Source organism: Heteronotia binoei, chromosome 3 (assembly GCF_032191835.1).
Source record: "Heteronotia binoei isolate CCM8104 ecotype False Entrance Well chromosome 3, APGP_CSIRO_Hbin_v1, whole genome shotgun sequence".
In the NCBI taxonomy this organism is placed as follows: Eukaryota; Metazoa; Chordata; class Lepidosauria; order Squamata; family Gekkonidae; genus Heteronotia; species Heteronotia binoei.
In genome coordinates this window covers 74,948,490-75,092,668 of record NC_083225.1, presented here as the reverse complement: position 1 = coordinate 75,092,668, position 144,179 = coordinate 74,948,490, and the positions used below count along the sequence as shown (strand labels likewise).

Here is a 144,179-nt window from a genome sequence, read left to right as displayed (position 1 = left end):
ATTAGCATTGATGGGCTCAGGGGACTTGGTGAAGTACTTCCTCAGCATCACCTCTGCAAAATCCTCCTCCACTGCATGCCTGGCATCCTTGCTGCTTCTAACCTCCCAGTTCACTACTGACAACCAGATGTAATAGTCTGAATGTAATAGATTGGGGGTGGGGTGGAGCCTGTGGAGACCAGGCTTTGGGGGAGGGATCTCATCAGGGTATATCACAGTGTCCACCCTGTAAAGCAGCCATTTATTCCAAAGGAACTGATCTCTGATCTGATGATCAGTTATAGTTCCAGGAGATCTCCAAGACCTGCCTTAAGGTTGATGTTATGGGTCAGTAAGGAGAGGACTCCTCAGGAGAAGAGGAGTCATGTGTAGCCAGCTCTGAAGCAGCAGAAGCCAGGGCACAAGAAGAGGAACTGCAGGCTTGTCAGGGTTCACAGCTGACAGCTGATGCAGAGCTGCCAGCACCTTCCAGCCTATTTCCAACAGATTAAAGCCAGGTGGTTGTTACCCCTCCAGTTTCATCCACACACTTTGAATGCTGGAGACAATGGCTTAGAATGGAGCTTCAGGAAAGAAAACAAAGCACACATCTCCTGGTCTGACACCAGCTGCTTGCTGATGATGAGGAGCTGCAGGGTTATTCCCAAGCAGTTGCCTGCAAGTTAGACCTTGCAGCAGATGCCTATAAAAGCCAGTCAAGGGAGATGGTTTGATGTGGAAGCAACAAGTCACCAACTGGTGGCCTCTGTGACCACAACTCCTGAGTCTGCTTTATTCCAGTGACTTTGGGACCAGCTGTGGATTTGGATATCAGACCTGCAAGTGCTTGTATATGACTTTGGACTGCTTTCTGGACCATACTCTGAACTGCACTCTGCTGTCTGGTAACTAACCTTCTGGACTGAATTGTGACTTTGACTAGGCTTGCACCTAGACTCTGATAGTTGGTGATCCTACCATCTAAACTGACACATAATAAATCTGTTAGTCTTTAGGGTGCCACAAGATTCATTCCTCCCCCTCCCCTCATTGAGCAAATGTAGGATACAATCTTGACCTAAGCCTATTGTGAACTTTAACTGGAGCAATCCTATGCAGGACTGCATAGTACAATAACGGCCAGGCGATTTCATGCACCTGATGAAATTCTTAATTCTTTTATTGTGACTTGTATCTTCTTTCCTTCTTCCAAGAGCCCAGCAGTGCTTTAGCCTAAGAGGAAGCTAAAGAGTTCATAGGCTGGTTTCAGAGCAGGGATTTGCATCTGGCATTTCTTTCCCCAGACTTCTAGCTGCAACATAATGTGTTCCTGTATTAGGCACCATAGTATTGTCGGTGCGGGTGTGTGCAGAGTGAGCGGTGTGATATATACAATAGTGAGCCCCAGTAAGTAAGTGAGCCAGACACCTGCAGCTAGTGCTAAAACAGTGTATTTACAGAATATATACAACGTGTCCACTAGTGCAGTAATATACATCAACCTTAGGATCAAAGTGCTCCGCCAGCATGTGACTCCTCAAAGAGAGACCTGTTGGCATCCTCTAACATAGAATACATCAAATTCTGTAGGATTGATCCATGCCGTTCTGCTAGCCCATTTTCTTGGGGTGTGGCTGGGTTTGCTAACCTGTGAGCAATGCCTTTGCTCTCCAGCCAATGTTTAAACTCATTAGAAGTAAATTCCCCTCCGCGGTCGCTCTGGATTGACTTGATATGCAAGTCCAACTCCCTTTCAACCGCTTTTGCCCATTTGGTAAACAATTTGTACACCTCGGACTTGTGCTCCATGGCAAACACCCAGGAATACCTTGTATAGTCGTCGGTAGCCACTAGGCAGTACCGTCTCCCCGACAGACTTTTGGGAAATGGGCCAATTACATCGAGATGTATTAGTTCTAAAGCACGTTTGCTCTCCCTGGTGCTTTTTCTAGCCACAGCACAAGCCCTGCTCTTGGTCTTTTTACAGACCTGGCAGTCTAGGTAACACTTGCAGGGCTTCACCTTCAAACTTGGCACCATCTGTAGGGTTTTTTTCAGTGCGTAAAACCCACAATGCCCAAGTCTTCTGTGTAACAGATGGATACATTGGTCGTGCACTGGCACATTGGAAACTTGTGCAGCCTGGGCACAATCACTCTCGACCACATATACACTTCCATCCCTTTTGCCAGTAGCCAGCAGCTTCCCCCCACCTCCTAAGATCTTACAACAGGATTTCTTAAACACCACCTCATAGCCGTCATCAATTAAATTGCTGACGCTTAGCAAATTAGATCTTAGTGAGGGGACACATAATACATTCTGGAATGTGCAATTCAATACAGGAAAATTTACACTCCCAGTACATTTTACAGCCGCAGAAGAACCGTCGGCTAATCTCACATGGGAGAGTTCAGGAATGTCAACATCTCTCAGCAGCCTCTCGTCGCAGCAGAGATGGCTTGTAGCACCAGAGTCTAATATCCATCGAGACCCGATACTCTCTCCTGAAGAAGTGACCAGCTGGGCTTCTTCCTCACATCTGCTGGTGGTCCTCTGCCCCCGCTGCCTCCGTCCACGCCGCTTCCCTTTCTCAGGGCAAACACGTAAAAGGTGCGAGGATGAGCCGCAACCAAAGCAACGCCTGACCGACAGTGCTGTCGGCTCCTCTTCAGCCTTTGGTTGTCTGCCAGCAGCACAAGCCGGCTCCTGCTTGGACGTCTTCCCAGACGCTCCGATAGCCACACGTTCTCCAGCCGATACTCCCGGATGGGTCACAGCTGCAATCCGCTCCTGGAAATCATGCAAGTGGGCACACACGTACTCCATAGTCAGAGTAGCCACATCAACCGTTTCCAGGGAGGTAATTAGCGGTGTAAACTCCGGCGGCAACGATGACAACAAGATATACACTCTGTCATCAGGAGCAACAGTTTTGCCCTGGGCTTCAAGCTCCACGAAGCAGTCTGTAAGCTTCTTGATGTGCTGCCTCACACATCCTCCAGCCGGCATCAGAGTGCGGAACATTTTTCTGGTCAAGGCCCACTGAGCGCGTCCCAGGCAGCCTTGGCAGTGTCCTTCTCACGCACATACACTAATTGGTCATCTCCCACTGCCAGTACAATATTTGCCAGCGCCTTCTCGGCCAACACAGTCTCATCAGGAGATAACACGGCAGGGGGATTACTCACAAACAGCCACTGATCCTCACGCTTCAGATAGTGTTCCATTCGTAGGCTCCACACCGCGTAGTTGGCTGAATTGAGCTTCTCCACGGCCACTCCAAGCTGTTGCTGAGCCATGTCGCAGACTCCTCCAGACAGCTGGCTGCCGTCCTCCCCCTCGCTCTCGAACTGAGATAGCTGGTAGTCTTCGTCCTCCACGGCGTTCCTCGCCTCCGGCTCCTTCACAACTCTCGGTCAGCTCAACACTCACGACTCTCCTCCGCGCAGCGGAACCGCATTGGGCCTATAACCCTGTCGGTGCGGGTGTGTGCAGAGTGAGTGGTGTGATATATACAATAGTGAGCCCCAGTAAGTAAGTGAGCCAGACACCTGCAGCTAGTGCTAAAACAGTGTATTTACAGAATATATACAACGTGTCCACTAGTGCAGTAATATACATCAACCTTAGGATCAAAGTGCTCCACCAGCATGTGACTCCTCAAAGAGAGACCTGTGCATTGGTAGTGCAGTCCATATATAGTTCCATCAGCCAATCCTGGCAGTCCATAGTCATGCTGTCTCAGCAGGTACTTTCCACCTGTCCTTTACCGGCTAGAACCGGCTTGCTGATAAGGTCACTGTGACCTAGCCTGCCAGCTAGATCACTTGCTGTCATGTTGTAGCTGTCAAACTATGTAAAGACAGACTTAATACTAACAAGTATGACAAGATAAAATCATTTTTATTAATGTAATGTGTTTAAAATATTTGTATACTGTCTCCGTTAAACTCAAACCAATTTATATAAAAATAGAGGAAAATAATATAAAACTATAATTATCTGTAGCATGCAACAATGAACAATCAAAGCTAAACAAAATAAGAAATACAGCATTCAGCATGTAGTGTTCAGGGAAGCTCTTGCCAGCTTCTAAAAGGGACCAGAAATAAGTAATTGAAAGCTATGGAACAAATAAAAGAGAGTTAACAAACAAGAGATGCTCCCTCACATCAAAGCAAGGGCTGTATTTCATAATGGATCTCCAATAATGGGCTTTGCACTAGCATCCTATAACACCTCCCTCCCCACGTAAATCTCAGCTTCCAGAGTTAAAGTCAAGTTTTCCTGTCCAGTTCTAGTGATGCCATTTTGAATTCCATGGATTGGTAGAAAAGCAGAATATGAAATGTTAAATGAATGAAATGATAGGGCTCGCAACTGGTGTGTTGTGGGGTTATGTGGGGTTCAAGTTCCCTTGAATTTCTGAGAAGCTTCTTATGATGCAAGCCAAGCAGCCCAACACGGTTTGCTAACATGAAGATTGTGGCTCTTGTTGGGAGGGGCAAGGAGGGGAAGCTGTATTAGAGTTTTGTTAAAAAATAGAGCTGGAACATGAAGAAGCTGGGGACCATGAAAGTGGTAACTGGGTCAGCTTTTCCTAGTCATGAACTGAGAGCCATCCAAGTTCATACAATACTATATAGTCCCTTCATGAAGCCATTTGAAGCAGTCTATGCTTAGCTGATGTGTAAATCCTTCCTCCTTTTTCAGTAATTATCCCTTGCTTGGTTGCAGTAATACTTTTTCGTTCAAGTGTAGGCTTAGACTTTGACTCAGGACATTTGCTCATGCCAACTGGCCTTTCCCCAAACTGGTTTTTCCACCCTCTGCAGTTAAAGTTGCCAAGCAGTGTCTGAGATCTCTCATGTGCAGTGTCTTCCATCCTGCAATCCTAAGCAGAGTTATGTGTGTCTAAATCCACTGATGTCAGTGGATTTAGAAGGGTGGAAATGTTTAGGACTGCACTGTTAGCCTATGTTGTTTAATTTAAAGAAAGGTGCGAGTTTTTTTGTGATCAGTATGAAAAATGCAGCAAAATGAGGCTTCAAGCATCTGATGCAAAAATGACTTACTTAAAAATCCATTTTGGTTTTCTCAAGGATGGAAAGTCTAATTATAAACTAGTTGACCACCAATGATTGCTTCCAGGAAAAAGGTGATTTTTGTCTTTTATTTATTAAACTGTATTATGCCACCAAGTATAATTTCTGACCTTTTTGGAGCCAATCTGTTTGGAAGTATAAGTGCTTTTTTACAGTGTATCATCAGGTGATCTTATTACACAGAAGAAGTTGTGTAATAGACTATTTGCATAAAAACATTTCTGAGGGAGTTGTTTTGTAGAGTAAAAGATAAGTTCAGCACGGGGAAAAAATCTTATCTAGAGGCTCTCTTTTAAATAGAATTAAGCATTTCCTCATAGAGCAAGAAACTCTTCATCTAGAATTCATGAGATGTGCTAATTGCTAGTAGATTTGGAATGACAAAAAGGCAGTCATGACAACAGTTCCAACAGGGGCTCCACAAAGTAGCCCTGCAACAGCTCAGTGAGCACCTCAGCCCAGCAAGGCAAGCATGCACACAACTCTCACAGCCCCCGCCCCCCCAGGGCCGAAACACATAGGTCCAGAGCCCACTCAGCAACTGGGATGTATTCTTCTACTCTGAAGAAGAATGGAAACACATGACAAGCTGACTTGGCCACCCCCAATTTTCCAAAGACAGATTTTGAATGATAGAAAGACAGAGATGACAACAATTCTGACAGGGGCTCCCCAAAGTGACCCCATGGCAGCTTGACAGGTACCCCAGCCACACCAGACAAGCAAGAGAAGTATGCCCACAATTCTCACAGCCCCACCAAAGGCTGACACATGCAGGTTCAAAGCATAGCCAGCAACCACAGTAACTCTTCTACTTTGCAGAAAAATGGAAACAAAAGTTGAGCCAGTCAGAGCACCCCCAAGTTTCCAAATGCAGGTTTTGAATGGCAGAAAGGCAGACACCCCCAGAGTTCTGACAGAGGTCTCCTAAAGTAATCCCATCGCAGCTTGGCAGTCACCAACGGTTGTTTACCATTAGTGGAACACATTGTACAGATAAGAGATTACATGTTGTGAATTATACAAACACAATGGAAAGGAGTAGTCAAGTGAGAGCTTGCTTGTACAGGTAGATGTATGCTGAGGTAGATGTTATTTTAAGTGGTAGGTGTTGGATGAGAGAGCCCACTCCCGCTTGGCAGCCACCCAAACATCAAGGGTGCAACCTGCATGCCAAATCACCAGAGAGGAGGAATGGAACAAAACAGGTGGCCTGGATCTTCCCTTTCAGATCCAGAGGGATAATCCAGTAGGGAGAGGTTAACCTCAAGGAAGGCCAACTCATCCATCCTGACAGGGTCCAGGCAGGAGCAGCTGGGGGTGAGAATATCTTCCAGGTGAGAGAACATCCACTCACTTCTGACACTGGTGGGAGGGCAGAAGAGGAGACTCATGGTAATGGCAAGACAGGTCAGGCCAGATGGTAGCGTTGCATGACCAGTACTCCAGCAGATCAGCAGGTGGGCTCAGGGGACTCAATGAGGTCTCCCTCACCATCACCTCTATCAAATCTTCCACCATCGCATGCCTGGAATCGCCACTGATAGCCAATATGGGGGCTTCTCCCTGGTTGTGCTCTTTGGGGCAGAGGAGTTGGACTGCAGCACCTTCTTTTTCTCCTCCTCACCCTATCGCCTCTGGCTATGTTTGTTGGCTTGCACTCTCCACACTTCTTTACAGAGCTCATGCTTCCATTTGTGATGGCCACTTGCAACCTCTCTGCCAAGGCCCTGACCCACGGGAGAACAGCCTTCCCCTCATCTGTCAGATTCACAACCTAAGCATGCTTTCATTCCTTACACAGATTCAATTATCAACAGGCCTGGCTCCAGTGTGGAGAAAAGTACCTGATCCAGCTCATGAATTAGGGGGATGACTTGCCCCAGGCTGACTGTATGGGCAGCAAGTATGTTGGTAGTGTCCTAGAAGGGCTTGAAAACACACCATTTGGGAGAGGGTCAGCCAGTCAATGCTGATGTTGAGCTCCTCTTCCTTATGATGTTGAGCTCCTCTTCCTTATGCAAGATGGTCATGGAGGAGATGACATCCTGCACCATGCTCTTCCGCTTCATCAAACGCATAATTATGGTGTAGGTGGCGTTCCAGTGGATGGGTAAGTTGAGACTAAGGTGGTGTTCCGGGCATATCCCTTCTGCTGCCTCTCGCACAGCAGATGGGCAGACTTGTGAGAAGTGGGTGGCCAGGCACTGGCAGGTCTTTAGGAATGACCGCATCTTGAGGGTGGTGGTGTTCCAGGTGGCCTTGACAGTGCTCCCCAGCTCCAAAGCATCCTTCAGCCCCAGGTGAAGCATGTGTACCAGCCAGATGATACCCTTGAGGCATATAGCCTTCACCACTGCCAGTATGTTGGTGCTGGCATTCATAACCATATAGTTATGGATGATGTTGCCCTGCCTGCTCCCTCCCTCAGACTGTTGTGTATCATGACAGCAATGTTTTGCACTGTATGTTCCCTATCCACCCCCTGTGCATGGAGCAGAACCACTTTATAGCCCAATGGCAGGACTGTCCCCTTCTGGGGCCTGGGCCATGCCCCAGCAGTCCATACAAAGAGGTCCTCTGCTTGCCACCAGTGGGTGGTGAGGGATAGGTAGCTGTGCTGTTCGGTGCTCCAGATGTCTGCCATCAAGTGTGCAGTTCTGCCTTGTGCTCTGGAGAGCTCAGCCATGACCATCACCACTGTGGAGAGGAGCATGGTAGGCAAGGCTCATCAGCTAATTGTCCTCCACAAGGGAAAGGAGTACCAGGGATTCAGGTGATGCAGTAGCCGGCAGAAAGTTATGTCCTCTATGAAAGAGAAGGGTTGGCCATCCACAGCAATCATCTCACAGATTATGTGAGTGACTGCTTCCTGGGACCAACGTAGCCCTTCTGTATGACACTGTCAGTGTCCCCAGGGGAATGACTTCTTGGAGGCTGGCCTGTCTTAATGTCCCACTCACAGCTCCTTGAGAGCAGGGAGCCTTCTTTGAGGGGCCTCCTGCTTCTCCTCTGTCTCTTCCTGCTGAGAGAGAGTAAGTCTTTTCCTCCACTGGCCACCACTCTTTCCTCTGGCAGCAACATACTAGGCCGCACCCTTTGTAGGTGCCTGTCTACAAGATGGAGGAGAACAAGTGGGATTTTTTTTTTGGGGGGGGTTGTACTCTTCCAGTCATGGCTGTGACACATAAGGGTCACCTGGCAGCCTGCCACATAGGGGTCACTGGGAGGGGTGCGGAAAAGTTTCCAAAGTGTAGGCTGGAAATGGGGCCCCAAGATTGGAGAAGATGGGAGGGACAGATGTTTTCTGGTGCTGGGCTAGGTGAAGCCACAGAGGGATGTACTTCAGGTGGGAGCAGCACCAGGGAGTTGTGATGAGGAATGAGAGAATGCTTCTCCCCCTCTGAATCATTGTTGTTTAGAATTTTCCTCTGCAAAGAATATTAGCAACTGCTCTGCCTGGGCAGTGCTATCAACTCTTTGTCCTCTGTGGAGAACCCCAGGAATAGATCAAGGAAAAGAGGCCCTGATACCTCTGGTGATTGCTTGCTGAGGGACAGGCTCCAGTAGGCTGGCAGGATGGGTTTGGTGCCCAGGGGTGGGGACCTGTGGTGTGGGTGGTGGAGGACGACCTCCCCCCACGAGCATCCTTTGCACCTATTTTCACCCTTATGGCACAGAGGAGTTCACAATCAGGAAAGTATCTCAGCTGAGGCACCCAGTAGATAAGCCCTTCTGTTTGCTATGAACACAGAGGCTCAGAGGCCTAGCTCCACCTAACACACAAACCCCAGCAAGGGAGAGGAGGTCACAATCAGGAGAGTATGGGTCCTCAGCTGAGGCACCCTGTAGCTAAGCTCCTCTGGTTGGCATGAGCTGAGAGACAGGGTGGCTCAGAGTCCTGAGTCCCCCTAACACCCAAAGGCATTCACAATCAGAAAGAATGTGCTCTGCTTTTAACAAGTTCCCTACCTCTCTGTCTAACAGCCAACAGTGGAGAGGGTGTGGAGCTAGCTGAGGGTATAGATAGCATTCTGATCCCATAGACCCACGTGGAAACTCAGTTATTGGCAGCCAGCAAGGCCTGTTAAGCTTTTTTTGGTTGGGGGTGGGGGGTGGGGTACGTCTAGTGGTGTTTCCAAGGCTGGAGAAGTCACCCATTCTGTTGCTTTGCAGTTTTGTAACCATCTAATGTCTGGAAATGTATTCATTTATGAACCATCACTAATAACATCAAAGTTTATATGTTCATAGTGGCCACCCATCCACAAATGTTGATTTGGGAACCACAAACCGGCCAAAATTCATGATGAACTTTAGTTTGTGAGCTACTTCATGTCATGCCCATCCCTGATCTTGGTATGCTGGAAGCACAGTCCTGTATGGCTGCATTAAAGCTGCATTGTGTATGCTGAGTCAGTTCTCTGGATGGTGTCTGTACCTGTTTACCCTTTACAAAAATTCTGACGTCAGTGGATGAAAAGGAGCAGCTACTCTTTTTTTCTTGGAACTGGGCCAAAGACATGAGAGAGGAGATGGATTTTTGTCAGAGGGAAGGTCAGGGCGTTGTAGAAAAGAGAGGTGAATGAGAAGGACATGTAAAAGGAAGGGTGGAAAACACATTTTATTATCTCATGATATACTTACACTGCCATAAGTATAACAGGCAGTTTGTGGTTCCCCACTGTTTTTTTTGTGTTTTAGTGGCCAGAGATATTTATCACAATTTTTATCACACCCTTTCTCTGAGGATCTCAGAGTAATGTACATGATTCGTTGCCGTTTTGGTTTAATGTTCACAACACTTTGTAATGCAGATTGGGCATCATAGTTTAGCACAGATTTTGACCCTAATCCATTGCTTCAACCGCTGCAATATTCTGGCTCACAGTGTTTATAAACAGTATTTATGGAGAAGGCACAGTATCTCAAAACACCCATACACTGTGGGTGAAATCTTGAGGAATTTTTCCAGTGTTAGGGTCTTAAACTACCAAATTACCTTTGAAACTGATGATGTTATGTACTGGGTAGTGCCGGCCCTAGGACACATGGCGCCCCAGGCAGACTCACAGCCTGCAGTGCCCCTCGCCAATCAGCTGATCAGCTGGTAAAATGCTGCTGCTGCCCGCTCCCTCCCCTCCTGTGGTGCCGTGCTTCGCAGCCCCCCCTGCTCAGAGGAGTGTGACTAGAATTTGCCCTAACCTTAGACTCAGCCTGGGCCTCTCAGTGCTCTCACATCTGGCGGAAATGAGGGAGGAGAATGCTGAGAAGCCTGGGCCATGTCTAAGGGTAGGGCGGATTCTAGCCACTCTCCTCTGAGTGTGCGGGGGGCGGGGCGGTGGAGCATGGCACCAATGCAGAAGGGAAGGGAGGGGGGACGACAGTGGCAACAGTATTTTACCACCAATCAGCTGATGGGGGGGCTTTAAAGAGACCAGGAAGTGGAGCTCCACCTCTCCTTCCTGGCAGGGAGGAGGAGGCGGCCACAGTAAGGTGTGGGGGTAAACTTGGCATTTGCCATGGATATGGGGAGGGGGGGGGGGAGATCCCAATTCGGCACCCCCCTCCCGGTGCCCTAGCAATTGTCCTGGTGCTGGCGTGTGTTTGTACTCTTATTTTTTCTTTATACATAGGACAGATTGTCTCTAATTATCAATTTGCTGTGACTCTTCTGTGCACTTTCAGTTGGCTGCTGTTTACTTGGATGGATTAAGCTGTCAAGTCGGCAGATTCAATAACAAGTCGTTGTTGATACAAAGAAACTACTTTATTGATACTGATACTTGAGGCTAAGCCAGCATTGAAGACTAAAGAATAACCTGTAGATACATTGCATATATGGGACACTTCAAAGGGATTCCTACGGGGGGAGGATTATGCAGAGCACATTCACACATTGATGTTACCAGTTAGTTCTCAGGCTTGATGGCCTTGATCGTCGCGGGCTCCTGACTCCCTTCTGAGAGCCAGGCCTGAGAAGGCACAGATAAGACTTTCACATCTTTCCATTTCAAAGCAAGGACACGCACTATAGGAAGGGAGGGGTAGGGAAGGTACGAGTTATCAGCAATTGAATATACTTTGGTTCTACCCAGAATGCTCTCTGACTGAGCCAGAGTTACCGACAGACTTGACATAAGCTGTTTTTTTTAAATCACTGGGCTTCATTTGAATTATCTGATGGCCTTTTCATGCTTAATTTCTAGAGTTACAGGTCTTCCCCCCACCTCCAACTTGCTTGCAGGTCTTACTCAACTGCATACTATGAGCTCTGTAAAGCTTTGTACACACAGCTGGAGCTGAACCCAGGCTAAGGGCTTCCCCTGAAACCCAAGAGGTAAAGGAATTTGGAGCTACTCTGTAGAAAAATGCCCCAAACATCTCTCTTTTTTTGTTTAAAAATGTGGATTAACAAGTGGGAGGTGGATGACATATGCAGAACAGTTAAACTACGTTTCTTTCTGGCTTGGACTGTGCAAGTCCTCAAATGAGAACCAACGGGCAAAATGACTAAGCAAATGCAAACCCATGCAGAACCATTCCAAATTAGTCATCATTCTCACCAGATAAAAGTGTTTGTACTGCCTAAAAAGTAGTTTAGTGGTTGATAACAACAGCATCACTTCCCTCAGCTTAAAAAAACGGTGCATTAGTGGACTCTGTTTCCTATGAAGTAACTCAGGAACATTACCTTTTACTGGTAGGAAAGCAGCTGTTCTGCCTTAAAAGTATCTAGGTTTGATTTAACTTGCATGTGAGGATAATGCTTTGGGAAAAGACAGTTACCACAATCCAATATATGGTTAAGCATGCTGAAACCCAGTGGCATGGATGGATCCAAAGCTTCTGTTCTATTGACAGTGAAGCCTCCCGTCCCTTGGAGCAAGGCTCTGTAAACCAGCAGAAGGTTCCTTGCTTTAGAAGGGTTGACTGTCAGTGGAACAAACCTTTGGATTTAATCCATTGATTTCAACAGGTTGAATTTATACAGGCCATCAATATGCCTTGTGGTCTGACCTGAGGCGCTTGTCATTTAAGTCTGACAACAAAGGGAGAGGAGGGAGATAGTAATGGGATAAGCAGGGTGGAGGGATGTGTTTGTTTTTAGTTACATATATTAAGGTTTCATTTCTGTGGGGAAGGGGAAGCAGTGTGAATCCCAGAGTTCAGTATGTGCATGCTTCAGATAGCAGGGCTTACAGGACAGGCACTTAGAATTGTTCTTATGGGTTCCTATTCAGTAGGCAGACATCTTTCCATTTGCCTTAGACTTAAATGAGGACCTGTTGTCCTCAAATTCCTCTGCCCCAGTGTACTACAGTCACACTACAGTGAGGCTTGTGATGGTCTGAGAGGAATGTGGCAGGGAACAGTGAGGTGGTCGCAAGAGGGAGTGCTCCCTAGCTCAGGACTACATAGAAATGTTGAATTGATTCTTTGCTACGACCTCTGGCCAGACCAGTTCTGGCAGTTCTAACAGGAAATGCAGATAACACCTTCCCACTGCTAATTAAAATGGGGCACAATCCTTTGGGAAGTTCTCCTTTGCATTCTTCACTGAAGTGAACAGGGGCTTTGCAAGTGCCTCTTCCCATTATTCCTTGCATTCTTGCACAATGCACTATGGTTTGTGGGTCAGATTTTTGTAGGTCTCCCCTCTGCTGCCCTTTATGTTGTGCACAATCTGCCATCTCTGAAGGCAGTGTCATCTTTCCTTATGATAGAGCTGCTGCTGACCGTGGGTCTTTTTCTTTATAAATAAATTCAGATGGGTTTCCCACAGCAACTGGGCTGCTTGCCCTGCCTTGAATTACCCCTTCAGTAAATAGGAATGCCACCTTCCAGGAAGGACCTCAGGATCGCCCAGAATTACAGCTCATCTCCAGACTCCAAAGATCAGTTCCCCTGGAGAACATGGATGCTCTGGATGGGGGACTTGGTAGCATTGTAACCTGTTGATTCCCTGTCTTTCCCAGTCTCCATTCCAAAATCTCATGGAGTTTCCCAACCTAGATCTAGTAACCCTATCTCCTATTCCTTGCTAGTGGCCAGGGGGAACCTGGAAATGCTAAATGAAAACCTTGGTTTGTGCCACTACAGCTAAAGCAGACCCAAAGGATCTGGTTGTGGCTTCTCCTTTTAATTTTTCATATCACAACTTTTAGCAAAGGATAATCAACTATTCTGGGTAAATAGCTATTTCCAAAAGGACCTAAATCAAACTAGTTTTTATTGTCCTCTTGGGGAAAATATGCTGTGCATTTTTAAAAGCACACAGAATTGCTTCATATTTTATTCAGGTTTAGTACTTTTCATCTAAAGATTTGGAAGCAGTTCTCAAACATTAATTATAATTCCTATTTACAATTCCTTCTGAGTTTGGTGTTATTTTACAATTAGAAACTCACCATGAATAGAAGAATGGTGAGTTCACCTGACTAGATTTGCTTGCTGAGAGTGTACCAGTCAAGAAAGGCCTCAAATGTTTTGTGTGTATGGTTCAGGATGGTTATGCTGAACCCAAAGCCTTGCCTCCAATTTATTTTTATTTTAGTCAGGGCTTTTTTTGAGCAGGAACATCCAGGAACGCAGTTCTGGCTGGCTTGTCATCAGGGGGTAGGGGTGGCCTAATACGTAAATGAGTGCTTGCTGGGCTTTTTCTGCAAAAAAACCCTGTGTGAAACAATGGTGATGTCAGGGGTGTGGCCTAATATGCAAATGAGTTCCTGCTGGACTTTTCTACAAAAAAAGCCTGGATTTTAGTAGATCCAACTGAGTAGTGCTGAATTAATCATTATGCTAAGTAAGCTATAGTGAAATAGGCTACTGTGATTTAACTCAGTAGGCTTTTAAAATATTACATTGTCCAAAACAAGGTATTTGTTTATCATGACATGTCAGGAGAGCTCAGACTCTTTTCCAGGTTATAATGAAATGTATCCCTAGTTCACCTAGTATGAAGATGAGGAAAGGGTTGTTTTTTTACCTCATGGATTAAATAAAATATGAGATTAGAAGAGCCAGTGGAAGGTGCCTGCCACCAGTGTTTCCTCTAAGCTGAGTTAGTGTGAGCTAGCACACAGATTTTTAGCCTCCAGCTCACACATTTTTGTCTTAGCTTAGGAAAAATGGCCCCACAGCACAATAATTTATGCAGTAGCTCACAACTTCAATACCAGTAGCTCACAAAGTAGAATTTTTGCTTACAAGACTCAGCAGTTTAGAGGAAACATTGCCTGCCACTGTTTCTCTGGCCCTTTAAGAAGAGAAATTGACCTGCCATATTCCAATTTATTTTGCTGTTTCCAGTCTCAAAAATGAATCTTTTTTTCTCTTTGATTTTCAGATATAATTATTTAATTGTGCTGCTTCACAAACAAATTTAATATTTGTCTTCTTAGAACATATAGGCCGAGGTCAGATGCACATAAACTGATGAGATGGGCATGGATGAAAGCCAGATGCATGTCAGATTTTATGTTGTTGTCCAAACATCAGCATCTGGCAATGGTTATTGGCTTGTTCGTGTCCCACATTGCCACGACCGGGACGCGGACTTTTTTGATAGTGCATTAAATCCAGACCAAGAATGCTTCTGATGACTCCCGTGCATACTTTCTACGTTTGAATGCTCCATCATAGCCGACTCGTCGCAAGCGCACATCCGCTTCCCTGCGAGAGCCCACTCCAAATGATATCATTGTACCAGCAATTGTTGACTCAGCAATCCAACTTTCTGAGGTCAGTAAAATAAGTGCCCAGATTGCTGGGGGGAATCTGTAATGACTGGGGAAGGCAATGGCAAACCACCCCTTAAAAGGTCTGCTGTGAATACGTTGTGAAAGCCGCATCACCCCAGAGATGAAAACGACTGGTGCTTATGCAGGGGACCTTTCCTTTCCCAAATGATGGGGGAGGGGGGGAGGCAGATTGCCCACCTTTGCTGTCTTTGCAGAGAGATGGCAAAGGCAGTTCCCGGGCTTCCCACCTCCCCTTTAAACACCCAGGTGGGTGTTTAATTGTGGGGGAAAGGCAGATCGCCCACCTTTGCCTTCTCTCTGCCAGGCAGAGAGACAGCAAAGAGAGCTCCCGTGCTCCCCCCCCCATTTAAACACCCCAGTGTTTAAATGGGGGGGGGGGGACAAAGATGACCTGCTTTTGTGGTCTCCCTGCAGGCGGAGAGACTGCAAAGAGAGTTCCTGAGCTCCCTCCCCATTTAAACACCCTGGCGGAATGGAAAAAGCGTTCCGCTTTATTACCCTGTTCCGGAATGGGTCTACGTTGTTTGATGCCCGTTCTGGCCTGTTCCATGGTGTTCCGGAGGCTTTTTGGTCCGGAACGGGGTAATCAGGACGTGTGAGTTCCACTTTTTCTGTTTTATAATATTGTTCTTGAGTGTCTGTGATGCATCCCAGTGTTTTTTATGGCACCCCAGGTTGTTTGATGCCTGTTCCGGCCTGTTTGGGGTGTTTCGGAGGCCTTTTGGCCCAGAACGGGGTAATCAGGACGTGTGAGTTCCACTTTTTCTGTTCTAGAATGTTGTTCTTGAGCATCTGTGATGCATCCCAGTGTTTTTTGTGGCAGCCCAGGTTGTTTGATGCCTGTTCCGGAGTGTTCCGGAGGCCTTTTGGCCCAGAACGGGGTAATAAAAATGTGTGAATTCCGCTTTTTCTGTTCTAGAATATTGTTCTTGAGTGTCTGTGATGCATCCCATTGTTTTTTTGTGACAGTCTATGTTGTTTGATGCCCATTCTGGCCCATTCCAGCTTTTACCCTGTCCCATTTAAATGGGGAGGGGGGAAGGAAGATGACCCACATTTTCCATCTCCCTGCCTGGCGGAGAGACAGCAAAGAGAGTTGCCGTGCTCCCCACCCCGCTATTTAAACATCATGGCAGGGTGTTTAAATGGGGGGGGGGGGCGGAGGAAGATCACCCACCTTTGCTGTCTCCCCGTCAGGCGGAGAGACAGCAAAGAGAGCTCTCGGGCTTTCCCTCCCTGGCCGGGTGTTTAAATGGGGCAGGGGGGTAGATCGCCCAACTTTGCTAGGACCATTTTTTCACATCCATTCTTTCTAAATGTTCCAGGACTGACTTTTTTTTTTTTAAAGCCAAGCACGATATCCCAAGGTACTGCACTTGCATGAGTGAGTGCGGAATGCCACGTCAAAAAACGAGGTACGGTTGAGACCTCTGATCAACCAATGAAGAGACCGACGCAGCTTAGAACGGAGGATGGAGGGATGTCTGATCAGGAAATTTGTTGCAAAAAAGCTGTGGAGTATAATAGCGACGTGTTAGGGATGGATTTAATGGTGAGTGTATACACACTTACTGGTGAGGCCATACACACATTTACTGGTGAGGCCATACACACTTTTCCTCCTCATGCTCCCTGCTTGCTAGAAATTCAATGTCTATGGAGCAAGGAGGTTGGACAGTCTGAAAACTTCTATTTGATATGTATTTCATACATCTACCTTGCACATTTTACTGTTGAAGTATGTGAACCTCAGACATGAGATAAGTGAAACCCCTTATAGGAGTTTCATGGATAAATTTACATGTTTAAACTGGGGCCTTGAACAAAAATCCTGCTCTTCACTTTCCTCACTTATTTAGAATTTTAAAATGATGCCTGTCCAGGAACCTGCTATGATGCCCCTGCCCATTTTTTTCCCTTGAAGGCAAGATTTTCCCTCTTTCCCTTTTTTTGACTGAGCCACCCTATTGCCTCTTTTCTTCTTTCCTGCAGAACTCTGGCTGTCCCACCCTATCACAGTTTAATATTTTGGCTCTTTGCTCAGCCCAGGAACCTGAGGGAAGGAATGGGAATCCCTTTTAACTTATACAACTTAAATGGCACTCAGGAAGTTTTTATATTGCAAATTAACAATGTATTTTATTCAACATAGAGGGGAAAGATCAGGTGAAATCAGGGATAACATTTTTGAAGTAACTCAGTAACTGAGCGGTGAAACCAGTATATGCACAGACTTTAGTTCTTATGTGAGAATTTCTTAAGCTATTCACAGGCTTTTGTTCTGGTGTTTTCCAAACACTCCAGCACACTTTGGTATCCTCTTTTGGTTTCCAGAAGGTTGGTACACTCTCTCCAGTACCCAAACCCCCTTCTCTTGAAACACCAGTACTCATCTTGAGTTTTTAATTTACTCTTAAGGTTTCTAAAGGTAGTTTCTAACCACACAAGACCAGGGATCTCTGCACTCTGGGTAGGGAAATTCTCCTCTCACTAGAAGATCTATCCCATTTCTTTTGCCTGAATGGGAGTCTCTGTCAAACTATCCACTCATCCTTGACAAGTTTCCCCCAGTTCTGTCTGTGTTAAACTGCTCTCTGCCAGGGGTGAATTCTGAATGAATTCTCCTCAGCATTCAGCTCTAAAGTCTCTGGGCGATTTCCCACACAGCTTAACGAGGAGCGAAGTCCCTCCTCACCACGCAGCGTCTGCTCGGATTTCCCACCAACTGCTCCGTGGATTCAGGAAGTGCCGCACCTTTTGGGTTGCTAATGTAAACTAGGGTTTTAGCGATTTCCATTTGAGACGCAAAAGGTGCGGCACTTCCTGAATCCGCGGAGCAGTTGGTGGGAAATCCGAGCAGACGCTGCACAGTGAGGAGGGACTTCGCTCCTTGGTAAGCTGTGTGGGAAATCGCCCTCTCTTTGCTCAGCTGATGGTAACCAATCAGATTCTTTGGAGCAGCCTTTTTCTGTGAAGAATTAACCCTTCATAGTCCTTCAGTGGTTTGTACAGCATTTCTAAGCTTTCAACAGTGCAGTCCATCACACCTAAGGTAGCATATGAAAAAAAATTTAAAAGACAGTAATTAAAATCCAGACTTTAAAATTCAGCCCAGCCTCAAAACATAGTTAATACAGTTTAAAATAAGTTTCCAGACTGAAATGGTGTTAAAAGATCAGTCCCTTAATTAAAAGACTGGGTGAAATGTTTTGGCCTGGTGCCTAAAAGAGAGCAATATAAGCACCAGACAAGCCTCAAGGGAACAGACATTCCATAAGCCAGGTGTCTATCACAAAAGCTCTGTCTCTGGTTGCCACCTGTATGACTTCTGAAAGCAGGCTGGATGGTGGGGCTTGTGAGATAAATCTTAATTGTCAGGCTGGACAATATAGGATGAGGCAGTCCTTTAAGTACCCTGGCCTTAAGCTATTCAGGCTTTAAACATAAGAACCAGCACCTGGAATTGTGCTTACAATAACTTGTCTATTTTGGACATTTTTAATAAGCTGAAGTTTCCATACCATTTTCAAAGGTAGCCTCACATATAAAGTACATTACAGTAATCTAACCTGGATGTAATCAGAGCATGGCTCACCATGGTTACATCATGCTTTCCGAATAGAGTTGCCTCAGGTCGTGACTGGAGATTTCCCACTATTACTAGTGATCTCTAGGCAATCAATATAAGCTGACTCGGAGAAAATAGCTGATTTGGAAGGTGGACTCTATGGCATGTTACCCATTGAAGTCCTCTCCTTCCCAAATCCTGCCCTCCTCAGGCTCTACCCTCAAAACATCCAGATATTTCCTGACCCAGAGCTGCCAACCCTATTTTCACATCAGTCAAAGATGATAAAAGCCACTTAAAGCCATAGAGGATTGTTGAGCCACCAGATGTGGCCAGGCTCCAGAGGTACAACCAAGCTGTAAACATATTTCTTCAGGGGAAGAGCAATCTCTCCTCCCAGGACAGTCCGACTTCTCAGTCCTTCAGCAGCTTTTTCATTGAACAGCAACACCTCAGTGTTTTGTGGAATGAACTTCAGTTTATTGGCTCTCATCTATCCTATTACTGTCTTCAGGCACCTATCTGGTTCAATTTTTAAGAAGTAGAGCTGAGTGTCCTCTACATATTGGTGGCACCTTATTCCCTTGATGATCTCTACCAGCATTTCACACAGATATTAAACAGCGTAGGGGCACAAAATGGAATCCTATGGAAACAGGGTTGCTAGATCCCTCCTGGCAACTGGTGGGGATAGGGGGACTTACCGAGAGCAGCAGGGAGGCCTATCTGATGTACAGCGATGTGTCAATGTCACTACGCACATGACTTGGAAGTGACATCATCACATCTGGGACATTGGGATGATGCTCTGGTATGTGAACTGTATTTTCCAAAAATAATGTCACTAGGGAAAGAATCATAAGCAGGTTTACTCAAAAAGTATGTCACATTTTATTCAATGTGTGTTGTCCAGGAAATAGAAGCCTAGATTGTTCATCCCACTTGGGTATACTGCAGTATTTTAAAAGATATTGGGTAGATTCCAATCTTCTGTGAATGAAAGGCGTTTATGAAAGTAAACCTTCCTTCCCTTCACAACAAATAGCCCACTGCCATTGAGAAGGGGTATCATTCTCCCCTGTAAGCTGTAGATCATTGATCACTGCAGCAGCTGGAAGTTGCAGGGGGGTTACAAATGGTGTTCTATTTCTTGTAGAATCCTCTCAAACAGATTTACATCCTTTGAAATAACTCTGTTAATCTATTTAGGATGGGGACTATCTAGGGTTGTGAGGGCTGTTCAGCAACCCATATGAGAGAGAGAGAGAGAGAGTGTGTGTGTGTGTGTGTGTAGGAGGTGGGGTGCATGGGATTGTGGCTATTTGCATGGCATTGCTTCTGGGAAAACCAGGAAGTGATATGCTTCTTTAGGAATTATTTTCAGCAATTCCTAGAAAGGACTGACATCCCTTCCAGGGAAAAACCAGAAATGATGCCAGTTCTCTTTTATTTTTATTTGTCTCTCACCACTACTCAGAGCAGCAGTAAGAAATTCCACCTGGGGGTGGAGGATCTGCCACCCCCAGAGAGGGCTAGCAACCCTAGGATTGTCCTGAATCCCAGTCTGGTTTTGCTGACCTTCATAGGTTTGTACAGTTTGGGCTTAATTCTTTTGCACAGGAATGGATTTTATCCAAACAGATATGAAATGCTGAGAATAATTTTAATTAATCTGAAATATGTTTTCTACTACCATGACAAAGCAGGTTTAGAGTAACATATACAGTTTAGAAAACTATATCGCTTGTTGATATTTTACAAAGGAAAAAATATGAATTCAGCAGATGAATTATTCAGAATGAATTATTTGTTCAGTTTATTATGCACTCTCACAAAGTTACTAATAATTCCATGCATCTTTCTTTCTTTTTGTAGTTATTTAAGAAGTCTCATATTCCTAGGGCTATTTTGACATCTTGACCACAATACAGTTCAGAAGTAAAGATGCTTAAGTAGACTGATTGATTGAGGGGATGTGTGACGCTTTGGGAAATGCATATACATGTCCGGTACAAAGTGCTGGTCATAACCTTTAAAGCCCTATATGGCCAAGGACCGACCTACCTGAGGGACCGTCTCTCCCCATATGAGCCCCAGAGAGCACTGAGGTCAGTAGGCAAAAATAAACTGAATATCCCTGGGCCGAAAGAAGTAAAACTGCAAAGCACCCGCACTCGGGCCTTTTCCGCCGCAGCCCCACAACTCTGGAACCAGCTCCCAGAGGAGGTGCGGGCCCTGCGGAACTTAGATCAGTTCCGCAGGGCCTGCAAGACCGCCCTCTTCAAACAGGCGTTCATTAATGATGGTACCAATGTTTACTGCTAAATTAATAATGCTTATCGCCACTGTTAGTCTAGGAATGTTTTAATCACTGATTGGTTTTAATGTGTTCTTAATGTTTTATTATTGTATTGTTCATTTTAAATGTTGTAAGCCGCCCTGAGCCTGCTCTGGCGGGGGAGGGCGGGGTATAAATAAAATTTTACATTTACATTACATTACATATATTGCAGCCATCTAGTGGCAGAAAATGAAACTGTGTGAGCAAAGGAGAAAATAGGTATAATTATCTAATTCACATACTTGGGGACTAAAGTTAAAAGGTTAGCATTTATGGTTGTGACTGAGCTAATATGTTGCTGTACAGGTGGCACATGCTGGCTCTGCCCCCCACCCCGACACCAAGTCATAGAAGGACTAAAGGGGTTCCTAGCCTGAAATTCTTGTGGGAGAGGGGTGTAAGCCTGAGCAAGTCTTTGTTATGTTCTAGTCAGGCTCTTTTCTGAGCAGAAACGCACAAGAACGCAGTTCCAGCTGGCATGGCACCAAAGGGTGTGGCCTAATATGCATGTGAGTTCCTGCTGGGCTGTTTCTTTAAAAAGCCCTGTGTGAAACAATGGTGATGTCAGGGGGTGTGGCCTAATATGCAAATGAGTTCCTGCTGGGCTTCTTACAAAAAAAGCTCTGGTTCTAGCACAAGACTAGGAGCTGTATGTGTAGAAATAGGTGGACAAATAAGACATGTCAAGCTTCTCAACTGGAATCTTTAATATTAATATTTAATATTATTTGTAAATGTGCTGAGTCACTGTTATTGACTGATACTGCTACTGAGCTGTGACCTTCTTCCCCAGTTATCTGGTGTTACTGAAATTGCTCACTGCTGAGAAACAGCTGCAGGAGATGCTGCTTCAACTTTTTCAAGCCGCTAGGAGCAAAATTTCACCTTTCCTAGGCGTTGTATCTAGTCTCTGGAGGAACCTTAAGACCCAGCTGATTCTATAGGACCAGAACTCCACAGGCTCCAAGCAAAGTTCTAGTCAATCTCTTACCTCTTGGTTTGAAGGGACCTAGGACTGGACACAGGTCCCCTGAGGGCAGAAGAAGAAGATATTGGATTTCTATCCCACCCTCCACTCCGAAGAGTCTCAGAGCGGGTCACAATCTCCTTTACCTTTCTCCCCCACAACAGACACTCTGTGAGGTGGGTGGGGCTGGAGAGGGCTCTCACAGCAGCTGCCCTTTCAAGGACAACCTCTGCCAGAGCTATGGCGGACCCAAGGCCATGCTAGCAGGTGCAAGTGGAGGAGTGGGGAATCAAACCCGGTTCTCCCAGATAAGAGTCCGCACACTTAACCACTACACCAAACTGGCTCTTGCAGGAAGGTGCAAGGCTTGTTTTTAATATTGTAGTAGTTTAAATCGTAAGTAATCTCCAGCAAGATTCTGAAGAGGTGGCATAGAAATATTCTAAAGAAATCAAAAGACCATATATGGAAGACCCTCCTGTCCACTAAAGTGTCCTTTCCCCAGCACCTTTACTGAGGTCCTTTGCTGAAGAAGATGGCTCCCTCCTGGGAAGGTATTAGGTGATTGTTGAAAAAAAAGCTGTGGAGAAGCTTCCTGTTCTGCCTCAGCAAGGCGGGGGATTTGCACCTCTTGTGAACTCCCCAAATTGAGCAGATCGAGGGGAGTCTGGACATTCAGATACCCGAAGGGGCCCCTGGAGGGGGAGCCCTGATAGCATGGGATGCAACATTCCCACGGATTTCATCAGCGGACGAAACCTGGTTCTTTGTCTATCCTGAAGCCTCACTGTGACAATCGCCATTTTGCATGGCACTAGCTGTGTCCACCGGTAACAAAATATTTATTTCTACTCCAACTAATGAACTATACCTTGCAAGTAAGTTTATTTGGGAATGCAACCTATCAGCTAAAGTCCTTTTATAAACCAAATTTGACTGTTCAAAAAAGGGGGAGGAGACTAAAAGACACCCCCCCCAAGAAAGGCTTCTAAAATTAAAAGAACAAGCTTATAACAACTGTCTTTATTTAAAGTAAAAGGTATTGGACTGAGTATAGAGTTGTGGACAGATCTGGTTGAAAATTAAATAAGCGATAATTGGACTACCAAAATACTAAAGCTTGATCAAAGGTGGAAGGTGACTTTATATGAAAAGAATTAGATTTCTGGATTTTTAGCCTGGCATGTTGAATCTACTTTCTGATTTCTACTATTGTACTGATTATAACTGCAAGGAAAATGATTCACCAAACAGAGATTAATCATTCAAGAGATTTTATGGCTACAATTCTTTCCATAAGGCAAGAAATTGGTCTTTTAGTAGAATTGGTTAAGGAGCAAATAGAAAAACTCCTGGAAAAATGTGAAAATATGGAAAACATGCCAGACCAGTGTTATCAAGGAGCACAAAATCTGCCTCAGAAGCGGGGAAAAGTGGAAACACAACAGCTTGAGCCCGGGCTGCCTGATCTTAAAATGGATGCAGAAAATATACTTATGCAAGAGAAAAGGATCCTACAGTTCACTGAGACAAAGGAAGGGGGGCGTAACTTCAACTCAGCTCCAAAGCTTGTTGTAAAAATGTTTAGCAATGAAGGGGAAAAATCGGTTGATGCAATCTATAGTCTCATGACAAGCCCAACAAGGATTAGATCTATAATCTGCAGTCTCATGACAAGTTCAACAATGATTAAATCTTGGAAAAATTTTAAGAAGAAATTATAATCTTTTACTATGCAGTGGGTTGATACTATGGATCTGATGTAATATCTTGGAATGGATATTCTGATTTTTTAATTAGGGATTTACATTTTTATATGAATTAAAAGGGAGAGACTATAAGATCATTTTGACAGTGTGCGTGGGAAGTTCTTCGGTTTGAGTACTCTGATAAGTTTAGCACAGCTGCTGTTCTATGAAGACAAACTCCAAACAAAGCCATTTCAACAGATATATTTGAGATTAAGGCAATAGAGGTAGTTATAGTCAGTCCAATGGTCAGTATACAGATAATTAGTCCAGCCAAGTCAACAGTACAGAATCACAATCCAGTAGAGTAGTCAACACATACCAGTCCATATATCAATATCGTTATCCAGTCCGACACAGTAACAGTCTTTGATCCAAATATCTCTCCTCTCCTACACACCTTCCTTCTCTCTCATCGACCCACACGAGACTGAGAGTTTGGCCTCTGTTGTTATACTGCAGCTAGCCAATCATATGCCTTGATTAGTTAACTAACTGCACATGCTACTCACATGTTATTCATTAACCTGTATAGCTGGAGTTACATAACTTTGACTCAGCATTTTGCCCCCTTAAAGTGCCCAATGCTGTCATCCTCCCCCTATGTAACGACATAGTCTATACAGTAACATATACTTTAACATACATAGTTAAATATTACACACAGTATTACATTACTGCCATCCCATTACTTAAGTCCTAGGTTTAGACAACTTTCCTTATGTCTTACATGAGTTTGCACTTTGGTGAACAAGTCTGCAACATTCTCATTAGTGGCACAATATTCCAGTGCAATCAGCTTGTCTTCCAAACATTGTTTGACATTATGGAAATGAACGTCAGTATGTTTAGATCTCCCCTTGACACCCAGAGTTGTTGCTAACTGAATTGCTGCCTGGTTGTCTTCCTTCACAGTTATGGGGTTAACATGACGTATTCCAAAATCTGTTAACAATTGTTTGTACCATATGAGCTCTGTACACACAGTACTCAGAGCTGAGTATTCTGCCTCACAGGTTGACAAAGCTACGTGCTTTTGCTTAATTGACCGCCATCCCACTAAGACTCCCCCCAGAAAAATAGCCATTTCGGTAGTAGATTGCCTAGTATCAAGGTCATTAGCGAAGCTAGCATCAGCGTAAGCATACATACTAAGTTCTCCAGTAGGAGTAATAAACAAACTTAAATCCATGGTTTGTTTGAGATATCTCAGAATATGCTTGACCGCCAACCAGTGATTTTGTCTAGGTTGTCTTACTGCTCTTGCCAAAAGATTGGTAGCCATAGCAATGTCTGGTCTAGACCAATTTGCAAGATATAGTAGGCTTCCAATCAGAGATTGGTATATTCCCTGATCGAAAAATGGACTTTGCTCATTGTCAGCATCATTACTTTGTAACATGGGACTCTGTACCCCTTTGCACTGATCCATTTTGTATTGTTTCAGTAATTGGGAAATTTTTGCCCTCTGTGATACTCTGTAACCTCCAGTTACTTTTTCAATCTCTAGGCCAACATATTGCTTAATGTCTCCTAGGTCTCTAACAGTAAATCTGGCCTTTAGAGTATCAATAGTAGCATCCATAACCTTGGCATTTTTACATATTATTGCCAAATCATCCACAAATGCCAGGATGGTACATTGCTGCTCCCCCTTCCCCTTAGTAAACACACAGGGGTCTGCAACTCCTTGTTTATATCCTAACTTTTTTAGGTTAAAAGGCACCTGGTTAAAAGGTTAGGTTAAGAGGCACCTGGTGGTATTCTCATATACACAGAGTGTCTTAGTGGGGCATGCAAATAAGCTGTTTTTACATCTAGATGTCTAATTAAACAGTTTTGTTTAGCTGCAATAGTCAAAGCACAGTATAAAGAAGTAGCTTTGAGGGTTGGAGGAAAAGTCTCATCATAATCTTGCCTTCCCTGCAAGAATCCCTGGGCTACAAGTCTGGCCTTGTATTGTGTAATACCGTCTGCGCCAGTCTTGAGTTTATACACCCATCTGCAGCCTATGAGTCTCTGACTAGTTGGTAGAGCAGACTCCTCATAGACGTTCAGATTCTTTAGGGATTCAAGTTCAAATCTCATTGCAGCACGCCACCCAGCCTGTTCCTCTTGCGACAAATGCCGTATACTCTCAAAACAAGAGGGCTCTGCAAGCACGGCACATGCCTGCCCTGGACTGTAGCGATCCGGTGGCCTCGTCTCTTGAGTAGACCTTCTGAGCACCGGCTCTGCAGTCTCCTCAGACACCGTCTGTTGTACTGCCTTCTGCTGCTGGGAAACACCAACTCCTGGAGATGCAGGGGTTAACGGCTCCTCTTTGATTCTTCCATTGCTAAGCGACGGGCTCCTCCTCTCGCTTCTGGAAACGAGCTGTGTATCTGTTTTTGCTGCTGTCGGCAGGATCACAGTCGAGGATGTTCTCTGCCAGCCAACGAAATTCTCGAGGAATTTTGCTGAACAACTTGTTATTTTCTTCTCACCAGCACGGCAAAACCTGTAAGCTCGATGGTTGCTAGAATATCCCATAAACAATAATTTTATAGCTTTGTCCTTTCCCTTCCTCCTAAGCTCCTTTGGGATATGAACGTAGGCAGGGATCCCAAAAATCTTAACATGCTTGATGGAGGGTTGTTTCCCATACCAGGTTTCTGCAGGAATCTTTCCTATAGCAGATGACCAGGTTAGGTTTAAGACATGTGATGCACACATAATGCTTTCTCCCCAGTAGCTCATGGGTAAATCACTATCTCTCAACATACTCATAGCCATGTTGTACAAAGATTGATTTCTGTGTTCACAGAAAGCATTGTGTTGTGGGCTATAAGGAGCTGTACATTTATGTTCAATGCCATATCTCCTGCACAAAGAAAACATTTTTTCATTGCAGAGCCGCCCTGAGCCACTCGTGGGAAGGGCGGGATATAAATTCTAAATAAATAAAATAAATAAAAAAGAACTCAGTTCCATTATCAGAAATAAGGGATTTAGGAATCTTGCCTGTCTTCCTGAGCACGAAGCGAAGCCAGTTGTGGAATGCCTGGTATGTTTCTGCCTTGGACCTAAGGAGGAAGCAGAAACCATACCGGGAAAAATGGTTTTCGATGCATAAGCAGTATTTGGCCCCGCCTAGACTCCTCGTAGGAAAAGGGCCGACCAGGTCGAGAAATACTAAGTCAAGTATCTCATTAGTCTGGAACTTGCTAGGAGATATAGTTGGAGTGGCTTTGGACTTCGTAGCTTTGCATACTTCACACTCTATGAAACATCCACATGGTTTGGGGGTAATTCCAGCCGCTTGAAGAGTCTTCTTCACTGCCTGAAAATTAATGTGCCCCAATCTGCGATGCCACAAATGTATGCATTCATCATGTGGTGGTTTATTCATACTCACATGATGTACAGTACTCTCCTTCTCAAGGAAATATAGATCATCTTTCCTCATAGCCCTTGCAGATATGCCATCTGCACATATGCAGCAGTTTGTAGCTGAAAAAGAAACTTTGAAATGCTGTTCAGTCAGAGCTGATACTGAAAGCAAGTTGTAGTTCAAACTAGGAACATGAAGCATGTGTAATTTTCTCCCGAGGCTAGGAATGTTAACAAGACCGCTACCAGCAACATTGGCACATATCCCATCAGCAAGCTTCATGCACTGACCTTGTGTGGGGGTATATGTTTCAAAAAGTCTTTTGTCCCTGACAATATTCACAGTCGCACCGCTGTCTATCAGGAACTACTGGTTGCTGCAGGAGGAATTGTTAGTTATAACATTGATACACCCCCCTCCTGTAGCAGTAGCTGGATAATGTTTCTTTTTGGCAAGGCTGCACTGTCGCTTGAGGTGCTTGGTGCTTCCACACATGTAACACTTACGTACAGCGTATGCCTTGGCTGCAGCTGCTTTAAAGTCTGCCCCTTTAACGACCTCCCGGGCAGGAGCATTTGTTGAATGGGCTGGAGACTCCCGGAAAAGGGCGTTGTCCTTCCTCCTCATTGCCTCATTCAGCAGTCGGTGGGTAATGTTGGGCACAGTGAGCTCAGTTCTTGGCAGCACTTCAAGGTTAGCCACGAACTGGTCATAGCTCTCGTCCAGAGAGGAGAGGATTATGTAGGCTTGCTGCAGGGAAGAAAAAGTTACCTCCTTTTCCTGCAGCTGGTGTAAAGTGCGCTTCATGTACTCCAGGTGAGTAATCATATCTCCACCTGCCTCAAGACATGCACTTAGGAGCTTTTTCATTAGAAAGATGTGGGACCCGACACTCTCCCTCACATATAGAGCTTTCAGAGTGTCCCAACACGACTTGACACTGTTGGACTCTTTAACATGGATAAGCTGTGAGTCTTCCAAGGTTAAGCCAATTAACGAGAATGCCTTATCATCATTACTCCGATGCTTGGCTATTACATCTGCATCATCAACAGCATGTAACACAGTTAAGTCTGGTGGATTCACCACAGACTCCCACAAACCTTGAAACTTTAATAGCATGGTGACCTTCTCTGACCACGTACTGTAGTTCTCTCCGTTGAGCCTCGTAATCAGGAAGCCAGAGACATGCACGCTGGACTCCATTGTTCTGACCTACACAGATACAAATTGCCACACCCAAAAATCTGTTCGTCTTACTCACGAGTAGAACGCTGGAAATGCTGCAACAGACGGAGCTTACTCTCCCGTAGACCACGCTGGGCCCATAACCGATGACAGTGTGCGTGGGAAGTTCTTCGGTTTGAGTACTCTGATAAGTTTAGCACAGCTGCTGTTCTATGAAGACAAACTCCAAACAATGCCGTTTTAACAGATATATTTGGGATTAAGGCAATAGAGGTAGTTATAGTCAGTCCAATGGTCAGTATACAGATAATTAGTCCAGCCAAGTCAACAGTACAGAATCACAATCCAGTAGAGTAGTCAACACATACCAGTCCATATATCAATATCGTTATCCAGTCCGACAGAGTAACAGTCTTTGATCCAAATATCTCTCCTCTCCTACACACCTTCCTCCTCTCTCATCGACCCACACGAGACTGAGAGTTTGGCCTCTGTTGTTATACTGCAGCTAGCCAATCATATGCCTTGATTAGTTAACTAGCTGCACATGCTACTCACATGTTATTCATTAACCTGTATAGCTGGAGTTACATAACTTTGACTCAGCATTTTGCCCCCTTAAAGTGCCCAATGCTGTCAATGGGCATAATATTTTGGGATTTAATTTTGAGTTTTTTTGAGGGATTCTTCAAATCTAAAGCAGGACTATTTAATATTTTATTTTTTAAATTGAATGGGTAGTTTGTTTTGGCTTGCTGTGATTTTTTGCAAATCTCAAAACCATAATGAAATTAAAAAAAATTGTTAAAAATTAGGGTTTTAATGACTCTAACAGCTTGCAAAATCTCTTAACATTTAAATACATGTAAAGATAAGCCTAAAAAGTTAAGCTGTTTAATTAGAATTTGAACTATTGTAGTTAGAATTACTTATATACATACATATATAGGTATGCACACACATATAAGAAGGCATATGAAAGGGAATATAAAAAACTGTGTATGTACCTTGATTATTTTTGCCCTTTTTTAGAATGGTAGATGAGAAGGGCCCCTATCGTTTATCCTTTTGTACTGAGATGTCCGCTAATGAAATAATCCACTGAGAGCTTTTTCTTTCTTTCTTTTTTTCCCTTTTGTATTCCAGAAAAGGAGTGCAGCTTGATGGAAGTGAGATGAATTCTCCATATAGATCAAGGGTTCTTTTCTCAGTTTAGTGTGAAGTTCTGGGAACACTTAGGGAGGGTGAGTTCTTGCCCTGTTCTTTGTTGTTGGAGATGAGTGCTGTAAAAATTCTTCTCCCTTGTTTATTTTTTTTCTCTTAGAAAACCTACCTTTTTTGCTTGTTAAATAGAGCTAGCTTTTCAAGTAAGTCGCTAAAGTTATCAACATTTGCTAATAAGACATGCACATTATAACTGTACCAATTTAATTCAAAGGCCTTTCATGGTTAATGAGAAGCTAGTTTTCGTTTTGTTAACCTTGAGACTCCTTTGTATTTTAGATAAGAGAAATGTTGCCAATATATAGCTGCTGTTATATACAGGAGCTTCTTGCCTAATAAGATAGTATTGAAGACCAGAATTTGAACTTTTCTCGCTTTTCTTTTTCTTCCTCCTTTGTTGTTTGGTGTAGATTAAAAATATATAGATGTGGTTTTGTATGAACACAGATATGACAGATAAAAATCCGGAATTTCCCACTAAATAGTAGGATTTTATAGTATATCAAAAAAATTGTAGACTTTAAAGGTAATATGTACTACTATCGGATACTTGCAGGTACAATGAATTATACTTTTTTTTCCTTACTTGATGTAGTAATAAATGTAATCTACTCTTTTTATTTTCTGTACCTTATCCCTGATCCTTCCCTGTTAAAACTTAATAAAACCTGTTTATACCAAGAAAAAAAAGCTGTGGAGTCACCCAAATCCAAAGAAATTTCCCCCAAATTTTAGGTGCAAAGTCTCTGCATTATACTTTTTCATATTTTTCCTGGGATGGAGCATCAAGTGATATTGGAGAGCCAGTTTGGTTTAGTGGTTAAGAGAGGTGGACTCTAATCTGGGAGAATTGGGTTTGATTCCCCACTTCTCCACATCCAGCTGCTGGCTGACCTTGGGTCAGTCACAGTTGTGTCAGAGCTGTTCTCTCAAGAGTGGCTCTCCCAGAGTTCTCTCAGCCCCACCTACCTCACAGAGTGTCAGTTGTGGGGAGAGGGAGAGATGGAGATTGTAAACCACTCTGAGACTTCAAGTGAAGGGCAGGGTATAAATTCAATCTCTTCTTTTACATTCCTTTTCAAGATTCAGTAAATACATAGTTCTGAAGAGTGGTTGCCACTATCAGAGGTTGCCATTTCTTTCTTGTGGGCTTGTGCAAGTGCTCATCAAAGGCACAAAATGGTTTTGAGAAAGTATGTTAGAATTTTATTCTGGAGATCCCTTGTAATTGTGGAAGAATGCCAGACTCCACCTGGAACTTGGCAAGATAGGAACATGGTCATCATAACATTCTCAGAGGAGATGGTTAACATGATAGGTTGGATCATATGTAATGCTAAACCATATTTTGGGGTTATGGGAACCAGTGCCATACTTGCATGTTTCCTTCACTCTCCCTATGATGGGAGGATGAAGCATTTAAAGGTAGCACTTGTTACAAAAGTGCCAAACTATGTTTAAGCATTGTGTGGGAATTAAGGTGATTTTGCATTTGTTCTTATTGCATGTATTTATTTAAAACATTTTATGCTGCCTTTCCACCTAATCAGAGTCTATAAGGTGATAAACACAACAAAATTAAAACATTCTAGAAATTAAAAATACATATAAAATTATAAAATAATTCAATTAAAACACAGACAACACCAGAAGAACCAGTGTAGTGTTGTGGTCAAGAGAGGCAAACTCTAATCCGGAGAACTGGGTTTGATTCCCCACTCCTCCACATGAAGCCTGCTGGATAACCTTGGAGCAGTTACAATTCTCTCAGAACTCTCTCAGCCCCACCTACCTTGCAAAGTGCCTGTTGTGGGGAGAAGAATAGAAGGCAATTTTAAGCAGCTTTGAGACTCCCTAAGATAGAGAAAAGCAGGATATAAAAACCAACTCTTCTTCTACCAGAAGGAGGGCCAGTAACCATTATTGGGGTTATGCCAGCAGAAAGAGTACAGTGTCATGTCCAGTGGTCATGTTGGGTGGGGGGAATAGTTTCAAGCACATTTACAAGAGAAAGTGACTCAATTATTCCCTATCCAAATGGTAGGAGTGGGTTGTAAGCCAAAATGCCCTCAAAACGAGGATGGGAAATTGTCAGGTGGGCACCTGGCTTAATAGGATCTTTTATCTGTGTATACAGGATTCCACGTCCAGAAATTAATGCTTAAATTTATCAGGGACTCTAATTAAGTAAAACAATTAAAATTTATTCCAGAAAAATATAGAACTCACATACAAGGCAATGTGCTCATGAAACATACACACAGTCCTAGGAAAAATAGAGATATAGAGACAACACATGGATAGACAAACAGGGTGATAATTACTGATCGTAGTCTTCAAGGAAGGCTTCAATGGCGACGAAAGAGGACGGGGGAAATGGGACCCTCAACTGTGGCCAGAATCAGGGATGGATTTAGACAGTGGAACTGGGGTACTGCTAGATGCACACATGTGGGGAGGTTATATAGACTACCTTGAGCCCTCAGGGAATGGGAGGTACAGGGGTGGATGACAGGTGGTCAGCTGGTACATGACCTCAGAAAAGGGGAGGCTCTGCAGTGACCATAAGGGCTGGACTAGTGCAGTAGCCAATAGCCAGTTAATTGGCAACCCCTGATTGGACGCTTATAGCTAGCCAATGAGTGGACTTGACCTTAGTTACCTGATTGGCTGTCCAGGTAGCAATGGGCCAAGCGGGAGGCTCCAGGATAACTGTTGGGGAAAAGAATGGGTGAAATTACTGGGTGGAGGTGTGCTTAAGACTATTAAACTTATCTAAAAAGGTGACAATAGATGGCCAATTGCTACCTAAGGTAACACCCGGTTTATACAAAGGAACTTGGCTCTGGCTGAAGATGGTCTTCCTCTTCAGTCTTCTCTTGGCACCAGTCTTTGTCTTGAGTTCCGTTAGACAAAGGCTTAGGCAGTCTGGCAGGATCCACGCCTAAGATAAGCTTGATTGCCTTATGTAGAAGTTGAAGCAGCTGTTGGATATGTGAGTCTCTTGCTTTGCTGTAATGGAGTCAGGAAAACAAGACGGATTCTGGTGGTGTTAGCCTTTGGTTCATGGAAACAGGCTGGAAACTGTTTGCCTGTACAGTTCATGGTGGCGTGGCTTCTTCCACTGCAATGGCCAAGACTGGGCACTCAAGGAGCAGCTGGAAGCTTGTCTGTAGTTCTGGCTAACACCCATCCAGATGTAGAATGCTGCTGCAAAGCTGAGGCTTATAGTATCCACATAAGCCTTAGAAACCGTGGGCAAAGTCCACTTCTTAGAGCAGATGTGCGCAAATTAAAACTTCAGGCACCCTGGCAACTATACTGGTGATCACGATGTCCATATGTATGAAGAGTAGGGGGCTTTTTCTTACAGGGTTGACCTTGTAACGTACTAGAAAAGTTGCCATGGGGCTACTGCCCTGCAGGGCCATAATTCAAGGAGTAACCAAGCCACAGTAACTACTCAGATCAGAATGCTTTTTAGACATTTAATGTGCAAATCCACCCATGCCAACTTGTGTCTGCTGTTAAAGAATCCGTAGTATATTAAAGGTTTTAGATTATACATACTTGTGGGAGAGAACACTATCAGAGGTTACAATCATACATGCACTTACCTGGGAGTAAGCCCAGGGAGGTGGGAGTAGAATTGTGCTTTTAGTTTGATAAAATGCATCATACACAGATATCAGTTTTAAGAATTACTGGAAACTGTCAACTTTACCAAGTTAGTGAAACAGATAATGTCATATTATATATAGTTTGTCAAATTTGACAGGAATTTCTCTGTAAACAGGCAATATTCAGGGGTCGTTTTGTAGAAAAATAGGTGGTGGAGATCATTCAGGGATTGTTATGCAGCTGCAATACTATTCAATGGACAAGGAGGTGGAATTCTCAAAAGGTGGAACTCTCAGAAAGGTTCAGGAGCTGTGCTCCTGTGAGCTCCCACTGAATCTGAGACCTGGCAATATGTATGAGGCCATCAGTGTCACTAGCAATTCTTCAGCAAGTCATTCTTACAACATTACAAAGTAGATAAACATACTGAGCACCAGACCAAATGCTTCTACTGCCCCTTCCAGTTCACTTACTGTTCTAATGTTCTGCTGCTGTCAGATTATTAGCAGTTAAAAGAAGTGTCCTTCAGCCAGTCAATATATATCCTTGGAGAAAATGGGAGGAGTGGGAAGAATTTCTGAGGAGTCAGGTATTAGTAGGGATTAGAGGTAGGTGTCATTGAAGTAAGAAGTTAGCAGAAGATTTAGCCATCTACAGTTTCACGGAATGTGTCATTTACAGTATATTCTAAAACATATTATATGCAAACTTTATCCTCTGTGGCAGGCCTGTCACTGTACTGTCATCCACTGAGTGCTTGATAAGCCCCCATTATGAAGGCTGCAAAACCTCAAACATCAGGGTTGCCGGCCAGGGGAGTATCAGAGGCAGAGGTAGGTGCTGCATGACACTGAGTCATCACTTCCAATCATATAACCAGAAGTGACATAACACATCACTGAGATGTTCTAGCAATTTCCCCAATTTCTGTTGTATTACCTAGAGCATCATTGTGACAAGTGATGTCATTTCCAGTTATGCAGCTAGAAGTGACGTGATGGCCTTTCCTCCCATTTTCTGTTGCTGCTGCAGTGGGCAGCAGTGGGAAGCCAGAAGTATGGTGCAGGAACTCCAGTTTTGGATTGAGATAGGGTTGCCAAGTCCAATTCAAGTAATATCTGGGGACTTTGGGGGTGGAGCCAGGAGACTTTGGGGGTGGAGCCAGGAACAAGGGTGTGACAAGCGTAATTGAACTCCAAGGGAGTTCTGGCCATCACATTTAAAGGGACAGCACACCTTTTTAAATGTCTTCCTTTCATAGGAAATAATTAAGGATAGGGGCACCTTCTTTTTAGGGCTCATAGAATTGGACCTCCTGGTCCAATTGTTTTGAAACTTGTACTTTGGGGAGAGGCACTAGATACTATACTGAAAATGTGGTGCCTCTACCTCAAAAAACAGCTCCCCCAGAGCCCCCGAAACCTCCAGATTAATTCCCCATTGTACCCTATGAGAATCGATCTCCACATAGGGAATAATGAAGTACTCAGCAGACGTTTCCCTCCCTCTCCCCCCTCCCCCTGTTTCTGGCGACTGAAGCAAGGGATTGGCCTCTCTACTCATGAGTTGCTGCCAACTTCTTCAAAGTAACACAGATACCCCATCCCAAGAGGAAGCCTTTCAATTGGAGACTGAAGCCTCTGGAGCTGGAAACGCACACGGCCCTCCGGGGGCAGGGCTTCCCCCCGCCGGCCAGCTGACTGGGGGCGAGAAGTAGACTGGGAAAGCGGAAGAACCCCCACTGGGACCTGGGGATTGGCAAGCCTAGATTGAGACCTGGTTTTATCAAGCATCTAAGACAGTGTTTCTCAGACCAGAATCCAGATACCACTGGGTCTGTACTCCAGAGGACCTGTGAGTCCTTTGTAAAGACAGGGTGTTTGCCCCTCTCATGTCCATCCAGCTAACACAACAACAGAGCTATCTTCATTTCCAGGAATGAAGACAGAGAGACTTCACCTCAGAGGAAGCAAAGTGAATAATCTTCCTCCACTTTTAAAGCCCAGGAGATCATCATGCTTCTACCACCTAGTCACCTATCATCTGAGAGCACAAACTAACAAAAAAGCTGATGGGACACCAGGAACCAACAGTTTACTCTTAGGAACTCTAATTAGCTGAGTGGCAGTAAAGAACTACAAGCCTGCCAGTTACTTCCACGATCAAACTGGTTTTCATTCTACTTTCCAATGCAGCTGAGACATAATACCACTCTGGAATAACAGACAAGAATAAACTATGGTGGTTTTCAGTTTATTTCAGGTTTTGTGTGATTCAGGTCTTATAAAAAATTTCCATGAGCAGCTCTGAATATTTTTCCTTGCACCTTCCCACTCCTGTGGAGCTGAAACATGAACTATTACTGTGTCCAGTCCAGTCCAAAGTTCTTTCCAATCAAGATGTAAGAGCACAGCCCAGCAGGAACTCATTTACATATCAGGCCACAACCCCTGACACCAAGCCAGCCAGAACCGTGTTCCTGTGCATTCCTGCTCAAAGAAAAAGCCCTGCCTGATCTTATAGCCATGGAAATAAGGAGCATAAAAACTATCCATAAAACAAAAGCAGACCATTAAAAGCCTGGGTAATAAGATCTGGTTTGATCTGGTATCTAAAAGAAAGTAAAGCAGGTGCCGATGAGGCTCAAGGGAGAGGGCATTTCAAAGGTAAGGTGTCACCATTGAAAGTGCCCTGTTCCAGTTGCTTACCTATCTCTCCTCTAAAGCTGGGAACACAGAAAGCTGGCTTGAGGGGCAGAACTTAACTTGTGGGCTGGATAGTATGGCAGAAGAGGGTTCTTTAGGTAAGCTGTTTAGGGCCTTAAAGGCAAGAATCAGCATTTTGAATTATACCCCCAAACAGATAGGTAACTAGTACAATGGTGATATAATCTCTATAACCTACCCCTTACAGTAGCCTGGCTTCTGCATTTTGGACCAATCAATGTTCTGAACCATTTTCAAAGGCAGTCCCTCAAAGAGCACATTACAGTAATTGAATTTGGATGTGATCAGAGCATGGGTCATGGTGGCTAAACCACACTTTTCAAGGAATAATTATAGCTGGCAAATCAACTGGAGCTAACAAAAGGCACTATCTGCTATGAAGGACACTTGAGCCTCCAACTGCCAGCCAGGATCCTATTGCACCCCCAGACTCTTTCAGGGAGAGTGCAAAACAGGCTGTCTCCATAGTCCCCAAGCAGCTTTTCCATTGAAAGGTGGCACCCCTGTTTTGTCTCGATTGAGTTTCAGTTTATTGGCTTTCATCCATCCCACTATCTTCTTCAGACACCTATTCAGTTCTTCCACAGCTTAGTTGTTAAGGAGAACAGAGCTAGATGTTATCTGCATATTGGCGACACCTTACTCCATGATCCGAAGAGGCCCTCTCCTCATGAGGAGACAAGATGGCTCCTCATAGCATAATGCCACAGGGTTGAGCAGCAGTCATCCAGCACCACCTTCTGAAATATCAAATAAAAGTGGAAACCCTAAAGCACCCTTCTCCCATCCCACCCAGCCCCTCCAGATGGATATCATGGTTAAAGGTATCTACGTGGTTGGAATTGTTTGGGTACAGAAGGGATCCTAATGGGCAGTCTTTTGAGACAATACCTCTCAAAGGGAGTGGTGAAAGCTGAAAGCCTCAAAGAACTTTCTAGCATCCAATTTGGGAAAAAATAGCTTTGTTTAGGTGCCCCAGTGTATGTTCGACTACTAGCATTGATTGTTGTTCTCTTTCTGCTAGTCAGCTGTGTCAGATCATTAGGTCTCCATTGGCCTACTGGTGTTAATTGTAGGGGCACACCAATTTATGGGCTCATCAACTGGTTCAATGGTCCCCATTCCAGCTGTTTCTTAATGTTGCTTGTTGGGGGACAGGCATACATCTGAGAAAGGTTTAAGGTTTGGTTTTAACTTAAGATCTTACGGAGTCTCCATCCAGATTAGGCCCTGGTAGAGAGTGGAGCATTCTATCTATGGATTAACTGTTGACATCTGCCTGAAGCATTTAGCTAACTCCAGGACTTCACATTTAACTGATTTCTTTCCCATTGTACTACATGTTTTCTTTGAACACTCTTTTCAAAGGTCTTTGTCACATTCTAAGAGGCACTGCTTTAGATATTTTATGAATACAGACAATGAAATAGCTATAACATCTGCCCCAGGATCCAGCTTGAATTCCATTGGTAGGCCATTCATATTGATTTCTGCTGTCCACACCTTTGTTCTTCTTGCTCAGTTCTCTGTTACTGAACCCAAGGAATTTGATGGGTTGCAATTTTCCTTATTGCTACACCTGAAAAAGAGGCCTTTGCAAAGTGTCCATGGAGGTCTAATTGTTTCTTCTCAACACTCTCATCCACAGCCCAGGTCATCTCCATATTCCACAAATCAACCAGGGCTGCAACAGGAGCTCCAGCCTTGCTGACCACAAAACTACCAAGAGACATCAGCAATTCCTCTGACTCTGTCAGCCTCTTGGATTTTTCACCATTCCTCTTGATTATCAAGCATATCCTGTGATAGTATGCTGAGTGGCATGGAGTTGCTATATTCTATTTCAAATTTTTTAAACTTCCTCTTGGGCTCATATTAACTTCCACAGAACTTGCCTCCAGATCCAATAACTAGTAACCATATATTTTTTGTTTTAACTGTAGCATATGGCTTGGTTTATTTACTTGTACCTTGGAACTAGGTATGAGGGAGAGGCCATGGCTCAAACGTAGAGTATTTATTCTGAATGCAGAAGCCCGCGGTTCAGTTCCCCAGTATCTTCAGTTAAAAAGAAGAGGTAGTAGGTGATGTGAGAGACGTCTATCTGAGAGAGTCACAGAGACAATACTGACTTTGATCAAACAGTGTCCTGATTCAGCAGGTTGAATCCAGCACAAAATTTCTGCTTCCAAAAAAGATCTTGCGCAAGCTGAAACATAAGTGAAAGTCTGTGGGAGCTCCTTGCCCAAAATTAAAATGATTGTATTGTGTAACCAATTTATGTGCACTATAATATATAGAGAGAACAGTGCTAAGTGCTGCACAAGATCTGTGCAAGTAGAATTGTGTTAAGTCTGTTTGTTTTCACTTGTGCACTGCTGGATCTAAATGAAGTTTATGTGTAAATAATTTGTACCATAAGTTCCATATGCAAACTATTGGATCTGAGGTGTACTTAGTTTGCCTTTAAGACAGCTCCATCTCTATTACAATGGCTGCTCAGTGCAAGGGTAGTTGGGTGGATGGCTAGTTCTACCTCATGGCATACCTTAGACTAGATGGACATCTAATTTTTTCAACAATAAGCAGAGACTTGGTGGAATCAAGAAGCCACAACACCTTAATTATTTTGAAGGCTGAGAATTTCTCAGGGTTTGAGCTTATTTTAATCATGCTCAGGAACAGGTCCGTTGAGTGTAGTTCCATGGAAGTTCCACAGTTTAAATCTCTAAGTAATGGATGTTTGTTTGAATAGGTGGCACAATAGGCTGGTCACCATTCCTGGCAGCAGTACAATTCTATGGCAAGGCATTCCATGCAGTTTAATGCACAGTAAAAATAATGTTTTATAACCTATAAATCAAGTTCCAGGCAAAGTGGTGTAACAGTACAGCTACACCAAGTAGTTTTTTTTTAAATGTGTGCTTTATTTTTTTAAACCTGTATAAATAAATACAAAATGACAAAGAGGTTTATGTTTACTAAACATTGCATTTGATTGTATGACATTACACAGTGTCTGTCACGATAGGTTGACTTAAAATTGTGTCCTTTCAGCTGTTGGTGCATAATTACATAACTCTGTAGGATACAATTAGTCCTGAAGCTGCATCCAGCCACCCTTTTCAGTGAAACCCCTGAGTGCTTACAATTGCAAAAGAGTGTTAGGGGAGCCATTAAACCATAGTGGCTGAATTCTGGATAACTTATAAGAAAAATAAATGAGAGAAGATAGTTTCTCTTTCAAGGCAGAAAATAAACACTAGAATTTCAAACTTTAAAAAAACCCACACACCTCATAATATCTTTTCTTCCCTGGTGGCTCAAAATCCACAAAGCTTTCTGTGAACTCCTTTCATTCCATTGCTTAGTTACCTGAGATTTCCTTCCTCTCATCCATGCTCATTCAGAAGTCATGTTGACATAAGAGCCATGTAGCTTGTTTCTGATTCATGTATAGTACATATATACTTTCATTATAGGCTAAACATTTATTCCTGGATCTGTCCAACACATTACTATTTTTGTCATATGTGAATTCAGCAAAGACTTCATGATGCTAATGAGTTCAGTCTGAACTTTGCAAAACAAACGTAACTTTATACCACCTTCAGATGTTCTAAAATGACATAACAAACATACATGCGGGTGGAATAGAGTCAAGGTGACAAGCTGTTCCTTTGATTTCTGAATATTCATTGGAATACCCATCTGGAGTCTGTGTGCATACACTTGCATGTACATTTGGCTATCTCCCTATGATCAGGAACCCTGGATTCCCAGATGCACAGAGGGAGCTAAAGATGTGTATGCTCGTAGAGTCCATGCATATGTTCAACAGGTTGACTGAGGTTGCTCACCCACAGTTCTGCTGTTTTCCCACACACATTTATTATCTCCATCCTTAGAACATCTGAACAGGGCTCATGTCTCCCAATTTGACTAGGTCATTCATTTCAGGCATCCAGACTTAAATAAGCATTAGATAGGAGTATTAATATCAACGGAGACTGTTTCATAGAGATGAGAAGGAGGATATAATCAATTAATTAATAAAGCTGGGATTCTCCATATACCTCAACATTCTTTCCACAGAAGGTCAACTGCCAAGCTTCTGAAAGTGCACTTGTGTTACATTTTAAAACAAAAAGACTCACTAACTCTAGCCAATTATCCATGTAATTTACTTTTTCAGTAAGAGCTCCTTCTTGTGGCCAGCTCATGTGTTTCCACCTATTGTTTCAGGAGATCTCCTAATCCTTGTACCAGAGCTATAGAAGGCTCATAATGAAGATGAAGATTGGATCCATTAACATAAATCATTCAAATTAGGTCAGCAAACAGCTCTAGAACATCATAATGGATTATAGGCACCATGTGTTAGGCAATCAATGTTTGTCTATGAGTTGGTTATTAATGTGACATAACATGGTTTTAAAATTTCCCAGAACAGACATTCCTTAAACTTTGCTTTATTGCAGAAAATTGTTTTCATTTGCTTTCCATCTCATGCTGTTCTGTCACGTGGAAGGTCATCTTTGAAAGGTTTCAAAATTAAAACTTGACTCCTTCTACATTCCAGTGCAACAGCCTTACTTATACATGGTGTGCAAGGAAAAAAAGGAAATATTACTAGGTTTCTATGTGTTCCATGTCACTGAATTGTCTGCTAGTCAAAATACTACTCTTCATTATTGTTACTTAGGTTATGGCCAGCATGAGGGGCCACTTGAAAGGTACCCCACACAGGAAGTCAGGAGTGGATGCGATGGTTTCTTTAAAACTTCTACTGCAGGTACATGCACTGCTGAAGAGCTAAGCTCTGGGGAAATGCTTTGAAAGACCCTGGATCTTCTTTGTGTCATTTATTTGTATAGAGTTTATCCTGCTTTTCTATTCCAAAGAACACTTGGCTATAATTTTGTCATGATCTCTCAGACCAGTGAAGACTATCTTCTGGCCCAGCTTTTAAAAGAAGAAATTATGCCAACAGTCTCTTTAAAGAATCAAACTTTTGCAGGCAGGGTTGAATTTGTACCATAGTTCAGGCACCTTGGCACCAAAAACATGTATGCTTAAAGCAGACACTATTTACACAGGCTGGCACCAATGACTGCTGTCCATATGGTAGATGAGAAGGCTGCATCCTCTCCTCCACTACATGCTTGGCTGAACCAGGACTCAGTCTTGCAGTGTTTTCAGAGCCAAGATGGAATCCTGGAATACTTATAGTAACAATAAAGAAAAACATAAACATGTATGCAGTATCTTTCTTTCACTCCATGCAACTGCAGGCTTTGAACATTTAACGTAAAACAGTGATGTTGCCAAAGCAGGAAGTGTGGCCGCCCAGCAGACTTGGGCATTGGCACCTAAGACATTTAAAAGAAGTTTGGTCAAGAAAACATGTTAGGAGACAGGTCCATGAATTTAAATGCTATTAAAATACCTTCCTATATATGTTTGACTACAGAATATTATATTGGGGGAAGTCAAAATAGCCCAGCAAGATTTAACTACTAAACCAATGCACCAGATCATGTTATTTTTGAGCTCTTACCCAAGCTTCCAATACTTAGAAAATGGAGATCAAGTTGATGGACACCTTTCTCTCAAAATCTCCTTTTTGTCAATCTAATTAGCAGCTTGTAGATGAAGAATAGGGTTGCCGGCTCTGGGTTGGAAAATACCCAGGCATTTTTGAGGCACAGCCTCAGGAGGGTTTGGGGAGGAACTTTGCTGTGGTACAATGCATAGAGTCCACCTTCCAAAGTGGCCATTTTCTCCTGGTGAACTGATCTCTGTTACCTAGAGATATTGTGAACCAAGGGCATATCCAGCCACCACCTGGAGGTTGGCAACCCATTGGAGAAACATTTGCCAGAAGCAAAATGTTCAGTTTTCTTTCACTGGAGAAAGGAAATTACAGATTGCAGTGTGTTCTTCAAAAGAAACATGAATTGGTTAAATTCTTTAGTGTTGTCCAGTCTACAAACATTCTTGCACTTTGTTTAGTAATGCAATATTAAGAAACTATTAATAAAGCCCTTACTTTGTGCACCCCATTTCACCTACACACCTCAGAATGTGCACAGGCTTTCACCACATTTGCAGCTGGTCAGCCTCATACACAGAGATAATCTGTAAGATCTTGTAGCACCTCCAGGTAGGAACTGTACATCTAGCTTCCATGATTCTTGTGACTAATACAGTTCTTCAGTGGATTACCATAATTACACAAATCACAGTAGCTCCATATGCAAGCTCCATGTAGAGGACCAGTTCTCATAATGAAGCACTCACATGAATTCTGCCTCACACTAGATTCTCTAGAGGCCTTTGTGTGTTCCCAAGAACTTTCATATGGCTGCCAAAAGTATGAATTTTCCCATTATTAGAAATACTTCCCACAAATTTTATTTATTTGAACAGGCATTTCAAAAGTGTTTCACGTGTCCATTAATTTAGTTGATTTCATTTCTAGTTCTATTGGAAATGGACAGTTTCTGATGTTAATGTTTGTGTAGTTAAGCTATCTGAGAAGCTGGAAGATCAGTCTGCTAAAAGATGGCTATTTGGCACAATGGTCCTTCCTGAAATTTGGGATTCTAAAACTGAAAATGATTTTAATCTTATTTTACTATTACATTCTTGAAACTGAACTACAAGCAATGTATTATATCACTGCCCACATGATAATCCCTTTTCAGTCTGAAAGAAAACCTGTTTCCAAAAGTTGGTTGACATTGATGAGAAAGCTATTAAAACTCATACAATTTTCTTCATTTTAGAACACATATGAATAATAGGCAAAACAAATAGGTGGGTCTATTTACTATATTTATAATGTAGCAGTCTAAGGGTTGTGCACTAAAACCTATCCATGGCACTCTCCCATGCACTTCCAGTTTTATAGGACATTGTAAGATTGCCAACAACATTTCTCACCACTATTTATAATGTTAAAAGATGATGATTTATTTCACAGGGCCACCTGGAAAATGGTATAAATGATCAAGCTTGGATGTGGTGCCTGAGTTATTATGTGGCACAGAAAATGATGGTCATTTGCAGCCAACTTTTAGGAGCCTCTACCTTCCACTAGCAGATGCTGTTCTTGGAGCTCAGTCTTTTTTACCAGAGATTTTTAAAGGACAATGAAGAGTCACACAATCTCATAATATGGGGAAAACATGTTCAGTGTACAGATAGCACAGTAGAACCCACTAACACAGGGTTCTAACAACAAGCAAGTTATGATTGTTGGCAATATGTGAGTGTGTGCATGTGTGCCTGTGCAAAGTCAGCTGCAACTCTGCCAAGCTTTGCACAAGGCTATAAGTTGTATGGGGGAAAAGTCCTCTGGCAGAAGCTCTGGAGAGCTTTTAAAGTCTTTCTTTCTTTTTTTGCATTATGGAAAAAAGCAAATTTATTTCTTCACATTCACAGAACTGCCAGAATGGGGTGTAGCACAAGAAGCACAAGGGGAATGGGAATGTACAGCACAGTCTGTCCTTGCCAGTCCTTTCTCCCGTCACTTTTCCGCCTTTACCTGCCTTCCCTTCTCCAACTGTGCCTTCTCACTGTCCTCCACCCACTTCCCCTGCTCAACTGCCTTTCCCACATGTTGGATGGGATGAGCCTCTCCTGGAGCAGGCAGGGGGGTCTGGATGCAGAGCTGCTCATTGGTGGACAAGGAGCAGGCCATGGCCTCCAGGTCAGCACCATCAAGCAGCAGCACCTCTTGGTACACCTCCAGGGAATCGTGGGCTCAGCAGCCATCTAGCACATGGCTCTGGGCCTCCTGCTTGGCTGTCACATTCAACCTCCTGCTGTCCAGCTCCACTACCACATCCTCCAGGGAGAAGCCAGCCAGGTTCAGTGAGAGCTGCAAGGTCTTCTGGCTGGCCGCTTGCCTAGCCCTGGGAGTGCAGGACTGCCCTGTCCAGCAAGACTGCTATTTTAATGTTAGGCTTCTAGAGACTGCCAAAATGGTTCCCGCACCAAACTTTGTTCACTAAAGCATAAAAGGGAAAAATGTTTTCAAAGTTTTCGGCTTCCCATCCCAGTGTCTCTCTCTCTTTCCATCTCATGTCAGTTTAATTCCTTGCTGATGATTTTGTTTGCATGCAGCACTTAAGTCCTTTATTTGCACTGCTGTTTGTCTCCTCACTGCCATTTGTCTCCTCTCTCATCCCCCTTTCAAGTCAATACCAGCAGAGAACTAAATCTTATGTATCTCCTTTAAAACTTTCCGGTCATTTTATTTTTTTAACTCAGCAATCTGAGACTTGCAAAAATCTCATATTGCTAGACTTGTATTGTTTGTCCATTTTTTAAAAAAAAAAATTAAAATGAGGGGGAAATGGAGCTTGTACACCTATGAAGGGGGGAGGATGGTGGAAGGTGCTGAGTGGGAGGAACTACCTCACTGTTAGTGTTGAAGTGGCTTTCTAGAGGTGGGAAAAGGGTGGGGAGGAATCCAAAGGAATCTGTATGCTTTTGAATTACCTTTGGCTTGGAAGTGAAGCAAGGGGAAAATTGCCACAAAGCCACTCAGAAAACCTGAAGAAACAGTGACCAGAAGGCAAACTGAGTTCTGAAGGGAGGCAAATCAATGCAGAACAAAAAAGAAAACCTGATGGACATGCATGGTGAAAACAAAGCAAAACATCTGACCACTGTTTCTGTGAGATGGGGAGAGAGCTCTATTTCTCACCAAGCCAGCTGATGTTCAGTCCCTGAAGTAGTCATACCATCAGGAGTTTGAACCTCTGATTTAGGCAGATTGGAGATCCACTGAGAATCAGGCAGTCCCATAGCTAGTGGCCATGAGGGAAGGGGCTGGGGGTGAGAGTAGTTGGGGGGGGCAGGGGCTGCCCTTCTCCCCTCCCCTTCCTGCACAATTTAAATTGCATTGGAAGGGCATGTAAGAGCAGCCGCCACCCTTCCTGCATGATTTAAAAAGCCAGCCAATCAGCTGACTGGTTGGTCCTTTAAATGCTGCAGGAGGGGCAGTGGCTGCTCCTGGGTGCCCCTCCTGCACAATTTAAATCACACAGGAGGAGGGGAGCGGCAGCCCTGGGATGAGGAGTGAGGGGATGGGGTAAAGGCCCCTAAAGAACTGTCAGAGGACTGACCCCCATGGGCCCCTGGTTAGCTACGGACCTGGGATCAGGGTCATAGCATGACAAGAAGGTGGGTAAACTTTCCTCCAATAAACTTGAGCTGACCTTCTAAAATCACGAGTTCAAACAAACAGCAGTGCTTAGAGAGGTGGACATTTGCATTCAGGGTAATAGTGCAGACAGAGGACACAGTAAGGACAATTAAGTAACCTACTCTTTTTTTGGCTTTTTCTGAGAAGCTGAATGAGCTTCTGGGGGGTAATGGGTGAGAGGGACTATTTCCAGAACTAGAAGCTGAACTTGTTTGGGGTGGTGGAAGAGGGAGGCAGTTTTGTTAGACCTACTGGGTTTTTTTTTTCCTCATCAAGAACTTAAAGACACTTTTTATTTAAATGGGCTTTAGATGGTGGGCAAATGTTTTAAAGTATTGTGATTTTTAAAACCCAAAGTTCTGTAACTGTTGCTATTTACTTTTCTAAAGATGGTGTATAAATGTACAAATAAGTATTAGGTAAGAAACGTAAGATAATGAGAATGGTTTTGGATGGTTTAAAGGGCTTGTGGCTATAAATGAAACAGCATAAGCAAAGTATTGTTTTTAAATTTCTTGTGAATATTATCAAGCATCTTAATCTTGGTAGTTCCATGAAAGGCAGTATTTTAAACAACTACTGTGTCATTCAAATTGCTGCCAGCCTATGGCTAAAAATATATTTTTAAAGCTTCTTACAATAGAAGAGAAAAGGCATAGCAAGGAACATGAAGGTTAGTGTTTCTTCAGTGGGGTAACAGCATGGCAAATAAACAAACGGACAGGAATTAACATCTTTGGAAATCAAAATGGTACCAGTATACCTTCAGTTTGTGGGATCAGTACAGTAGCAACTGTAAGTTTTATCGTGGTAGAGTTTACAGTCAACAGACAACCATACTGACACTATTCTATTACTACACCATCTTAAAATTAACATTTTCCTTCTTTCCATTTAGCTGACAGTTAATAGTGTTTTGTGCTTTCTTGCTCAATAGTCTGTGACATCACTAGTTTTTGTAAATGCCTTCAAGTCCTACTGATGTTTCTCACTTGTCAGTTTATGACTCCTGCACTTTAAATGAGTTCTCTTTACAGCACTGAACTAACAAAAAACTTTTATCAGCTGCTCTGTGTACATGTTAAGTATTTCCATCAAGAATTGTATCTTGGATGTCTAGTGTTTTGCTTGTGATGTCAGCAACACAACTGCAATCTTTTAAAAAGTGCGCTTATTTTGTGTTGCTGGATACTGACTTTTGTTAAGCTTTGGTTAGTAGAACACAGAACAACTTGGAAGTTTCCTCTATCTTCTGATTGGGTAAGTTGGATGTTGCAATTCCAAGCGCTTGGAATTCCTTCCACTCCCCCCCCCCTCAGCCTAGGAGGATGGGGGTTGCCTTGAAGTATCTCTGATCCTACCAGACTGGAGTGAATATGGAAACCAGCACTTGGATATCTCTGCACCACATCCTTGGTAGGAGAGACACTTGAAGACAGCTTCAGAGGCCCTCAACTCTCCACAATAACCTGTAATAATGGTGAGGGCCTGGTGTGGGCTTCAAGCCTGTGGAGTTCCCTAAGGAAATATGCCTGTTGTTGTTTTTGCTGTCAAGTCACAGCTGACTTATGATGACCCCATAGGGTTTTCAACACAAGAGATGTTCAGAAGGACCTGGCTCCCCATCACAACCCTCCTCGGTGATTTCCTATCCAAATACTAGTCGGGGCTAACTCTGCTAGTCATAAAGGCTTTTTAAAGCAGTACAAGACACTTCTGTTTATAAAGGCATTTATATTTTAAAAAAGAGGTTATGAACGTATGATTAAAGCAAAAAAGCTACTCTGATTATGATTTTCTAACTTCATGTGCGTTGACTCATTTGAATTATGGCTGAGTGTGGAGAGATGCTTTGTGGGTCTCAAAATCTTTTTGTGAGCTACAACAGAGAGCTATACTATATAGCTCTCTCAAGGGACAGCATGAGAGGACGAGGAAGAGACATTTCAGAAGGAAGGGCTGTGATTGAGTTGTAGAGCAACTGTTTGCATACAGAGGGCTCCAGATTCAATATACAGCATCTCCTGTTTCGTTTTAAATAAAATAGGTAATAGGTGATGTGAAATATCTTCACCTATCCAGCCTTGGTTTGTGCACACTCAAAGGATACAAAGATATTCTGGCACCTTTTATTCAAACATCAAACTTTTACATGTCTTTATGCTTTTACAGGTCTAACCTCATATTGTAAGGGTGTTGGCATTTAGGAAAAGATCAGTTTTCCCTTGACGGGCAGATTCCCTTTAGGGTTTTTAGCTCTAGTGTTCATTTAATTGTGCATGGTTTCCAATAAAATGTTGGGCATAAGTTTGGACATGGACCATTGACAATGAAATCATTCCAGTTGCTTCAGTTTTTCTTTCTTCATCTTCCCTAGTCAAAGAATGCTTGTAAACCAAGAATGAACTCACACAAAGCTAATACAGGGAATCTTAACCCCCACAAGCAAGAAAAGTGTGAAGTTAGGGAGATTTTGTGAGCTTTATTTTCCCCCAAAGACTAAAAGCCCCCAAACCAAACACAACACTGTTCTGGCTAATCAGGTATTAAACAGACGTTGCCATATTTTTAAAAGAGTTATTTTGTTAAATAACAATGATGGAATGAATTTAAGAGCTTAAACCTAACAGGCAAAGTGGGTATTTTAACAGTATAATGATGTTCCATTAAAAAAAATCTAAAATCAGTGGTCAACATAGGTCTGGTGCCTAAATCTCACTGATTTTAATGAAATGTAAATATGCATATCTTTGTTTAGGACTAAGTTTAAAGTATTCTCTTCATCCGGTTTAGAAGCAAGCATAAAAAGGTAACATTTCTGAAAGCTGAAATAATGTATCCAATTAACTATAAATTTAAATAACTATAAACTGGAGAGTCCCTTGGACTGCAAGAAGATCAAATCAGTCAGTCCTAAGACTGGTTACTGGAAGGTCAGATGCTGAAGCTGAAGCTCAAATACTTTGGCCACCAAATAAGAAGGGAACACTCCCTGGAGAAGATCCTGATGCTAGGAAAGACAGAAGGCCAAAGAAGAAGGGATGGCAAAAGATGAGATGGCTGGACAGTGTTACTGATGTAACAAACAAATTTGAGCAGACTTCAGAGAATGGTGGAAGACAGGAGGGCTTGGTGTGACTTTGTCCATGGGGTCGCAAAGAGTCAGACTTGACTGTGCGACAACAAAGGCTGGTTGCAAGTATCTCCTTAGGGAGCAAAATGCTTGCATGGGTGATGACTGGTTGTCCCTAAAGGTTTGGGATGAAACTGATTAAGTAGACTTATTTCAGTTGAACTCCAGGTCTGGTCTTGGAATAGATAGGTCTGGTCTTGGAATAGGTACTGCTTAGTTTGCCCTAATGGATGATGTTTGCCAGAATTGTGACAAAGTGAGTATGTCCCTGTTAGTTCTGTTGGTTGTCTTGGCAGCATTCTATACCATCAGCTACAATATGCTTCTGGATCATTGGCTAGCTTAGGTATTACAGGCACTGTGTTCTGATTGCTCCATTCCTATTTAATTTTTCCAGATAGTGAGATTTTTGTTTTGTTTTGATAGTTCTAGCATGGTGTTCCACAAGGTTCAATTATTTCCCCACTCTCAATGCTACATAAAAATGTTACACTGGAGATCTGGAAATAAATGTCATCAATATGCTGATTACAAGCATATTTCTAATCTTCATCTGAATCAGGTAATGTTCTGAATTAGTACTTGGATGTGGTAATGGGCTGGATAAAAGCCAGTAAACTGAAGCTTAATCCAGGGAAGACTGCAGATATTTAAGCTCAGTACAGAGACTCCAGGGGTAATGTTGACTGGTGCAGGTGCTGACTGAAGAATTGAGAGACAGCCTACTTTGAAAGAGCAAGTTACTAGCTTAGTAGTGCTGTACAATCAGGATCAACAGCTGGATACTCAGATTCCATCTGTAGCACACAGCACTTTCAGCTAGCTTGTCACGTGTGAACCTGATCTGGCAAGTGGGGATAGATTTACTGTAATGCATTTTATGTGCAACTGCCCTTCAAGATGGTTTGGAAACTTCAATTTAGTCCAAAATTCAGCAATATTAGTAGCTGCCTAATTGTCTCTGGCCCCAATTCAAGGTGCTGTTTTTAATTTGTAAATCCTTATAGGGCTTGGGCCTAAGGTATATTCTTGTATAGTCTGCCTGGATACTGCATTAATTACTGCAGGCCCTTTTTTGTATTTCCTTCCTTCAGAAGTGAGGTGGGTGATCGCAAAGGATAGGACTTTTTTCAGGGAATGCTCCTGGCTTTGGAATTCTCCCTTCTGCACTTGGCACCATCATTAACCATCAAAGGCAAGGTTTTAAAAAAATATTCAGCTGTCTTTTTATTAATTGTGTTTATGTCCCCCCAAATGAGTTATTTTTGCCTTATTTCATAAGGTTTTCAAAATGCTTCTGCCTTTTCAGTTGCTATTGCTGGTATAGCTCTCTTCCTATGTAATCCTAAACACAGTCACACCCTACTAAAGCCATTGAAATTAACAGGAGTTTTTTTTGGACTTTTTTGCCTTTGTTGTTTTATTTTATTTCAACCTGTCTTGTGCACATTGATGCGGAAATGTGATACAAATGTCTAATGTAAGTAAATAAATGTTTTGATGGAACAGAATCTAATATGGGTTGAATAAAAATCACATAATAGATAGCAACATTTGAAGTGGTCATTGGAATGCATGCATAGAATTCATGCGCACACTTTTTGGGAATTTTGCAATCAAACATGGAAAGGAAAGGCCACCCCTATAGACTCTTATGTTCCAGTGTAATGCAGGGACAGAACTTGCTGCTATGATATTCCCTCCTTAACATGTATCTGAAGAAGTGATGAGTGACTCATGAAAGCTCATACCCTGCCACAAATATAGTTAGTCTTTAAGGTACTACTGGACTCTTGCTCTTTTCTACCTCCCCCACATGGTCGTCCTATCCATTTAGAACATTAAAAAGTAGGGCTACATAAATTTGCACTATTTTCTATTTCATTTAGTTTTTTTATGTTATATTGTATACCTTTTCATTTTGCCCATTTTTTATGCCTCCTAAATCACTGGTTTCTTTTATACCTTTTTTTTTTGTAATTTATACATTATACACTAATGTATAAATTATACATTATACACTAATTTATGATAATATTTCTTTCAAATTTTGTTGGTATGGTCAGAAAAAAAGCAGTTGTAGTTTTAAACTAAGCAGGAAGAACCCATGTTAGAAATTTAGGATTTTTAAAACAAAACTTCTAACAAAGTATGGTAATGCTGTTACTAATGAGCTTTTGTTGGAGCAGCAATTAATAATGCGACTCAGTCTCTATGCAGGCTTATACTAAGAGCATATTTTGTGCATGTGAAGAAACTTGTTTTATATCATACCCTAGAACTTAAGAGCCCCATGGTGCAGAGTGGTAAAGCTGCAGTACTGCAGTTGGAGCCCTCTGCTTACGACCTGAGTTCAATCCCAGCAGGAGCTGGTTCAGGTAGCCGGCTCCAGGTTGACTCAGCCTTCCATCCTTCCGAGGTCGGTAAAATGAGTACCCAGCTTGCTGGGGGGAAAGTGTAGATAAATGGGGAAGGCAATGGCAAACCATCCCGTAAAAAATCTGCCGTGAAAACATTGTGAGAGCAACGTCACCCCAGAGTTGAAAATGACTGGTGCTTGCACAGGGGACTACCTTTAGAACTTACTAGGAGAAACAACAAACCTGGATCACAATGTAAAAAACTTAATAACAAGCAATCACTGTGATTCGTAGCTACTGTACTTTATAATTTAAAAAAAAACAAATGGTGCTTATATATTACTTAGAAAAGTATCACAACTAATAACGTGATCCTGAATTACAAAATTAGAAAAGTTGTGATATTGCTGGCAAGTATTAGAGCAGAAAGTTTTGTACCTGATTAATGAAACGTTAATGGACTGGTTTGTTTCTTGTCAAGAATGCTTCTTGCCATAAGCACATTCATTTTGAGTCCAGCCTGATGTATTATGTTTTGCTCCAGGGGTTGTTTTGTAGAAAAATAGGTGGTGGAGCTCATCCAGGGATTGTTATGCAGCTGTACCTACTATTCAATGGACAAGGAGGTGGAACTCTCAGAAAGGTTCAGGAGCTGTGCTCCTGTGAGCTCCCACTGAATCGGAGGCCTGCTTTGCTCTGTTCAGCCTGCTTGCTTGCTAATCTGCTGTGTTATGTCTGTAACCATATACAAGTATCTTTTCCACCCTGAGAATGTGGTACAAGTAAGTAATGAAGGTCATCCACTGTCCAGAGACTTTCACTTTTGCAGTAACCTGCTTCAGACAGAACTGTAAGTCTGGACCCAAGGCTATAATTGTATGCCTGAGCTCGGGGGGGGGGGGGGGGGGGTTCAGTTTCACCAAGACACAGTCTTGGAACTGTAACATCTTCATTTAATGAATAAATTTTATTTGATTATATCATAGAGATGATCATTGATGGGGATTGAAAGCCAGTTTGGTGTAGTGGTTAAGTGCACGGACTCTTATCTGGAAGAACCAGGTTTGATTTTCCACTCCTCCACATACACCTGCTGATGTGACCTTGGGTCAGCCACAAGTTCTCTCAAGGCTGTTCTGCTCAAGAGCAGTTCTGGGAGAGCTCTCTCAGCCCCACCTACCTCATAGGATGTCTGTTGGGAGGGGAAGGGAAAGGAGAGTTGTAAGCAGCTCCGAGACTCCTTTGATTAACGAATGGTGGGGTATATATTCTGTTCTTCATTTGACATACTGGTTGTAAATAAGAGGGAGATAACTTCTGAGGAAGATCTAATATGAATATCTTCTGAAGAAGGTAAACTTTGAAACAGGTTTACAGAAGCTGTTCTACAATATCACAAGGATGAGACTTTTCTAAAATTTGTGATACAGGATCATGTTATTAGTTGTGGTATTTTGCAATATAATGTGTAATAACCTTTTGTATTTTTATTAATTATACAATACAGTAACCATAAATCACAGTGACTGCTTGTTACTAGAACTTTCTAGGAACATGGCCTTTGGCTTCTGATATCAGTAAGCCATATGAGCGTATGCAAATTCCTTTTCTGGACCAGGTTGCTGCAAGTTTCATTGACATCATTGCATGGATGGGAACAGGGCTAGTGCCAGGGTTTTTGGCACCCTAGGCCCCCCACCCCCATGCCTGCCCTACTCAGCCCATTCCCTGATGCCACCTGCCCCCAGTACTCCTGGCCAGGCTGAGCAATGGAGAGATGGGCAGTGGCAATGGCAAGCGCGGTAGTGGCAGGGTCACATGGCAAGGGAGGGCAGGCACTGAGTGCATGTGTTGCCCCACTCAGCCTTCCTGGGTCTGTACTTCTGGCAGGGTGGTGTGTGTGCTTGGAAGCGCTTGGAGCCTGCCCTCCCTTGCCACAGAAGCCTTCCTTGGTAAGGAAGGGCAGGCTCCAATCACCTCAGATTGCACCCACCACCATGTCACCCCCACTCAGCCCCTTTCCCGCTGCTGCCACCACCTGCCTGCAGCACTCCTGGTAGACAGTTAAGTGGATGAGGCTGTGGAGAGGTGGGTGGCAGCAAAGGTGAGCATGGCAGCAGCAAGGAAGGGGTGCCAGGGGCGGCAGGACACTTGCGGGGAGAGATGCCTGCCACCCACCTCTGTGACTATGCGGAACCTGTCTGTCTTACTGGGAAGTGCCAGCCCTGGATGGGAATGACCCCATTCAGTTATGTTTGTACTCTCTGGAATACTTGTCTGCCTGGTTTCTGTTATCAGTTTGTCCTATGCCAAAGAAAGATGGCATCCTTTCCACTGATGACTGCCAAGAATAAAGCCGCATTACAACTTTCTGTTGCTACTGTATATTCATCAGAGTTTTGTGCAAAGAACAACTCACCAAGTTGAGGCATTATGGAGTTTTTTTTGTTTCTGTTTTGGGAAGGAGAAAGGTTTGGCAGGAATACAAAGTCTCTTGCTTGAATACCTCACACACTGGCAAGAATGGCAAAATATTTTACATTGAAATGAAACATCTTCACTTTCACATACAGTGATACCAAACAAAGGGCAACAAAAGGGCCTTCTAGGAGAGCTAAGCAGAAAGAATGGCTAAGATGCATATCTGAAAATAAACAGACTTTGGCAAACTTGCTAATGTATTACATCAAGTAGTACATGTGGGTAGCCATGTTAGTCTGTAGCAGAAGAACAAAACTTGAATCCAGCAGCACCTTAAAGACCAATATGGTATAAACTTTCATGAACCAAAGCTCAGTTCGTCAAATACCATTAGGCACTTGACAAAGTGAGCTTTGACTCATGAAAGTTTATACCCTGGATAATTTCTTTAGTCTTCTAAGTGCTACTGGGTTTGAGTTTTGGTCACATGGTATAGGTGTTTATCTACACAGGTTGCCCAAACCACAGGCTACTGAAAAAACCTGGAGCCCAATTTTTGTTAGTGAGAACTATCAAAGGCATTTTCATCTACCAACGATATTTTGTATACTCCAAGTCCTTGGCATGTCCTTTGAGTGAATGTGATGGGGGCACATAATACAGTCTGCAGTATCTGAACAAAAAAGCTCATCCCAGCTTTGTTTTAAGGCTAATTTTTTTTTCATTTGGAAGAATGGGCTTCAGTTCTCAACTGTGATATTAACATCTCAATCTTATTCTCTGCTGAGGCAACCAGGAACTGATAGCAGCAGCCTAGTATTAGCATAAGAGTTACGTAGTATAAGCACTAATCCCCTCTGGCTTGACTTTAGGGCCCCACCACCTTTCATGTGTAGGATCAGCAATAACCATTGTAGTAGTGCTATAAGATTCCTCCAGCACAGCTTGTGCACATTGCCACATACATAAAGGCTTTTTCAAGATAAACTCTGGAAAGAGACAAAGACAGCAGTGGAAGCAGGTCAATGGTATTAGGTACAAAGGGGTGGTAGACAAGGAACCTCCTCAGTACTGGGGCAATGTTGTGCTACAGATGACTGCTTGTAGCAAGGGCTCAAGGGAAGGGTTTTGGTGAAGCATCCCATATCTGCCATCAACTAAAGTAGCAGCAAAAGATTTGATTGCTGATTCCCTCATTGAAGTCCTTGTACGTAACTCCTTGTACGTAGTAAAGTGCATGTGTGGAAATGTAATATTGTGCCCATCCATATCACAGACACTGACATTGCTATAACTAATGAAAGGAGATATCCCAAAAGGACAAGATTTTTAATAGTTATACTACTCTGGCATAAATCACTGCAGGAACATTATCTGTAAAACTGGTGTCTGTCTGTCTTTGGCATGTCATAACAATGACATTTTTTCAGGTTAGGGATGGATTTTATTGAGGTCCATTATTAGAGAAGCCACTTAGAGTATGACCTTAAGGAAAATTACAGCATCCAGTGTTCAAAAGTCACTACTTTAGTAGCCCCATTCATTTTCAAGTCTCTTATTGTCTGTAGCAAGGATTACTGAAGAGGAGTGGGGATTGTGATCCATGTTGCATGTTATGTGAAGCTGTCCATCGATCCTTTTGGAGTGCATTAGTAGTGAGCAGCCTGCCATGAAGGCTCTTATTTGAGAAAATTAGGCATCTGAGGCTTTATTCATGGATTTTGGTGAAGTGCTTAAGATATCCTTTCTCTAGGCTGCTGTTAGATCCCCTAGCATAGTTTAAGTTAGAGCTACAAAGTCTAGCACTGGTAAACAGAATCTCTTCAATGAGAGAAAACATGTTCAGAAAATGGATTTTTATCTGAGAAACAAAATTCTTGTGTGGCTGCGTGCCTTATGCATATAATTAATACACCCTCTTTTTTAAAAAAGCTACAAAATTATGTTATATTTAAAATATACTGGGGATTAATTGCATTTCAAAACATCTATTAATTCAGAAAAGAAGGCGATGGCAGCATAACCCTATGGTGACAGTGATTGCTGTGTTTACCACTCTGTAACCTAATTTGCTTGGCTTTTTTGTATGTTTTACAAACTTGCATATATGTTTCTATTCAGAAAAAGAAAAAGCAATAGAAAGGAAAGTTCAGTGGGATGGCTAAGATCCATAATAGCTAACTCACTGGAGTTATTGCTATACTGAAAATTTTCTAAAGATGTGTCCAAAATGTACACTTAATGCTCCTTCAGTCTTGACAGTTGACCTTTCAATATGCTGGGATTCTGCCACAAAAGCAGCAGATTCTGCAGGGTAAACACAGCAACATATGATTTAGTAACCCAACTCTGTTCTCTTATCTCAGGTACCAACCAAACTGACACTTTCTTTGTACTGAATGAATGTAAATTTCTCTGTACTTTTATAGAGAAAGCCAATCAATGTTTAGAAATGTTCTTTCTCCCATACCCATTGCTTTGTGTATTTCTGGTTTTAATTTGAAAAAGAAATCCATGCCCCCATTTTGTAATCAATATGATTTTTCTTCTCACAGTAAGATCTAGGGTTAAAGAAAAGAACAAAACCAAAATAAACATCTAGTCACACGGTTGTAATTTGGTCAACGACTCGGGTGCTATCCATATCTACCATTTCTACACACTCGATTTCCTCCCGGTTCTCAGGAGTTTTCTTCTCTTTCCTCTTTTTCTTGGATGGTGGCAGAAAAGTCAGTATCACAGGTAAAATGGCAAAGCAATGAAAGAAGGTCACTAATGCTATCAAAAACAAGCACCTGAACAGTGTACGGGTCAGATTTGAAGGCACAGCTGCAAGAGGAATCAGACCAACAATATAGCAGAGGTAGCTCTGTAAAATAGCTACCCCGTGCACTTCCAGGGCATTCTTTACCCATTTAGTTCTTGTAAAATCTTTGCCCAGGACAAATGTTGACAAGAGAGGTGCACAGTTGTCAACTGTATAATTAATCCCATAAATTAAGCACAACACAGAAATACAGTCCAGTTCTACTTTCCACAAGGTCATAAAACCTATAACTCCAAATTCGACTGAGGCAACAGTGAGCGTGAGCCATACATTGATGAGAGAGTCTGCCACAAGAAATGCAGAGAAGAAGAGCAGGAATAAAGCACTGATGCAGGAGTTCTGCAAGGGAGCCCCCACATATGAGGCATAACGATCCATGTATACAAAGGAGGGATTGAAAACAATGAATTTAACCTTAGATTTGAGAGAGAGCTTCCTTAAGGTTTCCAGGAGGTGGTAAAGCTCTTCTCGTTTGGTTTCCATTGTTTTAGCCACCAAGAACATTCTAGAGGCTACAACTTCAACTTCATTGTATTTCTTGGAGAAAATGATATCCTCTGAAAAGTGAGCAAACTGAGGGGTTTTCAGAAAGGAGTTTCTCAGCATATCTGTAAAATTCTTTCGGGGTAATCCAGTTGATATGTTGAGTTTTCTAAGGTAATTTAAGTAGCTCTCAAACCAAGATATCCTCACAAACCCCTTGGTGTATTCTAGCATGTCATCTTGAACGGTCATGTTCCAGTATTCTATTGATTCATAGATATAGAACCCAATGACTGGGCTGTAATTACTGAAGTATTTCTGCTGAGCAGCAGTATACTCCATGGTTCGTGTCGCAGTTGCTACAATGTTACTAAGGTCTGACTCTTCATTGACCTGCAGGTAGCCCATTAAGGCAAAGGAAATATAAATAAGGTAAAAGAGAACTACAAAAGGCTTGACGTATGTGTTTGTTATCCAGTCACAGTAATAACGTTTGAGGAAACACACCAAAAGGTGACTTTCATAACTGTTTGTCTCCTCTGACTCTGTTGTGTCCTCGCTGAATTTGGCTGTCAGAAGGAACCTGTACCAGGCAGGCTTCTCTTGCAATACCTCTGGCTTTGGTACCTTTCTGCAGAAGATACTATGCTGGTAGTTGTTTTCTATGTAGCCAGTAAACACGAGGCTGGAACCATAAAAGGAGAGTACATAGAGGTAGTTGAAGAAAATTGCAATACAGGAATTGCAGCAGAAGATCCTGGCTGCTTCAATGTTAGTGAAGGGGCTGGCACCTATTCCAAAAGTGACCAGGTACATGGCAGTGGTGAGAGAGAAGGAGAGCATGGAGTCTGCAAATACAGCTGCTGTTCTCTCTTTTACATGTTGGTCTTCTCTGGTTTTCCTCCAGGAGGACAACATTTCAAAAGTTCCATATAACCCATGACCTGGAATAAAGAACAAAGCCACTGTTTAATGGTGTTAAGAGTTTAAGCGAGCAAGGACAAATCAGCAAAAGTCAATGGACTGGAGCCTATGAAGAAGAATTGCAGATTTATACCCCGCCCTTCTCTCTGAATCAGAGACTCAGAGCGGCTCACAATCTCCTATATCTTCTCCCCCCACAACAGACATCCTGTGAAGTGGGTGGGGCTGAGAGGGCTCTCACAGCAGCTGCACTTTCAAGGACAACCTCTGCCAGAGCTATGGCTAACCTAAGGCCATTCCAGCAGGTGCAAGTGGAGGAGTGGGGAATCAAACCTGATTCTCTCAGATAAGAGTCCACACACTTAATCACTACACCAGACTGGCTCTTGCAAGCACAAAGAATGCAAATATTTCCCACCCTGCCTTCTCCACAGCAACCTCCAGTGAGCTCTGAAAAGTTGGTGCTGGGACAAATATGGTACAGGGGGCTGCTGTGAGGAAGGGGAACCAGATGATAAGGCCTCCATCTCTCTTTTCCTCCAGTGTTGCTTCCTCTACCACAAGAGTTGCCATTGGTTCTACTGATTGCTTCCATTACCACAAGAATTTCCATTGGTGGGTGATTTTGAATCTTCACAGCAGCCCCTGATTCCTGTGAGTCCCCTTCCCCACTTCTTTGAAATTTCAGGAGCCTAGATGGGAAAGATCTGCTTCCACAAGAAATGTCTACTAGAAGATCCAACTATGTCCCAAATGCATTAATTTAAGAAGCGATTGTCCTGTTGCAGAGGAAAACATCATGAAGGTTCTCTCAAACAAAGAGCTTTAATATTCAGAGCTAGGAGAATTCAATGCCAAAGAAATCCAAATGCATTGCCAAGGAGAATTATGCTAACGAGACCTGTTATCCAAATTAAAACTAAATTATGCACATTTTGTGCCATGTTTTCACTTGGTGAAGATTTAAAAATTACCTACATCAAGAAAACATAAACTATATGTTATTGATGTTGAAATGAAACACTGAGATCAGCCATCAGGACTCTTTTATATAAAATGGAATGGAGTTTAGAAAAAGAAGACATGGCTCAGATCACTAGTTTCCTTTTTCTCCCTGTTTTGCATAGAAGCAGAGAAGTTTGCACCAGGGAAATGCCAGTTGTATACTCAGAAAATAGCTGTATAAATCAATACTATGCAAAATTGCTTAATTTTCATAACCTTTCAAAGGGCAAGAACTGTGCATGCAGTAAGGATGCATGTGTAGATATTTTCTTAATGCTGTGTTGAATGGGGAAGCCCTTGCAGAATCTACTTGAGGATTTAAAATACCTTTTTATAAAAGCGAGTTTCTAGCACTCAAAGTTGAGAACATATTTCAAAACTTGTCAGAAGCACATCTGGTTAGGAAGCCCCTCTCAAGCTTAATGAAAATAAACTGTGATCACCAGGCCCGGTGCGTGGGAGTAGGCCAGATAGACGTCACTTTTGGTGATGTTATCGTGCTGCGCGCATGATTTGTCGGCGGGGCTGGGTTCTGCCTGGGGTTCTCACCTTTAGCACCAGGCCTGGTGATCACAAAGCATTTACTCGTAAGTAACAGACAAAGCAGTCCTCTTGAATAATCTCACAAATATATGACAGAGTTACAATAATAAAGTTCATACAAAGTTTCAACAACCTAGAGACAATGCAGCCACGTGAGGAATCCACCAATTAGCTGCACATACTCTGGATATAAGCTGTGTTTCGGAATAAGAGTTTTCCTTCCTCAGAGGTTATTCCACTTGAGCCTCCACACTTCAAAATACACTGAAGGTAATAGTATGTTCAGTTGGAATTCAACTGGTCCCTGTGTTTTCAAATTATAAAATACACAAACATACACACCCAATGCAATGAAAACTTCCTGGTGAGGCTTCAGTTCAAAATGCAGCAGGCAACAGCTCAACAATATTCAACTAACTGAATTTATCTCACCAGGTATATAATTCTGTCATATATTTGTGAGATTATTCAAAAGGACTGCTTTGTCTGTTACTTACTAGTAAATGCTATTGTACTTTATTACTGCTTTGTGATCACAGTTTATTTTCATTGAGCTTGACTTGTTTTTTACTGTGATCTTCCTTCTTTGTATTTCATTGTTGTAATAGGAAGCCCATCTGATAGGGTTGCCAAGTCCAATTCAAGAAATATCTGGGGACTTTGGGGGTGGAGCCAGGAGCAAGGGTGTGACAAGCATAATTGATCTCCAAGGGAGTTCTGGCTATCACATTTAAAGGTGCCAAACCTCCAAACTGCCTAGTTTCAAAAGAGACCTGGTGGGCTCTCTCACGCTATAGAGAGGGTAGCCTAGCCTCAAAAGACATGGTGGGCCCTCTCACACTAGCCTGCATGCCCAGCCCCATGATTGAGACCTGAACAGCTATATAGTAAATGGCTGGGCTACCTAGCCAAACTATGCCTCTGAATAACCCTTCTCCCCCTACACATGCATCTTTTCTGGACGGACAAAAATTAAATATTAAGATGTGCCAGTGTGAATGCTAAAAACCATCATTGTTTGTTTCCCAACTGTGGTTTATCTTTAACTCACCTTTATTAATACACTCCTTCGTTACCCCCATTGTAATGTCATTCTATTCCTTCCTGGGAATGTCAAAACCAAATTTTCATTTTTCTGCCCTTTGTAAGCAGTCATATAAAAGAGAAAAGAGTGGAATGTGGGGCTCACGCGCTTGAGCCCCCAGACCCAACAAAGCCTGAAGACAGAAATGTGGGTGGATCACGCATTTGGCATATCAGCCTGAGCCGCCCACACTGTGTCTGAAAGGCTAAAAGGGCACAGACATCTTACACTCATATTCTCGCTTCCTTTTGCTGACACATGTATTCTTGATAAATTGCTGGCTGTATCAAATCTTGGGGGCTATGAAGACATAACCTCATGCATGCTTCCTGTTTCATTAACTGCCTGAGATGTATAAATAAAACCAGGACTTGCAGAGAGCAAGCTTCCTCACTTCCTCAATACACGTGTCGAGAGTCTTCATTCCTACATTACAGCTAAACAAATTAATCACAGCTATGTATAAATAGCATTTTGTTAAATCCAGTATATCTGACTTGATGAGCTATTTCCAGCTACTTAATATTACAGTTCTCTCCTGAATCCCAGTACACTTTGATTCACATGTGGAAGTCCTGTGGCAGCAGTAGGGAGAGCTCTGTATACAGTATATTAATTGGATGCATGTATCTCCAAATTATAGAGAAATAGGAAGCTGCTGCTCAGTGTAGGTATCAAAAATCCTGATTGTGTTTTTTTGATAGTAGAAATCTGGTCCACAGAAGATATTTTCAATGTTCTCCATGCACTTTTTATGTATTCATGGTTATTATTGTAAAGCTCATCAAAGTTGTCAGAGAAACGACTTTTCCCAATATAGGTTTTTTAAATAAACTTTTGATCTATATATATTTTATTTAAAATTTAAGCCCATTCATTTCAGATTTGATGTTATAGCCCATGAGATCACTAAACTGACGGATTGTTTCTAAAGTAGTACCCAGAAACTCAATCATATCCTGCTGGGCATGTTAAAACAATGGCCTATGCAGACAACGTTATTTTCAATTTTTTTATTAAGTCTTAATTATTATATCTTATATTCTCTTTCAGTTATTGAAAAGGCCTCAGCATTAAACAATAGAGAGAAAAGAGGATGTCCTAATTTGGTGCATCACTGTTGTTTAGAACAATCAAAAAATAGTTAGTGATCAAAACTCTGGTTAGGGACTTAACAGTTCAGCTCCATTTATTTGCTTTAACCCACAAATCACTGCAGAGAATGATATCTAATCTTAATTTATAATGGAACAAATATTAAAAATGTCAAGTTTTTTTCTAGTAACTCAACATTAGCAAATGATTTTCCAGCATCATTAAAGTCTAGTGTAGATTTTAACACTATTTATCTCATAGAAATTAATCATTAATTATAGCTTACTTTTTGACCTTAAAGAATTCTCCCAGATTCTTATAGATGTTGATATTGCACAAAAAATTATTTCAAATAATGTAGGTTATAAGATTTTAACAGTGGAGTCCCCCCTTCCCACCCTATATTTCCAACCACAACTTTGAAATGCTCTCTCTTTTCTTTTTAAATTACAAAAATAGAAAGTAAAAGTTTGGTGCTAATATTTTGTGAATATTTTGTGAATAGAGGTTGTATTTATAATACTATCAAGGATTTCCTGAATTAAAACAGGTGACGTCAGCAATGGTTTATCTTCAGAACTGTAAGCCTAGATATGTTTTTTCCCCTTTTTTAGCATTCAGTTTTGTACAATAGCTTGGCAATATCTTCAGTAAATGGTGTACTTATATCTGAATCAGCAGAACTAAGTGCTGTTTTAAATGCTGTAAAATTAGCATGGTCATTAGCTTACTTTATTTATTACCAAAATCAAAACATTCACTTATCTTTCATCTCAACATGCAAGCTTAACTGCTATTTTTTTTTTAAATCCATAGATTCTTTGTTTGAAAGAGCTGGTGATTGGTGGACTTTTAAATTCAAATCTGTTTTATTGTATTTATTTGTATGTATTGATTTTACTATCTATTTTTTACATTTTAATGCTATGTGGTGTATATTCTGAACCCTAAGTATTGAGGAGAGGGTATCAGTTACAAACAATAAATAAAATAAAAGGTGTTCCATTTTTTTTGTGTTCTATATTTTCTGTTCAAGGACCCTCTGGTGTAAACAAAAAACAGGATCAAATACAGAAACAGAAAGGCAGATGAACCTTAGAATGATGTTGAAAACATAGTTTTATTTGAAAACACCTCATAAAATGTCATGTTGTTGAAAATTGTTTTATTTGAAACCTCAATGTTACCAAAATGGCATATTGTTTCATTGCCCCCCCCCGAGTCGAAATAAAGAGACTGACACATTGTTATGGTAATACGGGCCCTTTTATTAAACAAAACCTTCTTTTATCTTGTACAGCAAGGGTTACTTAAACTGGACAAACCCCAAGGTCACCCTCTTGACCCTTCCTTGTCCAGATATGGGCGAGCCACCCTGCCCCTGTCATGAGCCGCAGATTTGGCTCATGGCAGGCCAGCCAGGCTGATCATCCAACCCCACATTGGCATCATCACCCAGGAGGAGCCAATCTTGTAGGGAGGTATCACACGATCGGCATTATGCAACATTGAGCCGTTGAGCCCATCTGCTGCTCCTGCCAATCGCCTACACTCAAGTGGTGCTGCGCCCTGGTTGCTCCCCTGGGTTACCATAACCCCTTGCTCCTTCTGCAAAAACTTAATAAACTAATACCCATTAGTCCCTTTCTATCAAGTAGTACAAGGTAAGCAAAAAACACCACACCATTAGCCAATCAGGTGAGAGTGAAAAAATTCCTACCTGGCCCCTAATAAAGCAACCGGTCAAACCTGAACTGCTGCAGGGTGGGCCGAGAGCCAAGCCGAACTGCGCAACAAGAGGCGGGGTTGGGGACCTTTATAATCCTGACGAACCGCCTCTGCTGAAGTCCCAGATGCCTGGGAATCCTCCGGTCTCCCCCTCCTCCCAAGAGGCAAACGCGGCTCCACGGCCTAATGCCGCTGTTGCAGCACGGCTGTAGAGGGGCCGAATAATGAATCTTTCTGATGAATAATTCTGGACTTCTTTTAGAAAGGTATATTCTAAAAACCTTGGCTTTTGAAAGCTATCTCTAATGATTGTCCTATTTAGGTGAGTAGCTGAGTTCTTCAAAAATCTTGCAGGGTACCTGCTCTCCTAAGGATATTTGCCAAGGAGTAAGCAGCATTCTCTGCAGTTAAAGAGAAAACTGATTTTTAAAAATGCTCTGCTTGGAATAGGGTAACACAGAGGCTTCTGGGATATAATGTTATTTTCCCATCTGCTTACTTATAATTATCTGCTATTTACACTGACCAAACCTTAGTTATTGTCCATCCTATGTGTGACACAGTCATCTTCATTTGTAATCTTGTCATCTAAGACATGAGCAGACATGTAAACAATATTTGTGTCCTATTTCTGGTGATGCTTTTGCTATTTATCTTCATTTTCTAAACTGTTGTATAGCTGCTTTCAGCTGGCAGGTCGAGGCTGTCACTTTGATAACTAGCGCGGTGCCCCCATTAAAGCTAATTGGGAGCACTGAAACTCCCCAGACATAAAATCAGGCAAAAAGTAAAAACGATGACTGACATCCCATTGTTAATTATGTTTTAAATAGTTATGTTCTATTCTCGTAGGGAAAACTTAATGCTCACTTTCACTGTGTTCTTTGTAAAGGCAGATTGACCTTTACTATTAATTTTTTTTAAAAGCGGATTGCTTGCCAAAGGAGGCACTGAGTAGTTTAATCCTTTTACAGATTTCACAAGTGCTGCAGAGAAGCCCGTCTGAGATGTCGTATCCATGTGAACCTGGCTTCTATTAAAACAAAGCATTCTAAAATGGGACCATTGCACATTGCCTATTTCTTTTGCCAAAAGTTGTAGTCATAATTTGTGAAAAGACTTATCCTAGTAATTGGACTGCCATTAAAACATTTAAATATTTTTATGCATTTGAAAAGATCTTGTTCTTTGTAATAAAGCAACATTTATATCTGAGTAAAACTGACTCAAGGTTTAGTACTGTTATTAATCAACAGCTGCAGATAGTAACAATACTATTGGCTCTTAGTTGTCATTGCTTTCAATCAGTAAATGTAAGATAGTATCAGTTTTGGGGTCACGTTTTTCACTTTAATATTACATAGGTAAAAAAGGAGAAATATATGGCAGTTTTCAAATATCTCCTCCAGTAACTAATTAACCCTGGGATAATGGCAATAAGACCGAGATGTTTCCTGTTCAGCCAGTTAAAGAAATCACCCAGTTCTTCCTTCCTATCTGCAGTCACTTCAGAATCCTGCCTTGCTAGGGATCCCAATCCCGTTGTCCAAGCAGCGGATCCCCTGATTTGGGGAGGGCTTCCCCACCACTGGCCAGCTAGGAAAATCCCATCCCAAAATGAGTTGCTGCCCCAGAGCAGCCATTTATGTGGGGAAGCAAAACGGACTTCTCAAATGTCTGCTACTTAGTTGAATGGTCCATTCTGCTTCCCTAGGGGAAAGAAAAAGGACCACTCAAATGGCTGCAAGGCTTCAGTGATCTTGATCACTGAGAAGGTTTGCAGCTAGTTTAGGCTAACAACCTAGATTGTGCTAACAGCCTAAAATGGCAGCAAGCCTTTTCAGGGATCAGTTTTGCTCCTCTCCCCCCGACCCCCGATTAGAAGTGTATGGGTGTGTGTGTGAGGGGAGAAGGAGCGAAACTGGCCATTAAATGGCTGGCAGCAGGCCTTGAATTCAGCAGGAATACAGCTCCTGAACCTTTCTGATGGTTCCCCCTCCTCCTCCCCACCTTGTCCATTGAATAGTAGGTGTAGCTGCATAACAATCTCTGAATGAGCTCCACTACCTATTTTTCTACAAAATGACCCCTGGCTGGCAGACATTTAAAGTAGTCCATTTAAAGTGGTCCATTTTCCATCCCCCTAGATCCTACTCAAATGGCTGCCAGTCATTTCCTGCTTTGGGCTACTTCCAGTTTTACGGGAAGTGGTCCAAAACATCATTTGCACCCCTGCGCACCTCCTAGAACACGCCCCCAAAAGGCCCCCATCAGAAAGGTAAGGGGACTTGGCAACCCTATGTCTTGCTCTAACAAGGATCTGCAGCCTTTTAAAGCCTGTGGACACCTCTGGAATTCTGACACAGAGTAGTGGAATCCACACAAAATGGCCACTGCAAAAGTCTCTCTCTCATACACACACACACACACACACATACAGAGCAAGTGCAGTGAACAAGAGGAACATTTTTTAAAATGTACACTGGAAAAGAGTGTGAAAGAGAATAAAACCAGCGTGCTGCCCAATGTTATTTCAATCTGCACAGCCAATCAGATTGCCAATGGCCAATTAGAAATCGTGCTGGAAAGGGGCCTCACCCACTTTCCAAAAACAATTGGCAGGCACTAGGAAAGTTGTCAGTAAGCACTATGGTGTCCATGGGCACCACACTGGGGATTCCTGCTCTAAAGTGACCACAAAAAAGGCCAAAGTGGATTAAAGACAATAAGCTTTTCCATATGTTTAGTCTGAGCCAAGTTTCTCCCTCAATGTCCTTTCACTGAATTTCCCATGAATTCCTGAAGAGGGAAAGATAGAGTTCAAAGTAATGTATCAAAGGAGCTTTCACTTTCTTCTCTGGTTCTCACTTTGGAAATGAAAGGATGGCTAAGCGGAAAAGGCATACTTTCTCTGAGTCTACTCTTCTCAGTGTGGTCATTTTAAGGAGAAGGGGTTCAGATATACCTTCTTCCCTAAAATGACTATTTATGGAAAAGAAACTAGATTCAGCTAAAATGCAAAGGTTTTCTGGCCTCAGAACCTAGTTCCCAGCATGCTGCCTTTGAAAGTGAAGGTGAGCATAGCCAATTTCTCCTCTGAAATAACTACATATCAGAGACAGGGACTGGGCTACGCCATGTGTCTTTAAGTCAGAGGCAAGCTGTGCATGTTCTTTGCTGAACATACAAAATTCCTCCAATGGCCCAGAAAGCCTGTGTGCCACTGCCTGCTGCTGGTTGGGTATTCCTGCTGACATAAGGCAACTGCACATGTGAACACAAACTTGTGCAACTGGGGGATCTGGCAGCAAAGCAAGGATTTGTTCTAACTCCCATCTCATTCCTGAATTCAGGACCCAGTAATATCTTCATGTTGACATTCCACTTTACAGATACAGGAATTTATTGATTAAATCAGACAAGTAATTTTTCTGAAGGGCTTCAGATGCAGATATATGATATAATGTGTGTGTGATGGACAGCTCTTAAAACAGGCTTCAAAATGCTGCCAGCAGGTAAAGAGTTAAATCTCCTCAAGAATTGAGAGCTTTGAGTGACAGGCCAGCTCCAGCTAAGGGCATTCTGACAAATTCCTGATTTGAGAGAATAGAGACAATTCTGTACCTTAACTGCTGAAAATCTGCTCTGAGAAAAATTCACTTGCAGAGCTGAAAGAGTCTGAGTCTCAGCCTGTGCTGAAAACAGTTTTATACATATACAAGAACTGGGATTGAGATGTTGGGTAGCGAGATGAGACTCCCGTTCAGGCCAAAGGATATATCTTCTAGGGAAACAGGAAGAATCTCTGCCCAGTTAAACAGGGAGAGTTATCTCTAGGAGGAGGAGATCCCTGGTCTGTTGTGAAAGGAAACTGCTTGAGACACTCAAGAGCTAGATAGAAATCAGGGACAAAAAGGAAGGGAGCTAGGTACTGAAAGAAGGCACCAGCCTCAAGAAAAAAAGGAGAGGAGAAATAGTAAACTCTATTAAGAAGCAATGCAGTGTTTTAAAAACGTCTCTTGATATTAAGATCTCTGTAACTAAGAAAATTATTTGCTGTCAAAGTGTGGTAAAATGGAAGTCTGTTTGGACTCCGACAATACAATCCTGAATGGAATCATTCCCTTCTAAATTCATTGAAGTAAGTGAACTTCAGAAGATGTATTACTGTTCGACTATACTGTGAGTGACCCGTGATGGCAAAAATACATAAAAACCAAATACAACGTTTTTGATTTAAGCTATGGAATTGGAATGAATGGTAATGGAACCATAAATTTGACTCTTCTTTTGTGGGAAGTGTTTCTCAAGTTATTGAGTAAGTTCTCCTGGCTACTTAAATCTGCTGCCCTGAGCCTGCTTCGGTGGGGAGGGTGGGATATAAATTGAATAAACATAACATAATATGTGTGTGTGTGTGTGCGCTGGTGGACTGGGTCTGGAAACAGTGAATGCTTCATTGAAAGAGAGAGTGGTAACTCCTGCTCTGAAGCGGGCAGTGGTGCACACATTCCTAAAGAGAACTGCTGTCTGGTTTTTATATGTGCCATTCTTGAGCAAGATGACTGAATGAGTGATAGCTGACCAACTTCAGGGATTCCTGAATGTAGATTGTTTAGATCCATTCCAATCTGGTTTCAGGCCTGGTTATAGGATTGTGAAACAGCCTTGATCACCCTGGGTGATGGACAGAGGGAGTGTGACCTTTTAATTCTCCTGGACTGCTTGGTGGCTTTCAATACCATTGATCATGACATCTTTGTAGATTGATTCTTGGGACTGGCACTAGAAGGCACTGTTCTGTGGTGGTTCTAGTCTAATTTCAAGGGTAGGTTTCACTGTGATGCTGGGGGTCTGCTGCTCTGCCTCTTAGCCTCTGACCTACAGGCTTCCATCTTGTCCCCCATGCTTTTAAATATCTGCATAAAGTAGCTGAGAGAGGTAATCTGGAGATCTGGGCTGAGTTGTCACCAGTATGCAGATGCCATTCAGCTCTATCTCACACTACCAGCAGATCCCAGGGAGACTGTGGAAGCTCTGAACAGGTGCCTGGAGGCAGTTTTAGAATGGATTAGGACAAATAAGATGAAACTTAATTCTGGCAAAACTGTGGTGCTACTTGGGGGATGGTCTGGTCCAGGAGATGAGTTATCTCTGGTTCTGGATGGGGTTGAATTCCTTATAAAGAACAGATTTGCAGCTTCAGAATGCTACTAGACCCAGGCCTCTTGTTGGATAAACAGGTGACAGCAATGGCCAGGGGTGCCTTTCACCAGCTTCTTGGGTAGAAGAAAAGGTCTTGCCACTGTGGTGCATGCCCTGGTTGCATCTAGATTATATTACTGCAATGCACTCTATGTTAGGCTACCTTTGAAGACTCTCTGGAAGCTGAAGTAGGTACCGAATGCTGTGGCCAGAGTCTTGACTGGAGTGGGTTGCAGGGACCATATCATTCCAGTCTTGTTCCATCTGCACTGGCTTCCAGTTTGCTTCTGGACTCAATGCAAGGTGCCAGTATTGACCTTTAAAGCCATGTATGGCCTGGGACCAACATACCTTAAAGACTACCTTCTCCCATATGAACCTGTTCATTTCAGTCATCTTTGGAAGCCCTGCTTGAATTGCCTTCAGCACTTGAGGTGAAATGGGTGTCAGCCAAAAAAATGGCTTTCTTGACCGTGGCACCAGAAGCTTGTTACTCCTTTCCAAGAGAGATTTGTCTGTCTCCCTCTACTGGTATCTTTTGCAGGCTGGTGAAGACTTTTGTTTTGTTTGACATACTCCCAATAACTGTTATTGGCCCTCCCTCCCCGGTTCTGATAGTATTATGTGCTTTTATTATTTTAGCTGGCTCAAGGTTGACTCAGCTTTCCATCCTTCTGAGGTTGGTAAAATGAGTAACCAGCTTGCTGGAGGGAAAGTGTAGATGATTGGGGAAGTCAATGGCAAACCACCCCGTAAAAAGTCTGCTGTAAAAATGTGATGCAACATCACCCAAGAGTTGGAAAGACTGGTGCTTGCACAGGGGACTACCTTTACCTTTACTATTATTTTATAATTTTAAATATTGTTTTAGTTGATCATATGTTTTAATATTTTTATGTGAGCTACCTTCGGGATTCTAACTGGGTAGAAAGGTGGCACAAAAATGTTTCAAACAAACAAATGGAGTTATAACAGAAATGTTTACAAAACAAAATAACATTTTTGATTCATAGTATTACTTACAGGAAAGATTTTCCCAACCCCAGTGTTCATAATTGTTTAACTGAAATTTCTGGCAGCTATTTACAAAGCACCACCAATAAAACAGTTCTTTACAGAGTACCAAAAAGGAAAGTAAAATTGCCATTATATGATTTCACAATTTAAATACTTTGTTGTTGTTGTTTTTTAATTCAGTATACCCAATGACATAGGAATTTCTGTCTAGGAAAGTGAAGAGTGGGACAGGAAGATTTTTGTCTGAGACAGTTGAATGTGCCTCTCAGGAATAAATAGTGAAAAGGGGGATAGGCATAAATGCAGCAAACTTATAGGGCAGGAAGTGGGCCCTACAAAATCCAGATACTCTCCAGTAGAGTTTCTTAGTAAAAAGATCCAACCCACTGTTTTCTCAAGATTTCTTTCATCTGACTTGGTAACATTACCTTGTTATTACTGAGAAATCTCCTTCTTTGCTGAGAATAGATTTCTTTGCCATTCACAGCTCTCCAGTGAATCACAGGTTTGTGTACAAAATACAGTTCTGTGAAAAGCCTCACTCCTCAAGAAATATTTCATCGGGTCCTTGATAATACACGTCATACTGCTTTATATCCCCTTAGGGAACAAAATCACAATGATTTTTAGCTTTTGAAATAGAATGGACCAATTTTTGTGCTGAAGAATTTGGCTTAGGGCTATTTTTAATTGCACAGTCACAAATGTCTTGAAGTCTCCATGAGAACAAGCATACCATTCCTCACTCTGCTTAGAATCTCAGCAAGTCTTTGCAACCTGAGAGAAAAACAGTTTGAAAGATTCTTCTGTTTGTATCTTTGTTTCTTTCAGGGTCTTGTGAGGTTTGGATATTCTGACTATGTAAATGTCTCCATTTATGTTTTTGCCTCATATTGATAGACATTCCTTTATTAGGATTGCCATTTTGTTTTAATGGACATCCTCAGTTGTCCTTGCAGCTTCACAGTACAGAATATCTACTCCTATATCAACTTTAGCTTTGAAAAGGCAATAATTCAGTTACAGATAATCTTTTATCTGGATAAAAAAAGAAAATCTGACCTGCTCACAGAGGATATGGTAGCACCAGATGGGCAGAAAGGAGATTATGATAAAATGGATGGATATTCTGAGTGAAGCTTGTGGCATCTGGAATGATTATGTTCAAGCAAACAAGAGTACTAGAAGAAGAAGAAAAAGAGGCACAGAAAAAGTCAGATTAAAATCCTGGAAATCTGACATACCTGTCTCCCTTATTGTGGTTCTGCATGAATACTGTCTGTTCTCTCCAACCAAAACACATAATTCAGCTTCCACTAAATAAAAACAAAATACTGAACACCAAAGCAAGAAAATTAAGTCCCACTGCTTCCTTTAATATATTACTTAAGAATATATTTTACAGTCCAGGCCCTCATTAATCTGAGTATCATTTATTTCATTAAAAGATGATGAAATAACTTTTTTTTCTGATTAAGGTCATGGTTGGTAAAAGAAGAATATCCAGGAAGGAAGAACGTCTAGGATATTGAGGAATGGTGAAAGACCAGAAAAAAGAAATGTGTAACTACATTGTAGGCTTCATAGACCAGCCAAAATTTTGCACTATTGATAAATACTAGCATAACGATAAAGCTGGATATAGAAGCAGTGCAGCCACCATACTTGGGATGCTACATGACTGGAGGAAACATTTTTGCAGGGAGAAGTAACCAAAACTGGGTATCTCAGAATGATGCCATAGACTTTTCTGGGAAATTCCACAAAAGTAGTGCAAAGTTGTGGCAGCCCATAAACTGCAAGGGGAAAATACTAGGGAAATGGTATCTCCATGTGTAGCAGGTACCTACTATCGCTGCAATCTAGTGTTTTCAGTACCTGTTTTCTGATTAGTGGTATAAGGCACCTTTACTAAAGGACTGAAGCTTAAAACTACAGGACAGTTCCTTTTCCCCACATTTCCCCAAGATTTTTTTCCTTTCAGACTGAAATGGAACAAAGCATGACGAACCAGTGCTAAAGGGTGTAGTAGAACCTCATAATAAAACACAAATTGTTATGTATCAGAAAAAGGCACTGCTGTGTAGGCTAATGTTGCATGTTAGCTTGAAACTAAATCCCAATGATTTCAATGGGGCTTACTCCCAAGTAAGCATGATTTCCCCTTTTATGGGAAATTTACACTGAAGTTAACTGACTCGGTCTCATGAAAGAATTACCAAGGACCCATTATCTTGAATTGTTTTTATGATGTTTCTGCCTTTTATGGGTATTCCACATGAGGGAAACAGAGTGGAGAACGACCCTTGGCACTTACTGTGAGGGGTCCTTCTCCTCAGAGGAAAGGAGGGCAGCTTGGGTGTTTCCCACCATCCAATCAGGAAGGCAGGAATATTCTAAGCTCTTCCCCTTCCTGTGGATTGGGAACACCCCTTGCTCAGTTCAGGTGACTCCGAGAAGCAGTATAAAGTTGCTCTGAAAAAACAACTGTAACTACTGGAGAGAAAAAACATTGAACTTTATAACTACTATGAAAAGCCTAACTAGCAATGAGGCTAAAACACTTCCATTGGTCTAAGCTCTAAGAGGCGTAAGTAGGAATTAGAAGGAATATGAAGTAGAGGAGGAAAGACTCAGAAGTAAGCAGGATAGGGTGACAGAGGGAGGGCAAGATACCCTCCTTTCCTCTGAGGAGAAGGACCCCTCAAGGTAAGTGCCAAGAGCAGTAGAGACGTACAGGGTGGGATTGCCCTATTCGGAAACTACATACTGCAGTACTTTCCTCCCGAAGGCAGCATCTGCTGAGGCGTACAGGTTAAGTTTGTAATGGCGGACAAATGTCGAGATAGAGGACCAGGTGGCCACCTTGCAGACTTCTTCCACTGTAGCATTCTTGTCAACGCCGCGTTGGTAGCAGCAGTGCGAACGGAATGTGTAGTAATCCCCTGGGGAACTGACAAGTTCTGAGCCCTGTACACCTCCGCGATGCAGAGTCTGATAGCATAGCTTATAGCTGATTTGGATATGCATAACCCTAAATTTGGAGGTGCAATGTTGACGAACATGGTATCTGTTTTACGGAATGACTCAGTCCTGGAGATGTAAAATTTTAACACCCGATGGACGTCAAGTGTGTGCCAAATATGTTCCCTGGGATGACTTGGATTTGGACAGAAAGAGGGAAGAGAGATCTCCTGCGACTGGTGGAAACTTGAGGAGACCTTTGGCTGGAAGGTGGGATCCGAATGTAGCACCATCTTGTCTTTATGGAATGTGCAAAGTTCGCATTTTACCGATAATGCCCACAGTTCAGAGATTCTTCTAGCTGAAGTCACAGCGACTAGGGAAATCACCTTCATGCAAAGCCACTTCAGAGGAACTGCCCCAAGAGGTTTGAAGGGAGGTTTAGTCAATGATGTTAACACTGGATGAAGACACCATGTAGGAAACCTATGCACCTGTGGTGGAGAGCATAGCGTGGCTCCCTGTAGGAAACAACAAACATGGGGGTGCATAGTAGGACTCACGCCTTCTATTTCCTGAATCATGGAGGCCAAGGCTGCTACTTGCCTCCACAGCGTAGCTGGCTTCAAGCCCGAATCGAGTCCATCCTGTAAGAATTGGAGTACTGATAGTAGAGAGGGATGCAACGGATTGACCCCTTTTCTTCTACACCACCTATGGAAGGCCTTCCACGATGTGTTGTATATTCTGATGGTAGAGGCCTTTCTGGAAACCAAGATGGTGTCAGTCACCGCAGGCGAGTAACCTTGGGTCAGGAGCGCACTCCGCTCAACTTCCACACGGTCAGCTGCAGCCATTCTGGATGAGGGTGCCAGATGGGGCCTTGCAGCAGAGAGTCTGGCCAGACTGGAAGATGAAGAGGCTCTTCTACTGCCATGTTACATAGCGAGCAGAACCACGGATGACGTGGCCGCCAGGGTGCTACTAGGAAAACCTCCGCCTTCTGCTGCCTTATTATTCTGAGGGTCCTGGCAATCAGGGGGATTGGAGGAAAAGTGCAGAGTAGACCTGGTGGCCACTTGGAAGTGAGGGCATTTGTGGCTTCTGCCTATTGATGGAAGTAACTGGTGAAGAACTGTGGCAGCTAGTGATTCTGAGTAGATGTGAACAGGTCTACCACGGGCGGACTGAAGTGTGCAACTGCTTGGAGAAATAGCTTCCTGTTCAGGGACCACTCCCCCGGTTGGATGTGTTCCCGACTGAGCCAGTCCTCCTTGACATTGCTGGAGCCCTTGATGTGTCCTGCTCTGATTGAGCTCAGATGCTGCTCCGCCCAGTGAAAAAGGAGCATTGCTTCCTTGTGAAGAGCCTGTGATTTGGACCCCCCCGATGACTGAGGTACGACTTTGCCGCCATATTGTCGGTGCGGACGAGGACATGTTGATGTAGTAGTTGGTCCTTGAAATGCACAAGTGCTAGTCTGACTGCTCTCAGTTCCAGAACGTTGATTGGGAGTCTGCTTTCTCTTGGGAACCATTGACCTTGTCTTGGTCTCTCTAGTAAGGTTACTCCCCAATCGTGTAGGCTCAAATCGGAGAAGAGTTGCAGTTCCCTCTCTAAGTAATATATCTTCCCCTGCCAGAGATTTCAGTCGATGGTCCACCATTGTAGGCTTTCTCGCACCACTAATGGAACTGGAATCATGCGGTTGTGCTTTTCCATTATCTGCTGCTGAAAAGGTCATAATAGATGTTGAAGCGGTCTGGTGTGAAAACGTCCCCATTGGACAGCATCGAGATTGGAGATGAGAACCCCCATCAACTTCACCAAGGTCAGCAGTGAAGATGAGTCTGTTTGGATGGCTGTCTGTACCAGGTTCTTGGTCTTTTGAACCTTTTCCTCTGGGAGATAGAGGGCGTTTGCTCGGGTGTCTATTATCATGTCCAGGTGTTCCAACCGTTGTGTTGGTTGTATGTGGCTCTTCTTGAGATTGAGTAGAAATCCATGCCTCTGGAGACATTCCATTGCCTGTTGTATATCTTGAAGGCACTTCTCCCTTGTGGGGGAATGAATCAGGTGATCGTCCAGATACGGATGTACGTGCATCCCCTGCTGGCGAAGGAGAGGCACTAAATTTACGAGAACCTTCATGAATACCCTCGGGGCTGTGGTCAGCCCGAAGGGCAGAGCTCTGAATTAGAAATGGTTCCTGTCAACACAGAATTGGAGGAACTTGCGGTGGAGAGGGAGGATAGGAATGTGAAGGTAGGCCTCGGTGAGGTCCAGAGATGCTAGGAATTCTCCTGGTTGAAGGGCCTCCATAACGGTCTTGATTAGTTCCATACGGAAGTGGTGTATTCTGATGGACCTGTTCAGGAACTTCAGATCCAGAATGGCCCGCCAGTCCCCATTCTTTTTGGGAACCGTGAAGAAGATGAAATAGAAACCTTGGCCCCTCTGATCCAGTGGCACCGGTTCTATAGCCGCAATGTCCAGTAGGTGACTTATGGCTTGGCGGGTGATGTTCCTCCTAACTGGGTCCGCAAGCAGAGGTGAAATCAGAAAGCGGTGGGGGGTGGTTCTTTTGAATTCTATGGCATAGCCTTTTGAAATAATTTCTAACATCCAGGAAGTGACTTTGCCCATATTAACTGGAATTGAAGTAAGCGGGCCTCTACTGGGAGGGCCTCCCAGTCATCTTTTAGTAGACTTGGCGTCTCTATCTTTGTCTGTCCTGTCTGAATGTTGCCTTTGGAATCTGGAGTTGGCAAAAAGACTTACGAAAGGACTGCCTTGGTTGCCCCTAGGATAGCTTCCTCGAGTCTTGTCTTGGTCTAGACAATGAAGAAGAGCAAAAGGATTGGGGGCCAAAGCTCCGCCTGTCCGAACGTCGGATGTTCTTAGGCATGGCCTTCTTCTTATCTCTGGTTTCTACCAAGATCTTTTCCAACGCTTCCCCCAAAAGCTTTTCACCCTGTAATAGATAGGAGACTACTATGTTCTTAGAATGTAGATCTGCTGGACATGCTTGAAGCCAGATGCCCCTCCTAGCCACTGTCAATGCTGCCATTGCTCTGGAGCAAAAGGTCAAAGTGTCCAGAGATGCAACTGCAGAGAATTCAGCTGCTCTGAAGAGTCTGTTGGTTCCTTCAAGCACTTTCTTGCTGGCCTCCGGTAGCAACTGGGTGAGGTGCCTGATCCACACTATGGCTGCTCTGGCTACTAGGAGTTGATGGCTGAGGCCTTTATTGCCATGGCTGTAGCCTCATGGTTTCTTTTCAGGGCCAGATCTATCTTCTTGTCCCAGTTGTCATGTACTGTTCCATGCCCATCCTCTGCCAACAAACCCTGGGACTGCAGAGCCGCCACCGGACCATCTATCAGGGGGACCTGCAACATTTCATTAGCGAATGATGGTAAAGAATATAGTTTATTTGACAAAGCTGGGGAACTGCCTGTTGGAGTTTGGCTTTGCCCATTCCATCTTTAACTGTCTTTCAAACAACTTGGAATGGAAAAACCTTATCAGAAGACCGGTAACATGGGAAAAAGAGTTGCCCCTAGGTTTGTTCTTAGGATTAGTCAGAGGGCTAGATGTATCCTGGTCCTCTGGTGACTCATATAGATCCAGGGCTGCCAGCACTTTGGACAATAGGGATTGATATTCTTCTGACTTAAAGAAACACGAAGATGGCTCAGGGACACCAACATCCTCTATTTCTTCATCAGAAATAAATTCACCATCCTCCCTCCTGATGTCTGGAATTGGGGATTTCTCCCTGTCAGGGGGATCTTCACTATCTTCCCTGGTACTGGGGACCTGCCTCCTTGCTGCTTTTGTCAGCCAAGTGGCACCCCTAGGTCTTTTTGGGGAGGGAGATCTGGAGGAGGCTCTGGACATTGAAGGCTGGGAACCTTCTGTGCCAGTCTGGCAGACACTGAATATCGCAGACACTACTGCCTGCTTAATCGAGTCCATAAAAATAGAGGAAAAATCGCCCCTAAAAGGGGGTACATTACCTGGCCCATAGGAGTCATAACCATCACTGGGTCGCTGGGGATCAATAAAGTCAGGAGTGGCACTACAGGACTATGGTGGAAAAAATGGATCTACTGTAGGAGTCAGTGATGTGTAGCATGGCATTTAGTTGCTGCTTTCCAAGCACAAAGCCCTCTGTCTATAGCAGGGGTGGCCAATGGTAGCTCTCCAGATGTTTTTTGCCTACAACTCCCATCAGCCCCAGCCAGCATGGGCAATGGCTGGGGCTGATGGGAGTTGTAGGCAAAAAAAATCTGGAGAGTTACCATTGGCAACCCCTGGCCTATAGGATGTGGCCACAGAATTATGCTCGTTTGGGAGAGAATTTAGCCATTTACTTCCACAGGAATATTTGGTAGCATCCCATCATGGCATTAAAGTTTGCCATATGTAGAGTCTGAGCTAAATCATACGTAGAGCTTATGGTCAAGCCCATCCCAAACAAATAGAGATGAATGGGGTCCAGAGCACTGTTTGGCTGGAATGAACACTTTCACAATTGAGTTGCCAGTAGGGTGGGCAAAAAGGAAATTGCAGTCTTTCCACCCAAACTTTGTGCTTATGGTCAGTTTTCTTGGCAGCTGGGCAGACTGATGCTGGTTTGGTCCAAATGGACTTGGTTATGTCCAGTAGCACTGGAAAAGCAATTAACCTCACATTGGGTAGGTAAAGGACCTTAAAAATGAGGTAAGATGTAGTCAGTTCTGAGCAGATCACCTCTATATTGAGAGACTTGGCCATCCAAATCAGTTGTTCAGAGCAAAGACAGAGATCCTCCATTGGGCAGACAGGTGACGGATCTGCAATACATTCATCCAGTGATGGTTCAAAAGTGGCATTAGAGTCACCCAGAGACAGAGGCTTTTCTTCATCCAGTTCCAAGAGCTCAAATCCATAGTGAACAAAGCCAATGGGGGGCACAGTGTGGCCATGAGTCCAGTTCCATGGAAGGTGGTGGTTACTGCTCCCACCGCATGGGCCAGTACATGGGTGAAGCATACTGAAACCACTTTGTAGGTGGAAGTCCTCAATACTGAGGGATCATGGAGTCTCCCAAAAACGTGCTGAGCTGTTTAGCTGGAGGGGCTTCAGCTTTTAAGGGAGAATGAGGGGCAACCCCAATGACCTCATTGTCGGACAAGGAAGACAGCACTTGTCTGCAATTTGGAGATGGGGTTCTGGGCCACCAGGTGGGGGATTGATCCTTACCCAGTTGGGTGGCAGAGGGATGTGAAGACTTGTGTTTCAATTTCAATTTCTTTTGTGGTGGTGATTCTGAGGCACTATGCAGTCTTGAGGACTTATTTGGAGCTGATACTGGGCCTGGTTCATACAGGTTGAACGGTCTCATTCTGATTTCTTAGATGAGATCTGACCTTGTATTTTGAATACATGAAGCCTCTAGAGCCTTCTTCCAGAGGGCAGCTTTTAACCTAGAAGCTCAATCCATATGAGCTTTTGAGGTAAATTGCTTGCAAATGGAGCAAGCCAAGATGGAGGCATTTTTAGGCCGTATTAGATGCACTTTCCAGTCCCCCAATTCCAATGCACTTTCCAATTTTATAGAAAAGGAGTAGGATGGATAATTGAGGAAATCAGCACTGCCTACTCAGACTAGCAGTGGCTCTCCAGAGTCTCAGGCAGATGGAGGTCTTTCACATCACCTACTGGTGTATTCAGAAGCCCACACTGGTAAAAACTTGTCCAAATATCCCAAGGAGGTTTTAAAAGATCCTGTTTTATTCTTGAAAAGTAAAACTCAAACTAATTTACAAATCTAAAGTCACACTAAACAACAAGACAAAAGAGCCCCTCCATTGCTGCACATGTATCTTCCTGACATATTTCAAATCAGAAAAATAGCTACTGTTTGTTGATGTCAAATTGCTCCTGTACATTTTAGTCTTACACAACTTCCTAAACTGCTGGAGAACAGGAGCCTAAGACTTGGTGGATATAAACACATATATAAACAATGGCAATGCAAGAGAAAAATTAAACCCTCAAGCATCCAATATGATAGATGAACAGAAATGCTCAAATGTAGTTGAAATTCTAAGAAGCTGTCTTAGATATCCTTCTGAACAGAAAGTTACCTGCTAAAAATATTTGTGATGATGTTTATTGGCTGTGTATAATGAATGCATACCGAGGCAAATAAAAAATGTCTGCATCTGTGCTAGCTGAACTGCTTTGGGATTCCAGCTGGGAATCCTCCTGTTGGGAAGGACACACAGTTGCCTTGAGGACAGTTGATTCATCCACAGCTTAGAACATGTCATCTCACTTAATCTTGTAGGGATGGTCAGCAATCCAACCATAACTTGAGAAACTGGGCTTTAATGAGGAACAATGAACATGGGGCTGTTTGAGATGCCTGTGTCATTCTGCCTGATGTTGCTTTGTAATGATGTGCTTTATTTTTCAATGTTTTATATTGTTACTGCATGCCCTGAGCCTTGGGAAGAAAGCAGATTAGAAATGTAAATAAATTTTAGTCTGCAAACATGCACATCCCACATACGATTCCCGACAGTCCTGCTTGTATTAAATTAGTTTACAGAAGAAATAAGATTTTAATCGACAGAGGGCTTATCTAGATGATTCTCTAAAGGGAGAATCTCCAAAGCATTTTTTCTTTTTGCACAATTTCTCTGCAAACCCTTCATAGTATTATATCCAGTCCTCAAGGGGCAAGATACAGACTGAGGGAAATGTCTTGTTCAGTGCTTTGCCAATTCACTGCCCTGTTAGCAAAACACAATAATTGACATGGCTTTTATTTTTAAAACCTTCTGTAAATCTGCAGGCAGCGCTGGAAAGAAGGGGTGGGAGAGCACAGTTTACCAAAACATCTAAAACAAATAAATAGAAAAGTCTGAAAAGGCATTACTGCAAGGAGATGAAGTAATTCTACTGGCAACCATCTATTTTAAGCTCATCTGCTGCAATACCTTATGAGACTTTAAAAATATAAATATACAGTAGATATACATGTATGATGCAATGGCAGCCACTCAAAGAAATTAGAATACATTTTAAGCAGTCATCTTTAGATTTTTCACTGTGTTCAGGCATAATTTTCTTCTGGGGAAAAAATAACAAATGACAAGGATAGGGCATTTGTTTCACATGTACGTACTGTGAACAGTGTGATTTGATGTCCCTGTCTACATAGCATTTGTGATAATCAGCTGGGAGGTGAATCCTGTTTTTCAGAGCAACCAACTTTCATAATTTGAGTATCTGGATGCTAAGGAAGAAAAAAAATCACCTTGCAATAGAAGCATTACATTGAGGAAAGACACCTGGATCATCCAAAATGCTTCTCTTTGCACTAAAAACAACAGTCTGCAGGGGCCCTAACAGTGGAAATGGAGCAACCTGTAAAGGAAAGAAACTTGCAGCATTTTAAATCTCTCTATGAATAATTTTGTGCCACTCACTTTGGACCTTGTCAGGCTGAAAGGTAAGCAATGCTTATCTCTCCAGGAGTGGTCTATGACATTAACAAGAAAGCTGACAGGAGAAAAGTACTGATTGTGTACAGAGAAATGACTGGAGAAGCCCAGGAGGCAGAGAATAGGCTGCAGGTTGAGAATGTGGATGGGTTCTGCTGTGACTATTGAAAGCAAAGCAAATGGAGTACAGGCTGATGGGGAAAGGGGAGGGATAAATAGGTCTTCATCAGAACTGGGGGTAGCGGAAAATGATGGAGAGCTGAGGAAAGCTGAGAGTCAGTTAACAGATACTACATGGACAATATACTTTCAAACAGACAGAGCAGGAAAAACATGAAGCCCAGACCCTGAATCAGAAAGCGACGTGAGTTCCCAGAGTTTTGTGGGGGAAAAGAGTGGCAAGCTGAAGGACTGTGGGAAAACTTCATATACATTTCCCTCCCCACCATCTCCTCCTTTCTTCATTTAACTGAGTCTCAAGTTTCTCTTTTTTTTCTGGAGCACATGTAGTCATCTACAGGGCAGCCTTCAAGCCACCCCCCTCCCGGCTATTCCAAAACTATATGGTTTGCATAACTGGCAGCAAGTCCCTCTGAGAAGGTACAGCCTCCCACGTTGCCTGTAGGTTGCCCCCTTGTGTGAGCATTCATCATCCACACAGTGGCCAGCCAGTTTACTATTAAACACAGCAGGGGTGGCCAAACTGTGGCTTGGGAGCCATGTGGCTCTTTTACACATATTGTGTGGCTGTGGAAGCCCCCACTGCCCTGTTGGCTGGCTGGCTTGGAGAAGGCATTTCTCTCTTTAAATCACTTCTCCAAGCCAAGCCAGCTGGCTGCTTGGAGAAGGCATTTAAAATTAAAATTGCTTTCTTTCCACCTCTCTCTCTCTCTCTCTCCCTCCCTCCCTCCCACACCTGATATTTATTCTATATGGCTCTTATGTTAAGCAAGTTTTGCCACTCCTGAAATAGAATGATAGAAGGGGAAACTGGGGAGTGGAGAGACCTATGGGACAAAAACAGGTGAAATAAAGCATTCCTGAAAGAAACAGAAGTTCATAGCAGCATACCTGATAAGAATTAAATTACATCTCAAAGATTTTTTGAGGGGAGACATAAACTTCACCGTTTTAAAAGTCAGAACACTTGTGGCAAAATATTTTGGCTCATCTAATGTTACCTATTGGAAAACAGCAGAATGAATAATCAGCCGATGTATCTCTTAATTTGGACTTTATTCAACATGCCAGAATGTCTGATCCAGATAGTGGATAAAATCTGAGGTCATTGTAATATGTTATGAAGGGTGGATTCCGTGCCCAGTTTAACTATAGCACACTTCCAAATAAGCAGCTAAATATAAGCACATGGGCATTTACTGTATGTTTGGCCTTCTGGGCCAGGTTATAAATAATCAGTTATTTTTATACAGACTCTCCTTTCCTTGGCTGTTTCAAGGAGGTTAACAAACTACAGGTCTTTTCTGAAAATCTATGGGGATGTTCTTTTTTAATACAAAGAATATAGTTTAGATTTACATGCCTAATATCAGTATTTTCAGTAGCTACATGACACTTTGCCAAATTATTGTCACAAGCCTTGCTTTTCTGATTTGTTTTATACTCTGTGTTGCTCGGATGATTTTTTTTTTGGGGGGGGGGAGGCAGGAAGCAGACTCTTTCTGTTTCAAAACAAACCCAAACTCCCAGATGCTGGATTCAGAATGGGAGGAAAGCTTTGTTCTCATTGGCTTCCTCTTGTTCATCCATGCAAGAGCACCAACAAAGAGATAGCTCTCATTCTTTTCATGGATGTAGACATTTCTCTATTTGATTTTTCTTCCTTCTGAGGGGATAGATGTAGCAAGTTCTAACAGGAAAGGAGGTATCCTTTCAGAAAAAAGCACTAGACACAAACGAGTAATTATTTCAGCACAGCATATTTGCCTGTCAAGATTAAGGGCACGGGGTGACCCTCAGCCTGTTATCCAAGCTGTCAGTACTGCTGGGAGAGGGAGGAGCGAGGCCAGGTCGGCAGAAATGCAATTCATCTGATAGGCAGTATTGGTAGTTGTCTGTGTCATGCTGAAAGACATGCATTCCACCTTCCCTTGGCACTGTGCAGTGAGCCTGCTGCAATCACAGAATGAAAGAAGGAAACCCTTTGCCTCCCACATTGCAGCAGGATCCTGGAATCAGTCAACATATACTGCAGGGTTGCTTAGGACCCCTGCCGTTTGATGCTGCATGCCTCCCCAAGGAGAAAAAAATCCTGGAATCAGTCAACATATACTGCATGCCAGGGTTGCTTAGGACCCCTGGTGTTTGATGCTGCATGCCTTTCCAAGGAGAAAAAAAGTAAAAGTGCCTGCATGAAAACTTTCCTGGTGTGTCTACATCACACTTTCTGTGGTGGATGAGCACTCAGGGTTTTATCTACCCTGCTCTTACTATTTCTGGGTGCCTGTGCTACTCCTCAACTTGACAATTCCACATGCTGCAGAAGTAATGAGAATAGGAAGCATCCTTACATGAAGCATCTGTTCCACCCAGCTCAGTGCTGTCCAGTCCAGCTTGCAGGAGCTTCCTCAGGATTTCAGCAAAGGTCTTTCCAAGTCATTTTAAACTGGCAATGAACGTGAAATCTGAGAACTATTATTACTAGCAATAACTATATGAGCAGCTAGATGACTATCCTCTAGACATGCTTTGATCCAGACATAAAGGCTAGGCTTGCTTTCTGGGGCAGCCTGAAAAGATCAGCTTCACCGGAGCTCATCAGCACTTAGAGCTAAGCAGGGCTGACCATAGTCAATACTTGGATGGAAGGCCATTGGAGGAAGACTGGGGTTGCTATGTAGGGGAAGGCAATGGGAAGCCACCTCTGCTCATCTCCCACCATGAACACCTCATGGCTTAGGTCACCATGAGTTGGTTGCAAGTTGATGACACATCTTATTTTCTGGAGAAAGCCAAATCTGGTTTGTAGATCTTGTAGATAATATGGCACAAGGATGTGATGGGATATGTGCTGCCTTTGTGTTCACATATGAAGGGAAAGAGCACTGCAAGAAAAGCAGCACTGCAACCCTTTGCTGAGCATGGTAAATGTGGAAGTCTAACAAGTAGCACTAAACCTAGGGTTACCAACCTCCAGGTGTGGACTGGAGTTTTCCCAGAATTAAAAATATTATCCTGACTAAGATCAATTCCACTGGAGGAAATGGCAGCTTCAAAAGATGAACTCTATGCCATCACATTCCCATTGAGCTCCCTGTCTTTCTAAATTCCACCTTCCCCAATCATTGCCTCCCAAATCTCAGGAATTTCCTGCATTGGGAAACATTGTATCAGAAATAGATATGAGGTGTAATCCTTCAAAACAAATGATGAGAGAGTCCTGTGTTAGTATGTAACATACCACAAAGCCCATAAGTCAAGGAAGATACTTCATCAATCACTGTACTCCATAGTGTTTATCCAAAGCTTGCTGATTCAATCATATATAATAGGCTCATAATCAATACTTTTAACCAACTCTTGTCCATTTTTTTACTGGTTAACTGCAAAAACAGTCCTATAATGTTGTGGTGGTGGGAGCTACTGAACAGGAAGTTCATTTTAGTCAAGGGGAACCTTAACATGGGGCATAGAGGGAGGAAGGCCTTGTGACAAACAGGCCGAAAGGGTTAGAGAGGGAATGGAGAGGCAAAAGGGAAATGAGAAGAAATTTGTGTAGGACTAGCAACAACTAGTGCTGTTTAGAGCCAGAACACCAGAGGTAGAAAAGGTTGTATTTTTCATACTGATTTATAATGAACAGCCAGATATATTGTCTCTAGTAAATACGTAATTTCTTGAGACTAGTACAGAATGTTATATTTTGGCTGAGATAAAGCTGTCTCCCAGGCTGAACTAATTCTCATTAAAGATTCTTTAGACTCAGCTATGCTCTGTTCTTCCACTCTGCAGTCTAGCTTTTGTCAGTTTTTATTAAGCCATGCAAAGCACTGGAAGGATTCAAATAAACTGGGCAATTTTCTTCTGACAATTATTTAGAGTTGAATTGCTTGCTTGAAACTTATTCCTGGAGGGACCAAAAAACGTGTTTCTATCTGTTGCAGAACAATGAAAAATTCAAGTAATGCTTGCCACAGTTAATTTTAACCAATTAAAAAGTAAGATCACAGTGTATTCATTGCCAATTAAAAATGTGGATAGTTGACCTCTGACAACATATATCTTGATCCATTAATCCAGCTAGTATTTCACATATCAAAAATCACTATTTAAATTATTACGATATTACTAGACTTGTAGATTTTATTCCTCCAGTGAGTATTTTGTAACATAAATTTGAGGAAAAACTGTTTTAGTTTCTATTTAGTTTTGGTTAAGCTGATAGGAAGAAAGTAGTCATTTGAAATGTGGTGTTAGAAGAGAGTTTTACAGATACCATGGACTGCCAAAAGGAAAATAAGTTGGTTATGGATCAAATCAAGCTTGAACTCTCCCTAGAAGCTAAACTGACCAAACTCAGGCTATCATACTTCGATCATATTCTAAGAAGACAACTGGTAAAGTCAGTAAATGCTGGGAAAAGTTGAAGGCAGCAGGAAAAATCCAACATGAGATGGACTGGTTCAGCCACAGCCCTCAGTTTGTAAGACCTGAGCAAGGCTGTTAATAATAGAATGTTTGGGAGTCACCAAATTCAAGACAAAGATTGGTTATTATTTGATATCATAGTTACTGCTTGCATTATCCATCCTTTATGCCACCTATATCAGTGCAAGAAGAACACACTTTTGAATCATACCCAGTTAACTGTTCTATTATTCCTACTATGTCATGATCACTGCGGTCAAAAATCACAGACAAATAGAGATTTCTTTTCCCTGAGATCTCTAAGGAAGTATAAATCCTACTAAGACCCAGAGTCATTCTCTTAGTTGCAACATTTGAGGTACAGGGTCTCAAATACACTATTTTTCTTTGCTGGAAAGCAAACATCTCTAGTTCAGCGGTATATCCTTCAGTTAGGCTGTATAGAGATAAGCGTAAATCCAATCAAACCAGGGCTACTTACTACAGATCCCTAAGCAAATTTGATTAAAATAAAATCCAGTGGTAAAAACAATGTGTACTTGGCAAAGAGTAGAATGACAGTATGTTGTGTGTAATGCAAATGGAAAGACCATGTTACTCCTCTTACTCACTGACATTTTAATTTCAGGAAGATGAGCCATGCAAGATTCTTTTATAAAGCTACATTCCAAAGCCAACCAATTTTTCTACCGAGAAGTGCACACTTGAGTTTTCTCCATCGCTTGCATAATTCCCAATGCTAACCCATGCATTTTCTATATCAGAAAGGCAGACAGAATTAAGCTTCGGAACAGCTTAACTAGAGAGAGAGAGAAATTCCATTCTATGTGAAGTATAAATGATAAAGATTCTAAGTATTATGTGGATCCGGGGAACTGATTTTCAGTTTGCAGTGTAAGGATAAATAGGCTGACTGAGACTTCTGGGAAACTGTTGGCTGCAAAGCAAATATGACCACCTCCTTAATTTTGAAACTGAACAGAATTAATGCTTAAATGAACTGTGGTTCACCCAAATGCCCCTTCCTTTGACTTCTTGCTAGCCTTGGGTTCATTTAATGCCTCAGACAAATGAAGTATTTCAGACACATTAACACCAATAATAGAGTAAGACATAGTTACCTAACATGATGAAGGGAATTCCCAAGAAGGTAGAATTGTATTTCCCACCAGTCAGATTAATGATTCCAGCTGCAGTCAAAGTGGCCAAGCTCACAGTTAGCAATCCAAGGAGGCCAAGCCAGGGTTTGCTGCGGACACAGTCTTGCATGGAACAGCAGAGCATGGCCAATGTGACCACAAGGACTAAGCTTGTGGTCAAGTAACGTTCTGATACCCTGCTTGTCTTCTGGAAGTCCTCTTGAAGAGAAGAGGATGTGAAGGGATACATTGTGACATTTGGGTTGGATTTCTGGAAAAGCTGGACAGTGTCACAAAAATTGGATTCCCATTTTTCTGCCACCATGTCGTTCAGGGAGTTGATTGCCTGCAAATAGTAGGTGAGCTGAACAGCTTCTGCAGATTTCACCCGGTCTTTGCTGTGCACAGTGACACCACCAAGCTGATGCCCATTGTACACTTCCCTGCCATCTTTTAAGAGTGTGATGGGATACGTGATAGCAAAATTAGTTTGATTAGACAAGCGAGCAGCCTTCAGTTCCTTCAGGACATGTACAATATCATCCACTATGCAAGACTTGTCATTATTTAGGATGCAGATATGGGCAAATGTGTAATTGAAACCAGGTCTTTGTACTTGGATCCTGGTCACAGCAGAGTGCAGCTATAAGGGAAGGGGGAAAACACATATTATTTATCAGATAAACTTGCAGTATATCAGCAGCACTGTCAACACATCTGTTCCCTCTTATCTAACTTAACAAGCAGGTTTTAATAATGCAAGTAGTAATAATACATACCTGATGAAAATAGTACACATGTATTAAAAAATTGTTATTATTCCCATACACTGTTCCTAACAACTTAATTAGGTTCTGGCATATAGACATGTATGGACCAGTTAGTTGATTTTTCTCTCTCAAGTACATGCAAAACAAAACATACTCACACAAGCCCCTCAGTTTGCAAGTTCTTTACTACAAACAAAAGGGGTTGTTATGGATTAAGCATATAACACAAACGTTATCATAAAATAACAAAATTATGAACATCATTTAGATTAGTTGCATTATTAAAATCTGCAGGACATTCTATGTTCCTCTGACAATGGATGTATAGTGGGAGATCCTGCTACCTATCAGCAGCTGAACAACATCTTGCTGAGCTCTTTCTTCTCACTGCACACATGTAGCCTAGGCATGCTCAGAAGTGCAAGATGAAGGTCAAGAGCCAAAGAACCTGTGTCCTTCAGCTCTTGGTCTAGAGCTGGGTAGAATATGCATCTAGCAGTGAGAGCACCAGCTGTGCACTCAGAAATCTTCCCCCTCCTTTTCTTATTTTGTGTCTGTAGCACTATTTCCTTTGTATTGTTAACTGTTTCAAGACCCCCACTGGGGATAAAATTGGGGTATAAATAAATGAAAAACAGCTGGCTTTTTTATATCCCACTTTTCTCTACGTTAAGGAGTCTCAAAATGTCTTGCAATCTCCTTCCCCTCCTCTTTCCACAACAGGGGCTGAGAGAATTCTGAGAGAACTGTGACTGGCCCAAAGTCACCCACTGGGCTTAATGTGGAGTAGAAAAAGAAGCCTGGTTCTCCAAATTAGAGTCTGCTGTTCTTACAACTAAACCACATACCTAAACCACCATGTAAAATTAGGTGATGAAGTACATCCTACCCTTTAACCTCCAGTCCAAAAACAAGTTCTCAAAAATTCAAAACCTTCTACATTGGTCTGGGTTATTATGGTGGGTACTAATAAGAGGTATTATGTGGCTTGTCTTTTCCCATTTTTTCTTTGGAACAGCGTGGCTATCTGCAATTTTTAAATAAAGTAATAAAACAGGAGCTTTTTATTTACAATACCATCTGGAATATATATGCTTCCTCTCCTCCCTAGCAAGGAAGGAAGCAATTATCTGCCTGTTCCTGAATAAATCTTTTTAAAAGAACACCTGAACCAGCTTGCATCCTGATTCAAATTTTCCAATTTTAGGGAAGGTAACAGGCCAAATGGTGGCACTTCCTTGACCCATATTAATTAAGCTTCTGGCCTAGTTATAAGAAATGACCTTGCTTTATAAACAGGAGCTAGATATAGCCAGAATAATTTGTTCTCTTGATCACCATAGACCTTTCAGTGGATTATAATACTATGGACCATGCAGTTATGATAACCCAGCTTGAACAAAGCAAACAGTTTTACTGGGGCAGGATAAAAACATTATAAGGAAATAAGCAAGGTCCAAGAAAGGACTGAGGTTGGACTCACCCTAAGTACCTTGGAGAGAAGGACACAAGGAGCAGGAAACCCAGCACAAACCCAGTAGCTGGACAGCACAAACCATTGTACACTGAACAGAACAGTGGAGCATCCATAAAGGCTCAAAAAGATACAGAACCATGCAAGACTACATCTAAGAGTTCCTTAAACAGAGATGAAGGGAGAATCCCCAGAACATTTTGAATGGATCATGCATAGCAATTTTATCAAAACTTGTTAAAGGAGCTCTTAAAACCACCATTGAGTCTTGTAAAATGTTTAAATAAATAAACACATTCCAGTACCAATGACTCTTCTAACTAGTGTGACCACCTCAGATAATACAAATTAAGTCATTATCTCTCAGTGGTTTCTGTATTAGGGAAGTTAGAGCAGTAGCTGATGCTGAAATTTAGGCTCTGCTGGGGGTAAAAAATAGATGTGAGCCAGAAAACATTCACACTGTAATGCCAGGGCCTGCTCAGTGCTGGAATAATTTCCCACACAACTCTTTGTTTGCAGCCTATCCCTTTTTGAAGCAGAGCCTGCATAATTAATATTTATACTGGAATTGGAGACTCTGGACCTCTGAAGGCGTATACAAAATCAGTCATTCATTCATGGTCCCTGTTAGCTGTGAGCAATTCTAAAGTGATCATTTTATTTCCATATTGGAAAGTCAGGAAAAGCATGATTATAATTTTATTAAATATTAGGAGTATTGTTACCATTCCAGAAAATTATGTCTGGGAAAATATCCATTTTAATAAATATCAGAACAATACTTCCAATGTTGTGAAAATAGTAGCCATGCCCTTTCTGAAGGAAATTAAAATGATAGCTTTTGAAGTTCCTCCCCACCCCTCAGGCAGCAGGAATGGAGGAAGGGGAGGAAGGGCATCCCACCCCATTGGCTTTCCAGGTTTTCTGCCTGATATAAAATGATGGCCCTTTAAAGTTTAAAGGGCTGATGTACCATGGGCCAACAGGGGACTGAGGTGTATTTCCTCTCCCTCCCTTCTTCCATGCTCTGGTGCCTCCCCAACACAACTCCTGCTTTCAATATGTGGCTCTGCTTACTGTACCTCATTCCTCATCTGAAGAAGTATGCATGCACACGAAAGCTTATGTTCTGAATAAAACGAAGTTGGTCTTAAAGGTGCAATCGACTCCTATTTTGTCCTGATTCCAATGTTGTTGAGAATGAGAGATGTCAATTCCAGACTGCACTCTAGGAAACCCCTCTCTCCATGGTAAAAGCTAAAGAGATTAGAGGGATTCTTAGAGGATAACCCAAAAGTTGTATCACATTCCCACTTTTCCTCCTGCTGTGAACATCAGTGGTGGCAAAAATGCAAGCACAGTGGTGGAAGATAACCAGCTGGAAGTAGTCAATTGGTAAAACTACTCCTGAACTTAGTCTCACAATACAAGAACTCGTGGGCATTCAATGAAAATGCTGAGCAGTCAGGTTAAAATGGATAAAAGGAAGTACTTCTTCACCCAAAGGGTGATTAACATGTGGAATTCACTGCCACAGGAGGTGGTGGCAGCTACAAGCATAGCCAGCTTCAAGAGGGGATTGGATAAAATATGGAGCAGAGGTCCATCAGTGGCTATTAGCCACAGTGTGTGTGTGTGTGTATATATATATATTGGCCACTGTGTGACACAGAGTGTTGGACTGGATGGGCCACTGGCCTGATCCAACATGGCTTCTCTTATGTTCTTATGTTCTGAACTTGGCACCAGTGAGCAAGTTAATAAGATATTCCCTCATATTTTGAAAAGAATAGTAAACCTGGCAGATGTAGTATTACTGGTGTTATCTGGAATAGTGACTATAATCAACATGAAGGTCTCTCATGGGGTTGGATTTAATGACCCTTGGGCACAAGATCCATGAATATTTATCTCCCCTCCACCACAACAGTCATTTCTGGAAAGCTGACCAATGACTAGATAGGTCAGGAGGTTGCATTTAGAAGGCAGAGAGGGATGATTAATCTCCATAGTTCTGCCATTAAAAATGATCTATTTAAATCATGCACTATGGAATGGCTTCCATAATTCACTCAATCATCACCATCTTGCTTGCATCTGAGATGGTTGGGTAGAAGGGTAGTCTGTCCAGTGTGGCATTTGCAAAGTGTGCAATGTGGAGAATGTAGTCTACAGAATCTGTTGCAGGAAGTCCCTTCTGTCAGTGGAGTTTACCAATGAATCCAAGGCACTATTTTTTTCTGAAGAAGGGAAAGATTATTATTATTATTATTATTATTATTAGAGGGCATGTGTGTAAACCAATGTGGCAGTACAAGAAAATATTTCCTTTTTAAAAAGCACTAGCGACATTGACAAGAACAGTTCCTCTCTTCTTCAGCTGGTGCAAGAAACTTGATTAAACTGATGGACTGGTAAGTTTTAACAAACTTCTTTGAACTGTCAAGGGAAGCAGGGAATTGTTATCAATTTCACCAATGCTTCTTTTAAAAAAAAGATCGTATGTGCAGACCAAAAACTGGAGCGTAAGTAATGGGTTGGATCCACTGTTGGATTTCCATGAATGGAACAGAGGGCCATTTGTGCCTATTCATCCCTTCTGTTACAGACCTGTGACTGCAATGGGACTTCATGCTAATCCTAGGTGGTCCTCTGTGTTCCAGGGACATTATTTCAAGGGGCTGTTGTGGAAATAAAGAGGCAAGAAAGTTGCAATCTGCTGCAGGAAGTCCCTTCTGTCAGTGGAGTTTACCACTGAATCCAAGGCACTATTTTTTTCTGAAGAAGCATAGGTGGAACTGATGAAGATGGCCACTTGCCTCTGCAGTGAGTCCAGAGAAGTCCAGTGAGACTGAAAAGCATGGAGTTTCGCAAAATACATAAACATGCCTACATGTGAGACTGACAGGTGTGTGTGCATTTGTGTTGTCTATGTCCCTCAGCTGTGTTAAACTCTCACTGTATCTGATAGTTAACCACATCCTATTCCCCTCACTCTCAAACTAAAGTTCTTTAAAACCCCTCATGTTCTAAGATAAGGAGGGAAGAACATTACCTTGTTCTTGCAGTGTAGGGCTCACTGGTATTTTCTGGTTTGAGTCAAAATGCACTGGAAAGCACTGAATCCAGGAGATGAGCCAAAAATGCTTTAACCCCTAGGGATTCTAGCCTGGATTCTGGTGCAGGAGTGGTCCCTCATCCTTTATTTACATTAGAAAATGTTGATTACAGTGGCAGATGTTGATTCAGACATGTTGCTTCGACATAAATCCCAAATAAAATGTTTAACCTTGCAGAAGCCTTTTGTCAAATGATGTTCAAAGTCTGGAATATTATTTTACAGCTCCCCAGATGTGGTGTGTTTTCACTGGATTAACAAAAACAGATGACAGACAATAGGTTCAAATTGAGTACTCTTGGGGGGTTATCAATTAGATAGTTCTGTATGCAATTTTAAACATGGTTCTCCTGACGCTTCCCTTTGGATTGTAAGTACTCTACTCAGTTGGAAATGTATTGCCTCAAGTTGGTCTCTAGTTAACTACCACCTCAAAATAGCTGAAAAGGGCTGCCCTAAATCCTTAGCAATTGGAGGAAAGCCAAGGTGTATATACGGATTGATTTTATTTTCAAAGGGCTCAGTTAAAAGTATTTGATAGATAGCATTTTATAGTTCAGGGATACATTTTGAGAGAGGCACTTCAGCATTTGCAGCTGTTTTATCTTTAATTCAGTATATTCATCTGCATCTCTAGCAAAGCTACGAATGTTGCTCTTGTCAGCACCTAATAAAATTTCTTCTACTGCTAAGGGCTGAAAAAATGGACAAGCTATTGGAGCAAAAAGGATGTGACAATATTCTGGTTTATGTCAATATTATCTGGGTATGGATATGACCTGCTAATGCATTATGTTAGTTAAGTTATGCCAAATGAATGAAATATCCCAAATCTAGAAAATTAAAACATGCTATCACATATAGTATCATATCACATTCCCATTATTTTTGGAAGAAGTCTGTCAAAATACATAACAAGGTTATAAATTGTATTGACTATGAGTGGGATCAGACAAGACAATTGCCACAGGAGTCTCTTGGCTTTTAAAAAGCCACCCAAGTTAGAGATGTGCTGTGGCAATCAGATGGCACCCACCCAGCAATGGATGCTTAAGATCACTGAACACCATATTTAAACTTTAAACTGCATTGCAATTAGCACCAAATTATTTTAAATTGTTTAATTGTAATGTTCTTAACGTAAATGTTCTATTGTATTTTACTATGTATTGTGAGTTGCCCTGAGCCTGCTTCGACGGGGAGGGTGGGGTATAAATCCAATAAATCAAATCAGCAGGCATGGACCACATGCGCAGTAAGAGGAGTATTCACACCACTCCTACACATGCATGGCATGTCCATGGCATACCTGGGCCAATCATATGGTGGGAAATGCATCACGGAGGTGTGGTAAGGACTTGCCACCGGGAAGTTCCCAGTGGTTCTTTAATGCATGTGGAAGTCATCCTACTACAAAGTAAGGATGAGCAGGCTGCAGGGAGTAGGTTGCACATGTGATTGTGCACATTAAATCTGGGGATGGGGGGCTATAGTGGGGCCAAAAAGCCCATCTGATCACAACCTATGAATCTGCTCTGTTATTAAATTGCCTTGATAGTTCAATTCCCCTTTACAAACACAACATGTTTTTACCTTTGGAAATTTCAGCTAAAATGCCATAGGCTGGGCTATACAAAATAAGGAAAACAGAGTATTAAGGTTTGGGGGCTTCTTTAGTGTGCAGGAGCCATCTTTGCAAATGAAGACAGTTAAAAAGCCAAATATGATATATTAACTTTGGAAAGTGTGGAACCCTCCAATTGCTTATTTAGAAAACCTGCTTTGATTTTACTGACAGCTGTCAGTATGCCAATGTATCTGTATACATTATAAGTCTGCAATGCACATCAAGCTTAATTATTTACCATTTCTTAACAAGATCTATGCTTTTAAAAATGAGAAACCTTTCACATGCTCCTTCTTTTGGAATTATTATACTTTTCTCTCTTATCTTGAACCGCACCTGTCTGTGAGGAAAGGCAGGGTACAAATATTTTAATAAAATAAATAAATATTGCCGCAGTTCTGACCCTAAGCCCCCTAAAGCTGCCAACAGGTTTCAACTCTGCTGTATTTTTCAGACTGCACTGGATGTACTAAACCATTGTACCTATATTTTAGGAAGGAAGATTGGTTAAGGAGAAGGAAAGCAACATAATTTGAGAATAGGGATGCTGATATGGTGTCCTAATATAATTTTAAATGGGTTCTGCTTTGAGATAACTTAAAAGAGTCATTTATTGCTTATATATTTTGTGCTTTTTGAGTAGTTTAAAATATATTCTAAAGCTCTGGTAGCTGGCTCAAGGTTGACTCAGCCTTCCATCCTTCTGAGGTCAGTAAAATGAGTATCCAGCTTGCTGGAGGTAAAGTATAGATGACTGGGGAAGGCAACGGCAAACCACCCCGTAAAATGTCTGCTGTGAAAACATTGCTATGCAATGTCACCCCAGAGTCGGCAACGACTGATGCTTGCACAGGGGATCACCTCTACCTTTAATCTTTGAGATGCCACATGACTCCTGCTTACGTTTTGCTGTAACTAACAAACATGGTTATTACCATTGCAACATTCTGCAGTTGTGCTAAAGAATTCTTGTGCACACAGAAGTGCAAAGAAAAGACCACGGTAGCCGCATGTGCTAGTCAGACTTGCTGTATCCTCATTTACATTTCTGCTTGTGCAAGATCACATGCCACCAATTTTGGGGCATTACAGTTTAGAAGACAGAAAGCAGTAGCTGTTGCACAAAATACTGCACAAGTGCAAGATTCTACTTGTGGTTCACTGGTACCAAGCCATTAAATGTATACAATTTTATTCTATAAGATTTCTTAAAAAGAAACAGATATAGGATAGAAGATAGGATATACAAAATGTACAAATGTGAAAATAATGAAATAACTATGCAGGAAGACCTCCAAAATGACAGAGAGTTGAAAGGTATGGATAGGAAGGATCTAGCAGAACCAAGTGCTCACAGGTCAATTCCTCATATGTTGCTCTTATACTTTCTGTGATATTTTGTAAGTAAAGGCTTATTTACTTAATACCAATATTATTTTTACAGAATATCTTCTTTCAATGGGGGAGGGGGAAGCAACTAGTTTGCAAGGGAAGTGAATTTGCAAGAGAAAAGCAGCCAAAGGGGGATAATGATGCACTTCCTTCCGGTGATTATTTTCCCACTAAAAATTACCCTCTTTTGATGCTGCTTTTCTGTAAGAGAAGCAACTGTTAGATTTTGACACACACTTTACATATAAGGACCACATGGCAGACCCTTTAAAAAAGTATGAGACAAATTCATAGAGGACAGGTCTGTCAACAGATCTTAGCCATGGAATCTAAATGGAACCCCCAAGTCTGTAGATCTCTGAAGCCACATGCCTGGAGCCACATTGCCTTCATGCCACATTGCTAATCTTCCAGAGGCAACTGGCCAGTGTTGCCTGCAAAATGCAGAACCAAGTAGACATACATTCTTAACTGGCCCTGAAGGAAAATTAAGCATGACCAGTGAAATAATGGATTGTTTGTGGCAGTTGCCTTATTCTATCCCCTCAGAGCTTCTACTGGCATGACCTAACCTTTTCTCTCTCTTACCACTGATTTGTACTACCAAGTATAGCATCTTGAGCCCTTGTGGCAGCTTGTGGGGGGGGGGGGAGGGTTGCCAAGTCTGTGATAGAAAATACTTGGAGACTTTGGGGGTGAATCCAGAGAGGGTGGGGTTTGGGACTGGGAAAGGTTTCAACATGGTACAATGCCATAGAGTCCACCCTTCAAAGCAGCCATTTTCTCCAGGGGAACTGATCGTTGCCAGCTGAAGATCAGTTGTAAAAGTGGGAGATCTCCAGACCCCACCAGGAGGCTGGCAACCCTATTGGGGGGACACCAATCTGCTCCTTTCCCCCTCAGCCATCTTTCTCTTTTCTCCTCAGGGCTTCTAAGCAGTGCAGAGGTGCACAAATAAAAGGTCTTCTAAAGCTGTTCCTGGATTTGAAGCAGCTAAGCTTGGACTGGACATAGATTTTCATTTTCAAAATTGTTCAGGTGAAAAAATGAACAGGTGGCCACCCTAGGTGCATCAGTGGTTGCTGCTTTCCTCTCTTTGGAAGTGTTTGCTTCTCTGTGACACTGCCTATTATGGCAAAATGGAACAACTTCCAACACTTGTGGACTCATTTTGACCTGAAAGGTTATCTCTGCTCCTTCAGTCCCCCCTGTGAACAGTCTGCCCCTCCCCAACTCTTCCAATTGTGAAAACTGAATAAAGGTAAAAGTAGTCCCCTGTGCAAGCACCAGTTGCTTCCGACTCTGGGGTGATGTCACATTAAAACGTTTTCATGGCAGACCATTTTCATGACAGACTTTTAAATACTTCATTATTTCAGTCTCAATAATTCATTTTAAAGGAATTTGTTTCAGTGCCTGTTTCTTTGTCTGATACAAAACATGTAAGGTGTTATAAATGTGAGTTACTATATTATATGCTAATCCATTTGGACACAGTATATTAAAAGAATTCCCTGGGAAACTTTTTAGTTTAATGACAGTGAAAATGCTTAATTGGGGCAGCATTAATGCACACTTAATCGACAGAGAATTGTTAAATGGGAATGCTGGATTTGAAAACGGTGCTGCAAAGCAGCTTGGCCAGTTTTATTTTTCCCCATATAATTTTGATCAACAAACAGTGATTTTTGGAAAAAAGCTCAGGAAGGAAGATTAAAGGGATAAAAGAATAATCTGCACAAGGAACTCTGAACTGAGACGCAAAAAAGGGGGAGGGAGCGGCTGGCACTGCTTAGTCATTGCTCATAATTTAGGAGCTTTCTCAGTATAAATAACTTTAGACACAAGAACACTGCAATCTCACTAAAACACCGCAGCAGTGTGGATTGCACAACATTACAAGCTGCCAGGATGACACACACTTTCCACCCTGTCCTAAAACAGGCAGTAAACATGGTTTTCTTTAAAATACCTAATATGTTTTTCAAATTTGTTACAACCCAAACCCTTCTTTCTCCCTCCTCTGCTATTGTTGCTATCTGAAGTCTCTTCTTTAGGAAGAGAAGTTTCACAGTATCCAGTGTGAAGCCCAAGGGCCATCATCCACCACTTAGTTGGTCCACCACTAAGGGAAGGGAAGGGAAGGGAGCTAAGGGGGAAGGAAACTAAGCCCTTCTGAGGAGTAGTGATTAAAAGGAGACTTTTAGTCCTAGTGCTCTTCCTAGATTCAGGAAAAAAGGGGCAAGCTTCCAAAAACATGACCTGCATTTCCCCCATTTCCCCTTCAGTTCAGGCAGAATGTAGTCAAGGTAGTAAGTGCAGCTATTCCATCAGCCCTGTCTAGTTGTCAACCACTATTTTAGTCATGTTGGGTTAACTTGATGTTACTTTGAATTGCATTTTTGGTAAGTTAATAAATAAAAATAGCCCTTTAAGATCTCCAAAGAACTTAATAAAATATCCCCTTGAAGAACTCTGTCCTGTAGTTATCAATCAGCATAAATAAGCTTTACCATTTGGACTCAGCTCTTTAGCCACACCTATTGCCAAAGATCTCCTTAAACCTTCTTCTGGTTTTAGTAATGGGAATTATCACAGTTCAGTTGACATTACACAGGCTTAGATTAATAATTATGCAAAATAATCTATACAGCACACCTCCATTACAGTCATACTTTTGGACTAAATAGTAGAACAGACAGAGATATTAGAAATTTTGTCTTATATTTAACAAGGCAGTTAATAAACCTCAAGAGCCCTTACGTTTTCTTAAGAAGGGGCAGCAATTTTCAGTGATTCTCCCCTCCTGATTCAGTGATTCTCAACCTGCTGAGCCACTCTCCAATAATGTTCCTAGTGGTCAGTGAACCCTCAGGAACAACACAGTGGGGGGGCTGCAGCAGGAGAGGGTAACAGTAAAATCACTGCTCCTTCTCAGGCACCCTTTCGTTTTCTTTCTGTGGAAGGATTCAGACCTGTGGCTCCATTCTGTGAAGGAAAAGACCACACTCACCTGCTGGAATCAGCCTTTCTTACAACCCCCCCCCCCGCAATACTGATTTTATATGTTCTCTCTATGCATATTTTTTAAAAAGGCAATTGATACAAGTGCTTTCCAAAAAGATGTGCACCTAAAGCCAGCTAGAGCCCTCTCTGCTAAAGTGTTATGGGATGATTTCCTCTTCTAATTTCTAATCCATTCTCCAATCCATATTGGAGTGTCAGCTGTGACACAGAACACTATGATCTCCTCCACATGGGACATGAGGTCATTTCAGCTCTTTTCATTGTGCTCCTTTCTAAAAGCTGCTGCTCTCAGGGCTTAATATGGGGGAGATCAGTCTTCATATTTTTATTTATTTCATTAAATAAATAAATTGCATCCACTCCTCGCACACATCCTCCAGAAGGTATAAAACAGATGACTCGACAGAATTATTTCATCAAGGAGACCAAAGATTGACAAAACATCCACCACCTCAGTTGAAGTCCTGGTGGAACAGCTCTGTCTTACAGGCCCTGTGGAACTGCAGCAGTATTCATGTGTAGGAACATGCAGTAATAGCCTGAGAAGTAGAAGCTTGTTGCTATTGCAGAGGATTTTAATTAGACGGGAATAAAGAGAGCTGTGTGTTCTTGGGTAGGGCTGCCAATCCCCAGGTGGGGGCAGGGGATTCCCCAGTTTGGAGGCCCTCCCCCCACTTCAGAGTTATGAGAAAGTGGTGGGGGGGAGGGTAATGTCCACTGGGCATTATACCCTATGGAGACCAATTCCCATAGGGTATAATAGAGAATAAATCCGTGGGTATCTGGGGCTCTGGAGGGGACTGTTTTTTTGAGGAAGAGGTACCAAATTTTCCTCCAAGTTTCCCCCAGAGGGTCTAATTCTATAAGCCCCAAAAGAAGGTGCCCCTATTCTTCATTATTTCAAAATGGAGGGAAGGCATTTAAAAGGCCTGCAGAACCTTAAAATGTGATGGTCAGAACTCCCTTTGGTGTTCAGTTGTGCTTCTCACACCCTTGCTCCTGGGTTCTACCCCCAAAGTCTCCTGGCTCTACTCCCAAAGTCCCCAGATATTTCTTGAGTCAGACCTGGCAACCCTAGGGGTGAAAGATTTTGCATTTGTGTGTCTATTTCAGTGTGTGAAAACTAACAAAAGAAAGCATGACTGGTGACACGTGTCTCAGCATGAGTGCCAACAAGAGTCCCCAGTGTGCCAGCATGAGTGCCAGTGTGTGCCTAGAGTTGCCAATCCCCAGGTGAGGGCAGGGGATCCCCCAGTTTGGAGGCCCTCCTCCCACTTCAGGGTCATCAGAAAGTGGGGGCTGGGGGGAGGGAAATATCTCCTGGACACTCCATTATTCCCTATGGAGACCGATTCCCATAGGGTATAATAGAGAATTGTTCTGCGGGTACCTGGGGCTCTGGGGGTGCTGTTTTTTGAGGTAGAGGCACCGAATTTTCAGCATAGCATCTGGTGCCTCTCCTCAAAAAACTCTCCAGGTTTTGAAAAGATTGGACCATGGGGTCTAATTCTATGAGCCTGAAAAGAAGGTGCCCCTATCCTTCATTATTTCTAAAGGAGTGAAGGCATTTAAAAGGTGTGTGGTCCCTTTGAAGTTCAATTATGCTTGTCACAGCCTTGCTCCTGGCTCCACTTAATGTCTCCTGGCTTCACCCCAAAGTCTCCTGGTTCTACCCCCAAAGTCCCCAGATATTTCTTGGACTTGGCAACCCTATGTGTGACTGACAGCCATTGTGGTGGACTCTAACCTGGAGAACTGGGTTTGACTCCCTACTTTGATTCCCACTTGAAGCCAGCTGGGTGACCTTGGGCCAACCACAGTTTTTTCAGAACTCTCTCAGCTCCACCTACCTCATAAAGTGACTGTTGTGGGGAGAGGAAGGGAAGGTGATTGTAAGCCACTCAGAATTCTTAGGGTAGAGAAAAATAGGGTATAAAAACAATTCTCCTTCTTCTTTAATATGGCCTGGGTTGCTGACACATCCAAAACCCACCTTAGGCCAGACAATTTTCACCAAACATTCAAGACTATAAAAACTTATCATCTATTTCTTTCCCATTTATCTTTCAACAACAAGATGGTTATTCTAATGGGCGTCAGTGACTGGAAGTGCACTCATGGATAATTAACTGACAAAGATTAATATGGATTTGGGAGGGAAACATGCAACATTTCTACAGCCTTCATCATGCAGTCTTGCTATTGAATATTTTAATACCTCTCTTTATATATATAAAAAAAGTTTATAGCACAGTATTCACAGTAACCTATATGAATGGAAGACAACCTCCAGTTGTTAAAGCCAGTCCCTGCTGCTTGCTGTTCAGCTTGGCTCCAGGGAATGGAGCTAATGGGAGTGGAAAATGGTCTGGTTATTCTCAGTTTAAGCAGTTGTCATGGCTAACCATCCTTTCCTTCATATTCTCAGAAGGAAGATAAATCCAGTTGGCAGCATTGTCCTAAGCTGAAGCAAGACAAAAAAGACTCATAAGCCTTACTTGCAAATTAGTCAGAGAATGGATGAACATCCTAGAATTGCCATGGCTTTCACTATAGCTGGAGAGCACCTGGCAGTACTCTGTATTGACTGCTGGCATATGAAGTACCACCAGGCTTTTTTTTTTTGCAGAAAAAGCCCTGCAGGAACTCATTTGCATATTAGGCTGTATCACCATTATCATATTAGGCTGAAATCACCATTGTTTCACACAGGACTTTTTTTGTAGAAAAAGCCCAGGAGGAAGTCATTTGCATAATAGGCCACACATCCCTGATGCCAAGTCAGCTGGAATTGTGTTCCTGCTCAAAAAAAGCCCTGAACACCACTAAAGGGGAAAGGCTGTGTGAAGGCCTCTGTGTGCAGGTCTTTGTCTCATCCAAACAGAACAAAACTGGGAGCCCATCATGCCTTTCACATTACAGTCACATTTACTTTGCTTAACATGAGAAATAAAATAGCGCAAGACTTTGCAATTTTAGCAGGGTGAAAGAGAAATGAAGAGATTCTTTCCTGGGGTTATTAGTAGGTGCTTTCACACATGCTTTCACACATGCTAAATAATGCAGTTTCAATTCACTTCAGTGACCGTTTGCAAGTGTATTTTGCAATTTCACATAGTAAAATCCAGTTGCAAAGTACATTGAAAGTGGATGAAAGCATGTTATTTCGTGTGTGTGAAAGTTTCTCTTGTACAAAAATATTCTGCAAAGAACAATAACAGGAAACCACAAGAACAAAAAAAAAGGTATCAACTGCTATGTTTCATTGCTTTTCATAATATGTTTGGTAAAAATTACATGTATACTTAAGACTGTATACAATTGCCACATGCTTTTGTTCAGAGAATGCCTACTCACATCTTTGGGGCTCTCCTTTGTGACTGCAAATAAGTTTTTTTCCTTTTGCATTTTACAAGCTGCCTCTGTGTAATTTTATATTGACCCACAGTGCTGGACCAGTTTGGCCACAAGGGGAGGCCAAATTTCCCAAACACCAGCAAGAGAAAATGAGGGGATAAATGGGGTCATGCACCAGCACTGTGCTGGCATGCTGGCATTATTTCTAGAGAAAACCATAGAGTTTTTGCAAATCCTAGAGCTTCACATGACGCTACTTGTGTTATTCAGCATTAGTGCCTGGTGTGATTCTGGCACTTCAATCCCCATCCCTGGCAGCCTAGAGTGGCTTGGCATCCATAGAACTTCCCCACAGAAAGTTGCTATTCTGCCTGTCCATATTTATTCATTAAAATATGTATATTCTGCCATCCCTCATGGCTCAAGGAGGTTTACAAATCACAATCAAAAGCATTACAATGTAAAAGCAACAGCCAATATCCCTTCTTCCTCACAAGAAAGATCTGCATTTATATACATACCTCTATTCATTACTTGTGGCATATAGAATCCCTAAAAGGAAAAAGAAGCAACTCCAACTATTGATTAAAGCATTCTTTCTCCATTATTTAGCAATATATTCTTGCTTGCCACAAATGACCGGCTAAATTGCAAACAAACCTACCACAGCTTGCCAGGAGACTAGCAGAATTTGAGTCTTCTTTCTTCCCTCTCCCCAACTCTGGTCATTCCAGAATGGCAGGCTAGGCCTAGAGGAGAGGGTGTGTTTACAGAATGCCCCACAGTATGCCAGATATCATGAGGACAAAGAAGCGCAGGCCTCTTTCCCTCCCTGGCTGCGATGCCACGCTGTCTCTGCAAGGGGTGAATATAAGGAGATAGTAGGTGAAGAGCATGCAATTAAACACTGTCCCTATCAAATCAGTAAATTCACAGGTAATACACAAACACTGCAGTGTGAAGCAGAGTTAATCCTCTATAATCAGTGGGTTTAGAAGAGTGCAACTCTGTTGACGGTCGCACCATAACAAATTATTATCTGACAATACACACTCATGAAGGTAGTTTTGTTTTCTGTCCCAATGCTACATCATCCTCTCACTTAGCCCCTCATACTGTTTTTGTCTTGGATGGTGCCTCTTCCTCTCCTTTCCTACATATCTAACCCCCTGCCCCTCAACATTCTAAGCAATAGATTGGTAGTTTCAGGACTGCATAACAGCATTGTGACTGGCACAGCAAAAATATTTCAGCATTTATCTAATTCATATAAAATTGACTTGTGGATGCCAGTGGGATAAGAAGTGGTGAGTTTGATTCACATCAGTATGACAAAAACACAGCAGAGGGTGGGACCAAGTGAGGACTATTTCAGTTTTATCACTAGCAGTGCTGAGCTACTTCCTATGGCAAAATCCTGTCTGTTGCAGAAAGCTTAAATACAGGATCCACATTAATGAGGCAAATTCCCATTTGATTATGACCTGGTCAGAGGTCTGGACCCATCCATATTGTTCCCATAGTCACCAGTATGTGGTCTTATAACAGGCAGGGGTCCAGGCCTGAATCTGATGATAAAATGTCATAACAAAAAGGGCATTTCCCTCCCTTCATAATTATTTACTTCACGCATTCACAGCTCAGATGTTGTTTCTTCAGGAATCCCTTTTTCTCTTCTCAGGATTTTGTTCTAGTGCAATGAAATACAAGGCATATCCCTTTTGCTGCAAGGAGTTAAGTAGTAAGAATTGTAGACATCATAGCTTCCATTCCTTTTGTACCCTTAGAAGCTCACTGATTCACGAATCTTGAGCAGCAGAAGACACTTATTTCTTTTCTTTCTTTATGCAAGAGCTAACAGGACTGAGATAAATTTTGCAGTTGCTAGAGTGTTCTTAGGATCCTTATCACTAAGAAAAAAAGCCAGGGTTTCCAGAGTACCGGGGGGGGGGGGGGGAGGAGGGGGGGACAATTGGTTGGATAAAGCTTAATATAGTAATGCAGGTTCATCTTCTGTATGGGAAATAGTGAAAGTAAGCACTACTTCCTTATGTAAGTACCAACTTCAGAGTTTATTTTCATGAAGATTTTTTTTAAAAAAAGATCAAGAAGATACCCAGTCAGAGAAGGGACTACAACTGTAAAGTGCTGAGACATCACAAACTTTATAACAGCCTTTTGCCAAGCCTGGAACTTGCCAACTCTGTATATGCGGGGTTCCATAATAATCCAGATCTCCCTACCTCTATCCTCCTTACCAGCAAAAGTGTCACCTGTTGATTTCTATTTGTTATACAATTGTTAGCCTCTGTGCATAAATAGGTGGCTACCCTATGCTAGTTCACAAATCCTTTAGTGGGGGGGGGGGAATCCACAAAGATGGCTCATTTTTAGCATGATTTTTCTTATGCATGGCTCTGTAGTAGTAGTAGTTCTCTCCTGGCATAACTGAGATGTGGACAAATGCACATGCAGATTAGGAATTGCTGTATTTTTTCCATTTCACAGTTTGAGCTCAGATTCTTCTCATCTTCATTGCATTTGATAATCATTAATCAGGGTTATCAGAAAGCGAGGGAGGGGAAAGGAAAATATCTGCTGAGTACTCCATTATACCCCATGGAGTAATTCCATGGGGGGTTGTTTTTTGAAATAGAAGCAATTTTCAGCATAGCATCCAGTGCCTCTCATCAAAATACCACCCCACCCCCGGCAGCTTTCAAATAGACTGGACCAGGGGGTCCAATTCTATGAGCCCCAAAAGAAGGTGCCCCTATCCTTCATTATTTCCAAATGGAGGGAAGGCATCTGAAAGATGTGCAATCCCTGTTTTTTGAAATAGGCTGTTTGTTGAAAGGGGGCCTGTTTTTTAAAGTAGAAGCACCAAATTTTCAGCATAGCATTCAGTGCCTCTCATCAAAATACCCCCTCCAAAGTTTCAAAAAGATTGGACCAGGGGGTCCAATTCTGTGAGCCCCCCAAAGAAGGTCCACCTTCCTTTGTTATTTCCAAATGGAGGGAAGGCATTTGAAAGTGTGATTGTCAGAACTCTCTTTGGAGGTCAGTTGTGCTTGTCACACCCTCGCTCCTGGCTCCACCCCCAAAGTCCTCAGATATTTCTTGATTTGGATGTGGCAACCCTAGTGCTCATCACAATAGTCCCAATGTTGAGGGAGGTTAGGACAGTTTCAGTTCGTCCTTGAGCTCTTCAAGGGTTGCTTACAGAAGTATAGGAAGTGTCATCTCTAGGAAACATAAAGCTGAACTATTTAAAAGGGCCTTTGAAAATTGATTTGCTGTTGTGCTGATTGTTTGCATCTATTGTTGTTGGTTTTAATGTTTACAGTATACCCTGGAAACTATTTTGAGTAGATGAAAGAAAAGTGCTTTACAAATATGTTATAGTCCATCAGCACTGTGCACAGCCATCTTCTGCTGTAAACACACTGAGCCAGTTCCTCAGAGAGCAATCTGGAAGAAGAGACTGCCCATCTATACACAAACATTGTGAGTGCACTTTTGCAGCATTCTCTATACTGAAATCATCTATGTCTGCAAGCACTCTAAGATTCCCCCTCTGCATCTAGTCACTTTCATTATTCTCCAATGACTCAGTCCTTCCTCAGATTCTTCAGCAGAGTAGTTATTTGAAAGTTTGCAGCTAAAACTGAAAACAAACAGGTAGCAGTGGTGGTTAGGGTTGCCAAGTCCAATTAAAGAAAAATCTGGGGACTTTGGGGGCGGAGCCAGGAGACTTTGGGGGTGGAGCCAGGAGACCTTGGGGGTGGAGCCAGGAACAAGGATGTGACAAGCATAATTGAACTCCAAGGGAGTTCTGGCCATCACATTTAAAGGGACAGCTCACCTTTTTAAATGCCTTTCTTCCATAGGAAATAATTAAGGATAGGGGCACCATCTTTTGGGGCTCATAGAATTGGACCCTCTGGTCCAATCGTTTTGAAACTTGGGGGGTATTTTGGGGAGAGGCACTAGATGCTATACTAAAAATTTGGTGCCTCTACCTCAAAAAATAGCCCCCCCAGAGCCCTCAATACCCACGGATCAATTCCCTATTATTCCCTATGGGAATTGTTCTCCATAGGGAATAATAGAGTGCCTAGTAGACATTTCCCTCCCCCCCCCACGCTTTCTAAAGGAAGGGGGAGGGCCTCCATACCAGGGAATTCCCCCCTCCCTGCCCCCTCCCTCTCTCACACACACAAACAAACACTTACCGCACTTGGTCTTCTTCCCTCTGCCTGCTCTGAAAACGAAAGCAAAGAAAGGGCGGGGCCGTTCTCCGAAGCCCTTCCTGTTTCCTCCTTCCTGCCCAGCCTTAAAGGGGCAGAAATTTTACAAACTGCTCAGGACTCAGGAGCTCTACACCAACATGAACGCTTCAGGTATGTTCTCCCCCCCTCCACCCCCCCACCCCCCCCGCTTCCTGATTTCTGGAGACCGGGGGATGAAGCTGGGAACCCAGGAGCCTCCCGGAAAAGCGGGGGGATTGGGAAGCCTAGTGGTGGTGGTGGGTGCCTACAGAGAAAAAAAAACCCATAGAGAATTTGGTGTTGTGCTTAGCCCTATTAACAAGATATTTCAGAACACAAAATAAAAGGAGTCTCCCCTCATTCACAAATGCCAGATATAATGCACAAAGTGGAACTACTTGGGAAATTTGGGATGATGCCACAGAGTATATTAAAATTTGTGCAGCTCCTTTTATATAAAACATGTTGAAAAGATGAAAAGCTAAATGGTGCAAAGGAAAGACTATTTAATGGTTGTAAAAACCCTATGCATTTTGAGTGAAGCTTTGTCGGGGGGGAAATCTTTCAAATTCCCTATGACAAAGTTCCATTCCTGATATACACTATAGTTATATTTATTTATTTATTTAATTCCATTTATATCCCGCCCTCCTCATATACACTATAATTAAGTAAACAAATTACATTCCTGTCATGAAAGGTTAGAAATATTCCTTTATATAATCCCAAGGTGCTATAATTGAAACTATGTCCAAAAAGTAAAAGACTAAAACTAAGAGATAACCTACCCAACAAGATAAGAGAGAAAATTCAGAGATTAAACCTAAAGGTTTCCAAGCAAACACCAAACCACAGGGTTTAACCAATCTAACATTTACTCCAAACAACAGGAAGACCCCTCAGTGATTTCACTTGGATGTCCTCTAAAGAGTAAATCCTCCTGTTTAACCTTGATTTTGGGTACCTGTGGTGAGACAGCCAATGCACATTTTTTAAAAAATTATAATGCTGCATGCTGATATCTATGGTTAGAAAAACACACTCTGCACATTCTTAAAGATATTCTCTTTTCACACACAAACATTTTACTCTATTAATATGGTATGGGGATCAAATAAACTTAAAAATAAATATGGTAATAGATTTTTTTAAAAAGCCTTGAGCGTTTCAATGAACATGACAACAGCTGCAATGAAAAGAGTAATCTCTACACTTCATTAATTATTTCCCTTTGGCAATACAGGATAAGAACTGGAGCAAAAACACCAAGGACAAATGCAATTTTTTAAAACATACAATTTCGGCAATTTAAATTTATATGCTCATTTCACTATCCTAGTCAGTACAACTGGGGGTAAAAATGACTCTGTACCCTAATAAACACACTTCAGTTTATAATAATTACAAGCAGTGGGGCATAGTTTGCTACAGGCCATCAGACTATATTAAGTAATACATGGAGTTGCCTGAAGTTAAAGAAGACTGACATCTACATCTTATCCATTTCACCCCACATCTCCAGTCAACCTGACCCAATTTTTCAGAATAGGATTTTAATTATTGCTTCATGGAATCCAAAGAATGAGCCTCACAACTGAAAATATCAAGATGTATAGCCATGTTAGTCTGTCTGCAGTAGCAGAAAAGAGCAAGAGTCCAGTAGCATCTTAAATACTAACAAAATTTATGGCAGGGTATGAGCTTTCATAAGTCACTGCTCACATCTTCAGTACCAAGAAGTGAGCACATCTGAAGTGAGCAGTGACTCACAAAAGCTCATACCCTGCCACAAATTGTGTTAGACTTTAAGGTGTAACTGGACTCTTGCTCTTTTCAAATGAAAATATATGCCATTGCTAAATCCTGGTACATTTGAATTCTGGGGACTCTAGGATTAGGACTCATCTCTTACTAACGCTAGGTTTGTAGAAAACTATCTCAGGGTAATTTGGGTAGCAGAGAATGATAAAAACATTTCTGTGCTTTACACATTATTTGTAGCTTGCCTGTTCTTTAGCCCACTTCAAAATGTGTGTGTGTGTTTACTTGCTACTGTTTTCAGACCCTAGTTTGCATTACTTTGTGGAGAAATGTGGTACATTGTTTCTCTGAATTATGCTGTATCACTAGACATGTGGCAATAAATAGCTCTCCACATAAAATTAGCGTGATGGATGTATTTTGTTTCAGCAGACTGAGTAATCTGACAAAAAAAGAGAAAGAGAGAGAGAGAGAAACATTGCGGATATGACAGGCTGACACTTGTGACATTGTCACGCAACTATAAATTTTGCCCTCTGTTGTTTACAGATTGACTTTGAGGCCAAGGACAAAGAGCACCCTGTGGTTAGAACTAGAAAGGATGCAAGTAGGGTTAAAATCACTTGTGATGGGTAGTATTTTTTTCTTTACAAAGTCTGAGCCATCTGCAGCCACGTCATTATAGGGAAGTCATTATTAGAGAACCTCAGGTTCTCTCATTAGAAATAAATATTTTCTCCTGAGAGCTTTGAGGGCAGGAAATGTTGCAAATGTCATTTCCAGTGGCATTCATCCCCAAAGGCAAAATTAGAAAGGCCAGTTCCAAAACAAATCTATTTATGTAATTCTGCCCTAGTTACTTGTGAACATTTGAGTTCAAGATGATTGTTCTGTCACGTAACTACCAATGGGTTAGCTTTTTTTTTTTTTAATAAGGTACTTGGACTAACATGTGAGACCCTATAAGCAACAAAACCATGAATGATTCTAACAGTGGTGCAAAACAATAGTTTTATATTATTTGTTTACTGGAAAGATTTTTTTGGTTAAACAGTTTTTGAGGTGGCTAACAATAGTAATCTGAATTTTAAAAGTTCATTCAGAAACATTAGAAATGTATAAAATTTACCACATAAATAAGTACACACTGAAGGAAAAGTTTAAAGAAAAACCCTCAAAGTTCAACTGGAATCAAATGCCTTAGTGATCAGAAACATTTTAACTTGGCGCCTAAAACTCCACACATGAAATGGTCTTGTAGATGACAGGGGGTAGGTATTCTACAGCCACCACAGAATCTCTAGTGGCCATTTACCTTACTTCAGAAGATGATGTAGGACTTCCAACTCTGATCTAAGTTGCCGGTTAGATTTAAATGGATGGAAGCAATCCTTTATGTACTGTATTCCCATGCTGTTTAGGACTTTAAAGGAAATAACTAACTCTTTGAATTGTGCCTGGAAGCAAAGTGGCTGGCAGTGCAATTCTTTTAAGGCTAGGGAAAATGTATTCCCTGTAGTGTGAGCCCATCAGCAATCTTGTTGCATCATTTGCACCAACTGAAGCTTCCGAATACTTCTGAACAAATGTAATTTCTTAGTGCACATACATATGAAATTAACATGAATATCAGCATTTACATGCAAATGCTCGTAACTTCAGTGAATGTCGGAATCACTGGAGATGCAATGGAAAGTGTTATTAGTCACCCAAATGTGATTCTATGGAAATAGATAGGTGTCTCTGGATTACCACAACATTTATATCACACCGGCAGTATTCCGATATGAATTTCAATTCTGGACAGTCTTTGTATGGTGGTGGAAAGTGATGTCAAGTCACAGCTGACTCATGAAGTCCCTTTAAGGTTTTCAAGCCAAGAGATATTCAGAGGTGGTTTGCCATTGTTGGCCTCTGTGACATGATCCTGGTATTTCTTGGAGGTCTCCCACGCAAATACCAGCCAGGGCTGACCCTACTTAGCTTCCAAGATCAGACACAATTGGTCTAGCCTGGGCTATCCAGAACAGGATAGATAATCTTTGTAGCATATATAAAATTGTAAAATGTTGAATGTTGGAATGAAGAGCAACAGTTCCATGACTAAGCAACACAACTGTCCAGAATTGCTACAGGACACAGGATTTATCATTTTGAGAACTTCAGCTCCCCTGCTATGCAAATTAATAGTCCGCATGGCTGGAAAGATAGCTCTGAAAATGTGTGGGAAACAGCTGATTCTTCAGAATTGGAGATGGATAAGCAACACACCTTGGTGTCAGGAATTTACTATCCCTGAAGAATTGCTTCACCTTTCTCATGACCAGCAGAATAACCAAGGCCTCAGATTCAGCGGAAGCTCACAGGAGCACAGCTCCTGAACCCTTCTGAGAGTTCTACCTGCTCCTTCCCACCTTGTCTATTGAATAGTAGGTGCAGCTGCATAACAATCCCTAGATGAGCTCCACCACATATTTTTCTACAAAATAACCCCTGGAATAACCCATGTAAAAAGTACATGTGTGCAAATTAAATCACATACGTCATACATACCTCAGAATTCATCTTTTATAAAAGACCTTTGAGTTTTTTCAGCACAGTGTATAGTAAACCAGTTGGCAAGATCTATAATTAAAGTCTTGTGAACAGGTACAAGACAAAATAAAGTAGCGCAAGTGATGGGAACTTTCAGTTCTTTAATGTTAAGTATAGGTAGGAGAGTTTTGTAGATACTATCAACTACCCAATAGGAAAAATAGTGGATTCTAGATCAAATCAACTTGAATTCTCCCTAGAAGCAAAAATGAATAAACTGAGGCCATTGTACTTTGGCTACATCATGAGAAGACAAGACTCACTGGAAAAGACAGTAATGCTAAGAAAGTAGAAGGCAGTATGAAAGGAGGACCAGGTATAAAATGGATTGACTAAATAAAGGAACCCATGGCCTTCAGCTTGCAAGACCTGAGCAAGATTGTTCATGACAAGACACTGAATGAGGATGCTGATGTAGAGGAATTAATAATTTCCCTCACATGGTTTCTAAATCTAAATTCATTCTCCCAAGTCATCTGCCTGTAAGTTTTTTCCCATTAGGACAAAGAAGAATTCCAAAATTAGATCATAAGAATGGCCTTGCTTCCTCCAGCACCAAGATCTCAGTCTAATTCATACTACATGTACTGCATAAATGCTCTTATATCTGCCTCCTAAAGACATGCCAGATGTGACACACTGCACTTCTTAAAGCTTAGAAGTGCTTTACAAACAGCTGAAGAATGAAGAATGTTTCTTTACAGAAACAAAGCCTTGAGTGATGGACTGCTCCAAGCAATCTGAATGGTTAGCATCAGATGAGGAGAGAGAGAGATTTCAGAGCTGAATGTTGAGAAGGAAAATGCATTCAGAATTCAGCCTTGACCAACAGAAGTTTAACACAGACAGGAAAACTAAGGGGAGTTGGCAAGGACAAATAGATAGTTAGATGGAGACTCTCATTCAGGCCAAAGAAAGGGGACAGATCTTCTAGAGAGATATGAAAATTCCCTTCCCAGTCAAACAGGGAGTTAGTTCTGAAGAGTGCAGGTCTAGTGTGGTTAGAAATTGCCTTTAGAGACCTTATGAGTCAGTTAAAAACTCAATATGAGTACTGGTGTTTCAAGAGAAGGGGTTTGGTTACTGAAAAGAGTGTACCAGCTTTCTGGAAACCAAAAGAGCTAGAGAATATTCAAAGAAAGTGTACTGAAGTTTTTTTGGAAAACACTGGAACAAAAGCCTCTCAACATAAAGACTTAAGTCACTGTGAGAATCTTAAGAAACTCTCATTAGCCTGAAACATAAGAATTGAAGTCTGTGCCTGTACTGGCTTTACCTCAGAAATTTCAACCCCTTGTTTCACCTGATTTTTCCTTAGGGTTGCCAGGCCCCCAGTCCAGCCAGGGGATCCCCTAATCTGCCAGGTTCTTATCCGCTGGCCTAAAGCTGGCCAGCAGGGGAACCCCACACCCAACAGGGATGTCATTGTGCACTGTCCCTGATGTGATGATGTCACTCAGAACTGACATCATTGCGTTGGACACATCGCACAACAATGCTCTGGGTTTGGGGCAAACTCTGTGGTATTGTAGCTAAAAAAACATGGAGTTTTTGCCCAAAACCTAGAGCATCACATGCTATGCCAGCAATGCAATGATGTCACTCCTGGGTGAGATCAAAATGCTGTGTGTACTTTGTGCATGCAGCTGAGGACTCTAGGAGAGGCTACCAGATTCCCTCACCGAGGAAGGTAGGATTTGGCAACCCTACCTTTCCCCTATAACAGGGGTGGCCAACGGTAGCTCTCCAGATGTTTTTTGCCTACAACTCCCATCAGCCTCAGCCATGCTGGCTGGGGCTGATGGGAGTTGTAGGCAAAGAACATCTGGAGAGCTACCGTTGGCCACCCCTGCCCTATATGTTGGATACAATATTTTGTTGATTTGGAATATAAAAATGTCTTGAGTGCCATTAACATTAAAGGAGGCTCCCAATCCTTTCCTCAGGTTCCTGGGCTGAGCAAACAGCCAAAATATTATACTTTGACATGGTGAGAAAGGAAAGAAGAAAACACATTACTAAGACAGGTCAGTCAGACAGGGACAGAAAAATGGAGGGAAAATCTTGCCTCTGAGAGAGGAAAGTTGGACAGGGGCTTCATACCAGAGCTTGAGCCTGCAGCACATCTTCAAGTGGTAGCTGGAGAGACATTAGGGTGGAGGTACATTTGGCCTGTGCACCTCAAAAAGGATATTATAGCATTGGAAAAAGTCCAGAAAAGGGCAACTAGAATGATTAAAGGGTTGGAACACTTTCCCTATGAAGAAAGGTTAAAACGCTTGGGGCTCTTTAGCTTGGAGAAACATCGACTGCGGGGTGACATGATAGAGGTTTACAAGATTATGCATGGGATGGAGAAGGTAGAGAAAGAAGTACTTTTCTCCCTTTCTCACAATACAAGAACTCGTGGGCATTCAATGAAATTACTGAGCAGTCGGGTTAGAACGGATAAAAGGAAGTACTTCTTCACCCAAAGGGTAATTAACATGTGGAATTCACTGCCACAGGAGGTGGTGGCAGCTACAAGCATAGCCAATTTCAAGAGGGGATTGGATAAAAATATGGAGCAGAGGTCCATCAGCGGCTAGTAGCCACAGCATATTATTAGAACTGTCTGGGGCAGTGATGCCCTGTATTCTTGGTGCTTTGGGGGGACAAAGTGGAAGGGCTTCTAGCCCCTCTTGTGAACCTCCTGATGGCACTTGGGCATTTTTGGCCACTGTGTGACACAGAGTGTTGGACTGGATGGGCCATTGGCCTGATCCAACATGGCTTCTCTTTTGTTCTTATGTTCACTGCCCAACTCATGACAGAAGGACAGAATTAAGTGGCAGGTATTCTTCAGACAGTATTATCTTCAGTTAAAAGTAAGAACATAAAAAGGAAACTGAATCTAAAGCAACTCATTTGAGCTTGGTGGACACTGGGCACATATGATTTGGATTCTTCTGCCACTGTGCTCAGACTGCAGAAGCCTCTCTTGTCACAAGAAGCTCACTGAGATGCCTCACTTTTTGCTTTCTGACAGCCAGTGGAATAATAATAATAATAATAAATTTTATTTATATCCCACCCTCCCCGCCTAGGCAGGCTCAGGGCGGCTAACAACAGTTCAATGAAATTATACAATATACAATATAAGGTGATTTAAAACAACATTTAAATTATACATTAATTTAAAACAACAATCTAAAACCAGTTCCAAATGTCTAGGTCATTCCATAGTTTAAGCGGCGGTGATCTTCCTGATGTTATTCTGAACACTTATATTATGGCAGGGGTCACTAGATAAATCGTTGGTGGATTAAACAGCCATCCTATCAACGTCTACAAAAGCCTGTTTAAAAAGGATGGTCTTACAGGCCCTGCGGAATTGGTCCAAATTCCGCAGGGCCCGTACCTCCTCCGGAAGTTGATTCCAAAGGCACGGGGCTATAACAGAGAAGGCCCGTGCCCGTGTACTCTGTAATTTTGCCTCCTTTGGCCCAGGGATAGTCAGTGTGTTCTTCCCTGCTGACCTCAGTGCTCTTTGGGGCTCATATGGGGAGAGACGGTCCCTCAGGTAGGCAGGTCTTCGGCCATATAGGGCTTTAAAGGTGATGACCAGCACTTTGTATCGGACCCGGTATGTAACTGGCAGCCAGTGCAGTTCACGCAGCCCCGGCTGTATATGCTCCCATTTCGGGAGTCCTAATAACAGCCTGGCCGCTGCGTTCTGCACTAGCTGCAGCTTCCGGGTTCGACACAAAGGCAGCCCCATGTAGAGGGCATTGCAGTAATCTAGTTTTGAGGTGACCGTCGCATGGATCACTGTTGCCAGGTCCCGGCGCTCCAGGAAAGGAGCCAGCTGCCTTGCCCGCTTCAGGTGGAAAAATGCCGACTTGGCAGTGGCCGCTACCTGGGCCTCCATTGATAGTGAAGGCTCCAGTAGGACTCCCAGGCTCTTGACCCGGCCCGCCGCTTTCAGCGGCACACCGTCAAAAACCGGGAGAGGTATTTCCCTTCCCAGAGCGCCACGCCCTACGCAAAGGACCTCTGTCTTCGTCGGGTTCAGCTTCAACCCACTCAGCCTAAGCCAAGTTGCCACAGCCTGCAGTGCCCGGTCTAAATTCACTGGGACGCAGTCAGGCCGGCCATCCATTAGCAGATAGAGCTGGGTGTCATCCGCATATTGATGACAACCCAGTCCAAAACTCCGGGCAATCTGGGCAAGGGGGCGCATGTAGATGTTAAATAACACCGGGGAGAGAACTGCTCCCTGAGGCACCCCACAATCTAGTGTGCGCCTCCGGGAGAGCTCACCCCCAATTGCCACCCTTTGTCCCCGACCTTTGAGGAAGGAGGAAAGCCATTGTAAGGCCATTGGAAGACCTTTTTATTTTGTAAGGCCTTTGAGACAAGGGATTATTTTTGATTTTTCTGATACTACTGCTGTTTTTTCTTGAATGCAGTCTAAAACAGAAGCTTTAAAAAGATTACTGTTTCAGGCTAAATTCTATTAATATATTATGCAAAACCATTATATGTCCAGGTTATACTTCCAAATAACAACGAACAGGATAGCTTTGAGCTATTTGTTCTTCAATTTTCTGTGTCCCAGCACTGTTGACTCTAGTTGCAAATGCCTTTGGAGGTGGAAGAACATCCATAGCAGTAGGGGTATCAGTTCAGATAGCAAACTGAACTACATCTACCACTAGCCACAATGTGCAAATCCATTTCCAGTTATGGTTTTCTTATTCCCATTGGCCAGTCAGTTACAAACCATAGTTTGTTGGTTTGAATGCAATGCTGTACCATAGTTTAAGTTCTTTATCCACTGTTTGGTTAAGAAGGCATTGCCAGAAAAAGTATAAAAATGCAGCTTAGCATAGCCTGTGCCATGTTTAATTGCTTTGCAATTTGCAACTGGACTTCTGCTGTCAAAAGCAAAAGAACAAAGAGAACAAACTTGAGAGCTGAGATAAGCTTATCTAGGGGAGTCAGCTAAGACCATCTGGGTAAACAACTTCAGGAGACTGTAACACACCAAGGATGCTGGTTTGCACAACCAGCCCTTGGAATGTCTAGGAGTCAGCAGAGAAAATTTACTCAAAAGTCTGAAATTTCAGTTCAGGTTGCAACTTTTGCACATACTCAGTGCAATGTAACCTAAGAGTATAACTGTGATCTGCCCTGAGACCACTTGCAGGGAGGACAGAATATAAATTTGAATGAATGAATGGAACACCTTTGCAAGGGTGTGATTCCCCCCCCCCCCCCCTTGCAGACCTATTTCTGTGATCACCGTATTTGCCTGGCAAATATATCTTTAAGCTTTGCTACCCAGTTTCTGTCTGTTTGGAACTTCAGCTAGACAATGAACCTTGTGAATTCCACCACAGAGTGTACATGCTCTGCTTCAGGACCTCGCAAGATCGATACTGAGCAAATGAAAAATGAAAGCAAGCTGCTTGGGTTTGGCATGATGTCTAAAGGAACCTAAGGGACAGAATGAATTCAGTTATACTAAACTTACAGACACTGGCTCCAACCAAAATGACTCATGAGAGTACGCAAACAATATCTGGAAGGATTTCATCCTGTTTGCCCAGTCTCCCCTATCCCATCTTCTTCAAGGAGTGGAAATCAGGAGGCAAGATGGAGATTTGTTGCTGTGAAGACAGCAGAATGAGGGAAACTGTAGTGCTTGACCATAATCTGTAGCAACTGCTCTGGATCCCTTTCTTTCTTATCGTTGACCTATACATAAAATCAAAAGAAGTTGTGGCACCTAGGCACAGTGCCCAGAGTGAATCAGAGGGCAGAATGAAGTGAAAACAAACAAAAAAGGCTGTTTATTGGCCTTAGCTCTATAACTTTTAAAGAAAAAAATCATTACCTTTGTTTTCCTGAAACTGCCCGCCCCCTCCCCAAAAAACAACAACTAGGCCAGTTTTCTTTCTGAGCAGTTCACAATCCAACTAGGCTTGCCAGTCCCCAGGTCTGGATGGGGGATCCCTCAGTTTTGCAGGCCCCTCCCTACCTCCAGCCAGCTGACCAGTGGTGGGAAGCCCCACCCCAACAGCCATAATGTGTCTTTAGATTGAAGGCAAGTTCAGAAGCTTGTAACTGCTTCTGTTTTGGAAGTGGTGTGTATGCCTTTAAATTTCAGCTAGACTGACACTGGGAAGGGGCAAGCAGGAAGAGCTGTGTGTGTGAGAGAGTGAAAGTGTGTGTGTGTGTGTGTGTGTGAGAGAGAGAGAGAGAGAGACAGAGAGCCCAGTCCCTCTGTTCACTTTGCATTCCTTTCAGAAGCTGTTTGTGTAGTAAAAGTGATAGTTAAGAGTTAACTAGAACCTGAGTATGGGATAGAGGAAAACTCCACCCTCTAGACCAGGGGTGTCAAACTCATTTGTTATGAAGGCTGGATCTGACATAAATGAGACCTTGTGGGGCCAGGCCATGTTGGGCCAGGCCATGTGTGTACCTATTTACGATTAGGTAGCAGAAATATAAACTTTATAAAGGATACAGACAAACACAATTAAAGATTTTTTTTTTTTAAAAAGACTTAAAACATGCTTAAAACGTTAGCATTTGTTGGTCTTAAAGGTGCTTTCTTTGTATTTCTCCCATGGGATCCAGGGAACAAGGCAAAGGAAGCTTTGATTCTTTCCTTTCTTCCCCAGGGGACCAGGAGGGGGAGGAACCACAGACAATAGAAGCTTTGGCTCAGTAACTCTGCTATGCAATTCAGAGAGCCTGGCTCTGCCTTTCTCCCTAAGGGAGGAGCCTCAGCCAATGGAGAAAATAGTGGTTTTGCTCTGTAGCTCCTGTGGAATTGAGTAAGCCTTGCAAAGCAAGCTGTTACACAAAAAGAAGCAAGAGATAGAGAGAAGGAAGCAGATGACAGCCAGTTGCTTGGGGGCCTGATAGGAGCCTTCTGGGGGCCTGATTTGGCCCTCAGGCCCCATGTTTGGCACCCCTGCTTTATTGGCCTCTCTTTCTGTAAGCTGACTGAAATACAGCAGATTTTACATTTAGTGAACTTGGGTGAGTAAAGCTATCTATACCATTGCCACAGAGTGATCACAAAAGTGTGGGCATGCAAACTGTTTATTTTGGCTGCTTTGTATGTGTGCATTCACTTTCATTTTAGTGGAAGTGCAGCTGCTGTGGAACCACTGAGAGCCAGTTTGGTGTAGTGGTTAAGTGTGCGGACTCTTATCTTGGAGAACTGGGTTTGATTCCCCATTCAACTTGCAGCTGCTAGAATGGTCTTGGGTCAGCTACAGCTCTCCTAGGAGTTGTCCTTGAAAGGGCAGCTACTGTAAGAGCTATCTCAGCCCCACCCACCTCACAGGGTGTCTGGTGTGTGTGTGTGGGGAAGGTAGAGGAGATTGTGACCACTCTGAGACACTGAGATTCAGAGTACAGGGCGGGATATAAATCCAATATCATCATCACCATCTGAATGAAAAAAAGAGAAGGAAATGAAGACTATATTCAGGTGAATTGCACTGCTGTATTTTTATTTTATTTTTAAGGGATGAGAAAGTCTTCTGGCTCTACTCTCGGACGGATATTTTTTTAAAAGTTTGCAATAATACATATTTTAAAATCAAGTAATAATCCAGGATCAGCATATTGCTTCCGTGTGTTCTCTCATCCACTATGTTCCAAAGTGATGTGCAGACTTTTCTGTCCAGCATTATTGATCTCAGCAGTTAATGTTAGAATAAATCATCACAAAGATATTACTTATCTGAATATGTATATTGGGGATTAATACTTAGGTTCTGTCATGGGAACTAAATCAAAACTGGCTGGTTGAGACGTGGCTACTAAATCTAAAGTGGAACTACGTCAGTTCCAGTTCCACTGAAACAAAAGATGTAATGTTTTGACTCTTTGCTTGAGGTGTCAAGGAATGGAATAAATGTATGGGGTAATCTAATTTTCCATCCCACTGCTGAAATGTATGCCTATATCAGTTATTTTGTTGTTTTAATCAGTTGAACACATAAAATTGCTTTATACTGACTCAGACCCTTGGTCCATCAAAGTCAATACTGTGTACACAGACTGGCAGCTCCTCTTCAGAGTCTCAGACAGAGAGGCCTTTCACTTCATATCACCTACTGCCAGATCTTTTTACCAGAGATACTGGGGATTGAACCTGGGACCTTCTGCATGCTGATCAGATGCTCTGCCAGTGAGCCACAGCCATCATTTACTATAGGTAAATGTTTATTTATATATTAGTTATTTACTAATGAAAATTTTAGTTGATTAATCTCCATTCACTAACCCATAAATCAAAAGAATCAGATAGATAAATTAACAGTGCTAAGCAGGTCCAGTCAGAATCCTACTGAAGTATACTCAGTATGGCTTATTCCCAGGAAAGTAGTCTTAGAATTGCACTGCAAATGTACTAAACCCTCTGTATAGGTGTTTTAAGGATGTAATGGAGGTACAACAGTTTTTCCTTACTGAATTACTATTAATTAATTGGAGGAGAGGGGAGCCATTTTTAGTATTTTCTCTTTCATTACCAGACTTAGTTACAGGGTAGTCCGTTACTTATGTTCTTATGGCTTTAGACCTAGAAGATATGGCTCTAACATCGGGGTGAGCCACTACCCTTTCTTTAGGCAGGAAACCTCTGCAAATATGACTTGATAACTCCGAGTGTGTGAGCCTCACAATACCGCGGGAAATCCATTTAGCCTGTAATCAGTCTTGGACATTGTACAATAAAGCAGGATCAAAATGAACTCTATAGTCTTTCTCTTTGAACAAACAGAATTATTTTAGTCTTCTTTTATATTCCCATCCTACCTGAAAGGAAATAATCTTTTCATGTGCCTACAACAGTGGTTCTTTCCTCCTCTCCCATCATGGGTTTTATTAGGCTAAGTCAAATACGGATGTGCTATTATCAGATCCCTTACGTTAGCGGCTTTCAACCGTCATTTCAGATATGTTAACAAGTCTTGTGGACATAGAAACAGCACTGCAGCTTTACTAAGCGTTTCCCCCAAATCACAAAGTGTTAATAAGGCCAACTTGCTCTCCATTGCCTCAAAGGGTAGTTTCAGTTATCTCAAATCACTATTCAGAATTCCTCTTCAGTCTAAAATAAAAATACTGTTTTTTCACAATGTTTTGAAATAAAATATGCATTTTTCTTCCTTTTGTTATTGTTGGTTTTATTGGCTTTACTGGCCACTTTATTGCATCAAAATGTCACACTCTCTTTCCACTGGAACACTATAGTAGAGTCTAGTCAGATTGCTATTTTTAAGTTATGATATTATCTCTCTCTCAAAACCCCTCCTCATTTCACTGTTAGGCCAGCCCTCAGTCTTGAAAAAGGACCAGACTTTGGCAAGAACAGGGTGGGTGAAGGTTTAGGTTGTTTTTTTATTTCTGTTTTACATTTTACACATCAAGAAAGGAGATCAACTCCAAGGCAATAGAAGTAGCAGATTCTGAAATATTCACAAGTGGGAGGAACAAGCACTGTGATATAATTGGACTGAAATTTAAAACCCAATGAAGTTACCAAGATATGAACAAGTAACTCATCAATAAATATAGTGCAGTAAAATCTCTTATGTATCTTGTGGCAATTGCTGCAGAACTCTGACAAAGTAAAAACAGAAAATGTATATTTAAAAAGCAACCCATCCAAAAAATTACTCTGCAAACCAGGCCTGTGATATATAAACATCTTCAGTCTTGAAGGCTCATATTAGGAAATTTTCTCCCTGAACTACACAGTATATATGAAGGAGCACTTAGCACTGAAAAATAAACAGCAGATTTAACAATAAGATACACCTTGGGCTGGTAGAGCTGCTGATGTAATACTCCTGGATTTTGTTCATTTGCTATTCCCCCTACCCCTAGACTCTACCAACTGTAATTCACTATTGCAAAAATGGTCTTGTCTTCCCATGGCTAAGATCAACACCCATAATCAGGAAACCAGGTCAAAACCAAACAAACAATCAACCATCCCCTAGCATGTTGTGGTGGTTAAGAGCCACAGACTCTATCAGGAGAACCGGCCTTGATTCTCCAGTCCTTCACATCAAGCCTTCTGTGTGATCTTGGGCCGCTCATAGTTCTCTCAGAACTCTCTCAGTTCCACCTACCTCACCGGATGCCTGTTGCAAGGAGAGGAAGGGAGGGCAATTGTAAGCTGTTCTAAGACTCCTTAAGGTAGAGAAAAATGGGGTACTCTGCTTCTTCTAAATTAATGGCCCAAGGGAAGAGTCAATGGAAACAACACCTCTCTGTGGGAAATACATCCTGTACATGCGATTCCCAGCTGGGCATAATCTCTGCACTTATGACAGATCAATATCTTTTGTGATTAGTTCACACCTGTGGTACTATAACCATCTTTCAGAGAAGGATGGAGAAGAAAGTGTGGGGGAAGATGAAGAAAGGACAAATCAGTTCCTCTGTACTTTCCCCTGGCTGTCTGTGGAATATGAAGTTCACAATTCATTCCTTATTTTTGTCAACTAGAACATCTACAGCTATAATGCAGAACATAGTAATAACTTAAAACATAATTTCTATGTATATTTCCATCAGTGACTCTTCTTCCTCCAGCTTTACAGCTACCCTGTACAGCAGCATAACCTTTCTACTTGTTTAAACCCAACCTCTTTTGGCTTTCAAAGGATTCCTCACACATCATTTACCTGATCATGGCATTAGTCCCCCCAAAAAGTAATTATACCAGAGATTGTTGTGCAATGAACAGATGGTTATTATACTGCAACAGGCATTTGGTACGCCTAAGACTTCTAGACAACTGCAAGAGCCCATGATGTCAAAATGGCAATGGTGTGTGGCTATTTTTTCATTAAATGAACAATAATCATTCTGTGGCCAAATTCTATAACTTAGATTCTTTCTGTATTAACTACAACTATCACCTTCTGATAGTGAAATAAGGAACTGATAGATGTTTTACATAAATTTTATCTTAAGAAAGAAGATTCACATTTGTGAACCATTACTATTTCAGTAAGATTTCTAGATCTAGCACACCAGGAGGAAATCCATTTTAATCCTATGATTGTTTCTGAGGGAATGTAGGAACAGGGATTGATATTTTCAGAGGTTTTGTTTTTATTATTTGCCAGTAATTTTTCCAGGGAGGACACAGCCAACATCTGCTTCTTGGCATTTCTAGGTATATATGTATATATATGTATATGTAAGTATAAATCGCTGTTACATCAGTAAATATTGCTCTCATTTCATTGAAAATATTCATTGAAAATATCAGACATTGGAATGCTTGTTTGGTTTTTTTGGTGGAATATGCAGGACTCTCTATGAATATGTATATCTTACTGGAGGAGAGAGAGAGAGACTCCAAAGGTCAAATGATTTAAGATTACTTTGCACATGTTTTGAAGGCTTGTTAACATTTTTCTGCTTTTATAAAGTCATTGTCTGGAGTTTTCCAAAGAGAGCAGTGTAAACATGCAGTGCAGGTGTTAAATGCTTAAGAATGTGTGTGCGTGTGTGTGTGTGTGTATGCATGTGCTCATAGATATACTTCTACAAACATTTTTTCATGTGTCAGAAAATTGTTTTCTCCCTGTTTTCTCAACTTGATTCTCTTTCCATTCATCTGCACCTCTTTTCCAGGTTTTGTCCCAAACCTGGAAACTTATTGTAATACAGTCTGAAAATAAAAAAAGAAACTGGAAGTAATAGTTGACAAATTATGACAGATGCTGGGATATGGGGCACTTCCCCTATACAACTGCATCTTGACCCAGGTAGGTAACACCAATTTCAATGTCAAACATTATATTACATGGCAAACATCTACACTGCAATTTTCATTTTTAAAAATTGTCTTTTTGTTTGAAAAAATGCAACATTGCTATTGCCCTTTTTAAAAACATATGGTTGGTTACATAAATAGAGTATCTTCCAAACAAAACAGCATTCAAGTGCTATGATTATCCAAGTTTTTCCCCTGTTGCCTTGATAGAAAATAAGTCAGGAACAATTCAGAAACGTTACTTTCACAAATCCTCTTAAATCCATCTTGAAGTTTAGATTCAAGTATAAATGGGGGAGGGGACTCATTGTCATGGATTCAATTTGTATTACAAAAAGTGAGAGCAACAGGAGAAATAACCCCATATGAAAATTGGGGAAATGGTTTCAAAATGCCATCACCAAACCTTCCCACTCTTTGCTAGCTTACTGCCTCCCCCAAACCAGAGGGAATCTCTGTTTGCCTCTGCAACCAGTAGTCAACCCAACTGTTGCAGAGATATGACTTGGTAGGTAAATTCTCCAGCAGAGAGCAGCTACCAACACATCTGTCTCTATAAAAGAATGCTGTAGCTACATTTTAACATGTTTAAAAGCAAAGGGAAAGGATCAGAGGGCTGGGGTGCAAAAAGGACCTGGGATTAATTTGCTATGGAACAGAGTTCCTTCTTTTTCCTTACCTTTAATATCAGGTCGGTGTGGTGCTGGTCCAGCATGTTTGCCTTCACGAAGGAGGTGATAATGACCCTGCCGTATCTCCCAGGGGTCTGCAGGTCAGAATAGAGACGGTGCTTGGACCGGTTGACGGGGAAGAGGCTGTTGACCAGGTTCCTCTCGATCTTGGCCAGGCTGTGTTTGGGGGCTAGCAGATATTCGACGCTCTCCTCGATCTGGTACCTGCTGAAACTGGCCCCCAGCAAGATGGAGATGAGCACAGGTGCAGAGGCGAAGAAGACCGGGTGGCTGGCAATGAAGTGGCCGAGTCTGGCGAAAGACGTTCTCAGCCCTCTGTGCAAGACCTGCCGCAACATTCTAGTGCAGAAGCAGCTCAGGAGGGCGAGGCGCGCACGATGGAATCTGAAGCTCTCCCAGAGCCGAGGCAAAACCATCGGGGAGCCCAGGCAGGCGGGAGCTTCCCCTCCGGGCTGAAACGGACCAGGCAGGCAACTCTCCCTCCCCCCCTCCCTCCCCCTCGGGGCGCCCTGGGTGCTGCTAGCGCCTCTTGCCTCCCGCCCGGCTGCCAAGGGGAGTTTCCCGGCGCCTCATTGTCTGACTTTAAACAGCAACAAAGACTCTCAGGGGAGGAGAAGGGAGGGAAGGGGAGGGGGGGGGGAGAAGGAAAGAAACCACGATCTTATTGGCGGCAACACCTATTTCTTTCTTTGTTTCTTTTTATGGTCGCTGCTTTTTTCCTGCCAAACCAAGTGGGTGGGATTCCCCCCCCCCTTTTTTTGTCCAGGAGTGGGATGCAGGGGGTGGGGATCGGAGGTGGTGCTGGGGGGGGGGGGATAAGACACACTTGCTGACTAATCTCAGTCGTGCGCCCACTCCCCGGCGTAGAGCAGAGCAGAGACACAGGCAGGGATGGGGGAGGGGGAAACCATGAAACAATCGCACGCGCCAGCACCAGAAACCTGGATCCTTTGGCGAGGTTTGCCCGGGATTTGGAGTCGGTCGTTGCTTTGGCTGCGGTTGTAGATCCACAGGAGATCTGGAGGCTACGGCCGATTACACACCTGCAGAACTGAATGAATGGGTTTCCTCCCCCATCCGCGCCTCGAAACGATGACAGGAAAGAGACTCGCCTCTTCCTCAGTCAAAAAAGCCCCGGTGGGAGACACGCACCGCGTCCAAAGCACACGCCGCCGCCGGAGTTCAGGGGCAGTTTTCTTCCCGGCTTTCCCATGACAGTTTACAAATGACTGGGCAATGCCCGGGTGGCTTAGCGCTGGCAGCTGGGCGGAGCAGCGCCTTCCCGACCCATCTGCCCCGGCTCCTGCGCGGCTCGGTCGAGCGAAAGAACCCCCAGGGGGTGAAAGACCGCAACAGAGCGCCCCAAGGACCCGACTCTGGCGGCGGCGCTCTTTAAGGTGGGGAACTTCGCCGGAGGGTCCCGGTCTGCCGGCAGCTGCCAATGGCCAGCAACCAGTCGCCTCGAATCCCTTCTACCTCGAGGGCTTCTTTTCTTTTTTTCCCCCTCGCAAAGAAAAAGGACCTGATGCTTCTTCAAGTCAGATCCATGTCAGCGCCGCTGGCGTGTTCCATCCCAGCGAAAGAGCAGCCCGTCGTCGGTTTCGGAAGATGCGAGGGGAAAAGAGGGGCGTCACAGTCATGCTCTGCACTGGTACCTGTCGCATGCCAAAGTTTGCGGCCTCACCTTTGAAGGATTCCCCGGAGAGGAACGTTCTGGACAGGACTTACCCGTACGCGGACGACCGTGGCTCCCATGGTGTTCCGACAGGATCAGCGCCGAGATACAGTTTCGTGTATTTCATTGGTTTCATTCTGTTGCTTCGCTTGGTCAGCGCATAACGAGGCGTTAATTGTGAGGAGTCAGAAACGTCTAGGCGATGCCTCCCCTTCTCCTCCTGCTCCCCCCCCCCCCCCTCGCCCCTCTGGGTCGGTCGGTCTGACTTTTTTTTGTCTCCCTGTCTGTTTTTTTTTTCTATCTCTGGCCCTGCGATGCTGTTTCAGTGGTCTTGCCGGTGCGGGAGCAGAAACTGGCCAGCCTCAAGCCTAAATGGGCATGTGCGGGTGGCTTGCACATGCCCATTAAAGAACGTGAAGCCACACGGAAGCCTCTGTCGGAAGGTGCCCGTAACCCCTTTCCCAGGGCTTGCCTTCAACTCCCCCCTTTTCTCAAAGGCAAATGGTATTACGAGGTGTGTGTGTGTGGGGGGGGGGGGGGAAGAATAGGCATAATTCCTTGTACGCCTGCGCGCGAGGGGACTGGGGCAACGCAGGAGGAGTAGCAAATGGGGCGTGAGGGGATGAGGAAGGCGGGAAGAAATCTCTCGGTAGAAAGGGAGGTGGGGAATGGGAAAACGAGGCGAGGAAAGGGGGAGCTGCTGTGGAAAACCCATCCCCTCGGTGCTTTTTATTAGCGTCCACTTCTTGCTGGGTCTTAATACTGGCTGCGGTGGTGAGACAGCGCAACTGTGGCATGTGAAGTAACGTTTAAGCAAGTGCTGTTCTCTCACGACTAACAGCAGCCTGATTCTACGTGTCTGGATTGGGGAGGGGGACTTTTAAGGGCCAGGGTTCCAGGCAAGTTTGAGTCCCAGTTTGCACACGGAGTGCTGACCTCTCTCGCTCCCCCCTCCTTTTATCCGGAAGAGCAAAAAGGCGAGACACATCCGTCCTTTCAGAAGCGTCTGTGCTCGATCACTTTCTCCAGGCACACCTGTTGGAAGGAGCCGGAGAGGTCTCGGCGCTGAAGGGCTTCCGTTCTGCGTAGGCGGGGCAATGACCTTCTGGAAGGAGACGTTGACACATTTCTTTTAAGCGCCCTGTGCTTTTAATGAATTGCATGGCAGGCAGAAATTGCCAAAACGAGATGGGGGATAGTGTAAGCAGCTGTAAAAAAAAAGCCCCCATCCCTTCGGGACTTTTTAATCTGAGTCCCTTGTCACTACAACAAGCACAAAGTCTCTGACCATGAACATTGGGCATTGCTGGTCCTCAGTGCTGCAGCTAGGTCTTGATTCTCTTCCTCCCCTACTCCTTTAGCTGGTGAGGTAAATTACTTTGCTTATAGAACCTGCACTGAGAGACCCTAGTACAAATCTCTACTTGGCCACCATCCCTGAGTCAGGCTTAATTTAGGGTACTGGGTTGTTGTCCAGATAGGATGGAGGAGGAGGAAAACATATTCACCACCTTGAGCCCCTGGTAGGAAGGGTAGAATAAAAGTGTTCAAATGCTCAAAATATTTTAGAATCCCCTAAAAGATGTAGGTCCAAATACAAACATTTTAAATAAATAAATATGGAAGATGAGATGAGAGAAAGGAAGCACACAAAGCCAGGAACAGCATTTTATAGAATCATAGAGTTGGAAGGGACCTCCAGGGTCATCTAGTCTAACCCCCTGCACAATGCAGGAAACTCAAAAATACCTCCCCCTAAATTTACAGGATCTTCATTGCTGTCAGATAGCCATCTAGCCTCTGTTTAAAAACCTCCAAGGAAGTAGAGCCCACCACCTCCCAAGGAAGCCTGTTCTACTGAGGAACCACTCTAACGGTCATAGGGTTGCCAATCCCCAGGTGGGGGCAGGGGATCCCCTGGTTTGGAGACCCTCCCCCTGCTTTCTGACGACCCTGAAGCGGGGGAAAATGTCTGCTGGGAACTCTGTTATTCCCTATGGAGATTTATTCCCATAGAAAATCATAGAGAATTGATCCACGGGAATCTGGGGCTCGGGGGGGCTGTTTTTTTGGGGTAGAGGCACCAAATTTTCAGTATAGCATCTAGTGCCTCTCCCCAAAATACCCCCCAAGTTTCAAAAAGATTGGACCAGGGGGTCCAATTCTATGAGCCCCAAAAGAAGGTGCCCTTATCCTTCATTATTTCCTATGGAAGGAAGGAATTGAAAGGGTGTGCTGTCCCTTTAAATGTGATGGCCAGAACTCCCTTAGAGTTCAATTATGCTTGTCACAGCCTTGATCTTGGCTCCACCCCTAATGTCTCCTGGCTCCACCCCCAAAGTCCCCAGATATTTCTTGAATTGGACTTGGCAACCCTAAATGGTCAGGAAGTCCTTCCTAATGTTGAGACAGAAACTCTTTTGATTTAATTTCAGCCCATTGGTTCTGCTCCTACCTTCTGGGGCCACAGAAAACAATTCAACGCCATCCTCTATATGACAGCCCTTCAAGTACTTGAAGATGGTGATCATATCGCCTCTCAGCTGCCTCCTCTCCAGGCTAAACATGCCCAGCTTCTTCAGCCTTTCTTCATAGGACTTGGTCTCTAGTCCTTCTCTCCAACCCCACCTGAACACCACTTTGCAAAAGGGGCTACCTTTTACAATGAAGGCAGTGGCACACACCTCCCAATAGGTACATACGCACACCTCCCCCCTCCACATGGGTGGCACAGAAGATAGCTCCTAAAAAGAGCTTAGGTCCAGTCAAGGCACCAAGGCATAATCTACAAGTGTGGTACAAATAAAAACAACATTTTAATTGTTTTAATTTATCTTTTTGATTTATTTACTTAAATATCCCCCCCCCCTTCCTTACCTCTTGGCTCAAGGTGACTTACAGTAATAATTAAAACACGGTGTTAAAATTAAACAAGAAAATAGCACACACACACCCTAGGACGTCTGCTATTCACAGCCCATCAACAGCCCTGGCAAAGAAATAGAATCTCTTCAGGATGCCCATTCCACAGAATGGGAACCACAATGAAACAGGCCCATGGTCTTCTAGTTGATGCTATGTAGGCCACTCTAAGTGTGGGAACAGGCAGCAACCTGAAGACTGTAGTTGGTGCACAGGAATATAAGGCAGGATTGTTCCTTCAGATATGTGGTCCATAGGCTTTTAAAATTGTAGTCAGCACCTTGAATTGAAGTTGGAAACAAGATGTCAACCAGTGTGGTGGTTTCAACCAGGTCAAAATATGTCCCCATCAGCTAGTCCCTAACAATTGCTAGGCTGCTGCATTCTGGACCAGCTACAGTTTCCAATTGTTTTCTAGGACAGCACAATGTAAAGCATGTTGTACTAAGGAGAGCCAGTTTGGTGTAGTGGTTAAGTGTGCGGACTCTTATCTGGGAGAACCGGGTTTGATTCCCCACTCCTCCACTTGCACCTGCTGGAATGGCCTTGGGTCAGCCATAGCTCTGGCAGAAGTTGTCCTTGAAAGGGCAGCTGCTGTGAGAGCCCTCTCCAGACCCACCCACCTCACAGGGTGTTTTGTTGTGGGGGAGGAAGGTAAAGGAGATTGTGAGCCGCTCTGAGACTCTTTGGAGTGGAGGGCGGGATATAAATCCAATATCTTCTTCTTCTTCTAATCCAACCATGAGGCTACAGAAGCTTGCATTGGCGTGGCCATATTGATTGAGTTTTTTAAAAAAGACATTTTTTTTGTAAAACAATTTTTATTATTCTGCAACAGATTATATTAATATTCAGTTATTAAAAATTTAGTACCAATACATTGCATCACATTTTCCACCTCCCTCCCCCCCTTTTCATGACTTCCACCGGTGCATTTTACTTAAAATACAACAAAAAAAAGGTAATTTTAGCATTTTAAGAATTTTCATAAAAATCTTATAACTATAGTTCAATAAAGATAAGGAAAGAACCATTTACTACAATTATTGTCCATCTTCGTTATAGTCCTTTAGTCCCCAATCCTTATCCTAAAAATGAAATAAAATTGAAGAAATATATATTCTCATGATCTCATAATCTCACTTCAGCTGTAATCCTTATCACAATAGGTTGAAAAAAAGAGGGTATATTCACATTTTTAACTATAGTTCATTTGTCTCTCCCCTAGCATTTAACTATTATCAAAAATCACCATATGTCCTTTCACCTTCCATTGTTTTTCAACATACTTCTGAAATTTTCCCCACTCATTATTAAACTTTTCTATATCATATTCTTTTAAGATTCTTGTAAGCTTGTCCATTTCACTTCGATGCATAATTTTCATAATCCAGTCCCACTTTTCTGGTATTTTATCTTGCTTCCATATCTGCACATACAATGTCCGTGCAGCTGAAAGCATGTACCAAAGTAGCGTTCTATCTTGTTTAGGAAAATTTTCCATTTGTAATCCCAACAAAAAGATTTCAGGTGCCTTCTTTATGTTGTAACCCAAAATCTTTGAAATCTCTTGCTGAATCATTTGCCAAAATTGTGTTGCCATTTCACAAGTCCACTACATGTGGTAGAAAGATCCTTCATGTTTTTTACATTTCCAACATCTATCAGACACCTGATTGTTCATTTTCGACAGTTTCTTAGGAGTCATGTACCACCTGTACAACATTTTAAAACAGTTTTCTTTAATATTATTACATGTTGATATCTTCATAGAGTTCTTCCATAAATATTCCCATTGCTCCATCTGTATTTCTTTATTTATATTAATCGCCCATTTTATCATTTGAGATTTGACCAATTCATTCTCTGTAGACTATTTCAATAATAGTTTATAAATTCTTGAGATCAATTTTTCATTATCTCAAACAGTTCTGTTTGTTCTTGTCCTATTCCATCATTTCTAATATCTTGTTCAAGCAAACTTTTAATTTGTTGCAATTGAAACCAATTATACATAATCCAATTTTCCACCAATTTTAATTCTACCTTACCCCCTTGTATTTTTAACAGTTGTTTATATGATAACAATTTCTCTTCATTGATATCTGAGTATAGCTTTATTACTTCTGTTGGCACAATCCAAAGAAGCTTCCTCTTATCCCCATATTTTTTATATTTTGACCAGGTTTTTAACAAATTCTTATATAATGATGTAGGAAAAAGCCATCCATCTTACTTTTCCCATAACACAAATATGCATGCTAACCAAAAACATTTCCATGACCTTCTAGTGTTAATAATGTTCTATTTAACAACATAATCCATTCCTTGATCCACACCAAACAAACTGCATCATGATATAATTTTAAATTCAGCAATTGGAAGCCTCCCCTTTCTTTTGCATCGGTCAAAATTTTTATTTAATTCTTGGTTTCTTGCCAGCCCATATGAATTCTGAAAGTTTCCTTTGCCATTTATTAAATTGTTTGTCATTAAATTGTTTGTCAATATAATTCTTGGTAACACATTCATCTTAATTGCCGAAATTCTGCCCAGTATAGACAAATTCAACCTGTTCCATTTTAATAAATCTCAATCAATTTTCTGCCAGAGCTTCTCATAATTATTTTTATATAAGTCAATGTTTTTTACTTTACTTTAGAAGTCACTTCACATTCTGTTAGTCTTTGTAGTTCTTCCTGTTTAATCTTTGACATGTTTTTACACAACATTTTTGACTTTTCTTTATATAGAAGCCTGCCAGTTCTCCAAATTCTTTTATCTTACGAAGCAGCAATGGTGTAACTTGAGTTGGATTTTAATTTATAAACATTACATCATCTGCGAACTCTGTATTTATAAGAAAAACCTTTCCGTTTCAGTCCCTCTTTCTCCTTATCTTCTTGGATTTGCATAAGCAATATCTCTAAAGTCATTATAAATATCAATGGAGATAGAGGGCAACCTTGTCTTGTTCCTTTACTGATTATCATTCTTTCTGTCAAATTTGCATTTATACAGAGTCTTGCTTGTTGTTCAGTATAGATTGCCTTCACCATTGTTATAAAATCTTCGCCCAATCTCAATCTCTCCATCACTGCAAACAAAAGTCCGAATGTACATTATCAAATGCTTTCTCTGCATCCACAAAGAATAATGCTACTTCTTTTTCAGGATGTTTCTCATAGTATTCGATAATATCTATTACTGTTCTGATATTATCTCTTATTTGCCTCCTGGGAAGAAACCCTGCTTGCTCTTCTTTAGTAAAATTATTCAATTCTGTTTCAGGCGTTCTGCTAATATTCTAGCATATATTTTATAATCATTATTAAGTAGCGAAATTGGTCTGTAATTTTTTACATTCGTGGTGTCTCTGTCTTCTTTCGGGATCAACAAAATTACTGCTTCTTTCCAAGTATGAGGTATTTTCCCATCTATTCTTACAATATTCATCAATTTCTGAAGTTTTGGAAGTAGAGCCACCATGAGGACTTTATAAAATTTTGCTGTAAAACCATCTGGACCGGGAGCTTTTCCCAATTTCATTGAATTAATGCCGCTGCTATTTCTTCCTTTCGAATTGGTTCATTTAGTACCTTCTCCATATTGTCTGTTAAGAGATTTACCTTAATTTTTTGTAAATATGCATCTATTTTTTCCTTGTCCACCGCATGACTTTTAAACAACTTGGCATAGTATTTATAAAATTCTCTAGTATTTATAAAATTCCTTCCTGGTCAACAATTTCCTTATCTCCCACAATAATTTTATTAATAATTTTATTTTCCCTTTTCCTTTTCATTTGCCAAGCCAGGTATTTTCCAGGTTTATTCGCACCTCCAAAAGATTTTTGTTGAAGCCTTTTTAGATTCCATTCGACTTCTTTATTTAACAAATGTCTTAATTGACCTTGTAGTATTGTAATCTCCCTTATAATTTTCTTTTTCCCAGGCCTCTTTTTAAGCTCCCTCTCCTTCTTTCCAATCTCTTTTTGTAAGTCTATCATTTGTTTCACTTTGGCTTTTTTTAATCTTTATTGTTCAATGTAATTAGGATACCCTCATTACTGCTTTATATGCATCCCACACCATTTGGAATTGAATGTCATTTTCATTTATTTGAAAGAAAGCTTTGGTCTCCTTTTCCAGAGACTCTACTACCACCTTTTTCTGCAGCAAATCTTAATTTAACTGCCATCTTAAAGTCTTTTTAATGGGTTTTGCCAACCACATTAGTGGATTGTGGTCTGCTCTTATTTTAGGAAGAATCTCTATTTTTTTTGTTGTAAGTCCCAGATTTTTTGTAATCCATAACATATCGATCCTTGAGAAATAATTATGTCTTGCTGAAAAGAAAGTATAGTCCCGTACTTAAGGGTTAAATTCCCTCCATATATCCACCAAACTTTCTTGCTTAACTAGTTTGAAAAATGACTTTGGTAGTTTTCCTTCATTATTCCCCCCCCCCCCCCCCAGATATGTCCAGAATATTTCTAACTGTTCCATTAAGTCTCCCATTAACATAATTTGCTCATATGTCACTTGATCTAGTTGTTGCATAATATTCTTAAAAAAAGAGTCTTTTGCTCCATTTGGGGCATACAATCCCAATAACAAAGTTTTTTTATGGTTCAGCATCACTTCCACTGCAATAAATCTGCCATCTTTATCTTTAAAAATCAGCTTTGGGTCTAATTCTTGCTTCACATAAAAAACCACACCTCTTTTTTCTCCTTAGACAATGAACAAAATTCCATACCTAGTTGCTTATTCCATAAAAATTTGTAATCCATTTGTTTGATATGTACTACTTGTAGACAAATTATATTACATTTTTGCTTCCCAATCCAATGAAAAGTTGCCCTTCTTTTTCGTGGTGAATTAAGTCCATTTACATTCCAAGATAATAATTTGTAATCCATCATGGTTTTCTATTTTTAATCTGTACCTCCAAATTTTTTATTCTCCTGCAAAAATTTCGCCATGTCTTGAGTGGTTGTGATGGTAAACCTCTTCCCCTTGAATTCAAAACCCAGACCTTCTGGAAGTATCCATCGATATCTTATTTTACTTTCTCTCAGCTTATCAGTCAGTTTTTTATATAGTCTTCTATCATTTATGACTTTCCTTGGCAATGCTTTCATAATTCTTACACTACTGCCATCCACCTCCAATTTGTTCTCAAATTGTTTACTTAAAATTCTACCAACCAAGTCTCTTGTCACAAATCTTACTACCACATCCCTTGGTAATTTACTTCTCCTTGCATAGTCTGAGTTGACCCTGTAGATGTAATCATAAAAGTAACTGGTTTCATCAGGATCATCTCCCAAAAATCCAGCAATTATTTTTATTATATACGTCCTTAAATCAGTCTCATCAGTTTCAGGCACCCCTCTCAAACATATCTGATTTTCCATTAACTTGCAATCTTGTAGTACTGCTTTCTCCTGCATTTTTAAATTGTGGAATCCACTATATTTATTCTTACATCCTGGTCCTTCACTTTCTCTTCAACCTCCTGCATTTTCTTTGACACTGCTTGGAAATCTTTACTGAGAACTTCTATATATTTTTTTTAATTCTTTCTTGCATTCAGTTATAGAGTCTTTAATCACTTTAACCAATCTTGCCTCCATGGCATCCATTTTATCTTGTGTTTTATACTTTTTCACTTCTTCCAATGTCTTAGCCCTTGTCTGTATCTGCTTTGCTCCTGGTTTTTGGGCTGACATCACTGCCTTCCCATTGTAAATATAGGCTTTTAAGTTGACCTCACAAAATCACTTTTTAACAATGCAGTCTTGTAGAGTGGAGCATGCCCTTTCAGATGAGCCTAAAATCGCCGTTCTCTGAAGCTCCAAAGCCGAGATATTAATTTTTTAAAGTTTTATTTTTCCCAAAATAGCATCTGTGGCTTTTCTTCCCCCTTTAAAAAAAAGTTTTCCTTTTTCTTCAAAAATGCTCCAAAATTAATTCAAATCACATAGTCCAATAAATCTAGTCTTCTAATGGTGATATTTGCTGGCTCAGCTAATTTTTAAAGTCCCGTTATCTTCTAATTTTTTTTTAAACTTTTGACCTTCTTGCAATGGCCGCTGATGTTTCTCTATGATTATAGTCCTAGAGAGGGCTCGGAGGTTTACAGTTTTCCCTTCTCTTAATGGCCCCTTCCTTCCTTTCTTGCCACGAAGTCTCGTATTCTATGGTTAAGAAGTCTCGCGATACTCCTATGACACCACTTCCTGTGATGTCTTGTTGATCTGCAGTTCTGTTCTTTTTCGGAGGGGGTTGCCCGACCGCAGGTATGTCAAACAATTTTTGTTTTTCCTTTTTTTAACCTTCTCTAATTCTCTTAGTCCAAAATTTACCCCCTCCTTCTTCTTTACTTTAATATGATATAAATGTATCCGGACCTTTGTTTTTCCTCCAAATAAATTTTATTTTAGTCCCGGAGTGATAGATAAAGATCTTTACCTTTAAAGATCATGATCCTTTCAAAGCACTGTCCTCTTCCAAAGTAGATATTAATTAGTCCCAAAGAAGCTTTGGTGCATGATGAATTTAAGTCAATTTAACGACCCCGGATGTCCTCTGTAGACATTGTAATGCAATTCTTCCAAAGCCAAAAAGGAACCCCACTGGGATTCCTTGTCAGCCAAAGTAAATCCCCTCAAAATTTTACATGCATGTCTTGGCCATCTCCTTGCCTAGAAGATGTAGGTAGCAGGTGTTAGAATCACCTTCTCTGCCCAAAACAGAGGTTCTGGTCTGCTCCTCTGTGAGAAGCACGTCAATCCTCCATGACACCAAGCTGGAAGCCTAAAAAAAGACAATTGACAAACTAGATGCAGTCGATAGAAAGTGCTCTTGGCCAGTGCACCAACTTGCTTTTTTCAAACTGCAAGGCTGGGTCTATGAGTATCCCCAACCTCTTATCCTGCTCTGAAAAAGTAAACTCCAATCCCTCCAGGATGAGTAGCCCCAGTCCCTCTAGAACAGGGGTGTCAAGCACATTTGTTATAAGGGCCGGATCTGATATAAATGACCTTGTTGGGCCAGGCCATGTGTGTCATAAAATGTAATGCTAGGTAGCTGAGATATAAACTGTATAAAGGACACAGACAAACACAATTAAATATTTTGTATCCTATGTGATCAAGGGAACTGGGCAAAGGAAGCTCTGGCTCTTCCCCTCCCTCCCCAGGGGATGAGGAAGGGGTGGAGCCTCAACCAATAGAAGGAAAAGAGGCTTGGATCAGTAGCTCTGTTGTGCGATTGAGAAAGTCTGGCAAAGCAAGTTCTCCCTCCCCCCACTTCTTCCCCAAGGGAGGAGCCTCAACCAACGGAGAAAATAGAGGCTTTGCTCTGTAGCTTCTGTGCAATTGAGCAAGCCTGGCAAAGCAAGCTGTGATGCAGAAGAAAGCAAGAGAGAGGGAGAAGAAAGCAAACTTGCTTGTGGGCCTGATTGGAACCCTACAGGGGCCTGATCCAGCCTCCAGGCCACAAATTTGACACCCCTGCTCTAGAACATCAACCTTCCCAACAACTATTATCTTTTTCTAGTCTAGATTTTATTCCCCTTGCACACATCTTTCTTCAAGGAACTCAGGATGGCACATATGCCTCCCCTTTAACCTCTAAGGTGAGTTATGCTTAGAGAAGGTGACTGAGCCCAGTTTACCAATGTCTGCTTGGAAGATCCTCATGTTTTTCTTTTGTGCTTCAGAAATTGCAAAAAGGTAAGATTGCCATGAGAGAATTTACTGAGAGATCTCTTATTGGAGGTGCATATTGTGTGCTTGTGCACTCTAGCACAGTGAGTCAACCCATGCTTGAGAGGAGACCAATGGAGCATGAAAACAGACTCTAAATTTATTGCTCTTTACAATTAAGAAATGTAATGACAGACTCAATCAAGGAGACATCAACCTCCAATTCTAGCATATTAACGTCCTTGTGATGTTGTTCTGCCCAGCTGAACCCTAACAGCTGATGGCGTGACAGCAGGGTCAGATGATTGCTCTTAACACTCCATAATTAAGATAGATACATTTACAGTTTGGTGTAGTGGTTAAGTGTGAAGACTCTTATCTGGGAGAACTGGTGTTATGTCTCTTCAATAAAGCCTCCACATCAGTCTTCAAGTTTGTTTTATTATCTCCAAGTCAGTCAACACACACAACATAAAACCATGTTCTACAGCTGCAAGGTTCACTCCCTACTTCCTATCTTAACTTACATATAACCCTCTTAAAGGGACATACACCACATCGCCCTTTTTGTCAATTCATAACATAGTCCTTCATCCAAACAGGTGGTCGTCTTGTTCTTCTCATCCTCTTCGTTGCTGCAGCTGGCGGTGCCTCTTGAGATAGTAATGGCTGTGGTACTAGTGTCTCTTGAGGTGTATCTAAGAGTTCTGGCTGATCCCTTGAATTAGTCCCCTCACAAACAGGACCAGCCTCATTTTGAATCCCTGGTAACAAAGGAGAGTCATCTAATTCAAAACTCCTTCCACTAGAATGTGCAGATACCAAATGAGACACATTCCATACTCGCCCATCTACTAATTTATAGGTATATGGTCCTCTATTCTCAATAACTTTGAGGGGTGGGGCGAACCGACATTCCCCCTTTCGTAAAATTCCTGGTCTCCTTACTCTAACAAAAGAGCCACACTCAAACTTAACATCCTTAGCACCTCTACGTCTATCTGTATATGCCCTATATTTTTCTTGCTCCTGATTCACTCTTTTCCTCAGTTCTGAATCTGACACATCAGTCCTTGCCATTAAAATCACAGTAACATTTAACTTAGTACGCATCTCCCTCCCATGCAATGATTCTGCTGGGGATCTTTGTGTTGTGGCATGCTTGTTGCCCTATATACTGATAAAAAATCAGTTGTAAAGGTAACCCATGCCTTTCCTTCCAATTTAGCTGTTTGCAAGCTATCTTTCAAACTTCTATTAAATCGTTCAATCTCTCCATTAGCTTGCGGGTAATGCACTGATGACCTCCTGTGTATAATATTTCACTCCGCAAGGAATGTTTCAAATTCCACAGAAGTAAATTGGGTGCCATTATCAGAGATCAACTCCTTAGGGTCCCCTTCCTTACTGAAAACTACTGCCAAAAACTTAATCACAGCAGCTGATGTGGCCTGTGATGTAAATGCTATCTCTGGCCACCACTCTGGCTATTACTCAGTGTAATAGCATAGCGACATTCAATACGGGCAATATCAAAAGGTCCCACAATGTCAATAGCAACTTTTTCCCAAGCAGAATGTGGGAATGCGACATGGTGTGGGATGTGTAACCGCTGTAATGGTGCGGGATGTGTAACCGCTGTCTTATCATGTAACTGGCAGGTGACACAAGCCTTAATGGCTGCCTCTACTTGTGAATCCATCCTAGGCCACCAATACAAATCACACAATCGTTGTTTTGTGCGTACAATTCCTTGATGTGTATCATGAGCAAGAGCTACAAATGTAGGTTGCAATTCTTCTGGGACAAGCAACCAATGTGTACCTCGTAAAATACAGCCATTTTGTAATTAGAGTTCATCACGTACTCTAAAATAAGGCAACAGTTCTAACTCCATTCTCTTTTCCTTACTAGGCCATTTATTCATGAAAAATCCCCTTAGTTTCTGCTGAACTGGGCATGCCAAACATGCAGCTTGAAATTTCTCTTGTGTGACTGCAACCGGAATGCCTGAAAGCAGTGCAACTACTTCTACATCCTATTCTGGCAATGCACCTGAGGATGGCAAGGGAAGCCACGACAAACAATCAGCTGTTACATTTTCTGCTCCTGGTTTATATTCAATCTCATAACTAAAACAAAGCAGTTGTGCTGACCACCTAGCAATTCGATTTCCTGCTCTTCCCAATCCTTTTGATGTCAACAGTGTTATCAGGGGGCTATGGTCAGTGCGTAATTTAAACTGATGACCCCACAGATAAGTTCTCCACTTTTTGGTGGCCCAAACACATGCAAGAGCCTCCTTTTCAACCACAGAATACTTTCTTTCAGCCTCAGTCATTGTTCTTGATGCAAATGAAACTGTCTTTTCTACCTTGCCTTTGTGGAGCTGAGTCAAAACAGCTCCAAGTTCATATTCAAAAGCATCAGTTGTTACAGTTATAGGCAGAGATGGATCAAACAACGCCAAAGCCGGTCTATGAATGATCAAATCTTTTACAGTCTCAAAACTAGCCTGAGCTGCAGATGACCATATCAAGGCTGTACTTCCACGCAACGGTTCTCTCAATGGCTCAGTAACTGAAGCATAATTAGGGATAAACTTTGCATACCATGAAGTCAGCCCCCCAAAAAAACGCAACTCTTGTAGATCAGTTGGAGGTGGTGCCTGCATAATTGCTTCAACATGATCTACATCATGTTTCAACCCCTCTGCTGAAACACTATGTCCCAAAAAAGGAAGTTCCACCTGTTTAAGTTTACATTTCTCCATATTAAGTTCCAGCCCAGCTGAACTAATACACCTTAATACTGACTGTAAATTTCTCTCATGTTCTTCCGGGGTCTTTCCAAATACAATAATATCATCTAAATAGCACTGTACCCCATTCTGCCCCTTAAGTATTAAAGACATCATCTTTTGAAAAGCAGCAGGGGCCGAAGCCAATCTATATGGTACACGCTTAAATCTAAACAACCCATCATGTGTAATAAATGCTGTAAGATCTCTACTTTCTCTATGCAACATAACTTGGTGGTATGCACTCTGCAAATCCAAGGTGGAAAACAACTTCGCTCCTGCCAATTCAGAGAACACTTCTTCTATATGTGGCAATGGATGACTATCAATCACCACAGCCTTATTAGGTTCTCTCAGATCTATACAAAGATGTATACTTCCGTCTTTCTTTCTTACCACCACTATGGGTGAGACCCATTCTGATGAGTCCAGCTCCTCAATAATATCCTTCTCCATCAATTTCTTAAGCTCTTCTGACACAGCATCTCTCACAACAAATGGCAATCATCGTAACTTCTGTTGCACAGGGATCACATTAGACCTCACTTTTACTTTATGGACAAATCATTTTGCAAACCCAATCTCCTGTACCAAGGTATTCCCACTTACAGAAGTATTCCCACTCTGTATAGACTCAGCCTTCAGTTGTGGGGCCACAACACAGCCATCCACTACCATCAGCTTTAATGCAGCAAACAAGTCCCTGCCAAGAATAGGGGTACCATTAGGCACAACATAAAATTCTGCAGGTGCACAACTTGCACCACAATTCACTTCAGCAGATAGGCAACCACATAAAGGTATTTGGTTCTTTAAATAACAAACCAGTTGTAATTTTTTTCCCCACTAATGGTACATTCACAAAATATTGCAACTACAATGCCTCAGATATTATAGAGACTGTTGACCCAGTGTCTAACATCAACTCAATTTCATGACTCTCCCCCAAGGGACTAACAGTTATCTTAACAGTACACATAATTCTTTTTGCCTCAGAGATACTTCTATTCCCATTCACGTTCAAAACATTTACATCAGGTACTTGGATTGCATACACCTGATGATTATTCTGGTGGCTATAACAAGTCTTAAAAAAATGTCCAAATTTTTTGCAGTGACTACATTGTACTCCTTTTGCAGGGCACTTAAGGTCATTTGCCAGGTGTTGTATAGAGCCACAACGGAAACATGTTTTTATTGGCATTCTGTGTCTCTGATTTCCTGGCTTTCCAACCTGTTCCTTCAGTTCTTTTACAGAGTATTGACTTTGTCTTGGCACTTTCTGCAACAGTTCCACTTCTTTTATTCCATCTCCAATGCCCAAACTTATCATCTTAGTTTCATTCAAAGCTGCTTCGGTTTGGGTTGCTATTGCTATAGCTTTCTCCAAAGAAAGTTCTGGTTTTAAAAGTAGCTGCTCCCTTATGTGAGGTACAGCTATCTTTTCAACCAGCTGGTCTCTGATCATCTCATCAGCCAACACTCCAAACTCACAGGGGCCAATTAAGTCTCTCAAAGCTGTAATGTATTGTAATGTTGACTCCCTCGGTTTCCGTTCACGTTGACGAAATTTATAATGATTAGCAACCACATTAACCTTGGGCACAAAAAAACCCTTCAATGCAGTAAGAGCTGTCTCATATTTATCATCCACAAGAGGGAGTGTATAAAAAATACACTGTCCTTCTACACCTAGGGAGTGGATAAGCAATGCAAGCTTACGTTCTTCAGACATCACAGTGTCACTAATTGCAAGCAGGTAATTGTCAAACATGCGGATCCACGAGGTGAAAATAATTGGAGGTTCACCTGGATTTTGCAAAAAAGGTACCGGTGGATTCAGAGGCAAAAATACCATCCCTCTTTCGTCGCCAATTTGTTATGTCTCTTCAATAAAGTCTCCATATCAGTCTTCAAGTTTGTTTTATTATCTCCAAGTCAGTCAACACACACAACATAAAACTATGTCCTACAGCTGCAAGGTTCACTCCCTACTTCCTATCTTAACTTATATATAACCCTCTTAAAGGGACATACACCACAACTGGGTTTGATTCCCCACTTGTCCACTTGCAGCTGCTGGAATGACCTTGGGTCAGCCATAGATCTCACAGTTAACCTTGAATGGGCAGCTTCTGTGAGAGCTCTGTCAGCCCCACCCAACTCACAGGGTCTCTGTTGTAGGGGACGAGGAGATTATAAGCTGCTCTGAGGTATAAATCTGTGGTCTTCTTCTTCACATCTGTCAAATTCTGAAATCTTTATTTGCCTCACTATTTCCCCCTGGAATTAAATCTGAACTATTATGACCTTATAAAGATTTGTCTGAGAAAGTGTGCATGCACACAAAAGCTCACACCCTGAATAAAACTTTGTTGATTTAAAGTGTCATTGGACTCTAGCTTTGTTACAGTGACTCCCTATGAGGGACACACTAGATAACAATGTTGTGCACTGTACTGATTAATCCAGAACAAATCCTGACTCTGTGCTCCCCAATTTTAATGTGAATTATACTAAGTTTGTGCTGAAAGGGCAAAAAAGAGTCTTTGCTTTAATCAATTATATACAAATTTATTATGCAAATTTTCCTGGCAGTAACTCTAATGGAAATCAGAGTCCTCTGACTAAATAAGACTGGGAAAGCTATACAAGGCTCTGAACTGCATTTATTTTATGTAAATTTTATGGGCTATATGAGACCCTGTTCCCAACAGACATATCAGATTCTACAGCAGAAGATGAGAATGCTCAAAAGACTGACTTATATTTATAAAGACATACACTGTTCATGAAGAAGAGATACAGAAAATGTTGACACCTTAAGTAGGCTCTGAGGCAGCACAGAGTTGCTATCTTTTCTTAAAAAAAATATAAATACCTGTCAAAGTACTCAAACACATGAGATATCTCAGTTAATTCCAGATATCAGTATGGGTTAGGTTATAATCAGGGATACTAAGAACTTTGACACACATACAGTCACCAACTGAACTTACTTTGACAGAACTCATTTATGTGAGAGTTCAGTCCCTTGTTGTACAAGATCAATGTTCCTGTTTGATTTCTGAATAAAAGACTGTATTGAACAGCTTTGTGCATGTACGGTAGTTGCTTGTGCTCTAGGATCATAGCCCAGTTGTGCCTTTTGTAACTTCTGTGTTGCAGCTTGTGGCCACTTGTGCAATCCAACAAGTAAATTTTTTCAGTCACTGGAGAAGACACATATCACCCAGTGCAATGGACAATTACGTAAATGACATGCTTGTCAATCATAGAATCACTTGCTCTTTACCCTCTCTTTATGCTGCACAAATGCACAACAGATCACAAGAATTGCAAGCTGGAGCTCACCTGTGTGGCTGACTGAGAGTAACTGGGTAGGCCATGCACCTTTCCTGAGAAATTATAAAGAACCAATAACTTGAAATAATTCACCTATGGCAACCACCAGTGAGGTGTCAGTGATTCTGAAAAAGTTGTAGCTTTTCTTCATTTTGGACTTGAGGACCCAGGACTGAAGACTAGAACACTCAGAACAAAAGATGAAAGGGCACATGATTGGAGGGAGCGGGAGATGACCTTAAAGAAGGGTCATCCAGGGGGACCTGAGAAGAGAAAACAAACTGGAAAATGGAGGCGAACTCAGTTTTTCCAGAACTAAAGAAGAGTTTATCAAGGAAATACAAACCTTTTGCATGAGTGATTCTTTCCAGCCCAGACAGTGTGGTATTTCCCCTTTGCCCCTGTTTACCAGGCCTGCCAGTCTACTTTGTCTTTTCCTCTCCATACATGTATCAGTGCCGAAGGGCAGGCAGCATGCAAGGAGCTGGAAGCTGTCAATGAACATGTGTTCCACTCCAAGAATGGTAGCCCTGCCCCTGTCAGGGAAAATAAGGGGAAACAGGGCATTGTGCTGAAGAAGAGAGAAGTGGATTAGGATGGTCACTGAGTGACAAATGATATTGACTGCTTGTCAAGGTCTAGAGGCCACAGGAGAAAGGTTGCAGTCTAATGTGTGTGGGGAATTATAGATGGTTATATGCAAGTGGGGGTAAATGGAGACTGGAATGTTTAGTGTCAGAGGAGAACACAGACATTGTAGGCACTTCAGAAACTTTGGGGGATGAAGATTATCAGTGATATAGTGATTCCTGGATATAAATTATATTGGAAAGATTGGGAGGGAAGGGCTGGAGGTGGAGTGGCTCTGTATGTCAGAGAGGGTATATAGTCCAGTAAAATTGAAAATCTAAGATAAATAATTTGCTTACAGAAATGCTATGAGTGAAAATAGTGGACCCAAAAGGAAGCTTAACTCTGGGAGTTTGTTATCACCCACCAGATCAAAGGACAGAGGATAATTTAAAAACAGCAAAAGAATTAAGGAAAGCAGTTGGACATAATAACTGTGTCATAATAGGTTATTTTAACTACCCACACATTGATTGGGTCAATATTTGTTCATGTCTGGAGAAAGTGATTGGTTTCTTGATACTCTCAATGACTGTGCCACGGAGCAGATGGTCACAGAACTTACCAGTGGGGAGGTGATTGTGAATTTGGTTCTAAGTAATGCTCAGAAACTGGTGAGAGATGTAAACAGACCAGTTGGGAACAGTGACCATATTGCTACTAAGTTTAGCATTTCTGTAAACAGGGAAAGACCAACACAATCACATTTAACTTTAGAAAGAGTAACTTCTCTCAAATGAGGAGGCTTGTGAAGATGAAATGGAAAGGTAAGGAGGATCAAATCCTTTAGGGAAGCTTGGAGACTGCTTAAAACCACAATCCTGGTAGCTCAGAGGCATATGCACCAGCTAATCTCAAACAGAAAGGTCAGAGAGACATTGTAGCAACTTTTCAGGATCTCAGAACAAAAAAGATCTTATCTGAAGCCAGAGTGAAAGGCTACTTCTCTTCTATAGAAAATAAGATTGACGTCTACCCAGGTCTCCCTCACGAAGCAATACAATGTTGTAGAGAGCTTGAATCAATTACCTCCAAATTACAAGTGGCAAATGTAAAATACCAACAGGTAGTTCCTGCTGAACTTCTAACATGGCACAAAGGAGATTTATATTGGGCGACAGATATGGATTCTGGAGTCTGTCTCTTGCAACAACTGGGTCTACCTCAACCTTCTGATCTTGACAAGAAAACATTTTTTAAAAAGTTATTATTTTCTTCCATTCTACCAAGAGGCACCAAGATTCCAGTTTGTCTAACATCCAAAAGCTGAACATAAAGGACAAGAGCCAACATCGAACTTACTTGCAGTGGTCAGATTAGCATCTTTTTCTTTAACTTGGTAATTTTTCTCTCTCTGTATATAAACCTTACTAATGAACTATGAAGTAATAATTTACTCTGCTATTAATGTTTTAGATTTGTAACCTGAAATATTTTATTTCTGAAAGCTTGGGGATGGAGGGAGCTGTATGATGTAGTTTACATCATAGGTTTCACCCAGTTTTTTAGACTTGGAGTATTAATTAGTGAAATATAATTCACATTTTTTTCAATTTGCACTATTTTTCTTTCCTTTTTTTGTTAATGAGTGCCACCAGGTCTGAGTATATCTTGGTAAGTTTAACATTTTAGTTAATAGAGTCAGGTTTATTTTATTTTAGGTTTAATTCTTTCTTTGGAGTAAGAAAGGGTTGTTTTGGGGGTGGATAAGTTGGGCTTGATTTAAAATAGTTTGCAATAGTTAATCATAAATTATCTTATTTTTTTAGTTGGGTATAGAGTAGGAGGTAAGGTGATAGACATATAATTTAGTATAATAATAGCTTAGTAGTTAAAGTTTATAGTTCTTTATAACCAAGTCTGTTGGAGTCGAGAGTATCTGAAAAATCTATAATTTCAGTTGTTATACCATATATATAAGCTAAACTTTATTGTATTAGCAATTTAATATAGAGATATAATTGATATAGTTGTTTTTATGTTTATTTAATTAATATGTATAGTAATTAAATTTTATATTATAAAACCTTAATTGTAGATTTTAAAAGTGTTCATTATATACATTTATATTTATCTTCCTTTTTATTATTGGCAAAAGTACATTCTTTAAATACCTCTCACTTGCACTTCACCTTGTAAACATCCTAAGAGAAAAAAATGGAAAACAAAGAAAAATTCTCTTTTTCTGCTTAAAAATAATACAAACAATTTGTTCTTTGAAGATGTAAAATGAGATCAAATTGGTATCTTATTACTTAATAATTCAATAAACCGCAAAATAATTATTTCCTCAATTTTAAACATTAATCCTTCAATTCTTTTCCTACAGGAAACACAGCAGAAACACCTCAGTACCTATATTTAAAACTTCCACATTTCAATACCAGTACTAAGCTAAGCTCTTCAAATTCTAAAGGAGTAGCTACCCTAGTATCAAAGAACTTTCAATTCATTCATCATAGCACAGTAGCAGATCCACAGAGTAGGTACTTATAGTGGAAAAAGATATTATAGCATTGGAAAAGGTGCAGAAAAGGGCAACTAAGATGATTAACTGGATGGAACACCTTCCCTATGAAGAAACGTTAAAGAGGTTAGGGCTCTTTAGCTTGGAGAAACGACAATTGCAGGGTGACATGATAGAAGTTTACAAAATTATGCATGTAATAGAGAAGGTTTCTCCCTCAGCAAGTGAAGGGAAGGCATTTATAGGGACCTGCTTCCTTTTATTCACCGAGGCATGCTGCTACAGTGGTACAACTCAGTGAGTGAGGGGAAGGTACGTAAGTCTCTTTAAATTCCTTCATTTCACTCTCTGAGTCAATGCTGCTTTGGTGGCATGCCTCTACCAGTGAAAGGAAGGCATTTAAAGAGACCTACATGCCTTCCCTTTACTCGTTGAGGTGTGCTGCCATGGTGATGCAGCTCGGTGAATGAAGGGAAGGCATGTGGTATCTTTGAATTCCTTCCCTTCACCCCCTGATTTGCACAGTGGTTGAACAGTGGAAGGGAAGGCACAGTGGTTGCACAATTCAGCGAGTTAAGGGAAGGAATTTAAAGAGACCTACATGCCTTCCCTTCACTCGCTGAGGCATGCTGCCACAGCGGCATGTTCAGCCCATGAAGAGAAGGCATTTAAAAATGCTGCCCCCACGGAAGCTCCCAAGCTCATGAATCAATGAACCACAAACTGGCTCAGGAAACTAAAAAGTTTGTGGGGGTTCATGGTTTCTCATGAACCACAAACCACCATGAACCTTCATTTTCCCAGTTCGTGCCTATTCATGTAACATATTTGTATAACATATGACAGTGTAACCCTATGTAGCATTTAGTCAAAGCCCATTGCAGTTTTAAAAAGAAAGCTGTGGGGCATCAGATCACACAGATAAATGCTAAGTACTAAGCCTTCTCTCAAAATACTGAGTATTCTTTTCTTCTAAGAAAGTACCTTTTAACAAGTTGAGGCAGTGAAGTGGTGTGGAGGCAGCTGCAGAAAAATAACATGTAATCACACATGGGTAATCTTATTTTTTTCTACAGTGGAACATATTACAGCTGTTGGAATGCAGTCAAACCGTATGTTGAAGTTTTGGTTCTCATTATCAGGGGCGGAATTCTAGCAGGAGTTTCTTTGCATATTAGGCCACACACCCCTGATGTAGCCAATCCTCCAAGAGCTTACAAAAAAGAGCTTTGTAAGCTCTTAGAGGATTGGTTACACCAGGGGTGTGTAGCCTAATATGCAAAGGAACTCTTGCTAGAATTCCACCCCTGCTCATTATCACTATCTGTGAACAAGGTGTGAGCCAAACTGGTGAGTTATCAAGCATCTTTGGTTGTAACTTTGATTATCTTAGAGACTAGTTATTAGTAATCAAAAATAAAGATTTTTTTTTAAAAGGACTGCTGTAAAGCTAAAAAAAAATTCTAGAAGATTTGTAGTTGAATCTTCAAGTTGAAAATTAATTAGACCTGGTCTGTGGAAGATAATTATTTATATTTTCATAATCAGTACCCTCAGTTAACTTTATTGTCAACAATACATGAAAAGCTTGGTTTGAGAATTGCCTTCTGCTAACCATGATACTTGTTTAACCCCAATGATTTGAATTCATTCAGCATGACCAGTTATTCCCATTTATTATCCTGACTGTATACTTGTTGCTGTCAGTGTTGCCAGTTATATTTTGTATGTGGAGGTGGGGAAGTTTAATTTCTTGTCATTATGTTTTAGTATCTCTGCTTTTCAGTGGAGCAGCTGTGTCGGTGTGGTCTTTGTCATCTTCTTGCTCTGTACTTGTTAAAACCACTTCTTTCTGCTTGCATCT

General features: G+C 42.0%; 1 protein-coding gene across 1 annotated transcript; it reads right to left on the bottom strand.

Annotated features, from left to right (window-relative positions):
- Nucleotides 1-53,988: 53,988 nt before the first annotated feature.
- Nucleotides 53,989-121,357, bottom strand: PTCHD1 (patched domain containing 1). Its single transcript, XM_060234073.1, has 3 exons — nt 120,747-121,357; nt 84,846-85,506; nt 53,989-56,995 (listed from the first exon to the last, which is right to left on the bottom strand). Exons 1-3 carry the CDS (start codon nt 121,173-121,175, stop codon nt 55,344-55,346), a joined length of 2,742 nt encoding a protein of 913 aa, XP_060090056.1. The 5' UTR covers nt 121,176-121,357; the 3' UTR covers nt 53,989-55,343.
- Between the last annotated feature and the right edge of the window lie 22,822 nt (nt 121,358-144,179).

Coding starts and splice junctions, on each gene's coding strand:
- PTCHD1 (XM_060234073.1), bottom strand. CDS start 121,175: ATGGTTTTGCCTCGGCTCTGGGAGAGCTTCAGATTCCATCGTGCGCGC. Junction 85,507..120,746: donor ACACCGACCTGATATTAAAG/GTAAGGAAAAAG, acceptor CTTCCCTTATAG/CTGCACTCTGCTGTGACCAG. Junction 56,996..84,845: donor AATTCCCTTCATCATGTTAG/GTAACTATGTCT, acceptor TCTTTATTCCAG/GTCATGGGTTATATGGAACT.